The sequence below is a fragment of the Chiloscyllium plagiosum genome, unplaced genomic scaffold (genome assembly GCF_037043375.1).
Source record: "Chiloscyllium plagiosum isolate Xiang-an unplaced genomic scaffold, Cpla_swu_hap1 HiC_scaffold_10, whole genome shotgun sequence".
NCBI classification, from domain to species: domain Eukaryota; kingdom Metazoa; phylum Chordata; class Chondrichthyes; order Orectolobiformes; family Hemiscylliidae; genus Chiloscyllium; species Chiloscyllium plagiosum.
In genome coordinates, this window is record NW_028270148.1 from 72,203,080 (window position 1) to 72,347,258 (window position 144,179).

Below are 144,179 nucleotides of genomic sequence, written 5' to 3' on the forward strand. Positions count from 1 at the left end.
CCCCATAACTACCTCAACTGCTTTTTATGGTTGTGAGTTTCATAATCTAATTACTCTCTGAAATTTCAGTAACTATATTACATTTATGGCCCCAAGAATTTGTTTTTTTCTTCCTTCCCATAAGTGGAAACAATTGCCATACATCTACCTATCAAATACTTCGAAATTCTTAAAGAATTCCATCAGGTCCCATTCTTTTAGAAAAAAGAGCCCCAACCTGTTCAATCTTTCCTGACAGGTATAACCTTGCAATCTAGTAACGTATTGGTAAACCTTTTTATGCTTTTGCCGGTACTTTTTCTGTGCTTTCCAGAATACTGCCTGATAACAACTTTAAGTGGACATGGTTTTTAACTCTTTGCATACTACAGTGGGTAAACCATCTCAGCATACGTGGATCTGGTCGCTAACATTTCTGTCCTCCGAGACAACTATAGACTGTCGCTGGAAAAGATAACGAAGGAAACCAACACAAATATTCTCTCTTCTCTTAATATAGAGCTAGTTTGACTGCTGTCAGGTCCGGATACAGGAACTATAAGAATTTCTTCAGAAAAACCAACACAAGAAATATGCCATGTGTGAGGTATCAATAAAATCATGATTCTTCTTAAGAAAGCACTCCTCCCTCACCAGCTGTGGATAAGATGGGCTTAGCTGCAATCGTTTTCTGGCATAATCCAATTGTATCCCAGAACAACACACTGCAATTTTTCCTACCTACAGACTCTAGAACTTGTCAGTCACACAGTAAATAGTTCCAGCTTGTCTGAAAGTCTTTTGAGTGGCCAATTGAAATAGTTTATGGGCAAATGAAAAGCTGTCACGGAAATAGCAGAATGTTTGAGACTGATGTGAATTGAGCTGTGGCCAATATGAATTAGTTCTATTCCATTTTAGTCAGATAGCCGTCAATTTGAATAATGTGCAATGGGTAAGAATTGAAAGAGACATCTGCATCATCAAACCTATTGCATTATCTGTATTGTGAAACTAGTTTCCTTGGTAACAGGCTTGAGAAAGTGTTTAACAAATTATTTTCAAACACATATAAATATTTGGTTGATCCAGTAGTAAATAAGATTAGGCAGCTCATTACCTCTTGAGAGATCTTACTTTCTAACGCTTCTTGATGATATGTTTTAAGCTTTGAAGTAAATGAGTAGAAAACAGTGTTCAACATAGTTGAATTAACAAACAAATATAATTTGACAGGCAGATATAGATGACTTTCAACTTGTAAAGGAAATGAGAAGAAGTGGAGTGGTGAATATCAAAGTTTAACGAGGAAGAGGTTAGAAGTTAGTTTCACAACCCTTTATTGTGTTCCCATCGAGGGCAGAGATGACTGTGCATGGGTTACAGATTCACTTATTGTTTCTTTAATAGTTTAAAATGTTGATGTGGTAGCTTCCACTAACTATTCCATTAGCTTGAAAATAATGTATTCTGACTTTACCATTCATAAATGAGTTACCGAAGATTGAGCTAATTAAGAAGACAGGTCAAACAAGATACACAAAATCCTAGGGAGTGGGACTCACTGAGAAGGGTATTCAAATTATGGTAAGTAGCAAAGGAGGGGAGAAATGATACCAAAAGTTAATCGAAGCACAGGATGTTTAGATAAGGCCAGCTGATGAGCACTATGTGGTAATTGGTTTGTATAATAACTGCCTTATGTATGAATGTTGGAGACAATAGAAAGAATTCACTGTATCATCAGAAGCATCTAAATTAATGTGGCCTCAAATTTTACAGGGTTAAAAATCACACAACACCAGGTTATAGTGCAACAGGTTTATTTGGAAGCACTAGCTTTCAGACTGCTGCTCCTTCATCACGTAGCTGTGGAGCAGGACTAAAAGACACAGAATTTATAGCAAAAGAGGTCATGCAACTGAAATTATAAATTGAACAAACCTAGAATGTTGTTAAGTCTTTCATCTTTTAGAATGAGTTGCAGATTTTAGTTCATTAGTATGTAAATCCTAGTCACATTCTTGAGGTTTTATTAAAAAAAAGTTGACATCTCAGCTCAGACAATGCATTAAAGGTGTGAGGTTAGAGTCTGTCTGTATCTCAACCTTGAGTCAGACTGGTTCTATTTCCAAAGTGGAATTTACAAAATATCACATGGATTGAGTGCCTGCATTGACTGCATTGAACAAAATAGTTTGTATCTGCAAATACAATTCTGCAAATACAAATTCACCCCATAGGCTTATATGTGTGCACACATGCATTAGAGAGAGAGTGTGTGTGTATGTGATGTGTGCATGTGACTGTGAGTGCACGCGAGAAAGTGTGTGTTTGCATGTGTGCAAGCTTGGTAAAGTGTTGATTGAGTGTGATGGGATATAAGAGAATGTATGCATGGGTGTAAGAGGTGTGTGTGTGTGTGTATGTGTGTGTGTGTGTTTGTGTATGTGTGTCTGTGTGTGTGTGTGTGTGTGTGTGTGTGTGTTTGTACTCATTATTTGGAGACAAACCCCACAAAGGCAGCAGCAGCAGTCTAATTGTTGGTGTACAGTCCGGCTGCCCCAGAGAGGGGGCAGGGCTGGACAGGGGGGATGGGGGTAAGCGCACGGGGTTGGACGAGGTTGGGGGGGCAGTGTTGGATGAGGACAGGGGTGTGGGATGGTGTTGAACAGGGACAGGGGCGGTTTTGGACGGGGGCGGGGGGGTGGTGTTGGATGGGGCAAGGGCGGTGCGGTGTTGGATGGGGTTGGGCGGGTGGTTTTGGATGGGGACAGGGGTGTGGGGTGGTGTTGAACAGGGGCAGGGGTGGTTTTAGACGGGGCGGGGCAGCGATGTTGGATGGGGCAGGGGCAGGGCGGTGTTGGATGGGGTTGGGGCAGGGCGGTGTTGGATGGGGTTGGGGCGGGCGGGGGTTGGTGTTGGACGGGGACAGAGGTGTGGGGTGGTGTTGAACGGGGCAGGGGATGATATTGGACGGGGCGGGGACGCAGTGTTGAACAGGGGTAAGGGGCAGTGTTGGCAGCAGGTGGCGGGGCAGGGCGATATTGGGCAGAGGCGGGGGGGTGGGGTGGTGTTGGGTGGGGGCTGGGTGGTGTTAGGCGGGGTGGGGGGTGGGGCAGTGTTGGGCGGGGGCAGGGAGGCGGGGCGGTGTTGGGCGGGGTGGGGGCGCGGTTTTGGGTGGTGCAGGGTGGGGGGCAGTGTTGGGCGGGGGTGGGGGCACAGTGTTGGATGGAGCGGGGGCGGGGCGGTGTTGGGCGGGGGTGGTTGGCGGGGCGGTGTTGGATGGGGAGGGGGCGGGGAGTGATGTTGGATGGGGTTGGGGGGCTGGGCAGTGTTGGGCAGGTGCAGGGGGCGTAGTTGGATGGGGCTGGGGGCGGGGTAGTGTTGGGTGGGGGCAGGGGGCGGGGTAGTGTTGGGCGGGGGTGGGGGAGCAGTGTTCGATGGGGCAGGGGCGGGGTGGTGCTGAGCGGGGGCGGGGAGCAGTGTTGGATGGGGCGGGGCGGTGAAGCAATGTTGGTTGGGGGCGGGGGAGCGGGAAAGTGTTGGGCAGGGGCAGGGGACGGGGTAGTGTAGGGCGGGGGCAGGGGAGCAGTGTTGGTTGGGGCGGGGACGAGGTAGTGTTGGGCGGGAGCGGGGGAGCAGTGTTGGTTGGGGCGGGGGGCAGGGTAGTGTTGGGCAGGGGCAGGGAATGGGGTAGTGTTGGGCCGGGGCAGGGGAGCAGTGTTGGATGGGGCGGGTGCGGAGTAGTGTTGGGCGGGGGAGTGGTGTTGGATGGGGGTGGGGTAGTGTTGGGCGGGAGCAGGGGCGGTGTTGGATGGGGTGAGGGGTGGGGTAGTGTTGGACAGGAGCGGGGGCGGTGTTGGATGGGAGTAGGAGTGGGGGCAGGGTGGTGTTGGGCAGGAGCAGAGGGCGGTGTTGGATGGGAGCGGGGGCGGGGTAATGTTGGACAGGAGCGGGGGTGGTGTTGGATGGGGGCTAGGGCAGGGTAATGTTGGGCAGGAGCAGGGGGCGGTGTTGGATGGGGTGGCGGGCAGGGTGGGGCAGGGTGGTGTTGGACGGGGCGGGGGCAGAGGCGCGGTGTTGGACGGGTGGGGCAGTGTTGGATGGGGTGGGGGGCAGTGCGGAGTTGCGCAGGGGCGGGGGGTAGGGCAGTGTTGGGCAGGGGCGGGGGCGGGGCAGTGTTGGGCAGGGACGGGGCGGTGTTGCGCAGGGGCAGGGGCGGTGTTGGACAGGGTGGGGGCTGGGCGGTGTTGCGCAGGGGCGGGGGGTGGTGTTGGGCAGGGGCAGGTGGTGGTGTTGGATGTGGTGGGGGATGGGGCGGTGTTGGGCAGGGGCAGGGGGTGGTATTGGACGGGGTGGGGTGGTGTTGGGCAGAGGCAGGGGGTGGGATTGGACTGGGGCAAGGGTGGTGTTGGACAGGGGCGGGGATGGGGTGGGGTTGGGCAGGGGCAGGGGATGGTGTTGGATTGTGTGGGGGGGTGGGCAGTGTTGGGCAGGGGCAGGGGGCTGTGTTGGACGGGGGCGGGGACGTGGTGTTGGAAACGGGGTCTCACATGCGCTGTGCTGCTGTAGTCTCCTGAATGGGGAGCAGGTTTAAAAAACTCCGAGCAGCCCCAGAGGAAAGACATTTAATCGATTAACCAAATAGTCAATTGTCCGAACGAAATAGTGCCCGCCCATCTCATTCGGATAATCGAGGTTCCCCTGTATATATCATTTCAATTGCATGACACTATAATCTTTTGTTATAAATTCTGTGTCTTATGGTCCTCCTCCACATCCACCTGATGAAGGAGCTGTGCCCTGAAAGCTAATGCTTTCAAATAAACCTGTTGGACTATAATCAGGTGTTGTGGGATTTTTAAATCTGTCCACCCCAGCCCAACACTGGCTCCTCCACATCATATTTTACAGGCAAATGGGAAATTAATTAACTGAAGTTAGAAATTTCCTGCAGATAGTCAAATCCACTCATGGTGTTTTGCAGCTAACAATTGAGGACATTATTTTTCATTCTTGTAGAATTTCACCTAATGTAGTGCTTCCACTACAGACTAATGCACATCAACAAAAGTGATGGCATTACAGTAATGAGAGTCAGCTGGCACACTGTCTGACACACTTCCTCCTAAATGCAATTTTACATCAGGGCTTCATCTGCATTTAAAATATTCCAGTTGCCTATATAGTCGTAAACAAATTTCAAAAGGAACAACATAGCTGTAGAGCATTTTGGTATACTTAAAAACATGAATTTTCATTTATACAGTTACTTTCGTTATTTTAAGAGAAGCTTAGGAAAGTGTCAAGAGACAAATAATTGAGATAAATGATGATTTGTTCTGGGATGAAGCCAATTTTTCCCTTACTGATATTAGTATGAAAATATATTCATAAATTATCTTCACAATACCTTACTGGTAAAACATTAATAGCTTAATTAGCCATTAAACTCAGTCAATATTTTTATGTTGTCTGGATCCATTAACCAGAGACATGTAGTTTCCAGATGATGCTCCAGAGCAGACTTTGAGGAAATTAAATACCCTTATATCCAATATAGTTGCTATGGCATTTCTGTGGTATGGTGGCTCAATGGTTAGCACTGCTAGCTCACAGCAGCAGGGACCCAGGTTCAATTCCAGGCTTGGTTGACTGTCTGTGTGGAGATTGCACATTCTCCCTCTGGCTGCGTGGCTTTGCTCCACTTTCCTCCCACAGTCCAAAGATGTGCAGGTCAGGTGAATTGGCCATTCTAAATTGCCCATAGTGTTAGGTGCTTTAGTCAGAAGGGATATGGGTCTGGGTGGGTTTCTCTTCAGAAGGTTGGTGTGGACTTATTGGGCTGAAGAGCCTGTTTCCACACTGTAGGGAATCTAATCTAACATAAAAATATATGAAATAAGAGCAGGCCAATTTATGCCCATGCTTTTCATTCAATAAGATTATGACTAATCTTCAACTTTAACGCTATTTTCCTGCTGTCCCTTAATGTTTTTAATGTATAAAAATCTATCAATTGCAATCTTGAGAGGAAAGCAGAGTAGAAAATAAATTAAAACTGCAGCATAAATGTGAAATATAATAAACTGTTTAGATAAGATCATCGAATGGATATTGCCATGGCAAAAATATTGTGTAGGCGACCCTAAAAGCTTTGCATTGTACAACAATAAAAAATAAGGCTTTTTTTTTCTTTAAACTTTTTTTTGTTTTTTTTTTGTTTTTTCCTTTTTTTTGTTGTATTAACCCCCACACTACCACCTAAGTGCAGTAGTGCTTATTTTTTCCCCAGCACCCATGGTGTGTGTGTGCAGGTGTGAGACACAGTGAAAGTCACAAAGTGCACGAATCTTTATTCAATTTCCACCACCAGGAAGACAGGAAAACACCCGGGTGGTCAGTGACAAACACTGCCCTTCACATCAAAGGACAGTGCTGTGTGATCAAAACAGTGAGGGGGAGGGTAGGGACTAAATCAAAATAGAGTTGGAGGGAGAAATGATGCACTCCACTCCCTGCGGCGCCCACCTCTCCCTGAACAACTCCAGGGTGTTGTTCGACACCGCGTGCTCCTTCTCCAAGGACACCCGGGCTCTAAAATAAGGCTTTATACCATCCACTGTATCTAAAAGTTGTGATTGGTAAAACATCTGGCTGCCTATTTCTGGAGGTTACCTCAATACAACCAGGCTTGGGCATTGAGTGTTTTATTTTATTCGTTCATGTGTTCTGTGTTTATTAATTAATATTTCTGGCTAGGCAGGCATTTATTGCACATTCCTAATTGCCTAGAGAGCAGTACAAGGTCACGTAGACCAGATCTGGTAAGGAGGACACGTTACTTCATTAAAAGATATTAGTGACTCAGACACTAAAATTGACACTGGTCACATGAATGCTATTAGTCCAGATTTTATTGAAGTTAAACATCACCATCTGCCATGGAATTGAGACCACAACATGGAATGTTTTTGAGAAGGAGTTAGATATAGTTCTTAGGGTGAAAGTGATCAAAGGGTATGGGGAGAAAGCAGGAACAGGTACTGAGTTGGATGATCAGCCATGATCATATTGAACAGCAGACCAGGTTCAAAAGGCCAATTATCCTTCTTCTGCTCCTATTTTCAATGTTTCTATTCCTGCACAAAACACAAAACTTTGGATGGATTACCATTCTTCATTTCCAGTACAACACAAATCCACAGTTTGTTTCTCCTTTAAAAATTGTTGATGTTTGTGGCTGAGACAACAACAGTGACAGCAACCATTCATCAGACAATGGACAGAAAAATGTAACAATTGTCTTTGATAATAGTATTTGTGAAAGAGACGAGCAGTTCCAAATCTGGAATGACCAAATGAATAACACACAAGCATTTATCAAACCTGCTTAATCAAGCACAAATTGGATCATGATGTGATATTTGTGCCCTGATATTTATCACTGCTGTTTGTCCCACTAATTTAAAGATATTTCTGTTTTGCTCAAACCTTTACATCACCAAAATTCCCAAAACTAATTCACAGTTTTTTTAAATGATACACAGGTAGAGATCAGCTCATCTTTAGCTTTATTATTGTGATATTGGATATAGGCTGAGCTGAAAGGTTCATTTCCAAATGTTTTGTTACCTTACTAGGTAACATCTCCAGTGGTGAAAATGTGTTGCTGGAAAAGCGCAGCAGGTCAGGCAGCATCCAAGGAGCAGGAGAATCGACGTTTCGGGCATGAGCCCTTCTTCTGGAAACAAGGGAGGAAGAGAGCTTCTTCAAGGAAGGCATCCTTGCAAGAGGATTCGCAGTAGGTTAAAATCTTTGAGGAGAAAGTGAGGACACCAGTTGAAGTGGTGTCCTCAAAAAGACATGACCCTCTCTCACTAGTATCCTCACATAAGGATGAGGAAGGACATCACTTCGACAGGGACAATACATCCACCCTAGGACAAGTCAAACAAAGACATGCACGAGAATTCCTAGAAGCATGGTATTCCAACCGGAACTCTACCAACAAACACATCCAGTCAGACCCCATCTACCACCCCCTGAAAAAAGGAACAGGAAGTGATTTCACCACAGGAAATAACATCACCACCAGAAATGATATCACCAAACCAAAGAATCTCAAACATATAAATAGAAAGCAGGAATTTTCAGCATTGCTTCGCAAGAGGTCCACTGAAGATGTTACCTAGTAAGGTAACGAAACGGCTGGAAATGAACCTTTCAGCTCAGCGAGCAAACCTATATCCAAAACCTCAACCTGAGCTACAAATCTTCTCAAAACTCACTATTATTGTGATATGTTCTCAGTTTGTGGAAGCAATTGCAAAAGGAAATGGATAGGGTACTTTTTGATATTGGGATGTCATCTAAAGCAGCTCGAGTAGAGAGCTGTGAAACATTGACATTTAAAGCTATTTACATATGTAGAAAGTAAACTCTCTGAATTGAATGTTTGAACAGATTACACCCAGATCTTGTTGAGAAATTTGTATGTAAATTTGAAGAATTTGTTTCCTTGATTTTCTGCACAGTCACTCCTTGTCCACTTCCTGCCATCTGCTTTATGCACTGATGATAGACAAGCATTTGTCATTCATCTGTTTAAGTGCTTTTTCTCCTGAGTTACTTGCAGCAGTGTCCAGGAAATTAATCGAATTCCTGGAAACCATAAACAATAAATGCAAGCATTTCATTCATCCATGAGAGATGGCTGGTATCAGTCTTGTGTAAGAGGTAAAATAACTTGTTCAACTTGCCCTCTTTATTCAACCATTGGAAAGTAAGTAGGTAGTGTGCCAGGTGATAGGTGGTTGAGGAAATAGGGTGGCAAAGCGGGTATGGGATAGGATGGCAAGTGCATGAGTGGGTGAGGTGCCAGGAATGTGAGTGTGAAAGGGAAGGGATGCCAGATAGGTGAGGCAGTTGGGTGGCAAGTAAGTAAGCGAGTGCTTATTGTAGTCAGGTTGGGTTGGGACCAGTTTGGTTCGAGTGGGTAGGGGTTTTGCAAGAAGCATCCCTATTTCCCAATTCCTCTGTCCCTGTTGCATTTGCTCAGATGAAGAGACATTCCATTCCCAAGCATCCCAGATGGCCACCTATTTTGAACAAGGTGCCTTTCCCCCCTCTGTCATCCAGACAGACCTCCACTGCACTCCTCCATTCCCTGCCCAAACGCAATAAAGACAGGGTCCCCCTTGACCTCAACTTCCAGCCCATCTGTCTCTGCATCCAATATATCATCCTTAAACACTTCCACCAACTCCAACAAGACCCCAACACCAAGAACATCTCCCCCTCCCCACCCCTCTCTGCCTTCCGCAGGACTGTTCCCTTTGCCAATCCTTGGTTTGCACCATCCTCCCCACCAACCCCCTGAACCTCCCGGTAACTTCCGTGCACCATAAAAGATGCAAAACCTGCCGGCATACCACCCCTCTCACCTCCATTCAGGGCTGAAAACAGTCCTTCCAGGTGAGATAGAGGCTCACCTGCCTCTCCTCCAACCTAGTTTACTCTATCCGACGCTCCTGATGTGATCTTCTCTACATCGGTGAAACAAAACATAAACTAAGGGCACACTTCAACAAGCATCTCAGCCAAGCTCACAAGAACTGACTTGACCTCCCAGTCACACCCATTTCAATTCTCCTTCCCACTGCCTCTCAGACACGTCCATCCTCAGCTCTTCTATTGCCACATTGAACCAGACCACAAATTGAAAGAACAACACCTTATCTTCCGCCTGGGCAGCCTACAGCCTGGAGGACTCAACATTGAGTTCTCCAATTTCTAATAGCCTCCCTTCCCACCCTGATTCCCTTTCCAGCCCCACCTCCTCCCTTCCACTCCTCTGACTGACCTTTCCTTTCAGTTTCCATCCCTGTCATCAACCAACCAGGCCATATCCTCTACCTATGTTCACCTATCCCCACTTCACCACTCCTCCCCTCCCCACCAAAAACCCTCTCCCAACCACCCCCCTTTATCTGCAGTGCCACTTAGCCCCATCCCCAGTCCTGAAGAAGGGTTACAACCGAACATTGACTTCTCCACCTCCTGATACTGCCTGGCTTGCTATGTTCTTCCAGCTTGCGAAGATCAGACTGAGAGCTGACTTTATTCACTATGTTAAAAATCACACAACTCCAGGTTATAGTCCAACAGGTTTATTCGGAAGCACTAGCTTTCGTAGCGTTGCTCCTTCATCAGGTAGTTGTGGAGTATAACATCGTAAGACACAGAATTTAAAGCCGTTGCTATAAATTTTGTGCCTTACAATCTTTTACTCCACAACCACCTGATGAAGAAGCAACGCTCCGAAAGCTAGTGCTTCCAATTAAATGTGTTGGACTATAACCTGGTGTGTGATTTTTAACTTTGTACACCCCAGTCCAACATCAGCATCTCCAAATCTTAGTTCACTATGGTGGGCTATTGTCCAATGGGTTTATTTGAAAGCATAAGCTTTTGGAGCCCTCACTGTTTCCTCAGGCAGCTAGTGAGAGAAAATACATCGGACACAGAATTTATAAGTAAAAGATCAAAGGGTCAAACAATTTATGCGAATATATTGATAAAAACCCTAGATAGCTATTAAGTCTGATCAGTAAGACTGGAGGTGCAGGTTTCGAGTGATTAATATGTAAATCCCAGAATTTATTTCAAGTTATTGCCTTAAGCTAATTTCAGGCTTTTCAGTATAAAGATGACACCTCAGGTCAAAGAATGCATTTTAGGTGTGAGGCCTTGTTTCAAATCTGTTTTTATCTCATCCTGGAGTCAGATTGGTTTTATTTCCAAAGTAGGAATTTATAAAATACCACATTGACTGACTGTCTACAGATCGTATGCTTTTTGAACAAAATAGAATGTATGAGGGTGGGAGGGAGAGAGTGAGAGAGAGAGAGAGAAAGAGAGAGTGAGCGTGTGTGTGAGAGAGAGAGAGAGAGAGAGAGGGAGAGAGTGTGGGTGTGTACGCACTCTTGAGAGAGAGTGTGCATGTGTGCTTGAGAGAGAGTGTGTCAGCATGACGGAGTATATCTGTGTGAGAACGTGCATGTGAGTGTGTGCGAACGTATGTGTGCTTGAGAGAGAGGGTACACAAGTGTGAGGGAATTTTTGCCTGTGAGAGAAATGAGTGTGAGTGTGTGTGAGTGTTTGTGTGAGAGTGTGTGCGTATGTGTCCGTGTGTTTGAGTGCGTGTGTGAGAATGTATAGTGTGGTGGGGTTACCTGTAGTGTGACATAAACCCAATTCCCGGTTGAGGCCGTCCTCATGCGTACCGAACCTATCGGCATTGTTGCATGTCCCAAATTTCACCTTGGAGGACATTTACCCGAAGATGCGAGGCTGAATGTCCTTGACCACTGAAGTGACTGACTGTAGACAGTCAATCAATGTGACATTTTGTTAATTCCTACTTTGGAAATAAAACCAATCTGACTCCAAGCTGAAAGAAATTCTGGGATTTACATATCAATCAATCCAAACCTACACCTCAATTCCAATTGATTAAAGACTTAACAGCTGTCTAGGTTTGTTCACTACATTTACATAAGTCGCATAGACCCTTTGATCTTTTATTTATAAATTCTGAGCATGATGTATTCTCTCACACTAGTTGCCTGAGGAAGGAGCAGGTCTCTGAAAGCTTGTGCTTTCAAATAAACCTTTTGGACTATAATCCAGTGTCGTCCACCCCAGTCCAAAACTGGCACCGCCACATCTTGATTCACTATGTCAGGGATCTGCAACCTGTCCCTCTGAAGCTGCATATGACTCACATTAGTGACTTATGTAACCACTGACCTTGATCAATCAATGCCATTTTGATAAGTCAATAACTTGTTTGAAATGTTTTAAAGTTTTATTAACATCATACTAGTGAGATAGTATTGGTCAAACAACAAAACTGTTAAAATATTGTCAAAATGTGTTAGTCCTTTTCTTATTACTATTAGTGTTTAAGTAACAGCATTGAGTTTTGAAGATATAGTATTTTTGCCATGTGGCTACTCTTGTTATTGAGGTTGCCAAACTCTGCAACATGTGGCTGTCAAACTCCGGTTTAGTTCACACCAGACCTGAACGCCACACTGATGTGAACTAGGTGGTTGTTAGAATTTCCTTCTGTGCTTAATCACACTTACTCAGTTTAAGTTAAAGATATGATTCGTTACCTGAACAACTTTGCAACATCTGTAGGTTGTAAGAGGACTGCATAAACATGCACATCTTCCACACTTAAACTATTCATCTGAAATGACACCATTGCAGATCAGATTGTTCTGGGTGATTTAAAGGGTATACGGTAGAGAATATGAGCAGCAGCTTTTGAAAAGTCTTTCAGCCACAGTCTGTGAGGTGATGATATTGTATGCTCTCTTCCGCTTGAGTTATTTGTAGCACTGACCAGTTTGAGTCAAACTTCCTGTGTTTTCTGACATGCTGCCATTAACCAATGCAGTACAGAGAGTGCCAGTAGCTTGGGTGCCTTGGTATGTAATTTCTATTCTTACCTTCCATGCTTTTTAAAAAATTTTCATGTGTTTGTTGCACTTAATTACAAATATTTGAGAAGACTGTTTTGTGTCAATACATTTCGTTGCTCCTCGGTATAAAAGAGAATTGTCTAATAAAGGCTGTTTTCTCAGAAACTTCAAAGAAATTATTTTTGTACAGATCTCTAAGCAATGGATCATAATGTTTTGCACTAAAGGAAAGTTAAATTTACATCTGGGTGAATTGACAGTTAATGACTGTGTTTAGAAACTGTTAGAAAAATGTAAATACTTTAATTCATGACTTTATGTAAAATAAATTCTCTTTTCAATTGTTTAATATTATGCCCTACCAAGTTAAAAATCACTTGGTAGTCCAGATTATAGTCCAACAGCACTGCTCCTTCATCAGGTGGATTGTGGAGTATAAGATCGTAAGACACAGAATTTATAGCAAAAGTTTACAGTGTGATGTAACTGAAATTATATATTGAAAAAGACCGGGATTGTTTGTTAAGTCTCTTGTCTTTTAGAATGAACATGTTGGTTTCGGTTCTTTCATATTTAAATCGCGGAATATTTAAAAATTACATTCTCAAGTGAACTTTAACAACTGGTGTCATGTCAGCCCAGAAAATGCATTGAAGGTGTGAGCTGCCCTGTGTAAGACTGTCTGTGCCACAATGGTCAGACTGATTTGAATCTAAAAAACAGATTTACAGAATCTCACATGGATTCATGCAGTTTTTGAGAAAAGTAAAATGTAATTCTGCGAGTACAAATTCACCCCACAAACCTATATGTGTATGTGCGCTTGTGGGTGTGTTTGTATGGTTGGAGGGGAGGCAGGGGTTATGAGTGTCTGTGAGAGAGTGTGTGTATGTTTATGAATGTGAGTGTAAAGGGTATAAATCTGTGAGATGGTGCATGCACAATTTTGTAAATCCGTTTTTTAGATTAGAATCAGTCTGACCATTGTGGCACAGACAGCCTCACACAGGGCAGCTCAATCTTCAATGCATTCTCTGGGCTGACATGACACCAATTGTTAAAGTTCACTTGAGAATGTAACTTTTAAATGTTCTGCAATTTAAATATGAAAGAACTGAAACCGACATCTTCATTCTAAAAGATGAGACTTAACAAACAATCCAGGTCTTTTTCAATATATAATTTCAGTTACATCACACTGTAAACTTTTGCTATAAATTCTGTGTCTTACAATGTTAAAAATCACACAACACCAAGTTATAGTCCAACAGGTTGAATTGAAAACACACTAGCATTATCACCTGATGAAGGAGCGTCGCTCCGAAAGTTAGTGCGCTTCCAATTAAACCTGTTGGACTATAACCTGGTGTCGTGTGATTTTTAACTTTGTACACCCCAGTCCAACACCGGCATCTCTAAATCCTCAGGCAGTGCATTCCAATTTCTAATCATCCTCTGCATAAAAAAAAGGTTTTGTGATTTACACATGAAAGAAGTGAAACTAACAGATGAAAGGCTTAACAGGCAATCAATTTTTCAGTGTATAATTTCAGTTACATCCACTGTAAATTTTTGCTATAAATTCTGTGTTAGGATTGAACCCTCCATTATCACCTGATGAAGGAGCGTTGCTCTGAAAGCTAGTGTGCTTCCAATTAAACCTGTTGGACTATACGTGTGATTTTTAACTTTGTACACCCCAGTCCAACACCAGCATCTCCAAATCGTGTCTTACAATCTTATACTTCACAACCACCTGATGAAGGAGCAGCAATCTGAAAGCTAGTGCTTCCAAATAAACCTGTTGTACTATAACCTGTTGTGTGATTTTTAACTTTGTATATCCCAGTCCAACACCGGCATCTCCAAATCATGCCCTATAAATATCTATTTCATTTCTCTTTTAACTGTCGATGATTTTGTGATGGTTATATTGGAATTGAGTGGTATTGTGATGTGGCTGGACTCCATGTGTTGAGTCAAAACCGACTCTATCGGGGGCTTCACATCCATGATTCTTTGTGCCAGTACTTGCTAACCTCACCAAAGCAGGGAGCTTAACCAGTTATTACTAAGAAGTCATAAACATAGTGACACATGCGAGGAAGGTTACAGCAGAGGTTCTTTGAGGATATCTAGAAAGGGGCCATGCAGCACATTCTGGATTCTGTCAATCAACAGAGCTCGTTTCTCAATCTTTCACTTTTTATTTGCCACTCAATTATTTCTGTTGCCTTATAACAAAAAAAACAAGTTTTCTTCTATGACAGCCTCATTTTCCTTTGGATGTTTAGTAATTTTCAGAAGTTGGTTTGAACATTTTGCTGTTTTCAAAAGGTCTTCCACAGATAAGGGTTTGAATAAATTGTGCTTTGATTTCTGTAGAGACAAGTTTTAAAAAGAAATAACAGCTTCCAGTTAATAGCTGAAAGAACAACAGGCCAAGATGTCATATTTTAAGAGTTGCTTCATCAAGTGACTAAAAAACATTATTAACTAAACACTATCTTTGTTGGCAACTTATACTTCAACCCTCAGAACAGAAAGCCAACTTTCTCATTCTTAGTCCCGGTGAAAAAACACCTTTATAGACTTATAGAGTCATAAAGAAGTACAGCACGGAAACAGATCCTTCGGTCTGACCCATCCATGCCGACCAGATATCCCAACCGAATTTAGTCCCACCTGCCAGCACCCAGCCCATATCCCTCCAAACCTTTCCTATTCATATACCCATCCAGATGCCTTTTAAATGTTGCAGTAGTACTAGCCTCTACCACTTCCTCAGGCAGCTCATTCCATAACGTACCACCCCCTGCATGAAAGTGTTGCCCGTACGGTCTCTTTTATATCTTTCCCCTCTCACCCTAAACCTATGCGCTTTAGTTCTGGACTCTCTGACCCCAGGGAAAAGACTTAGTCTATTTATCCTATCCATGCTCCTTATGATTTTGTAAACCACTATAAGGTCACCCCTCAGCCTCTGACGTTCCAGGGAAAACAGCTCCAGCCTGTCTCGCCTCTCCCTATAGCTCAAATCCTCTAACCCTGCAACATCCTTGTAAATCTTTTCTGAACCCTTTCAAGTTTCACAACATCTTTCCGACTTAATACAGTCCTTTAAATAGGCAATTTTGTTTTTACCAAAGTGATTCTTAGCTCTCAAGGATTTATTCCTGTTATTTTCTCAGCTTAGTAACTTGCAATCTTAGAACAGTTTTTCACAGTAAAGTTTTAATTTCCCAAACATTCTCTCTCGAGCTGAAGAAAGATAACACTTCTTAGGACTTCCTTCCTAGCTGCATTATGGATCTGCCTACCCACGTGGATTACAGCAGTTCAAGAAGACAACTCACCACCATCTTCTTAACAGCAACTAAGGATAGATAATAAATGTTGGCCTAACCAATGATGTCCACATCCCATGAGTAAATAAAGAGTCCAAGTCTTTCTGCGTTTCTGTGTGCAAACAATAGAAACTTTCTTAGCCTCTAACTTCTCCTTCTCTTCCGGACACAAACAATCACTGTCTGCAATATTCAGTGATATTTTAGGAAATCTGCAATCCAATTTAGAACATAGAACATAGAACAATACAGCAGAACAGGCCCTTCGGCCCTCAATGTTGTGTGGACCTGTGAACTATTCTCAGTTCATCCCCCTACACTATCCCATCATCATCTATGTGCTATCCAAGGATTGTTTAAATCTCCCTAATGTGGCTGAGTTAACTACGTTGGCAGGTAGGGCATTCCACGCCCTTACCATTCTCTGAGTAAAGAACCTGCCTCTGACATCTGTCTTAAACCTATCACTCCTCAATTTGTAGTTATGCCCCCTCGTACAAGCTGACGTCATCATCCTCGGAAAAAGAGTTTCACTGTCGACCCTATGTAATCATCTGATCATCTTGTATGTCTCTATCAAATCCCCTCTTAGCCTTCTTCTTTCCAATGAGAACAGACCCAAGTCTCTTAGCCTTTCCTCGTAAGAGCTTCCCTCTAGACCAAGCAACTCCTGGTAAATCTCCTCTGCACCTTTTCCAATGCTTCGACATCCTTCCCGAAATATGGCGACCAGAACTGTACACAATATTCCAACTGCGACCGCACTAGTGTTTTGTATAGTTGCAGAATGATATTGCAGCTCCAGAACTCAATCCCTCTACCAATGAAACCTAACACACCGTATGCCTTCTTAACAGCACTATCCACCTGGATGGCAACTTTCGGGGATCTATGTACATGGACTCCAAGATCCCTCTGCACATCCACACTCCTAAGAATCTTTCCATTGACCCAGTAGTCTGCCTTCCCGTTATTGTTCCCAAAGTGAATTACCTCATATTTAGCTGAATTGAACTCCATTTGCCACTCCTCAGCCCAATTCTGCAGTTTATCCAAGTCCGCCTACAACCTGTAACATTCTTCCAAATTGTCCACTACTCCACCGACTTCAGTGTCATCCAAACTGTCCACTACTCCACCGACTACAGTATCATCCAAACTGACACTCCATTGACTTTAGTGTCATTTTTACAATGACTGCCTCTGCACCCTTCCCTACCACAATGTTAATCACATGAGCCATTTATCTAGATAGGAACACTCACTAGGTATCTTTGAGAGTCCAATTTTCTTTGATCATGAAAATAAATGGACAATTAAAAGCAGAATTATTTACAGCCTGACATTGTCACTACTTTTCTAAGGTTTTGGAAATTTACATTCTACAATGTTAACACACAGTCTGCTGCCATTCTTTTTATATCCAGAAAAACCCTTACACACAACTTAATGTTTTTTCCCCATTGTCAAATCATCCTTTTTTTTAATCAATTAACCACAATCGGGAAATCACCCGTTTTTTCCCAACTGAATAATTTATATACAAAACCTGTTAAAATCAATGTAGATAACCAAAGGTGAGAGAGAAGGGGTGGCGGCTAATTTAAAATGGAATTGGATGGGCAGAAAGAGCAGTCTGCCTACTGTGGTGTCCAGCTCTCTCTACAGGCATCAAAAGCATTGGTGAACACTAAGTGCTCCCTCTCCAAGGATACCCAGGCATGAATATCCCCACAGAGAAAGAGAGGCTGTTATGATTGCCTCCAAGTTTAAATTCCCTGTACCTTTTTTCCATAAAACAAACTGAACCCGTCTTTGATCTAACAATCTAACCACCCACACTTACTAATAGACAGATAGCAGAACTGGTCACATGACTGCCTTCATTATACCTTAAATTGAAAGACGTGGTCCCAAACCTTAACAAACATCTAAACCTAGTAATTGAGACTGTTGTTTTTCACTAAGGAGTTAATGATGAAATTAATTTGCATTGTCATGAATATGGGGAAGTGGAAAATAAATATCGAAATAAAATGTTGTTGAAGCAAGTATTACATTGCTTCAACATTACATTAGTTGAGTTAGTTGCTATTATATTTTTTTAAGGAGAATTGCAAACTCTAATTAGAGAAATTCCCAGCAATTTGACCAAGTGACATCTACAAAGGTTGTTGCATTTGTATTGGAAAGATGGGATACATTGAATGTTCATGTTAGTAGCCATTATATGAGTGTTTCTCCAAACCAAGGAGTCAGCTGTGAGCAAGACATCTGGGTGAGCAGAGAACAGGGAGAAATTCACAAAGGACAACAAACATGGCAGGTATTCATTTCGCCAGTAACTAATAAAACTAATAATACTATCGCTAATTGTATGACTGTCAGCTTAGAAATGACATGAATGAAATCACTCTAACAATGTTGGTTCTGAACCAACATGTGTCATGACTTAAGTGCACAACACCAGGGTATAGTCCAACAGGTTTATTTGGAAGCACTAGCTTTCGGAGCACTGCTCTTTCATCCGGTAGCTGTGGAGCAGTACATAAGACACAGAATTTATAGCAAAAGATTACAGTGCCACACAACTGAAATGATATATTGCATGACACTGTAATCTTTTGCTATAAATTCTGTGTCTTATCATCCTGCTTCACAGCTACCGGATGAAGGAGCAACGCTGTACTAAAATGTACAAAATCCCAATTAGATCATGAAAATAAACAATTTCCTTATCAGCCTGACATTCAGAAGAAAAGAAATCTACACTGAGTTTTGTCATGAGCAGAAAATAACTTCATTGTAATCACATTTAGCTTACAAAAGTCAGAGAAAAGAAAGCATTTCTCATCCACTGCTAGGCATTTTAAGCTATACTCCTTTTAAAAATATTCATTATTAATTAAGACATATAAAAGACACATTGCTTGCCCAAAACTAGGAAAATATTGACAGGAAAAACAAAGTTTGAAAGATTAAATGTCCAGTGCACAAGGTAGAAAATTATTCTCACAGTCAATTTATACTTGGGACACACATGTTAAAATTTATCAGCACAAGATGTCTGGAACCAAATCAAGTGACTGCACAAAGGTCAGTAAGGTCCTTCTTTATGGCACAACTCACAGGCAATTGTCCCAAACTCAGCTCAGCAATAATAATTCTAAGCCATTCCCTGGATGCTGGACAACAGAGGAGCATTTTTTATCGAGTGGTACAAACTTCTGTGCAAGAAGGGCTATTATCCTCTCCCCAACTTCAACCCTACTGATGACTGTACCTGTATTGACTCTAACCTGAACCTACATTCTCCTGGACTCTTTAAATATTTAAGTCAATCCTGTTTTGATGGTCTTTTCTGCAACTAATTAGCCACTTCTGGTGAAGCATCCCGTGAATTAACAGTGGTCAATGCAAAAATCATTCTTTTTCTTTCCATAAGAATATGTAACAAAGAACCGCGGATGCTGGGTAGCAAAAACAAAACAGAAATTGTTGCAGAAACTCAGCAGGCCTGGCATTATCTGTGAAGAAAAAGTGTAGTGAATGTTTCAGGTCCAATGACCCTCCTTCAGTAGCTAGTTCTTTCTTCTGTCTTGGTTATCCAATGAAAGTCCACATTCTATGTTTTCTTGTTCCCCATCTGCTATAAATTGGGAGTAACTTTCACCAATTGCAAAGTAAGTTGTCAATTTATCCATTTACTGGGTGCACCTCACTGTGTCAAATCCATTTAAGACTTCTTTGAGGAGGTGACCAAGCATGTGGATGAGGGTAGAGCAGTGGATGTGGTATACATGGATTTTAGTAAGGCATTTGATAAGGTTCCCCATGGTAGGCTTATGCGGAAAGTCAGGAGGCATGGGATAGAGGAAAATTTGGCCAATTGGATAGAAAACTGGCTAACCGGTCGAAGTCAGAGAGTGGTGGTAGATGGTAAATATTCAGCCTGGAGCCCAGTTACAAGTGGAGTTCCACAGGGATCAGTTCTGGGTCCTCTGCTGTTTGTAATTTTTATTAATGACTTGGATGAGGGAGTCGAAGGGTGGGTCAGTAAATTTGCAGATGATACGAAGATTGGTGGAGTTGTGGATAGTGAGGAGGGCTGTTGTTGGCTGCAAAGGGACTTAGACATGATGCAGAGCTGGGCTGAGGAGTGGCAGATGGAGTTCAACCCTGCCAAGTGTGAGGTTGTCCATTTTGGAAAGACAAATAAGAATACGGAATACAGGGTTAACGGTAGGGTTCTTAGTGAGGTGGAGGAACAGAGGGATCTTGGGGTCTATGTTCATAGATCTTTGAAAGTTGCCACTCAGGTGGATAGAGCTTGTAAGAAGGCCTATGGTGTATTAGCATTCATTAGCAGAGGGATTGAATTCAAGAGTCGTGAAGTGATGTTACAGCTGTACAGGACTTTGGTTAGGCCACATTTGGAGTACTGTGTGCAGTTCTGGTTGCCTCACTTTAGGAAAGATGTGGAAGCTTTGGAGAGGGTGCAGAGAAGATTTACCAGAATGTTGCCTGGAATGGAGAATAGGTCGTACAAGGATAGGTTGGGAGTGCTAGGCCTTTTCTCGTTGGAACGGCGAAGGATGAGGGGTGACTTGATAGAGGTTTATAAGATGATCAGAGGAATAGATAGAGTAGACAGTCAGAAACTTTTTCCCCGGGTACAACAGAGTGTTACAAGGGGACATAAATTTAAGGTGAAGGGTGGAAGGTATAGGGGAGATGTCAGGGGTGGGTTCTTTACCCAGAGAGTGGTGGGGGCATGTAATGCGCTACCTGTGGGAGTGGTAGAGTCAGAATCTTTCGTGACCTTTAAGCGGCAATTGGATAGGTACATGGATGGGTGCTTAAGCTAGGACAAATGTTCGGCACAACATCGTGGGCCGAAGGGCCTGTTCTGTGCTGTATTGTTCTATGTTCTATGTTCTCTGTTGAACCAAGCTCTGTGGGAAATTCTGGTCTCTATGTCTTTCTTATTTCTAAGTCTGTATATATGCACTAAGGTTTGACTCTCAAGACCTCTTCCCCACCTATCCAAGAACTAATCCCTCAAGCCTCTCATCCCTTTCTACACATGAAAGAACACTCTCCTGCTCTCCGTCAACTCTGGGCAGCTGCAGATCATTACTTCTGTTCTGACCTTCTCAGTTTCTGGTAACTCATTCCTTCCCACACTCTGAAAGACCCAGTTCACCATTCTCCAGTTACTGTTCACTGCTCTCCAACCTGTTATTTGATGTTGATTCTGTCCTGTCAAATATTCCACATACCCTCAGACTTCTCACTTTTGTCTGTGAGTCAGTCCCACTTCCAACAGTCCTTAATCAAGGAGATTAATTTTAGAAACTGTAACAAAGAGCTAGTACAAGCAGAATAGCAGGATGGCCTCTTGGAGTTACATTTCTGTCACTCTCTATAGCTCATGGAAATCAAGAAGTGGTTTTGGCAGGGCTCAGCAATAATCTCATTTTATTTTGGTGATATTTAAACCTTTGTTTCGATTGGGACTGTGTAGGTAATTTCTCATATCAGTTGTGGTTAAATATTTGTCTGAAGGAATTTGGCTTTTTTTTTTCTTTGCAGGCACATAAGCTTCAAGTCACAAAAAGAACCAATAGCTGTTACTCAGCCTTGGTCTATACCTATCTGTGAAGCTACTGCATGATATATTACTGTGTTGTTGAAACCAAATTTAAATGAACTGAAAAACAATTACTCGTGGTTGGCATATTCCATTTTTAGATATTGTATGCATCCAATTTTAGAATAATTGTAACCAAATGGATGTTTGTGTTTGGTTAGATTTTTTTCAAATGATGTGCAAAAGGAGTTTTTATGGGCCACAATACATGAATCACTTGTTGCTTTTATCGTTGAATTTGATTCTGGGAGCCTGATGTCTGGGAGTCAGCTCACTGTCTGTGCTGTTGGGTCAGTCTTCCGTCTCCTGGTGACAGATTCACACTGCCCAATCGTCTGCTGCTTGGGGAAACCAGATTTAACCACTTAGATGCTGGCAGCCAATTTATAACCGTTAAGCTCAAGAATCTGAAGTGAAAACCAGCATAAACATAATTATAAACTAACCAAAATCACACAACTACACATTCGAAGAGGGTTGCTGTTCCAGCAGTTTAACTGCATGATTTCCCAGCCTCAACAACCCTGAACAGTGAAACAACATTTATCCTTTGCCAGTACTTTTACAGTTATTGAAGGGAGAGGGCTAAATGGAAGTGGAAAGTAAACTTCAATTTTCCCCTTGTCTTGTGACGTTCCTCCTGGATTTCTTACTTTATTGAGTAAGTTAATTGATAATTCTTCAAAACTCTAAATCTTGGAAAGTTGACAACTCCATATTCAGGAGAGATGCTAAAGTGCCTGTTTTGAAAAGGTTCACTGGCTCAGTTTAGTCATTATGGAAGGAAGGTTTGATGGAGGCTCAGTTCCAGTATAGAATTTTATGAAAGTTAATGAAATAACTCCACAGAAGGCAGTGGAGGGTCTTTGACACTGATCCAGCTCCCTCAGAGCCAGCTCTTAGAATGAACACAGATGTCTGACACTACTTTTAAAATTTTATTTATTAACCAGTACAAATTACAAACAGTTAACGATGAACAGCAGTTTACAAGAAACAGCAATTTGCAGGGGAGAGGGGCAGCAAAGCCAGACCCCTAAACCCCACTGTTCAACTAGGGGAAAAGAGGATGAACCTCAAATCCCGCATTATCATATCTAAAAGGAAATAGTAGACGCAATTATATACAAACAGTCCGATAAACCAAACAATAAACAGTACATACATCATAGACACCCCTGGAAACCCAGCAAACCACCTGTCCCTCCCACCTTTTGGCCACTTAAAGACAGCACGCCCCTATACCCCTTCCGGCCTTCGGTCTGCCCTGACACACCTTCAGGCCACCTCTCAGCCCGTCCTGCTCCCCACCCCTCACCGGGACCTCAGGGTGACAGCTTTCAGGACGACGTATTAACCTCCTCGCTCACAGTGTGGCCTGTCCGATGCAGGGAAACACAAGACAGTGCAGTTGATAGACCCAACAAACAACAAGGCAGAGTCAATTACCAACAAAGAGTCCCTTCTGGTACACAGAGTCCACTATAATAAACAGTTCTCTTCAAAATGTAGAGTCCATTCTCAGGAACAAGACCACTCCAGTATGCAGAATGCATTGTCAGAGATAGACTCCACAACCAAAGGCAGAGTCCACTCCGAGATGCAGAGTCCACTCTTGAAGGCAGCAAATGTACACGACACAGTGCACACACAGATGATCAGTCTCCATAGAGGCCTGATCTGTCCACAGAGAACCAGGCCCATTCATAGGAATACAATTCATTGTAAAAAGTGCAGTTAACTCACAGGAGATGGTCCACTCCAACAGGCAGCAAATGCTCACCTCCCAGCACAGACAGGTGTTAGGTCTCCATAGAGTCCTGGTCAAGCCACAAAGAACCAGGCCTACCCACAGGAATACAATTCATTGCAAAAGGTGCAGTTAACTCACAGGAGATGGTCCACTCCAACAGGCAGGGTCCACTCCAGGATACAGCAAATGCTCACCTGCCAGCACACACACAGATGTTCAGTTTTTACAGATGCCTGGCCTACCCACGGAGGAACCGTTCAGCTGGAAAGGTGCATTATTTCACAGAGGCTCAGTCTAAACACTAAAAGTAAAGCGAAAACACATGCAAAAAAGAAAGAAACCAAAGTGCAAGAGCTAAGCCCTGTTACAAAATCCACATAGTCCTCTTCTCAAAGTAAAAGAGAAAATAGTAATACACAGGCCGTAACCAGCCAGTGAAACAACAGTTCCCTAATGAGAACTGAAGTATACCTGAAACACATTGACTGCGTAGATCAGGCATTTTAGAAATCAGTACTCAATAAAAAAGGAATATCAGTTAACTCACTGGCTGTGCAGATCAGCCAGTTCAGGAATCAGGCTCCCCCCCCCCAAAAAAGAAACCAACAGCAGCAGTACATACTGGCTGTGTGGTCAGTCATCTCAGACTCAGTGCCCTAACACAAATGGAGAGTCTTTGACACCGATCCAGCTCCCCAGAGCCAGCTCTCAGAATGAACAGGGATGTCTGACACTACTATGCCTATCTGTTAGCCAAGGCTCCCTGATTGGACCAGATTAACAGCCACTATCAGGGAACTCAAGTTCTAAGAGGTCTACCTGGCTGACCTCGTGTCAATCACTGCACTTGATCTGGTGGAATTCAAGTGATTAGCATCCTTTCATTTAAAAAAACACATTTTCCATGCATTCTGTCATTTTAATGTCCTTTTATTTTTCACCATCATGACTTCTGTATGTTTTCGGGTCATTAGTAATAGGAGTGTTGTCCTGAAGAGCGTAGTCCTCAGGAAGCTGAACTGGAGGAAGCCATTGAATCAGTAACAGTCTAGGTTAAGGTCTTTCTTCTCTACTGATCTTTAAGCCTTGCACTGGTCATAAAGCTGTACAGCATGGAAACAGACCCTTCGGTCCAACTCATCCCTGCTGACCACATATCATAAAAATAATCTAGTCCCATTTGCCAACATTTGGCCCACATATCTCCAAACCTTTCCTATTCATATACCCATCCTGATGTATTTTAAATGTTGTAATTGTACCAGCCTCCACTACTTCCTCTGACAGCTCATTCCATAACTCACCACCCTCTGCACGAAAATATCACCCCTTAGGTCCCTTTTAAACCTTTCCTCTCTCACCTTCAGCCTATACCCTTTAGTTTTGGACTCCCCAACCCAGAGAAAGGACCTATCCGTGCCCCTCAGGATTTTATAATCCTCTATAAGGTCACCTCTCAGCCTCTGATGATCCACAGAAAATAGCTCCAGCCTATTCAGCCTCTCCCTAAAGTTTGAATTCTTGTAAATCTTTTCTGAACTCTTTCATGTTTCACAACATCTTTCCATAGCAGGGAGCTGCAGAACTGCACTCAGTATTCCAAAAGTAACCTAACCAATGTCCTGTACAGCCGCAATATGGTCTCCCAACTCCTGTACTTAATGAGCTGACCAATGAAGTCAAGCATACCAAATGCTTTCTTCACTATCCTGTCTTCTTGGGACTCAAATTTCAAGATGGGGTCATTGCCTCTGAATGAGTGCCCTCTGCAATACCAGGACTAAGTTTCCTATGGTTTGCTTCCCGGAAAAAAGTCATTCCTGATTGAAAAATACAGGGAATTTGGGTAGAGATCTTTTGCATATTCTATTGCCTTAGGCCTGTACCATAGAGGCAAACTCAATCTTGCAGCTATTTTTAATGGTAGGGGTTGACAAAGTTGGGTGCTGTGCATGAATCACTTGCAATCAGCAAATGTCATAGGAATGAGATTTTGAGTTTGGAGATTTCTGAACGTGGTCAGAAGATCCAAGGTATGCATCCAGTTCTGTAGCTCTTGCTATGTTTCCAACCCATCATTAAACTTGCAATGGGAGTGTGAAGCTGTTGTTTCCAATAATGAGATTGCAGTGTAATATCTAATATCTGAACCTGTTGGCTCTTGCTGTCTAAATGTTTCAACAAGTTCACCGATATCAAGATCAGTCGGAGTCCACTGAATAATCTGTAGGAATCCAGGATAAATCCATGTTAAATGCAATATTCAACATCATTTTTTCCTTTGATCATAGGATAAGGATATCACAGATATAACCAACATTTTGTTCCCCACCCCGAATTGCCCTTGAGAAAGTAGATGTGAACTATCATAAATTACTGGAATCCATCTGGTGCAAGCATGCTAAAATGCTTTTCGGAAGGGAGTTCCAGGTTTTGACACAGCAACAGAGAAAGAGGAACAAGTAAATTTGAAGTCAGAATGGTTAGTGACATGGGAAGGAAATTATATGTGGTTATGAAGACTTTGCAAATAGTAGATCTTGATTTTCAGTGCACTACCCCAGTGAGGCAGAACAGTGTATACTTCCATGTTGTTCCACATCGTAAGGCTGCTTCCAATGCACCTCACAACTTCAATATCCGTGCAAACCTGGAGAATGTAATGAGCCTTCACTGTATCCTCACAATTCCTACCCACCCTTACTGATGACACAACTAGCACTATGGGTTGCGATGTACAGATCTATTCCCTCCACTTGGCTCCACACATATGGTAAATTGACCTGATTTGACTATTAATTGTGTTGAAACAGTTTGAGAATCCCAGACAGGGGACAGATCTTTCCCGTCTGCTGTCTAAAATGTATAACAGATTTCTCCCATAAGGTGTGTGCATGGTGCCAACCAATTGGACATTCAAGGCCCAGGTTCTTCCTTTACACTTGACCATTATCCCCAAAAACATAACAAAACACCTTGAGTTCAATCCTGAACTTATAGGTGTGTTTTTAGATATCTAAAAGGTAAATAGAGGCAAGAGTGGAAATTGGACTGCAGGAAAATGAGGCTGGAGAAATAGTAATGAGGAACAAAGAACAGGCAGAGGAACTGAATAGGTACTTTACATCAGTTTTCACAGTGGAAGACACTAGCAGCATTCCAGAACTTCAAACAATTCAGGTGCAGAGGCGAGTATAGTGGCTAACACTAAGGAGAAGGTCCTGGGACAGCTGAAAGGTCTGAAGGTGAATAAATTATGCAGACCAAATGGATAACACCCCAGAATTCTGAATGAGATTGCTGAGGAAATTGTGGGGGTGTTGATGGTGATCTTTCAGGAATCACTGGAATCAGGGAGGCTGATGTAACACTAATGTTTAAGAAGGGAGGAAGGCAGAAGACAGGAAACTATAGGCTGGTTAGTCTGACTTTAGTTATTGGTAGGATTTTCAAGTCCATTTTTAAGGATGAGATGGAGGAGTACTTGGAAGTGCTTGGTGAAATAGGGTTGAATCAGCATGTCTTTATCAAGAGGAGGATATGCTTAACAAAACTGTTAGAATTCTTTGGGAGGCAATGAGCAAGTTAGACAAAGGAGAGCCAGTGGATATGAGCTATTCAGATATCCAGTAGGCCTTTGACAAGATACTGCCCAGGAGGTAAGAAATAAGATAAGAGCTGTTCATGGCAAGGTACTGACATGATAGAGAATTGGCCAACTGGCAGAGTGAGGATAAAGGGATTTTTTTCAAGAATGGCAGCTGGTAACTAGTAGAGGTCCGCAGGGGATAGTGTTGGGACTACAATAATTCGCACTTTATGTTAATGATCCGGATGAAGGAACTGAGGGCATTATTGCTAGGTTTGCAGATGACACATAGGGGCAGGTAGTGTTGAGAAAGCAGGAAGGTTCCAGAAGGACTTTGACAGCCTAGGAGTGAGCAAAGAAATGGCAAATGAAAAACAATATGGGAAAGTGTAAGATTATGCACTTCAGCAGGAAGAATAGAGGCAAAGATTATTTTCTAAAATAGGGAGAAATTTTGGAAATCTGAAGCACCAAGGGACTTAAGGATCCTTGTTTGGAATTCTCTTAAGTTTAATGTGTAGGTCCAGTTGGCAGTTAGAAAGGCAAATACAATGTTAAAATTCATTTCAAGAGCACTACAATACAAGAGAGGGGATATACTGCTGAGGCTGTTTAAGGCTTTGGTCTGACTACATTTGGAATATTGTGAGCAGCTTTTGGGCCCCATGTCTAAGGAAGAATGTGCTGCCATTGGAGGGAGTCCAAAGGAATTGCATAAGAATGATCCCAGGAATGAAGGGCTTGTCATTTAAGGAGCTGTTGAGAAGTTTGGGTCCGTACTTGATGGAGTTTAAAAAGATGAGGGGGATCTCTTTGTAATTTATAAAATACTGAGAGGCCTGAGAGATGGTAGAATGTTGTGGAGGTAAAGTCATTCAGTGTCTGATAAAGATAGATGGATTCTTGATTAGTAAGGGAATCAAAGGTTATGGGGAGAAGGCAGAAGAATAGGGTTAAAAAACATATCAGACATGATCTAATGGTGCAGAGTATTCGATGGGTCGAATGGCCTAATTCTGCTCCAGTATTTTATAGTCTTATGGTTTTAGTGGTTGCCGTGGTGCTCTTTGAAAATGTCATTGCAATCAGATATGATGGACATGGTTTAGTGAATGGGAAATCATGCTTGATTAGCTTATTAGAGCTCTTTGAAAAAGTAACAAGCAACATAGATAAAGGGGAAGTTGTGCATGTGATGTTCTTAGATTTGCAAAGGCATTTGATAACGTGCCACATCAAAAGTTGCTAAAATACGAGGTCATGATGTAGTGCGTAACATTTTGTGCTTGGGTAAACAATTGGTTAGCCAACAGGAAACCAATAGAATAAATTACACATTTTCAGGTCGACCAGGTGGAATGTGCAGCTTAGAATTTATATAAATGACCTAGGTGGAGTGGCTGAGTGTAGGGTTGCTAAGTTTTCTGAAGTCACAGAGATAGGTACAAAAGTGAGATGGATAGAAAAAGTTTGCAAAATAATATAAATAGTTAAGTGAGAGGACAAAAATTTGGCAGATGAAATTTAATGTGGGAAAATGTGAATGTGTCACTTTGGCAGGAAGAATAGAAATGCAGCATGTTGTAGAACTGCAGAGAGATTACAAAACTCTGAGGTATAATGGAATCTGAGTATCCTGGTATCTGAAAAGGTATAACATACGGGTACAACACATAATTAGGAAGGGAAATAGGATGTTGTCTATTGTAAGGGGAGTAGAACTTAATTAATGGGATCAAAAACTGAAAAAGCTCTCGATGCTGTGAATCAGAAACAAAAACAAAAATCTGAAGAAGGGTCTCTTGACCTGAAACGTTAACTCTGATTTATCTCCTTAATTAATGGATGTTTTGCTAAGTTCTGCTGGACATTGATATGACCACATTGAGAGTTTTGGTGTATTAATTTCACAAAGGACACAACTGCATTAGAGGCAGTCCAGAGATAGTTTATTCAACTAAGAGGGGAATATTGTATGAGGAAAGTTTGGACATGGTTAGGTTTTATCTTTTCAAGGTTAGCAGAATTAGAAGCGATCTTAGTAAAACATATAAGATTCTGAGGAGGCTTAATAGAACAAACACTGAAAGAATGTTTCTCCCCATAGGAGAGACTAGGGTTAAGGGATGTAGATGTCTCCCATTTAAGACAGAGATAAGGAAAAATGTTTTGTCTCAGAGCGTAAGTCTGCAGAATTCTCATCCCCAAAGAGTGATAGAAGCATGGTCATTGAATATTTTAAGGTGGCAATAAATGGATTTCTAACTAACAAAGGGACCAAAAGTTATAAGGTTAGCTAGGAATATCTTTTTTTATTAATTTAAGGGATTTGAGCATTGCTGATTAGGCCAGTAGTTATTGCTCAACCCTAATTGCTTTGAGAAGGTGATGGTGAGCCATTTTCTTGAATCACTGTAGCCTATGTGGTGTCAGTACAACCAGGGTCCTGAGTCCTGTATGGAAGGGTGGTCCAGCATTCTGATCTATCCACAACAAAGGAATATTAGTTTAATTGCACGTCAGAATAATATGTAACTCGAAGGGAAATTTCAATGATTGTGGTCCCTTTTATCAGCTCCCCTTGCCCGAGGTGGTAGAGATCACTGGTTCAGAAAGTTCTGTGAATGGAACCTTGTTGAGTTGCTGTAATGTATTTCCAGATTGCATAAATGTGGGAGGAGTGAAAGTTAAAACTGTTCATTGGAATGTCAGTCAAGTGGACTGCTTTGTCTTGCATGGTGTTGAGTTATTTGACTGTTGTTAGAGTTGCATCAGACCAGGTAAGTGGCAAGTGTTCCATCACAGTCCTGACTTATAGATGGTGGACAGGTTTCAAGAGTCTGGAGGTGAATTACATGTCAGAGAATTCCCAGTCCAACTGACTTTTGTATCCAAGGTTATTAAATCTGAATGGTCTGGTACAGTTTCTGATCAGTAGTAACCTCCAGGATATTGATGATGGAGGATTCAATGATGGCAATGCTGTTGAAGGTCAAGTGCGATGTCTAGACCTTCTCTTGTTGGAAATGGTTATTTTCTTGCAATTGTGTGTCATGACTGTTACTTGCCACTTATCAGCCCTAGCCTGAATATTTCCAGGTCTTGCTACATTTGTACATGCACTGCTTAAGTATGTAGGGAAATGATACTCAACATTGTGTAAAGGACACTACCCTAGGGAATCCCTGTAGAGATGCCCTGGGACTGAGATAATTGACCTGCAATTGTGGACTCTTAATTCTGGACGACACAAATTTCAGTTTAAAGAGAAACAAACCTTCATTTCTGGATAGCCGGCAAGAGATTCTGAGTGACACCAAAGGAGTCTCATAGCCATCTTGTAGTGGCACCCTTGATGAATCTCTGAGCATTACATACAAGCAGTACACTTTATATTTCACTTGGGTGTGACAGATATAAATTTCTTAGTATCACATGGTTAATTGCTATTACATTATTAAAACAGAAATTTCTCAACTTTACAATGACTAGAGATTGCTATCTTTTTGTTACAAATACTGAATTGTTCACATGAGCCAGTTATTGTATTATTCACATAATCTTGTGTTAATAGGTAAGGAAGTAACTAATAGGATTCTGAATTGTTATCATTGTTGGTATTCACATATTCTTTTTTGACAGGTAAGGAAGCATGTTGATAGGAAAGGAGGCAGTCAATAAGGTCTATAGTTATAGAGTCATAGAGTCATAGAGATGTACAGCATGGAAACAGACCCTTTGATCCAACCCGTCCATGCCGACCAAATATCCCACCCAATCTAGTCCCACCTGCCAGCACCCGGCCCTCCAAACGCTTCCTATTCATATACCCATCCAAATGCCTCTTAAATGTTGCAATTGTACCAGCCTCCACCACTGGCAGCTCATTCCATACACGTACCACCCTCTGCATGAAAAGGTTGCCCCTCTAACCCTAAACCTATGCCCTCTGGTTCTGGACTCCCTGACCCCAGGGAAAAGACTTTGCCTACTTACCCTATCCAGGCCCCTCATAATTTTGTAAACCTCTATAAGGTCACTCAGCCTCCAACACTCCAGGGAAAACATCCCCAGCCTGTTCAGCCTCTCCCTATACCTCAAATCCTCCAACCCTGGCAACATCCTTGTAGATCTTTTCTGAACCGTTTCAAGTTTCTCAATATCTTTCCGATAGGAAGGAGACCAGAATTGCATGCAATATTCCAACAGTGGCCTAACCAATGTCCTGTACAGCCACAACATGACCTCCCAATTCCTGTACTCACTACTCTGACCAATAAAGGGAATCGTACCAAATGCCTTCTTCACTATCCTATCTACCTGTGACTCCACTTTCAAGGAGCTATGAATCTGCACTCCAAAGTCTCTTTGTTCAGACAGTCTTATCCAAGGAAACAATTAGCTTTGCCTGAGGGCTGGGAGTAAAACACATGTATGGCTCCAGACAAATCCTACAATTCTGAGATGCGAGAACACCAACTGTGATTTCCAGTCTCAGCCTACTAAAGGACAGGTAAACAGTCAACCATCATAGTAAGCCACTATAATAGGGAGTTTTAACTGCTGAATTCCCAATCCAGAGGAACCTTGATTATCCTAACGAGATGGGTGGGCACTATTTCGTTTGGATAATTTATTATTTGGTGAATTGATTCACCGAATTTCCTCTGGGGTTTGGAGTTTTCTGTTACGTCTGCTCCCTGTCCAAGAGACTAGGCTGCAGCATATCGTGCGCAAGCCCCTGCCCAGAGGTTTAACAGTTCAGAGCAGAAATCTTAAAACCTAATGGGCAATGTGAAAAATAATTTTCAAGGTTATTATCTTAAGAATATCTTAAGGTGGCTGGAAGGCAAAGGAATTAAAATTATGGTTGTAGTAAGACACTGGTTAAATCTCACTGGAGCATTGCATGTGGTTCTGGGCAATGATACTCAAGATATCAGCCTTGGAGAGAGTGTAACACATATTCATTTGAATGATACCTGGGCTTAAAGGGTTTACTTATGACCACAGATTATTTAGACTAGCCCTACATTCCATTTAGTATAGAAAATGAAGAGGCGTTGCAGTCTGAAGCTAAATGGCCTTAATGGAACCCAAACTGAGAATTGTTATCACGATGTGGAGGTGCCAATGTTGGACAGTGGTGAACAAAGTCAGAAGTCACATGACAGCAGGTTATAGGCCAACAGGTTTATTTGAAATCACAAGCTTTTGGAGTACTGCTCCTTTGTCACGTGAAGGAGCAGCACTTGGAAAGCTTGTGATTTCAAATAAAACTGTTTGACTATAACCTGGTGTTGTGTGACTTCTGAGAATTGTTGAACAGCTACTAAATGAGTGAATACCATTTGGTAGTACTGTCCATGGCACCTTGTTGATGATTGGACTGATGTGGCTCTAAATTGGATTTGATTTATCATGCTTTTTGTGCAGTGGGCAAAGCTGGGAAAATGTCCCCTTTTTTAGGTAGAACCCAAAGTTGTGCTATATTGGAACAGTCAAGCTATAGGCATGGCTAGTTCTGGAGGTCATGTTTGCTACACTGTAGCTGGAATGTTTACAATGCCTAAAGGCTTTCGTGTGCCCTTTTTATATCAGAAAGCTGTGAGGGATTAGCAACTTAGCAACAATACTTGAAAAATATTGCTTCAGCTTTGGTTTTGCACTACCATAATATCCTCTGCCGCCAATGAAGAAGTGGTTGGTTATGCACACTCCTCATCTTGATACTGATATAATATTGATGTAGATGGTTTTGCTAGCACTGTTGAATGAACTTTAAACTAGTTTGACAGGGGGATGAGAATGTAAGGGGAGGCTCTGAGCTGGGGAGAGTGGGTGAAGGCTTAAGGAAAAAGAGAATCAAGATAGTAAATGAAAAGTAAGAAGCAGCTGAGCAGTGCAGCACTAAGGTGAGTGGAAACCAGATAGAGACAGAAAAAGAGAAAGTACTTAAAAACAAAGGTTATTTTGGAAGATTCTAAAAGAAGGTACAAAAATTAGCATTCGGGCCACTTTACCTGAATGCCCGTAGCATTTGAAACAAGCTAATTGAGTTGACAGCACAAATCATCACAAATGGTTATGATTTAGTGGCCATTACAGAGACAAGGTTGCAAGGTGGTCATGTTTGGGAGTTAAATATCCCAGGGTTATGAGACTGTTTGGAAGGACAGACAAGAAGGAAAGGGATGTGGTGTAGCTCCCATATTTAAGGATGATATCAGGATGGTAGCGAGAGATGATATAGATTTCATGAAGAAAAAGATTGAATCAATGTAGTTGGAAATTAGAAATAGGAAGGATAAAAAGAAATCGCTGACAGATGTGGTCTATAGGCCAAGCAATAATAACATAACAGTGGGGCAGGCAATAAACAAAGAAATAACTGATGTATGTAAAAATGGTATAGCAATTGTCAAAGGGGATTTTAACATAACTATTGATTGATCAAACCAAGTTGGTCAAAGCAGCCTTGAGGAGCAGTTCATAAAATGTATCCACAATAGTTCCTCAAACAGTATATAATGAAACCCATGAGGGTGCAAGCTATTCTAGATCTAGTCTTGTGTAGTGAGACAAGAATAATTGATGACCTCATAGTTAGGGATCTTCTCAGAATAAGCGATCCGTATGGTTGAATTTAAAATATAAATGCAGTGTGAGAAGATAAAATCCAATACCAGTGTCTTGTGCTTAAATAAAGGAGACTACAATGGGATGAGGGGGGAGTTGGCTAAGGTAGACTGGGAACAAATACAATATGGTGGGACAATTGAGGAACAGTGCAGGACTTTCAAAGTGAGTTCTCACAGTACTCACCAACGAAAAGGAAGAACTGAAGTAAAAGGGATACTCAGCCATCGATAACTAAGGGAATAAAGGAGGAAATCAAATTGAAAACTAATGCATACAAAGTGGCAAAGATTAGTGGGAAACTAGAGGACTTGGAAAATCTTTAAAGGCAAACAGAAAGCCACAAAAAAGGTATAAAGAAAGGTAAGTAAGATTATGAGAATAAACTGGCTCAGAATATAAAAATAGATACGAAAAGTGCAGCAGGTCAGGCAGCATCCAGGGAACAGGAGAATCGACGTTTTGGGCATTAGCCCTTCTTCCTGAAGAAGGGCTTATGCCCGAAACGTCGATTCTCCTGTTCCCTGGATGCTGCCTGACCTGCTGCGCTTTTCCAGCAACACATTTTCAGCTCTGATCTCCAGCATCTGCAGACGTCACTTTCTCCTATAAAAATAGATAGCAAACTGTTCACAGATACAAAATGAAAAAGAGTGGCTAATGTAAACATTGGTCCTTTAGAGAATGAGAAGGGGGATTTAATAATAGGAAATGGCCGAGGCGTTGAATAAGTTTTTTGTATCAGTCTTTTTGTGGAAGACAAAAATAACATGCCAATAACTGATGACAAGGAAGCTATGGCAGATGAGGACCTAGAAACAATCATTATCACTGAAGAGGTAGTGTTGGGTAAGCTAATGGGGCTAATATTAGACAAACCTTGTGGCCCTGATGGAATGCATTGCAGTGAACTAAAAGCAAAAAGTGGGAGAAATAGCCAATATGCTCGTGGTAATTTGTCAAAATTGGCTGGATTCTGGTCCGGTTCCAGCAAATTGGAAAACAGCAAATGTGCCACCAAAGTTTTAAAAAGGGGAGAGCCATAAGGTGGTAATTATAGGTCACTTAGCTTAATTTCTGTAGTGGAGAAATGCTTGAATCTATCATTAAGGAAGAAATGGCAAGATATTTGCATAGAAATTGTCCAATTGGGCAGATGCAACATGGGTTCATAAAAGACAGGTCATGTTTAACTAACTTACTGGAATTATTTGAGGACATTAAAAGTGGAGTGGGCAACAGAGAACTGGTGGTTGTGGCAAATTTGGATTTACAAAAGGCATTGAACAAGATGCCGCACAAAAGGCTGCTGCATAAAGTAAAAGTACACAGCATTATGGGTAATGTATTAGCATAGATTGGTTATGAGTTATCAGAAAGCAAAGAATAGGGATAAATGGGTGTTTTTCTGGTTGGTTAACAGTGACTAGTGGTGTGTGTCAGGGAACAGAGTTGGGACTGCAATTGTTTACAATCTACATAGATGATTTGGAGGTGGGGACCAAGTGTAAAGCAAAGTGTGCAGAGGAATGTACAGGGCAACCTCAATTATCCGAATGACACAGGATTTGTTTGGATAATCAAATGTTTGGATAATCAGTTTACCACAGCATCGGGACCTTGAGATCTTGTTAGGATAATCTGAAATTTAGATATTCATGTTCAGATAACCAAGGTTGTACTGTAGTTCGATTAAGTGGGTGAGCAAGAGTGTGGCAGATGGAATACAATGTTGATAAAAGTGAAGTCATCCATTTTGGAAGGAATAACAGCAAAATGCACTATTACTAAAATGGTGAAAAATTGCAGTGTGCTGCTGTGCAGAGGGACCTGTGCATGAATCACAAAAAGTGGGTTTGCAACTGCAACAGGTAATTAAGAAGGCAAATGGAATAGTGTTTTTCATTGCTAGAGGCATGGAGTTTAAAAACAGGGAGGTTGTGCTACAGCTGTGTAGAGATCTGCTGAGGCCACATCTGGAATGCTGTGTGCAGTTTTTGTCTCCTTACTTGAGAAAGGATGTACTGGCATTGGAGGTGGTGCAGAGGAGGTTCACTAGATTGAGCTGTAGTGAAGAGGATTGGCTTCCAGGAAGAGAATGAGTATACTGGGACTATAGTCATTGGAATTTAGAAGAATGTGGGGTGATCTTATACAAACATACAAAATTATGAAGGGAATACATGAGATAGAAGCAGGAAGGGTGATTTCCACTGGTGGAAACTAGAACTAGGGGGTATGGTCTCAAAATAAGGGGAAGCAAATTCAGAACTGAGTTGAGGAGGAGCTTTTTCTCCCAAAGGGTTGTAAATCTGTCAAATTTCCTGCCCAGTGTAGCAATTGAGGTTTCCTCATTGACCATTTGTATGGCAAAGATAAATATATTTTGAACAGTAAAGGAATTATCAGTTATGGTAAGCGGGTGGCTAAGTGGAGGTGAGTCCATGAAAGATCATCTTATTGAATGGTGGAGCAGGCTTGAAGGGCCAGATGGCCTACTCTTGCTCTTATTTCTTATGTTCTTATTATTCACTGCAATTCACAACTGGATATGACAAAATTTCAGAGATACGGTCTGATCCATTATTATCATGGAATAACTTAGCTCTGTTTGTGGGAATGCTGCTTTCATTGTGTAAGATGTATTTACCTTCACGGGGTGGGGGGGAGGGGGGGGGGGTGGTGTGGAGGAGGAGGAGGAGGGACATCTTCAGTTTTGACTATTGCTAATCCTGCTATGCTTTCCTATATTCCTCACTGAACCAGCATCAGTCCTCTGGTTTAATGCCAACTTATAGTGGAGTTTACTGGGTTGCTGGGCCATCAAGTTACAAATTGTGGTGAAATGTCAGTTTCTGGAACAAAGAATACAAGACAAGGCTAGAATATTTAATGAATACAGTAGTTTAGAATCTATTAAAAAAGTGAAAAATATTAGACAAAGCAGTGGTGGTGGAGGAAACAGGTGATATATAAATTGTTAGGTAGGATTTACGAGAAAGATGGCTCTTCCTGGAGATGATTAGTTGCCTACTGTGAATGGCTTGAAATCCAGGTTGCTAAGGGTAGTAGGGCTGAAAATTGTAGGAATATCATTAGAACATTCTAAGAGCTTAAGACATATGAAGACTGAACATAACTAGGGGTGGCACAGTGGCTCAGTGGTTAGCACTGCTGGCTCACAGCAGCAGGGTCCCAGGTTCAATTCCAGCCTTGGATGACTGTCTGTGTGGAGATTGCACATCCTCCCTGTGTCTGTGTGGATTTCCACCAGGTGCTCCAGTTTCCTCTCACAGTTCAAAGATGTGCAGGCCAGGTGAATTGGCCATGCTAAATTGCCCAATGTTAGGTGCATTACTCAGAGGGAAATGGGTCTGGGTGGGTTGCTCTTCGGAGGGTCGGTGTGGACTTGTTGGGCCGAAGGGAATCTAACCTAATAACATTAGTGCAAACTATTAATGTTTCTTAACTGTAAGCATTTGTTGGTGGAGCAGTGTAGGGCGGCACGGTGGCACAGTGGTTAGCACTGCTGCCTCACAGCGCCTGTAGACCCGGGTTCAATTCCCGCCTCAGGCGACTGACTGTGTGGAGTTTGCACGTTCTCCCCGTGTCTGCGTGGGTTTCCTCCGGGTGCTCCGGTTTCCTCCCACAGTCCAAAAGATGTGCAGGGTCAGGTGAATTGGCCATGCTAAATTGCCCGTAGTGTTAGGTAAGGGGTAAATGTAGGGGTATGGGTGGGTTTCGCTTCGGCGGGTCGGTGTGGACTTGTTGGGCCGAAGGGCCTGTTTCTACACTGTAATGTAATCTGTAATCAAAGTCTTCTTCCATTATGTTTCAGTGCCTGATCTGATGTCATGATCCCATACTCTTTGTGCCCCCAAATCTTTATCCCCATTGTTACTTATACATCTTCCTATGCCTCTCCTCAAAATATATTTATTTAAGGAGTAATATTTGAAATGGTTTGACCAATCTCCCTGAATGCATATGCAGATTTATTTTGAGGTTGCAGAATTCCTGTACATTGCATAATTGTTCACTAAGGGTCCTCATCCCTTGTCTCAATCATTAATGGTCATGAAGTTATTGTTTCATCCTAAAGATCAGGTTATGTAATGTATCTGACTAATAGCTTCTTTTTTTAGTGAAGTCAAGGAACTCTCTTCTCTTCAGATGATCCTATCTCCTGATTGAATTAATATATGATCTTGATGATTGCAGCTTCACATGCACGACTCCTCGCATTGTCAGTCCCTGAGTCAGAACCTCTCTCCCCCTTCCAATGTGGGAAGATCATGAACTCTGTTGAAGGTGTAGGCTTTGCCTACTTGATTGAATTCTTCTTTCTGTTGTGCTTATTTGTGGTCATAGACCATGATGTTTGGTGCTAGTTTTTAGAAAAGTTGAGTACATAGCCTGCATCCCATCAGGTAAAGCCATTCTATGATTGTACAATGCGGGATTTGAGTAGGGCTAATCAAAAGTTTTTATTCTTTCTCAAGGTGTTGTGAATGCTACTTGCTCAGCTAGACCATTTCTTGAGGGTACCTGGGTAAATGTGCAACATGGACAAATCTATACTAGATTGCAAAGGATTGAAAACACTCAACAAGTTGTGACCCATTGTCAGTGATGACAATATCACAGATTCCTTGTGTAGTTCACTAATGTCCTTTTGGGAAGGAAATCCTTACCTGGTCTGGCCTGACCTATGACTCCAGACCCACAGCAATATGGTTTACTCTCAATTGCCCTCAGAAGGTCTAGCATGCCATTCAGTTGTACCAATTGCTGTAAAGTCTCAAAAAAATGAAACCAAATGGATCACCTGGCATCGAACTAGACACCAGAAAGGACAATGGCAAAAACAGAGCTGCTGACTCTGCAAAGTCCTCCTTACTAACATCAGGGGCTAGTGCCAAAATTGGGAGAGCTGTCTCACAACATAGTCATGTACACAGTGTCATACTTTATAGACAATGTCCCAGACACCACCATCGCCATGGCTGGATATTCCCTGTCCCACTGACAGGTAAGATCCTGCAGAGGTGGCGCCATAGTGGTATACAGTGGGAAGGAACTTGCCCTGGGAGTCCTCGTCATTGACTTCAGATTGCATGAAGTCTCATGGCTTCAAGTTAAACATAGGCAAGGAAACATCCTGCTGAATGCCACACCATCCTCCCTTGGCTGATGAATTGGGACTTCTCTGTGTCGAACAACACTTAAAGGAAGCAGTGAGGATGGCAAGAGCACAAAATGTACTCTGAGTAGGGGAATTCAATGACCACCACTAAGAGTGGCTCAGCAGCAGTACTACTGATTGAGCTGATTGGGTCCTAAAGGACATAGCTGCTAAACTGGATCTGTGGCAGGTGGCAAGGGAACCAGCAAGAGAGAAAAATGTACAACCTCATCTTTACTAATTTGCCAGTTGCAGAAGCATCTGTCTGTGATAGTATCAGCAAGAGTGACCACCGGACAGTCCTTGTGGAGATAAAGTCCCACCTTCACAATGATAATAACCTCCATCATGTTGTGTGGCACTGTTACCATGCTAAATGGGACAGACAGATCTAGCAACCCAACAGTGGACATCCATAAGGTGCCGTGGGCCGTCAACAGCAGCAGAATTGTACTCCAGAACAATCTGTAACCTCATGGCTTGGCATATCATCCACACAACCATTATCATCAAGCCAGGGGATCAATCCTGGTTCAATGGAGAGTGCAGGAGAGCATGCCAGGAGCAGCACCATGTAAACCTGAAAATGAGGTCTCAATCTGAAGAAGCCACCAAGCCTACGTGCCAAACAGCATAAGCAGCAAATGATTGACAGAGCTAAGCGATGTCACAACTAACAGATCAAATCTAAGCTCTGCAGTCCTGCCACAAGTAAACAACTCACTGATGGAGGAAGCTCCACAAATACCTCCATCTTCGATGATGCGGCCCAAGATGTTGCAAATGCTTCTTCCTCTGTTCAGTTGTTTCATTGTTCAGTTTTAATGAGAGCCCTTGAAATGTTCCAGACAGGTCTTCTCATCCCATCAGTCTGAATCTAAATTAAGGGTCCCCCTGTAGATGCTGTCTCTGCTACTGTAATAGAAGTTCAGGATAATTATGAGATAGGGCCTCCAACAATGTAAATGTCGTTGATTTGGTGAGATGATTGTTGTTGAGGCTCAATCTAATTCGTCGTCTGATCTTGTTTCAATGGTTCGGTTCAAGTTCCATTTGCATAGTCTAAGGTAGGTAAGGATTTTGGGTTCACTTTACCCACAAACCACTGGAATATTGAAATATTCGTGATTGGTGGAAATTCCACTATGGTGATCACTGCTACCAATACTGTTATGGTTAATAATATCTGTGATAGATAGATTGCTGAGGATGAGACCATGTAGGTATCCATTTCTTCCTGCAAGCCTAGACTGGTGGACATGTCCTTTAGGTTTCAGCCAGCTCACTCATTAATGAGGATATGAAACCACTCTTGATAAAGGACATTGACTTCACCAACCATGGAGCATTTTGTTCTTTTTATACCCTCAGCGTTTCTGCTAAATGGCATTCAAAGTGAAGGCATACTGCTAATGGAAAGTTGTAAGTAATAATCTGCAGGGTATTTCCGTGAACATTTTTTGACCTGATCTCTTCAGACATTTTGGGTCTGGATGCAAAGCTCTGTAACATTCTCCCATCCTACATAGCACTGATGTGTCAACTTGACTAATGCAAGCATTAAGACCATTTGCTGATAGGTATTAGTTGGAGAGTATGATTATATTAGGCTGTTACTTGTGTTGTCTATGAGACAATTCTTTCAATTCTGGTACTCGTTCCCAAATGGTAATAATGGAGGTGTTTGCAACCGGAGCAACTTGTCATGTCTGGTGCTTTGGTTAATGGCAGATAACCAAAGCACCAGTTGAGTGTTATTCTTGGAATGTTTGTTTGAAGTTTAATAGTTCTCATGTTAAGCCATTGCAGAAGATAATTAAAAGTCAACCATATTATGAGAGTCTGGAGTCATGAGTAGAAAACCCAGTAGGGACAAAATTAAGCCGAATGATGTCCTTCTGTTCATATGTTCCTAAATAAATGGTGAATGTTGGTATGCTTTATAATTGTTGAAGTCATTACAACTGACCTGATGCTTACATCTACACTGTCGACATGGATGCCTTGAACAGGCAATGGTCCATAGCAGTCAGGAGTAGAAACACTGGGCTGTTCATTTCTCTAAACAAAAGAAAAACTGAAGAACTGCAGATGTTGGAAATCAGAAAAAAAAAATAGAAATTGCTGGAAAACCTCAGCAGGTCTGGAAGCATCTATGGAGAGAAAGCAGAGTTAAAGCTTTGGGTGCAGTGTTCCTTCTTCAGTGTTAATAGTAGCTAGGAAAAATTCAAAATATAGGACGGGGGGACTCCAAATGTTCATATTTTCCCCAGCTGAAGATTCACAACAATCATGGCTGACAGGTCCCTCAGACATGTTTGAACCATCTCCCACATTTCAGTCCTTACTCCCTCTGTTCCCTCCCACAACAGTGATAGGGTCCCCTTCGTCCTCAACTACCATCCCACCAGCGTCGACTTCCAAAAAACTATTAGCTACCATTTTTTGTTCCCTGATGGTAGGATGCCACCTTCAGACACATTCACCTCCTCTCCTGTTAGCCTTCTGCAGGGACTGCTCCCTCCAGAGCAACTTGGTCCTCTTCTTGTCCACTCCTAACAACCCCCAATAGCCCCATGACACCTTCCCATGAAGTCACAGAAAATGTAATACCTGCCCATTTATTTCCTCCCTTCTCACTATCCAAGGCCTCAGGCACACCTTCCAAGTGAAGCAGCGCTTTACCTGCACTTCATTCGATCTACTGCATTTACTGCTCACAGTGTGGTCTCCTGTACACTAGGGAGACAAAGTGCAGACTGGGTGATCACTTTGCAGAACAACTATATTCTATCCGCAAAAATGACCTTGAGCTTCTGATTGCCAACATCTGTCTCTCAGGCTTGCTGCATGTTCCAGCGAAACTAAGCACTGTAGGATTGTAATGAGGTCAACCAGGTGGGTCTCATAGGTTAACAGTCCCAATCAGGGAGTCCTGGCTAACAAATATAAACAAGAATGTCAGAGATTCTGGTCACTGAGAGCTGGCTCTGAGGATTCTAGACCAGTGTCAAGGATTATGCACATGTAAATAAAGGGCCACTTGGTGATGGGATACCAGCCTCTGTGTTATTTCAAGTACAAACTGGAAAAGCATCATCTCATTTTCCACTTGTGGTTTCTGCAGCCCTCTGGACTCACTATCAAGCTCAACAATTTTCAGGCTTGAGCACCTTCTCCCATGGCTTTACCCCAATCCTAACACACTAGGCCTTGCCATCATTCCTGATGAAGGGCTTTTGCCCAAACCATCGATTCTCCTGCTTCTCAAATGCTGTGCTTTTCCAGCACCACACTCTCGACACTTGCCATCGCACAGCTGCTACAACAAGCAAACCATTGCTAGCCACTAATGGTCCCCATTAACTGCTATTCATTCTCTCAGGCTAACCTTTACCCATTTCTTTGTCTGTCCAATTGTTTTTCCCTTTCTCAGCTCCACCTCCACTTCCACCTGTCAATTACTCCTCCACGCTCATCCAGCATATCTTTAACATATATACCCGAACATTTTCCTAGCTACAAGCAATTCTGAAGAGGAGTTACTGGACCCAAAATATTAACTCTGCTTTCCCTCCATAGATGCTGCCAGACCTGTTGAGTTTATTTTACAACAATTTCTGTTTTTGTTCATTTCTCTAATTTGGAGACGTTATGTCTTGCACTGTTCCAGCTGTGCTAAGTGAATTTGACAAGGACAAACTATTGAAGTTGGGTCCATTTTTTATAGAACTCAGCTTAACTAGATGAAACATTGGGAGAAACTACTTGTCTAGATGCAAGTTTATATTTTACATACTGAAAGATCTAAGTTAGTCACTTTAATAGAGGTTATTTTTTAGCTGAAACTTTGTTTTGCTTATAACTAAATCCTATTTGAATAGACTTACAAAGGCACATCACTGACTGGAAATTGTTACCAGCTGATGGTGTGAATGGATCCTCAAAATTATATTAATTCCATGGGTAAATAATCAAAATTCCTTCAAAAGACTAGAACTTTTAATTCTTTGAAGGGAGTGGGGAGGATTACTAAACAGTACGATAAAGTGAATCCATAAGAAAATTCTTATGTAACTTAGACCATGCACATAATGGTAAGGTCCTAGTGAGTGTTGCTGAACAAAGAGACCTTGGAGTGCAGGTTCATAGCTCCTTGAAAGGGGAGCCGCAGGTAGATAGGATAGTGAAGGCGGCATTTGGTATGCTTTCCTTTATTGGTCAGAGTATTGAGTACAGGAGTTGGGAGGTCATGTTGCAGCTGTACAGGACATTGGTTAGGCCACTGTTGGAATATTGCGTGCAATTCTGGTCTCCTTCCTATCGGAAAGATGTTGCGAAACTTGAAAGGGTTCAGAAAAGATTTACAAGGATGTTGGCTGGGGCTGTTTTCCCTGGAGCGTCGGAGGCTGAAGGGTCACCTTATAGAGGTTTACAAAATTATGAGGGGCATGGATAGGGTAAATAGACAAAGTCTTTTCCCTGGGGTCAGGGAGTCCAGAACTAGAGGGCATAGGTTTAGGGTCAGAGGGGAAAGATATAAAAGAGACCAAAGGGGCAACTTTTTCACACAGAGGGTGGTTCATGTATGGAATGAGCTGCCAGAGGATGTGGTGGAGGCTGGTACAATTACATTTAAGAGGCATTTGGATGGGTATATGAATAGGAAGGATTTGGAAGGATATGGGCCAGGCTCTGGCAGGTGGGACTAGATTGGGTTGGGATATCTGGTCAGCATGGACGGGTTGGACCGAAGGATCTGTTTCCATGCTGTACATCTCTATGACTCTATCTATGACTCTAAATGAAACTTTCACAGAACCATCGAAACAAGATTAGACAAGGTATTGGATTGAGCATCAACAAAAATCATCTTGTCAAATCAACAACATTTATATGTTGAAGGCCCTAACACATAATGATCTGGAACTTCTATTATAGCAGCAGATTGTTAAAAGAAATTTGATGGCATATAAGAAAATGTAAATTTTAAAGTGTAACAACCACACAAAACCCACAGATTCACACTTCACTTGTGTCACTTCCTGTTTGCAAGTCTTGACTTAGTTCAAATAGCAATTTTTGATTGAATGTATGGGTTTCTAAATTGTTTTAAAACTTGTTTTTCTTTTTCATTCCAGCCCACCCAGTCTTCAGTCTCAGCCACTGGAGCAGCAAATGGAAACACAACTGTAAGTCACCAGTTACAATTTGGAATATGTTTTAACAACTGCAACCTACTCAGGTTGGTGTATTTTAGTTGTTTGTAACATGGTAACAGTGTGAAGACCCGGTTACAAGCAACAGGATGTTCACTGAAATCCTGGTAATTGATTTGTTTTATGCTGTGCGTCAGTCGCAGTCAGATATTAGTGAAAGATTTGAGCTGACTGCATGCATATCAAATGCTCTCAACATCTGTGATCTATGAAGCCAAATGCTGCAGCCTATTTTTCTTATCTTCATAGGTTGCTTTGCGTCCAACGAGAAAGAAGATTCGAGGTAATTTATTTTCATTGTTCTCTCAGCATAATTTGTGAGATCATAGGAAGGATCAGTGGGTTGTTGAATAGAGCTGTCTTGCTGCTGTTGAAATGATACTGGTTTAGAGATCTAAATGATTTATTTATTTTGTATTTAAAAGTAACATGTCAATACATTGTGTGCTGAATTAAAATATGAAACTGGTTTGAAAGTCCAAGCAGACGGAGGTTAGAGTACTCAATTGAACTTGTTGTTCGTAGGAAACTCAACAATGAGCAGACGAAGGATTTCCTGCAAGGACCTCGGCCAGGCAGACTTCCAGGGATGGCTGTATAAGAGAACCAGCAAGGGATTAATTAGCAGCAAATGGAAAAAGTATTGGTTTGTCCTGAAAGGGACCTGCCTTTATTGGTATACAAATCAATTAGTGAGTATATCTAATTCAATTTGACCTAATATTTCTGTGACTGGAGTTAAGTTTGACATGGAGAATTGTAGTCTAATATTTTAATAATATGAGAATAGTCTATCATTTTCATTTCATTTTAAGGAGTAAATCGATCATATTTTTGGAGGGCACTTACTAAAATATGGAGAAGTCTGATGCAGATGCATTAAACAGAAATACATAACTTTCATGATGGGAGAAAGGAAAGTTCTTGGGACCATTTTGCAAAATTCTGGTGACCAGCTTTGGTTGAGGGGCCTGGGAATGGATTAGCTGATCAACATCTCAGCTTTAGCCAGATAGTTTGGGGCATTACAGAGTAGGGCCTCTGTAGGTATGCAGGGACCAAATAGGGTTGTGCACATTTCTCAAATGTGTGAGCACAGAGAAGTATTCATGAAGTACTTTCACATTAGCTGAGTAAATATGGTATATGATGTAATCATAAAATCATGGTGATGTGACCTAATATTGAGCTGACAAACATTCACCAACTGTTACATTATTAAACTTAACATGCAGAAAATGACCAGCAGGCCCAGGATTTCTTATACAGAAAACCCACAGCTACTTCCACACCACTGGGCTAGAACTAGGCTCCTGTTTAAAGATATTTGCAAGCAGCACATTGATACCAAAGCTGGAAAGAGCTGACAAACAATAAAGTTCACTGTCAGTGCACTACCTCAAGGAGCCAAAGAGGCTGAGGAGAGGTCATTGTGAGAGACAAACATGAAAAGGGCTTTTGGCTGTAAGAAATAAAATGGTGCGGGCTTTTGTTAATTTAAAAGGATGTTTTGCAACTCACTGTAAATGATAAGGACTGTTGCTCAAGAACAGGAATCTGTTGCATCATGGAAAAGTAAAGAAAGTTGCTTTGAATGCTTGCACCCTTGTCCTTCATGTTGGATAGTTGCCATATACTTGTGCGATAAATAAACAATAAAATATATTGCTGGAACCTTAGTTTGTCATGACTGCACAACTAAAACAATATCCAGTAGTCAGCATTTATCCTTCCCTAATTTCCAAAGATAAAGCAATTTGCTTGCAGCTAGCCAATTCTCCCTGATGGGGAGAGAAATATTAGCATACTTAACATATTAATAAGACCTGTTACTGGGCTGTGCTGTTCTTTGTTCCAACAATTGATAATTAACAGAAAATCATCATTATTATCATAAACAAATAAAATCTGACACAACATGTTGAATCTAGAATTTGGTGAAAACTAAATAATGGAATGTAATTTCTTAAGATATATTGATATTCTGCAACTGCATGATTGGTTCAAATTTGTCTGTTAAACTTGCAGAATACATTTTACACCACTTATAAATCTAAAGTTCAAATTGACTGGAAAAGATCAGTCTAGCATCAAAGTTTTAGATTAGATTAGATTACTTACAGTGTGGAAACAGACCCTTCGGCCCAACAAGTCCACACCGACACACCGAAGCATAACCCACCCAGACCCATTCCCCTACATTTACCCCTTCACCTAACACTACCGGCAATTTAGCATGGCCAATTCACCTCACCTCTAAATGAGATTTCCTTCACTAGAAAATGCTTTGACAATGTGTTCATGCTGCATTTAGGTGCAGCATTGACAAGAACAAAAATTACTTGCCAGAATCATTACATTTGCAATGTGAATATTTCCTTTGCAATGTGTCAGCAGAGACAACATTAAAATAATTGTCCCCAATTTAGGGCAGTGTGGCTAAATTTGTAATTGTCAAGTTCTGAAATAGGCTGTTCTGAAAATTAGCAGGAATTACTAGATTCATAAATTGATGTTGCCCTTGCCAAAAGTTCAATTTATGCATTAGGCACAGTGAGCATTTAGAATTCACTGTGTTTTGAAACAATACTTAAATATTAGTTGCAACTTTATATCATTGTTATGATTCCAACTGTCCCCAATTTAACAAGTCAAATGCCAGACTAAAATCAGGCTTGATAGATCATATCTTCTTACTTATCAAAGTGTTTTTTTTAATTGAAACACACAGGTAATGTTGCAGATTTGATTTTAACAATAAAACAGAAGTTAATTACACTAAAGTAAGGAAGCTAAAATAGAAGAAACAAACCATTTAAATATAAATTGATTCTGTGACTAAGGTTTAGAATCTAAAGAACAGAAATTATGATGATAGGAGGCAAGAGCTGGCCTTGATAAATTGTGAAACATTAGTTAAAAGGATGACAGGGGTAGACAATGTCAAACATTTAAAGAGCACAATTACAGGACTGCAATAGTCATTCAATCCTATCAAATAAAATGAGAAAGGTGGCCTGAGCCTAGCTAACAAGGAAACTATGGATGGTGTTAGATACAAGGAAGAGAATTAGAAATTGGCCAAAAGAAGCAGTAGACTTAGAATTGGAAGTAGTTTAGATTTTAGCAAAGGCAGATAATGGATTGGTTAAGAAGGAGAAAGTACAGTATAAGACTAAGCTTGCCGGAAACAACATGCAAACTGATTATAAAAGCTTCTATGGGTATGTGAAGAGAAAACATTTAGTGAAGTAAACTTAAGTCCCATACAGTCAGAAACAGGGAAAGTTACAATGGGGTCAAGGAGATAGCAGACCAATTAAAAACATATTTTGGGGTTCTGTCTTCACAAAGGATGACACAAATAATGCCCTAAAGTATGTCAGAGAACATAGAGTCGAGTGAAAGAGAGGAACTGAAGAAAATCAGTATTAGTAGGAAATGGTATTGGGGAAATTGATGGAATTAAAAGCTGATAAATCCCCAGGGCTCAAGTATCTGCATCCCAGACCACCTAAGGAAGTTGCCTTAGAAATAACAGAGGCATTGGTGGTCATCTATCAAGATTCTTTAGACTTTAGAACAGTTCCTATGAATTGGAGGGTAGCCAAAGTAACCCCTCTATTTAAAAAGGAGGTAGAGAGAAAAGAGGGAAATTATAGGCCGGTTAGCCTGACATTGACAATAGGGAAAATACTAGAATCAATTATAAAAGATTTAATTGCAGAGCACTTTGAAAACAGTGACAGGATTGAGCAGAGTTAGCATGGATTTATGAAAGGGAAATCATGCTTGACAAATGTACCAGAATGTTTTTTGAGCATGTTGTTTACTTGGACCTTCAGGAGGTTGTCGACAAAGTACCACATAATAGATTAAAGTGGATGGGCTTGAGATTCATGTATTGACGTAGATAATCGCGAGACAGGAAACAAAGAATGTGTCTTTTTCTGCGAGCAGGCAGTGACTAATGGGGTACTGCAGGATTCAGTTGTTGGACTACAGCTATTCACAATAAATATTAATGATTTAGATGAGGGAATTAAATGTAATATCTCCAAATTTGCAGACAGCTCAAAGTTGGGAAAGCTAAAAGGGGACATGAAAGATACTGCAGGTAAAATAAAGGAAAAGCTCATTTGTTTTACGGGTCATATTGTGGCCACACATTTATATTTAAATGGTTTACAGTACTGAAATATCAGAATGGGTCCCCTTGTCTATCACACCAATAGGTCATAGAATGAGAGTCAAAGAGATCTACAACACAGAAGAATAGTCTCTTTGGTTCATTGCATCTGTGTCAGTTAAAAATACCAACCTAACTACCCTATTGCTATTTTCCAAATCTTGGAATTTAGTCTTGTATACCTTGGCATCACAAATGTATATCTGAATGCTACTTCAATGTTATGAGGGCTGCTACCTCTATCATTCTTATAGAAAGTGATTTCTAGATTCTCACCACCTTTTGGGTCAAAACATTTTTCCACACATCTCCTCTAAACCTCCTGCCCTTACCTGAAATATATGCCTCCTAGTCATTGATCCCTCCATCAAGGAGAACTGTTTCTTCCTGTCCACCCTATCCATGCCCCTCAATTTTATACATCTCAAACATGATCTCCTCAGTCTCCTCTGCTTGAAGGAAAACAACCCCAGTTTGTCCATTCTCACTGTATAACTGAAACTTTCTAGCCCTGGAAATATCCTGGAGAATTTCCACTTCACCCTCTTTAGTGTTATCACAAGTCTCTTATAATCTGGATTCCAGAACTGTAGACAATACTCATGCTAATGGTCTAACTAATGTTTTATATAGTTCCCACATAACCTCCCTGCTCTTAAACTCTCTGCCTCAGCTAATAAAGGCAAGTATATTATAAGACTTCTTAACCACTTTATCCATCTGTCCTGATACTTTAAGAGACTGTTGGACATGCACACAAAGCTCCCTCTGATCCTCGGTGCTTCCCAGGCTTCTACCATTCATCATGTATTGCCTTGCCTTATTTGTCTGACTCAAGTGCACCACCTCACATCTATCCATTTGCCACTGTTCAACCCAACTGATTAGCTCACTTATATCCTCCTGAAATCTAAGGCTATCCTCCACATTATGTACCTCTCCACCAATTCTTGTATTGTCTGTGAACTTACTGAACAACCCTCTTACTTACAAATCTAACTCATTTATATAAATCATGAACAACAACAGCCTCAATGCTGACCCCTGAGCGACCCCATTGGACACAGGCTTCCATCTGGAAAAACATATTTCAACAATCACCCTCCACTTCCTGTCATCCAGCCAATTGTGGGTCTAATTTGCCAAATTTCCTTGGAGCCCATGGATTGTTATCTTTGCTATCAGTCTTCCAAGTGGCACCTTATCAAAAGCCATGCTGCAGTTCAAGTAAACCACATCAAAAACATTGTCCTCATCTATATATCTGGTCACTTCTTCAAAAAAATTCAATCAAATTGGGCAGACATGATCTCCCTTTAACAAAACCATGTTGACTATTCTTGATTAATCCCCGCCCCCCCAAATGCAGATTCATTCTGTCTCTCAGAATTATTTCAAATAATTCACCACCACTGAGGATAGACTGACAGGCCTCTAGTTTCCTAATTTATCCCTTGCTGTCTTCTTGAATAACAGTACCATTTTGCTGTCCTCCAGTCATCTGCCATGTCTCTGTGGCCAGAGAGGAATTGAACATTTTTGCAAGTATTTCTGTTGTTTCGTCCCCTGCTTCACTCAACAATCTGAGATACATTTCATCTGGTCCTGGAGATTTATCGACTTTTAAGTCTACCAGACCACTCAGAATTTCCTCTCTGTCTATGCTAATGTCTTTAATTATATCACAGACATTCCCCCTGATTTTTGTATCCATATCGTCCTTCTCACTAGTGAACACTGACATACCTACATTCTCTGGCTCCATATACAAATTATTGCTGTGGTCCTCAATAGACACTGTTCCCCTCATTATACCTTTAGCGTTAATGGACCCATAAAACAATTGAGCTTTTCCTTTATTTTACCTGCAGTATCTTTTCATGTCCCCTTTTAGCTTTCCCAACTTGTTTTTTAAGTTCCCCCTTGCACATTTTATATTCTAAGGCTTCTGTTGTTTTGAATCCTCATTATCTGCCATAAGCCTCTCTTTCTAAATCCAATGCTGTATTGCTCCCAACATTCAGGGCTCACAGGATTTGATAGTCCCACCATTTTCTTTTTTGGATGATGTTGACCCTGTACTCTCCATATTTCCTTCTTGAATGCATCCTACTGTTCTGAGACAGATTTACCTGAAAGCATCTGTTCCCAGTCCACTCTGCCCAAATCGTATCTTATTTTTTTAAAAAGTCAGCCTTCCAACCAGTTTAGAACTTTGATATTAGGACCATCTTTGTCCATTTCCATAATAATCTTGAATCTAATGGAGTTACAATTATTGTTTACAAAATGCTCCCCCACTGATACTTTAACCGCTTGCCCAGCTTTGTTACTTAAAATTCAGTTCAGGACCATCCCCTCTCTTTCCACATACTGATCTATTCAGGATGCAGTTTAAGAATTCTGCTCCTTCTATACCTTTCACACTACAACTATCCCAGTTAATGCTGGTTAAGTCAAAATTCCCCACTATCGCTACCCTATTACCTTCAGATCTGAATTAACTGTTTCTTTCCAGTCTTGTCAGTTTAATTTCTCACAACCAAGCTTAAATACTTTTAGCTTCAAATAACCCTGCCAAAGATCTAACCAAACAATTCTGGTCTGGACTTTGTAAACTAAAACTTTACACAGAATTAACCTATTTCCTAACTGTTCAGAATTAACTCTCTTCTACAGGAGAAACTGTCCCTACATGTAATCGTACCGAGCTCTTTTGTTTTCTTTGATTCATTTATGGAATGGTTGGGGGTTGGGGTCCATCTGGCTCAGCAGCATTTATTGCCCATCCCTAATTGCCCAGAAGGCAGTTAAGAGTCAACCAAATTGCTGTGGATCTGGAGTCACATGTAAGCCAGAACAAGTAAGGACAGCAGTTTCCTTCTCAAAAGGGTATTAGTGAACCAGATGAGTTTTTCTAACAATCAACAATGGATTCATGGTCATCATCAGATGATTAATTCCATGTTTTATTTTATTGAATTCAAATTCCACTTTCTGCCATGTTGGGATTCAAACTTGGGGCTCCAGAAAATTATCTGGGTCTCTGGATTAACAGTTCAGTGATACTATCATTAGGCCATCACCTCCCTTCGCCCTAGGAACTACAACCAAAAGCTTTCCAATCTATGGATTTGCCCGAAGCAAATCAAAAAGAAAACCAATTCCTGATTCTTCTCACTGGAGGCAAACTAATGCTTCCCATTGATTGAAGAGAATAAACAAAAAACTCTCACTGTAAACAAACTCCAATTATCGATCCAGGAATAGCCCTCTCAAAAATATTAATTTGAAAACATAGTTCTGGAAAGATTGACAAGTTAATGATTAAACATCTTCAATACACATATACCAAAACACACATGCCATAGTTCAAAATCCAAACTCTAAAATAAGTGATGTTAATTCATGTAAATCACATACTTTACATTGTCAAAGTCACAAAACACCAGGTTTATAATTCAACAGGTTTATTTAAAATCACAAACTTTCAGAACACTGCTCCTTCATTTAGTGGAGTGGAGGGAATTGCACGGGCACAGAATATATAGGTGGAGGGATTGTGGCAAGATAATTCGAGGTAATTAAGAGTGTCAAGAGATAAGTACAAATAGTGTGAGTAGAGTGTTGACAGGCTGAATAACAAGTGAAGGGATGACCTATGAACTGATTAGTTAAGGTGGAGAGATAATTAAATGTAATCAAAACTAAGAAGGTTCTAGAGACAAACCAACTGGCTGGAATAAGATGAGTAGGTATCAGAGTCACATGATGAGTTCTAACCAAAGGAACATGTAATCAAAAACTGTACAAACTAGTTGTGATTATTTCACTATCCTAATTTTAAAAAGAATACTGTAAATTAACATATAGTCTTTGTTAAGTATTTTGGAAAGGCAAAGCAGGGCAGGACTTCTACACTTAATGGTAAGGTCCTGGGGAGTGTTGTTGAACAAAGAGACCTTGAAGTGCAGGTTCATAGTTCCTTGAAAGTGGAGTCACAGGTAGATAGGATAGTGGTCAGAGCATTGAATACAGGAGTTGGGAGGTCATGTTGTGGCTGTACAGGACATTGGTTAGGCCACTTTTGGAATATTGTATGCAATTCTGGTTTTCCTGCTATAGGAAGGATAGAACATAGAACATAGAAGAATACAGCGCAGTCCAGGCCCTCGATGTTGCGCCGATCCAAGCCCACCTAACCTACATTAGCCCACTATCCTCCATATGCCTATCCAATGCCCGCTTAAATGCCCATAAGGAGGGAGAGTCCACCACTGCTACTGGCAGGGCATTCCATGAACTCACGACTCGCTGAGTAAAGAACCTACCCCTAACATCTGTCCTATACCTACCCCCCCTTAGTTTAAAACTATGCCCCCTTGTAATAGCTGACTCCATACGTGGAAAAAGATTCTCACTGTCGACCCTATCTAAACCTCGAATCATCTTGTACACCTCTATCAAGTCACCCCTAAACCTTCTTTTCTCCAATGAAAACAACCCCAAGTGCCTCAGCCTTTCCTCATACGATCTTTCTACCATACCAGGCAACATCCTGGTAAACCTCCTCTGCACCCGTTCCAGTGCCTCCACATCCTTCCTATAGTATGGCGACCAAAACTGCACACAATACTCCAGATGCGGCCGCACCAGAGTCTTATACAACTGCAACATGACCTCAGTACTCCGGAACTCAATTTCTCTACCAATAAAAGCCAGTACGCCATATGCCTTCTTCACCGCACTATTTACCTGGGTGGCAACTTTCAAAGATCTGTGTACATGGACACCAAGATCCCTCTGCTCATCCACACTACCAAGTATCCGTCCATTAGGCCAGTGCCCCATCTTTTTATTACTCTTACCAAAGTGAATCACCTCACACTTAGCTACATTGAACTCCATTTGCCACCTTTCTGCCCAGTTCTGCAGCTTATCTATATCCCGCTGTAACCTGCCACATCCTTCCTCACTGTCTACAACTCCTCCGACTTTCGTATCATCCGCAAACTTGCTCACCCAACCTTCTAACCCCTCCTCCAGGTCATTTATAAAAATGACAAACAGCAATGGTCCCAAAACAGATCCTTGCGGAACACCGCTAGTGACGGCACTCCAAGATGAACCTTTGCCATCAACTACTACCCTCTGTCTTCTTCCAGCCAGCCAACTCCTAATCCAAACCTCCAACTCACCCTCAATGCCATACCTCCGTATTTTTTGCAGTAGTCTACCATGGGGAACCTTATCAAACGCCTTACTAAAATCCATATATACCACATCTACTGCTTTCCCCTCGTCCATCTCCTTAGTCACCTTCTCAAAGAATTCAATAAGGTTTGTGAGGCACGACCTGCTCTTCACAAAACCATGCTGACTATCCTTGATCACATTATTCCTATCCAGATGTTCATAAATCCTATCCCCTACAATTCTCTCTAAGACTTTGCCCACAACAGAAGTGAGACTCACCGGCCTATAGTTACTAGGGTTATCCCTACTCCCCTTCTTGAACAAGGGAACCACATTTGCTAGCCTCCAATCTTCTGGCACTACTCCTGTAGACAACGAGGACATAAAAATCAAGGCCAATGGCTCTGCAATCTCCTCCCTTGCTTCCCAGAGAATCCTAGGATAAATGCCATCAGGCCCAGGGGACTTATCTATTTTCACCCTTTCCAGAATTTCCAACACCTCTTCTCTACATACCTCAAAGCCATCCATTCTACTTAATTGTGACTCAGTACTCACATTGACAACAATGTCCTGTTCCTGATTGAATACTGATGAAAAGTATTCATTCAGTGTTTCCCCAATCTCTTCAGCCTCCACACGCAACTTCCCACTACTATCCTTGACTGGACCTATTCCTACCCTAGTCATTCTTTTATTCCTGACATACCTATAGAAAGCCTTAGGGTTTTCCCTAATCCTACCAACTAAGGACCTTTCATGTCCCCTCCTTGCTGCTCTTAGCTCTCTCTTCAGGTCCTTCCTGGCTACCTTATAACTCTCAATCGCCCCAATTGAACCTTCACGCCTCATCTTTACATAGGCCGCCCTCTTCCATTTAACAAGGGATTCCAATTCCTTATTAAACCACGGCTCCCTCACACGACCCTTTCCTCCCTGCCTGATGGGGACATACTTATCAAGGACACTCAATAGTTGCTCCTTGAACAAGCTCCACATATCAATTATGCCCTTGCCTTGAAGCTTACTTTTCCAAGCCACACATCCTAAGTCATGCCTCACTACATCATAATTTCCCTGCCCCCAGCTATAACTCTTGCCCTGTAGTGCACACTTATCCCTCTCCATCACTAAAGTAAAAGTCACCGAATTGTGGTCACTGTCCCCAAAGTGCTCACCTACCTCTAATTCTAACACCTGGCCTGGTTCATTACCCAGAACCAAATCCAGTATGGCCTCACCTCTTGTTGGCCTATCTACATATTGTGTCAGGAAACCCTCCTGCACACATTGGACAAACACTGACCCATCTAACGAACTTGAGCTATAGCTTTCCCAATCAATATCAGGAAAGTTAAAGTCCCCCATAACAACCACCCTATTACTTTCACTCTTCTCTTGAATCATCCTCGCAATCCTTTTTCTACGTTTCTAGGACTATTAGGAGGCCTGTAAAAAACTCCTAACAGGGTGAGCTCACCTTTCCTATTCCTAACCTCAACCCAAACTACCTCAGATGGCGAGTCTTCATCCATCGTCCTTTCCACAGCTGTAATACTATCTTTGACAAGCAATGCCACACCTCCCCCTCTTTTACCCCCACCTCTGACCCTACTAAAACATTTAAACCGTGGAACCTGCAACAGCCAATCCTGTCCCTGTTCTACCCATGTCTCTGTAATAGCCACAACATCGAAGTCCCAGGTACCAACCCACGCTGCAAGTTCACCTACCTTATTTCGTATACTTCTTGCATTGAAGTATACACACTTCAAGCCACTTTCCTGTTTACAGGCACCCTCCTTTGAAATTGATGCCATGTTCCTAACCTCCCTACACTCCAGGTCCTGCACCCTAAAGCTACAGTCTGGGTTCCCATGCCCCTGCAGAGTTAGTTTAAACCCCCCCCAAGAGCACTAGCAAACCTCCCACCAAGGATACTGGTGCCCCTCAGGTTCAGGTGCAGACCATCCTGTTTATAGAGGTCCCACCTTCCCCAGAAAGAACCCCAGTTATCCAAATACCGGAATCCCTCCCTCCTGCACCATCCCTGTAGCCACGCATTTAACTGTTCTCTCTCCCTATTCCTCGACTCTCTATCACGTGGCACGGGTAACAAACCAGAGACAACAACTCTGTTCGTTCTAACTTTGAGCTTCCAACCTAGCTCCCTGAAAGCCTGCCTAACATCCTCAGCGCTCCTCCTACCTATGTCATTGGTGCCAATGTGGACCACGACTTCGGGCTGCTCCCCCTCCCCCTTAAGGACCCGGAAAACACGATCAGAGACCTCACGTACCCTTGCACCTGGGAGGCAACATACCAAACGTGAGTCTCTCTCGTTCCCACAAAACCGCCTATCTGTGCCCCGAACTAGCGAGTCCCCAATTACTATTGCTCTGCTCTTCTCCACCCTTCCCTTCTGAGTAACGGGGACAGGCTCCATGCCAGAGGCCTGAGCCCTGTTACTTACCCCTGGTAAGTCGTCCCCCCCACAAGTATCCAAAACGGTATACTTGTTCTTGAGGGGAACGGCCGCAGGGGGTCCCTGCACTGGCTGCTTCCTCCCAGTCCCCCCTCACTGTCACCCATCTGTCTGCCATCTTTGGATGTTGTGAAACTTGCAAGGGTTCAGAAAAGATTTACAAGGATGTTGGCAGGCTTGGAGGATTTGAGCTATCGGGAGAGGCTGACTAGGTTGGGGCTATTTTCCCTGGAGCTTCGGAGGCTGAGGGTGACTTATAGGTGTTTATAAAATCATGAGGGACATGGATAGGGTGAATAGGCAAGGTTTTTTCCCTGGGTTGTGGGAGTGCAGAACTAGAAGTGGCACAGTAGCTCAGTGGTTAGCACTGCTACCTCAAAGCACGAGAGACCTGACTTCAATTCCCGCCTCAGGCCACTGTCTGTGTGGAGTTTGCACATTCTTCCTGTGTCTGCATGTGTTTTCTCTGGGTACTCTGTTTCCTCCCAAAGTCCAAAGATGTGCAGATCAGGTGAATTAGTCATGCTAAATTGCCCATAGTGCTATGTGCATTAGTCAGGGGTAAATGTAGGGGAATGGGTCTGGGTGAGTTACTCTCTGGAGGTGTGGACTTGTTGGGCTAAATGGCCTGTTTCCACACTGTAGGGAATCTAATAAAGGGGATAGGTTTCGGGTGAGAGGGGAAAGATTTCAAAGGGGCCGAAGGGACAACTTTTTCATGCAGAAGGTGGTGCGAATATGGAATGAGCTGTCAGAGGAAGTGGTGAATGCTGGTACAATTGCAACATTTAAAGGGCATCTGAATGAGTATATGAATAGCAACGGTTTAGAGAGATATAGGCCAAGTGATGGCAAATGGAACTAGATTTATTTAGGATATCTAGGAGACATGGATGTGTTGGACTAAAGGGTCTGCTTCTCTGCTGCACATCTCTATGACTCTGTCACTCTATGTTGTTTGTTAAATTTGAATTAAAGAACATTTTGAATATAGAAAATAAAACACCAGTAGGTAGTCAAGAAAAAGATTAATTTCCCATTAGTTCACGGAAGGAATAAGTCTTCAGGTGAAGAGCGAACTATGAGAAATGAAAGAGGCTACTTTGGATAACCCCTGAACATGGGATTCTTAACGTAATAAGCCTACGCATGTACAGTGTAGTGTAGTTTTTCACTCATATTGCAGTTGTGGCTACTGCGTTTGGTAGATTTCAGACAAGATATTCTTAATGAAGTGCAGACTTCTCATGGCTTCTAGCTGGTACATTTGTCCCTTGAAGATTAGGGGTCGATATGCCCCTTGTGACGTGAATTCTTATACCCATCTTCCTCTTTCTCTTCCACTCTCTATTTGTCCTTTTCTGTGTGACCTCTATTTACTCCCCTGCCATGCTGTATTTGAAGCGAAATGCCTATTAATACACTCATTACTGTTAGCAACTGGTTTGTGCATTTGCCTTGAAATCAGAAAAATTATCAGCAATTTGAAAGAACTAAGAGAAGTAACAAAGTCTTGTAGAAATATGGCAACAACTAAAATAAATCATTCAGAAAGTAACCTGTAAGAAATTGATGATCCCATCAAATAATGCATCCTGCTGCAGAATAGGTATGTAGCTGAGCAAGACTCAGAGAAACGGGTTAACTGGAAAGTTGAGCACCAAAATGGCATGACTCATGTCATGTCAGATCTGTTTTCTCTCCATATTTCCAGCAGATGTAAGATCTTTATTAATTCCTACTTTAAACTTTTACACCAAAATGGACCAAACAAGATCAAACATTCTTGTACAAATAATTGGGAGTATTTGAAAACAAATTATACTAAATTTTTATAATCATTATAATCTTTGCTGATCAAAGTGCAGCAATTTTGTTTCCAGCCTTTAAATTACCTGATATTGCCCCATTGACACCATTTTCAAGCAGTATGAGCATACAGTGCAATTCTAATTCCTCACACAAATATTTTCTTGGCTATCAAAATATATAAAATGAATGAAAAGATATTCTGTAAATTGTTCACTTCATAAGTAACTGATTGCAAATTTAGAATTAAACAGACCTAAGTGTTATGGATTTGGTTCCAAATCAGAGGGTGGTGTTGGGTTTACATTGCTCACAGGAACAATGTAACGGGGGGGGGGGGCTACTGTGCCAGGAGGTATGGTGAAAGGATATCATCTGTTGCATTGCTCCCCTATATTTATAATGAGAATTGGTCAATCATGTAATAAATACATAATCTCTAACATTCTACTGTCCAGACTACATTTTATAATTTAAAGGGTGGAAACAAAATTGCTGCACTTTGATCAGCAGAAATTATAATGATTATAAAAGTTTAGTATAATTTGTTTTCAAATACTCCCAATTATTTGTACAAGAATGTTTGATCTTGTTTGGTCCATTTTGGAGTAAAGGTTTAAAGTAGGAATTAAAAAAGAGATGACAATAAACTTGATAATTGATCAGAACTTGAACCAATTCTGCTTCTTCCATAGGCAGAGAAAGCTGAAGGTTTCCTTAGTTTACCAAAGTTCAAGATTGATCAAGGAACAGAGTGCAAAAAGAAACAGTAAGTAATGTAGTAATTAAATGAACAATCAATAATCACATCAAAACTTTACTATCTGTTCAACACATTCTTGCACATTTATAATGCTTTTCATATGATGAAGCATTCCATAGAAGAAATTAGGGAACAGGGAAAGAGGTGAGGGAAGATAACAGGAGACATTTCAAAATTGAAGTTTTTGAGAAAATCTTTGATTAAGAAAGAGATGATAACATAGCCAGGTTCTGAATGAAAAGATCAATCTCTGAAGGTTTCTGGTCTATTAAGGATCTCCCACCAATGAAAAGGAGATTTTGATGACTGTTGGAACAACAGAAACAGTCTTAAGGTTGAAGAAGATTACAAATGTTATCAAATGCAATGAAGGGATATATTTCAAATTTGTAGTGCTCAAAGCATTGCATGATCACAGTTTGGTGAGAGCAGAAATCCAATTTTGAAGCAGAGTTTAGGGAATTTCTTAAATTGAGGTTTATCAAAGGTAGCATTTGACAGAGGGATTAGTCTTTTGAATAAATTAAGTCTAGACAAGATGAAGATATAAATTCAAGTTTTGGATCTGTTGATGGTTTGAAAGATAAAAGGAAGATGCAGCACGAATTAATGACACAGGCTTATAATAGAATGAGTGAGAAAGATCATCAGCCAGGGACATTTTTTCAGAAGTAAGATGCTTTGGTGATGGAACTGATGTGAGCATTTGGAAGTATCTTCAAGAGCAAACAGGAAGTTGAGATTGAGCATGAGTCAATCAAGGTGAAAAACATTGTACGAACGTAAGGAGAATGTTCTGGCTAATCCACAAGATGCTAATGGGCAGCAGTAGCCCTGGGATCCAGAATGATGGTTGTGGGGAGGTTAACATGACCTGACTCAATATTTACAGTTTGCCACTAAGGGCCATGTAAACAGTCCAGGAAGGTAATGCGGATGAATGATTGAACATGCTAGAAGTTCATATGAATGAGAATAAAAGACTCAGAGAAAATATACTGAGTGCAATGAACCCGCTGAAAATAGTTAACTGCTGATCAAGACAGAAGGAAGAACTTGTGTTTTATATAGCTGCCCATCAGATTCTCAAAGAACTTGTACTATTTTTAAGGAATTTTTGAAGGGCAATCACTGTTATTACGTTAGTAAATATTGTAGCCAATTTGCCCAAATCAAGGTTCTGAAAACAACAAAGGGAATGGATGACCAGTTGTTTTTGGTGGTATGATTTGAAATAGAAGTGTTGGCCAGAGCACCTTTCAATAGAGCTACATGTGGTATTTTCTGAGATGACCACTCCTGGTACTTTGTGGGATTTTCCACCTCAGCCAATATTTGGTACTGGGTTAGGATTTTTTTTAATTAGTTTGCTGCCACCAATATTCCTTTGTCTTTGCTTTGTCTTGGGCCTATCTAATAGTTAGTAGCAGGGGTAGACTACCATAGAGTATCTAAAGAGGGGACACTGTTTTTAGAAAGCAAGAAGATTTATGATGTGAAAAATATAAGCACAACTATATTTGATCAGGCATAATTACAAAGACTTTATGGAGCAAATCCAGATACATCTGTTCTATTTGAAAGCTAGAGTTAAGTCCTAATCTCCACCCACAGAATGTGTGTGACATCAGTAGAGTGGGTGGAGCCAAACTAAGTGGATCATTAACCCATTTAGAGCTATTACCTTTTACAACACAATGGATCTTATCAAATCACTTGAAAGTGCACTCTTGGATTTAATATTTCACCCAAAGGAATGTGTGGTATATCCTATGTAAATCAATGAATTTCTGTAAAGGAAATTGAACTCAAAATGATTCCAAATTCTAAAAATATCATTCTTGTAACTAAAACATAAATTAAGTGTAAATTTCAGTAATCATTCAAAAGGCAGTGAATTAATATTTCTGCTCAATCATTTACACCAGCAACTGTTCCCATTGTGTTGCAATCCTTCTGCTTACGTTGTTCATGTTTAATTACTCTAATGAGATTTTTCTTAAGTTCAATGTCTTTTAATGAAACTAACAGTCACCTTTTTAGGTTGAAGTTATATCGTTACATTTTCTTGCCCAGTAATTACGTTGCCTTAGCTACATGAAGAAAGATAAATCTCAAAGTGAAACAAAGTATCATGTTACTTTGTAATCATATTCATTCAATTCAACAGCCTGTTGTGTTACATTTGGTAAATGTGAAATGCAGCCAAATTTATTTTGAATAATGAAGATAATTTTTTTCTCACATTTGCTGTTGATGTGTGAAAATTCACAGATTTAGAGCAAGCACTTAGAAGATTCTAGGAGGTTAACAAAGATTGCAGGCATTGATTTGATCTCTGTAGGAAACTTTTGGCCCTTCATCAGCAAGTGCATACTCACATTACGGGATTAGTAATTAATCATGTTCAGAGACCGAAGGCAATATGTTCGTCATTATTCATCAAGCTGATTCCTTCAACAGGACCTATTGAAACAATCGTTTTGTAAACTCTATCCATTTAAATATGTTGAGGAAATAATGTTATAAGAAAAGATGGCTAATGGAATGTTAGCTCTTATTTCAAGGGGGTTAGAGTATAAGAGTAATGAGTTACTGCAACTGCATAAATGATTTGGATGTGAGCATAAGAGGTACAGTTAGTAAGTTTGCAGATGACACCAAAATTGGAGGTGTAGTGGACAGCGAAGAGGGTTATCTCGAATTACAATAGGATCTTGATCAGATGGGCCAATGGGCTGAAAAGTGATAGATGGAGTTTAATTCAGATAAATGCGAGGTGCTGCATTTTGGGAAAGCAAATCTTAGCAGGTACACTTCATGGTAAGGTCCTAGGCAGTGTTGCTGAACAAAGAGACCTTGGAGTGCAGGTTCATAGCTCCTTGAAAGTGGAATCGCAGGTAGATAGGATAGTGAAGAAGGCGTTTGGTATGCTTTCTTTTATTAGTCAGAATATTGAGTACAAGAATTGGGAGGTCATGTTGTGGCTGTACAGGACATTGGTTAGGCCACTGTTGGAATATTGCAGGCAATTCTGGTCTCCTTCCTATCTGAAAGATGTTGTGAAAGTTGAAAGGGTTCAGAAAAGATTTACAAGGATGTTGCTAGTGTCGGGAATTTGAGCCATAGGGAGAGGCTGAACAGGCTGGGGTTGTTTTCCCTGGAGCGCGGAGGCTGAAGGGTGACCTTATAGAGATTTACAAAATTATGAGCGGCATGGATAGGATAAACAGACAAAGTCTTTTCCCTAGGGTCAGGGAGTCCAGAACTAGAGGGCATAGGTTTAGGGTGAGAGGGGAAAGATATAAAAGAGACATAAGGGGCAACGTTTTCATGCAGAGGGTGGTACGTGTATGGAATGAGCTGCCAGAGGAGGTGGTGGAGGCTGGTACAATTGCAACATTTAAAAGGCATTTGGATGGGTATATGAATAGGAAGGGTTTGGAGGGATATGGGCCGGGTGCTGGCAAGTGGGACTCGATTAGTTTGGGATATCTGGTCAGCATCAACTGGTTGGATGGGAGGGTCTGTTTCCATGCTGTATGACTCTATGACTCTATGACACTATCGAATAGCAATGCTCAGGCTGCATTTCAATAAGCTTCCCAGCTCTTGATCTCAATTAGGCATCAGGGCAGATGTTGTACAGTGGCAAGTGGCTCCTCTGTGAGAAACCAGATGTGGTATACCTAGGCAAATCCAACAGGTTGGTTTAGACTGATCTAGATCTGGACTGCAAACGAAATGGAGAGAAAAATTAAATAGCAAGTCACCTAAAGCCAAGAATATATTATTTTTGTAAAATTCATCATAACATTTAAATACAATGAGTACAATCTGCCACTTCTGGGAAGCTAAGTGTTTCCAGGATTGTACATTCCAAGAATGACATCTTGTAGATAGTAAGAGTTGAGGAAGGTTAGAATGAGGCAGGAAACACAAGATTCTTCAGGCAGGTTTCATGGTGCTGTCAAAATGTACTTGGAATTGGAGACTGTTGGGAGTGAAGACTCTTTGAATGAATATAGTCTCGACCATGACACCAATGGAAAGGGGCTGCACTAGCGATAACAGCAAAGGTAGAAATGCTGCCATAGAGTCACAGAGTCATACAGCACAGAAACAGACCCTTTGGTCTAACTTGTCCATACCAACTAGGTTTCCTAAACTGAACTAGTTCCATTTGCCCAAGTCCGTCTAAACCTTTCCTATATACATACATATCCAAATGTCTTTTAAATGTTGTAATTGTATCCACCTCCACCACTTCCTCTGGCAGCTCGTTCCATGTTACCCCACATGTTCCTTTTAAATCTTTCCCTTCTCACCTTAAACCTATGCCCTCTAGTTTTTGATTCACCTACCCTGAGGAAAGAATATTGACTATTCACCTTATTTATGCCTGTTATGATTTTATCAATCTCCATAAGCTCACCCTTCAGCCTCCTATGCTCTAGGGAAAGAAATTCCATCCTATCCAGCCTCTCCTTATAACTCAACCCATCCAGTCTCAGTAACATTGTTGTAAAACTTTCCTGTATCCTTTCCAGTTTAATATCATTATAGGAAATTCCAGAATCAGGATAGGCATGGACAGACATGCATTTTGATATCCGTCATCATGGATCCAATATGATATGTTACCTCCCTGGTGCCAGTGTAAAAGAATGTAAACAATTCTGCAGGGAGAAGGGACTGCATCATAAGTTGTAGTACAAAAGGGAATGCCCTCCCAGGACACTCCTGAGATGCCTTGGAACACCACCTCCATTTTCCAGGGACCCAAACACAGATGGAGAAGGGTGCACATACAACCTTGGACCCTCAGTAAGCCAGATACATCTAGGCCTCAGACAATGCGAGGATGCCTATCAAGGTTAGCTGGTCCACAAAGCAGCAGCATCTTTCAGCTAAGTCAACTACAGTTCCCCAAGGTGGCATCAAGACACAAGCTCCCCATGAGCATCATGTGGAGTGGTGCAGAGAACACTGAGGGTGTTGATCTTTGCTGCCATTTGAGGAACAAACATCTGAAAAGCCAGAACTTAAACAAGATGTTTGACATTTGGAATCAATTAGAATTATTTTTCTCCTCTACTCTCTGGAAAAGGTGAACACCCCTTGCAAAGTGAGGGTTCATTCATATAATCCTAAAAATAACTCCATATTGATGATCTGGCCAGGAAATGGAGCAGGAAGCTATTGGTACAAGTGGAATGAATTAACTTACAATTTATGCTAAACAATGTAGTTTACTTCTTGAAACTTATAAACCAAGTATTCCCTTGAGCGTAAGAATGTCTCAACACCTTCATAAACTTGTAGCTCTGATTGTTCACTTGACCATATGCAGTCATTTGTCTTCAAATCTAGCTGCTACCTGTTTCTGTCATTTGCCTCACTTCAATAGCACCCTGGCTTCCTCAGCATCCTCATCACCAGTGTTGCCTTCCATGACACCTATTTTTGAGCTAGGTTATGCAGGGTGCAACAAACAATCACTATTGTAGAGACTCTGTCCAGTACTGGAGTGCTCCTGCTCAGCAGTCCAGGAGTGGAAGCACATCTTCAAAACTCCAATCATCTATTCAATGATCGTCCTAGTGGATGCATGGGCTGTACTGCCCAGAATTGATCTGAGGGGTTCAAACTGGGCTCATTGGCCATGCATTCTGGAGTTTCTCCCTCGAAAACATGACAACCTTCAAGACTCAACATCAAGTTCACCCCGATGAAGAGTCATTCCTGATGATGGGCTTTTGCCCGAAATGTCGATTCTCCTGCTCCTCGGATGCTGCCTGACCTGTTGTGCTTTTCCTGCACCACAGTCTCGACTCTAATCTCCAGCATCTGCAGTCCTCACTTTCATCAAGTTCAATAATTTAAGAGCATGAACACCTTCTTCCTTGTTTATTATCTACCCACAGACCACAGGTCTTATCATGAAATAGGCTGCATTCAGCACAGCCAACACATTTTCAATTAATTTTGTGACCCACGTTATCACTTATCTACTATCAACAATCCCTTTATTTGCCGATCCCTTTTCTCTCCCATCTCTGTGGGCTTTGTCTCCTCCTATTTGCTCACTTCCTCCTCATCAGAGTTTCTTCCCCTCATTTCCCAGAATCCTTCCTGTGAGAAACAAAAGCTCACTCACTTTAATAATTTCAGTCCGAGACCAAAAATCTGAATCCGAGTCGTTTATTTGTACACTTGCAAGTGGGTGCCTTGTCTAATTGCCAGGTACGGCAATTACAAATGCACAGTAAACCCCAACAAACTCTTGCAATTTATACAGTTTTTTTCCCATATGTTTTCCTTATTCCATTGTTTGTTCCCTGCTCCGCTTACGTCACTCATTTCCTTAAGACTTATCCCACAACTGTTTATCCTGTCTTGTCCATGACAAACTCTTATCTCTGACTCCCATAAGGGTGTTCAACGTCAGTCTACTGTAGGTCATTGATTAGGCATATCTTTTCTTCTATCAGCATCTATTTCTATCCAGAGGCCACTTTGACCTCTTTAATTAGGGTTTGTTCCTGTGTCTCGGTGCAAGTGGGGAAAACAGATGTTTTTCCTGTTTGCCCATACATCCACCATTGTTCTGTAATCACGTCTCATGCTAACATATCCTTTCTTTTTGCTGAATATATATTTTCTCATTCCTGTTCTGTATCAGAATTTATAGTTGCAGAAATAACATTAATTCATTCCATTGTCCTGAACAGACACACCATTTAAATTCCTTTCTTTTCAGTCTCACCCACCTTTATCTGAACCTTTTGAGTTGAGCTGTGGTCAGTGCAACCTGTGTGGCTGTCACACTTGGGCAGACTTGTTGACCCAGTCAAGATAGTGTTGTGGGGGGTGTAAGGGTTAAGGGTTACAAGCAAGATCACATCTGACTGAGCCTTCTTATGAGCTGGTTGACCCAATCAGGCTTCAGCCTTTACTCTGCAAAGTGTTTGCGCAAAAGAAGCATCTTAATTGTGAAGCAGCTGAGTTACTCAAGACATTTGTACTCATCAGAGCTTGGATCAAGCAGTCTGCCCCATCAGGTACACTCGAAGTATGGTTGTGTTTATGAATTTATGTGTTTTCTGTTTTATTGCACGAGTGAGCATAATTCCAGTGAGATGTTAATAACATGCTGATGAATGTAAAACAGTTTGCTGACCATGATGGTCAGGAACGCCTACCCACCTGAAGAGTTTTGCGAACTTAATACCAAAGCTTTGACCAGTTGTCAGGTAACTGATTTTTTTTGTCTTCTGCCCACTTATGTTCCCCCTGCCTGCTCTTCTAAAAGCTAAGAGCGAAAGATTCCATTCAATTGCAAAGTTTTAAATTGTGTGCAAGGACAGACATGCATTCGGGATTCATGTACATAGACCTTTGAAGGTGGCAAGACATATTGAGAGAGGAATTAGCAAAGTGTAAGGAATCTTGAGATTCATAAATAGAGGCATTAAGTACTAACACAACATTTTAAGATGAATAAAGCTCTGGTTAGGCCACAACTAGAATATTCTGTCCAGTTTTGTTCACTGCAGTTTAGGAAAGATGTGGGGTTCCTTGAAATGGTGCAGGGGAGCTTTACCAGAATGGCAGCAGGCATGAAGGACTTTAGCTACACAGTTGTTTTCCTTTAAACAAGGAAATTGAAGGAGTTATAGTTAAAGTATAGGATCACAGCAGGTTTGGATAAGCCAGATAAGGAAAAGCTTCCCATTGGTGCAAGCACTGGAGGGCAGATAATTGATGTTTTGAGCAAGAGATGTAGGGGAGAATACAAAATAGAACTTCATTATATCCTGAATAGTGATGAACTAGAATGTACTGCCCCCGAGGTTGATGAAAGCAGAGATAACAAATGATTTCAAAAGAAAATTGAATGAGCATCTGAAAGAACTAACTTGATGATGACAGGGATAGACTAAGGGAATGGAACTGATTGGATTGCTGAATGGAACACTAACCATTGATTCAATTCATTAAACAGCTGGTTCTGGTACTGTGAATGACTAGGAAGAATGAAATAAATAACATGCACATTGCCAATACAATTACATGATTAAGCTAATAACATACAGGCAAAGTCAAAGTCTCACTTTAGATCAGCTTTTTGGACAAATAATTTAATAACATAAGGAGCTGTTAAAAAATTGTCAATACTCATGCAGTTATTTGAACTACAATGATCAGAAGTTATCAAAATCTCTATTCCAATTGAATCACTGACATTTTACACTACTGTTTTCACTACTCTTTAAAATAAATGCAAGCATTTCTGAATCCAATGGTAACTGGGAGCAAAACGTCCAGAAAAATCAGCAGTTTGACCTTTACAATGGAAATTTGTATTTATTATTTGTTTTCTATTCCCTTAATCAAGTGCAATAAAGGCAAGCCATCCACAATCCAAGAAGTTCTATTTTGCTGCGGAGAATGCTGTTGAAATGAACAAGTAAGTACTTGGTGGTGGGGCTGTTTTGTGTTTCCATTGCAGTGATGTTGATGTATTTTCCAGTTTCAATGTTGTTTATAATCAAGAGAGCAAACTGAAGGACCAAGACCCATATTTTAGGGCATCAACAAACCTGACATAACAGGGGAAAAAGGAAGAAGTAATTCTGTAATTCTAACTTGAGTGTTTGAAAACTAGGAGAGTGAAGTAGGAAATATAAAGCAGATTGGCAAGGAGGTACTAGGAAAGAATGAGTTTGAGTAGGGAAGAGAAGTGAAACTTGATTTCAACATGAGTGAAAATGTATTGGTCATATTATTAGTTACATCCTTTTCTCTATTGTCATTATTACGTTTCTTTTATTTCCCACATTTGTTATACCTGGCAATCCTGTATCCTGTGTTGCCATGTTTCAATGATTTGAAAATGAAATCTGAATTAAACGACCAACGAATAAATACTTCAGTACACTTCAGAGTGCCAGATTTTAAAGAGACCTAAATAGGATAATGAACTTTTGTTCTTCATCACCGAAAGTTGATACCTCATCTTCATGAAATATAGCTAACAGTCTTCTGTAACTCACATTAAAAAGTTATTGGCCCAAATATTATGATCAGATTTAAAAAAACACTTTTAGAGACTTCTGTGTTGGAGATTCCTGGACAGGGTCCTCCTGTTATAAATTTGTCCAGGAATCCCAAGTGTAGCATGTCATCACAGAATCTATGTCCCCTTTGAGAACCACCGGACAGTATTTGTACAGTTTCAATGTCTTCTAAAACTTTAAAATCTACTGTGAAGGGTTACGTATATAAGGTAAACATGAGTATAGCATGCAAGTAGATGAGGGTGGTAAAGATGCTATGTGGGTAAGGTGAATTAGGTGCCAGGTTTACAAGGCGTGTAGAGTACTGAATGGGTGAAAGGCCAGGGATATGAGTAGAATACCAGGTATGTGAGGGCAAAAAAAATGCCAGGTGAACAAGGGGTGTAAGGTGCCACATAGATAAGGCTTTAGGGTGTCAGGTAAGGTGAGGGAGTAGAGTAAGGTGGGTAAGATTTCAGGGAAGTGAATGAGTGCTCAGGCTAAGTCAGGGCATCAGTTAGTGGTTGGGGTTCAGCTCAGAAGGGCATTGTGTCAGTTCAAAGGGTGTATCAAGCCGATGGGGTGGAGGCAGGGGGGCAATTGGTGGATAGGTTCTAGTCATTTGAGGTTGAGTCAGAGGTGTTGGGCCCAGTGGGGTCAGGTCAGAGATGTGGTATTGGATGTTTAGGAAGTGAGGATTATTTTGTGGCAATTGAGTTGGGTCAGAGGGTGGTAGGTGACATGTCTCGAGGGTTCTCAGAGGTTGGGGGGGAAGAGTGTAGCTGGGTGCAGGATCAGTAGTGAATTTGGGTTCAATTGAATAGTCAGCCAGCAGTTAGAGAATATTTTAATCTCTCGAAGTTTTCCTCAGTAATTTTTAAGCTTAAATGAGTCTGAAGTTTCTGACATTAAGAGGTTTTTCATGAGGGTTCAAGATGCAGGGAAATTGCCTACCATAATTTTCAATTTTTCAAGCAATTTCTTCAGAGTCAATTTTGTCAGGGATTTGCTGTGATTCCAACATGTAATTCCTGTCCACACTGCTGGAATGCCATCAGAATAACTGATCCATTGTTTTTATTCCAGCCTTGTTAGCAAGTGATTGCCAGCACTGGGAACATAACTGCTGTTGATAATGAAAATGCTAGAGGACAGACAGTATCTATGTAGAAAGAAAGTGTTAATAGTTTAAGTCATCCCCTTTCATGAGAACACCAATCTTACCTTTACCCAATGGCTGCATGAATTCATTTTCTGGCAGGGATCACAGACCAATGTCCAGAAATTAAGACTTCAAGCTAAATTGCTTCCATTCCTGAAAAGAAGCAAGGATCTTTTTGTGTCAAATAGACTGGAAAGCTTTATTCACACCAGAATGAAGGTGCTACCTCCCTTGTGCAGATGGGTTATACTGACACTGTGACCTAGTGAAGCAACTCCAAATACATTACCCGACCATATATAGATAAGGATACTTGTGTAGCTGGAATCTGAAAACAGTATTGCCTACACATTCTAAAAGAATTGTTAAAGACTGGATAGGGAGAGTGATACTTGCATTTAATAATGAATAACTTTGGAAGATAAATTGGTAGTTTCATTGTCATTAGCAAAAAATGTACAGAGTTCAAGATGCATTACAGCAAACTATAACCATCATTAATCTTTTAGGTGGATCAATAAAATGGGTTTAGCTGCTATTGAATATGTTCTTCCAGCTTCGGATCCAAAAAATGGAGGTATGTGCATTTGTTGACATGAGTTGAGAACATTCTCTGAAATGTTCAGCTTGTCAGTCAAAGATTTTCAACAAACCACATCTTCTGGTGAATTCCTTCTCCCTGCAGAATGTTGGAGTGAGAGTGAACAAGAAGATGTGGACATTCCACCAGAGGACTCATCGTTATCAAATACATCCCAACTAGAAGAAAAGCAGGTAAATGTGTAGTACAACATAAACATGTGAAGAATCAGTGTACAGATTTTGTGGATAATTTAAATACTAAGATATAGAATCATAGAGATGGTAAGCACGAAAACAGACCCTTCAGTCCAACCCGTCCATGCTGACTAGATATCCCAACCCAATCTAGTTCCACCTGCCAACACCTGGCCCTTATCCCTCCAACCCCTTCCTAATCACATACCCACCCAGATGCCTTTTAAATGTTGTAATTGTACCAGCCTCCACCTAATTCCTCTGGCAGTCCATTCCACACGTACCACCCTCTGCATGAAAATGTTGTCCCTTAGGTCTCTTTTATATCTTTCCTCTCTCACCCTAAACCTATGCCCTCTAGTTCTGGACTCCCCAACCCCAGGGAAAAGACCTTGTCTATTTACCCCATCCATGCTCCTCATGATATTATAAACCTCTATAAGGTCACCCCTCAGCCTCCAATGCTCCAGGGAAAACAACCTTAGCTTATTTACCCTATCCCTGTAACTCAAATCCTCCAACCCTGGCAACAGCCTTGTAACTCTTTTCTGAACCCTTTCAAGTTTCACAATATCCTTCCAATAGGAAGGAGACCAGAATTGCATGCAATATTCCAACAGTAGCCTAACCAATGTCCTGTACTGCCACAACATGACCTCCCAACTCCTATACTCAATACTCTGATCAATAAAGGAAAGCATACCAAACATCTTCTTCACTATCCTATCTACCTGTGACTCCACTTTCAAGGAACTATGAACCTGCACTCCAAGGTCTTCCCTAGGACCTTACCATGAAGTGTATAAGTCCTGCTAAGACTTGCTTTCCCAAAATGCAGCACCTCGCATTTATCTAAATTAAACTCCATCCTCCGCTCCTCAGCCCATTGGTTCATCTGGTCAAGATCCCGTTGTAATCTGAGGTAACCTTCTTCGCTGTCCACCACACCTCCAATTTTAGTGTCATTTGTAAATTTACTAACAATATCTCTTAAGGTCACACCCAAATCATTTATATAAATGACAAAAAGTAGTGGACCCAGCACCGAACATTCTGGCACTTCACTGGTCACAGGCCTCCAGTCTGACAAATAACCCTCCACTACCACCCTCTTGTCTTCTACCTCTAAGCCAGTTCTGTATCCAAATGGCTAGTCTCCCTGTATTCCATGAGATCTAACCTTGCTCACCAGTCTCCCATGAGGAACCTTGTCGAACACCTTACGGAAGTCCATATAGATCATGGTTACAGCTCTGTCCTCATCAATCCTCTTTGTTACTACTTCAAAATCTCAATCAAGTTTGTGAGACATGATTTCCCACACATAAAGCCACGTTGACTATCCCTGATCAGTCCTTGCCTTTCCAAATACATGCACATTCTTCCCTCAGGATTCCCTCCAACAACTTGCACACCACGGACATCAATCTCACTGGTCTATAGTTCCCTGGCTTGTCCTTACCATCTTTCTTAGAGAGTGACACCATGTTAGCCAACCTCCAGTCTTCTGGCACCTTACCTGTGACTATCGATGATATAAATATCTCAGCAAGAGGCCCAGCAATCACTTCCCTAGCTTCCCACACAGTTCGAGGGTACACCTAATCAGGTCCTGGGGATTTATCCACTTTTATATGTTTCAAGACATCCAACACTTCCTCCTCTGTAATCTGGACATTTTTCAAGGTGTCACCATCTATTTCCCTACATTCTATATCTTCCATATCCTTTTCCACAGTAAACACTGATGCACAATACTCATTTAGTATTTCCCCCATTTCATGTGGGTCCACACAAAGCCTGCCTTGTTGACCTTTGAGGGGCCCTATTCTCTCCTTAATTATCATTTTGTCCTTAATGTATTTATAAAAACCTTTTGGATTCTCCTTAACTCTATTTGCCAAAGCTATCTCATGTTCCCTTTTTGCCCTCCTGATTTCCCTCATAAATATACTCCTCCTGCCTTTATACTCTTCTATGGATTCATTTGATCTATCCTGTCTACACCTGACATATGCTTCCTTCTTTTTCTTAACTGAGGCTTTAACTAAAGCCTCAGTTTTTTTAGTCACCCAGCATTCCCTATACCTACCAGCCTTCCCTTTCACCCTAACAGGAATATACTGTCTCTGGACTCTCGTTATCTCATTTCTGAAGGCTTCCCATTTTCCAACCATCCCTTTACCTGCAAACATCTGCCCCCAATCAGCCTTTGGAAGTTTTTGCCTAATACCGACAAAATTGGCCTTTCTCCAATTTAAAATTTCAACTTTTAGATCTGGTCTATCTTTTTCCATCACTATTTTAAAACTAATAGAATTATGGTCGCTGGCCCCAAAGCGCTCCCCCATTGACCCACCTCAGTCAGGTAACAACAATGACTGCAGATGCTGGAAACCAGATTTTGGATTAGTGGTGCTGGAAGAGCACAGCAGTTCAGGCAGCATCCAAGGAGCAGCAAAATCGACGTTTCGGGCAAAAGCCCTTCATCAGGAATAAAGGCAGAGAGCCTGAAGTGTGGAGAGATAAGCTAGAGGAGGGTGGGGGTGGGGAGAAAGTAGCATGGAGTACAATAGATGAGTGGGGGAGGGGATGAAGGTGATAGGTCAGGGAGGAGGGCAGAGTGGATAGATGGAAAAGAAGATAGGCAGGTAGGACAAGTCATGGGGACAGTGCTGAGCTGGAAGTTTGGAACTAGGGTGAGGTGGGGGAAGGGGAAATGAGGAAACTTTGAAGTCCACATTGATGCCTTGGGGTTGAAGTGTTCCGAGGCGGAAGATGAGGTGTTCTTCTTCCAGGCGTCTGGTGGTGAGGGAGCGGCGGTGACGCCCCTGGTGCTCACCTTCCACCCTACCAACCTTCGCATAAACCAAATCATCCAACGACATTTCCGCCACCTCCAAAAAGACCCCACCACCAGGGATATATTTCCCTCCCCACCCCTTTCCGCCTTCCGCAAAGACCATTCCCTCCGTGACTACCTGGTCAGGTTCACACCCCCTACAACCCACCCTCCCATCCTGGCACCTTCCCCTGCCACCGCAGGAACTGCAAAACCTGCACCCACACCTCCTCCCTCACCTCCATCCAAGGCCCTAAAGGAGCCTTCCACATCCATCAAAGTTTTACCTGCACATCCACTAATATCATTTATTGCATCCGTTCCTTCCGATGCGGTCTCCTCTACATTGGGGAGGCTGGACGCCTCCTAGCAGAGTGCTTTAGGGAACATCTCTGGGACATCCGCACCAATCAACCACACCGCCCTGTGGCCCAACATTTCAATTCCCCCTCCCACTCTTCCGAGGACATGGAGGTCCTGGGCCTCCTTCACCACCGCACCCTCACCACCAGACGCCTGGAAGAAGAACGCCTCATCTTCCGCCTCAGAACACTTCAACCCCAGGGCATCAATGTGGACTTCAACAGTTTCCTCATTTCCCTTCCCCATGACTTGTCCTACCTTCCTATCTTCTTTTCCACCTATCCACTCCGCCCTCCTCCCTGACCTATCACCTTCATCACCTCGCCCACTCACCTATTGTACTCCATGCTACTTTCTCCCCATCCCCACCCTCCTCTAGCTTATCTCTCCACGCTTCAGGCTCTCTGCCTTTATTCCTGATGAAGGGCTTTTTGCCCGAAACGTCGATTTTGCTGCTCCTCGGATGCTGCCTGAATTGCTGTGCTCTTCCAGCACCACTAATCCAAAATCCACCTCAGTCACCTGCCCTGTCTTATTTCCCAAGGGTGGGTCAGGGTTTGCACCTTCTCTAGTCGGTACATCCACATACTGAATCAGAAAATTTTCTTGTATATGCTTAACAAATTCCTCTCCATCTAAACCCTTAACACTACGGCAGTCCCAGCCTATGTTTGGAAAGTTAAAATCCCCTACCATCTATTATTTTTACAAATAATTGAGATCTCCTTACAAATTTGTTTCTCAATTTCCCTCTGACTATTAGGGGGTCTGTAATACAATTCCAATAAAGTGATCATCCCTTTCTTATTTCTCAGTTCCACCCAAATAACTTCCCTGGATGTATTTCTGAGAATATCCTCCCTCAGTACAGCTGTAATGCTATCCCTTATCAAAAGCCTGACTTCCCCTACTCTCTTGCCTCCCTTTCTGTCCTTCCTGTAGCATTTGTATCCTGGAACATTAAGCTGCCAGTCGTGTCCATCCCTGAGCCATGTTTCTGTAATTGCTATAATATCCCAGTCCCATGTTCCTAGCCATGCCCTGAGTTCATCTGCCTTCCCTGTTAGGCCCCTTGCATTGAAATAACTACAGTTTAATTGATCAGTCCTACCTTGTTCTCTGCGTTGTCCCTCCCTGCCCTGACTGTTCCCTGACTGTTTGGCTTGCTTCTTTTCTCAACTTTTAGATTAGATTTTTTTTTAGATTACATTACATTGTGGAAACAGGCCCTTCGGCCCAACAAGTCCACACCGACCAGCCGAAGCGCAACCCACCCATACCCCTACATTTACCCCTTACCTAACACTATTTAGCATGGCCAATTCACCTAACCTGCACATTTTTGGACTGTGGGAGGAAACCGGAGCACCCGGAGGAAACCCACGCAGACACGGGGAGAACGTGCAAACCCCACACAGTCAGTTGACTGAGGCGGGAATTGAACCCGGGTCTCTGGCACTGTGAGGCAGCAGTGCTAACCACTGTGCCACCATGCCGCCCACAAACTGTACCAGCCTCAGACTGATCTCTTTCCTCATTAACTTCCTGGGTCCCACTCCCCATCCCCCACCTTACTAGTTTAAATCCTCCCGAGCAGCTCTAGCAAATCTCCCTTCCAGTATATTAGTCCCCTTCCAATTTGGTGCAATCCGTCCTTCTTGTACATGTCATTTCTATTGCAGAAGAGATTCCATTGATCCAAAAATGTGAATCCTTCTCCTATACACCAGCTCCTTAAGCCATGCATTCATCTGCTCTATGCTCCTATTCCTATCCTCACTAGCATGTAGCACCAGGAGTAATCTAGATATTATTACTCTCGAGGACCTCCGTTTTAAATTCCTGCCTAACTCTTTCTGTCTTCTCCCTTCAGAATCTCAACCTTTTTTCTTCCTATGTCATTGGTTCCAATGCTTACAATAACCTCCTGCTGGTCCCTCGCCCCCTTGAGAATTCTGCAACCTCTCCGAGACATCCTTGATCCTGGCACCAGGGAAGCAACCCACCATTCTGATTTTTCGCTGCTGCCTACAGAAATGTCTGTCTGTGCCTCGGACTAGAGAGCCCCCCTAACACAATCAATCTCTTGGAACCCGATATACCCCTCATTACATTAGAGCCAGTCTCAATACAAGAAACATGGCTATTCATGCTGAGACTGAATCCCCTGAGAATCCATCACTCCCTACATTTTCCAAAACAATGAACTTGTTTGAAATGAGGATAGCCACAGAAGACTCCTGCACTATCTGCCAATCTCTCTTTCTTGGAGTTAACCCATCCATGCGACTGTATCAACAACTTTTCTCCCTTCCTAAGACTGCCAGCTATCACACCCCATTGCTCTTGTAAATTCCTCATTTCCTCTGACTGTCGGTCCAACAATTCCGTTCAATCTGATAGGATTCGCAACCAATGGCATGTATTGCAGATATAATCCTCAGTAACATATAAACTCTCCCTAAACTCCCACATCTGACAAGATTATATCACTCAACCAAGGGACATTTTTGCTTCTTCCAATCTGCAGATCCAGAAAATAGCCCCATCTTATTCCTCTACAAAATACTGCTCCAGGCTAACTTAATAGCTATGGCTTATATTTTAGGTTTAATCAAAAGACATCTCTCAATAAAACATATTATCAAGAAAGAACCCACTCTATTCATTTCTGCAGATTTCCCAAGGCCACACTTCAAACTATTCACTTATCTGTGTCTGTGCTGTGACCGCTCCCAAACAGGTTCCTCCAAGATCAGTAGCGAATTTCACTGTTTGATAATTTTGCCAGATGCGCTCCGATATCCAGCGATATATTAATTCAACAGCAAAGGCAGTAACTGCGCAGGTTCACTGCTCTGTCAGTTAGCAGTGTGGGTTTCTTTCTTTCTTTCTCTCGCTCTCTCTCTCTCTCCCCTGCACTGACCTCTCCATGTGCTGCTTTAGTTTGTTCCTCTCCCATTTAAAAGTGCTGTTGGTTTGACTCTTTTTTTTCTCCAAAGTTCCAAAACAATGCAACAGCATATAAAACAGTAATGCTGCTCCTAGAATTCAAGGAAATCACCTTCAACACCTAAAATATCTCAAATAAGAAGCAGCCTGTTACAGCCAGAAATCTTTCCGGCAATCAGTTGGATTTTCATTTTGTGGAAGTTGTAGAAGCCTTACTGCTATAATTGCTTTAAAGCTTTGCCATTGTCTTTTTTTAAGTTATATTTCTCGGCATTTGTCCAATTTTTGGTAAGACACTATCAATTTGCCTGAAAACAAATGTTAATTACTTCTATTGTCTTTTTGTATTTGAGATTAATGCATGCTATTTGCCCTATCCATGCCTCTCATGATTTATAAACCTGTATAAAGTCACCCCTCAGCCTCCAAAGCTCCACGAAAATAGCCCCAACTTGTTGAACCTCTTCCTATAAGTCAAACTCTCCAACCCTGGTAACATCTGTGTAAGTCTTCTTTGAACCCTTTCAAGCCTTACACCAGAATTGAATGCAGTATTCCAAAAGCAGAATTAATGTCTTGTACAGTTGCAACATGACTTCCCAACTCCTATACTCAATGTACTGATCAATAAAGGCAACATACCAAATGACTTTGTCACTATCCTGTCTAACTGGGACTCCACAGCCAAGGAACTATGTCAGCTACAAATTTAGTAAAGCAAATCCATTAGTGCCTTGTCATAATATCTTCCAAGCTCATTGAGTTTATCTGGAATCTTTTAATGCTCATCTGCTGGAAAAGAGCATGTGAATTATCCTGTAATATTGATCTGTGGTTGTGATGGTTTAAGTGCTATGCTACCAAAAACAATACAGCATGATGGTCATAAAGTTTTTGAGTCATCGAGTCCTACAGCATGGAGACAGGCCCTTTGGCCTGTCTATCCACCCTGAAGCCATTTCCCTGCACTTGGTCATATCATTCTAAACCTTTCCTGTCCATGTATTTGTCCAAATGGTTTTTAAATGTTGTTAATGTACCCGCCTCAAACACTTCCGCTGGCAGCTCATTCCATATGTATACCACTCTCTGTGTAAAAAGGTTGCTGCTCAGGTTCCCTTTTATTCTTTCCCCTCTAACCTTAAACTGATGCCCTCTCGTCCTTGATTTCCCAACCCTAAGTAAAATACTGAGTGCATTTACCCTATCCATGCTTCTCTTGATCATATTCTCTTCAATAATATCCCCGTTGATCTCCCACGCACTAAAGAAAAATGTCCTAGCTTGTCCAATTTCTTCCTACAACTCAGACCCTTGAGTCCTGGCAACATCCTTATAAGACCATAAGACATAGGAGTGGAAGTAAGGCCATTCGGCCCATCGAGTCCACTCCGCCATTCAATCATGGCTGATGCGCATTTCAGCTCCACTTACCAGCGTTCTCCCCGTAGCCCTTAATTCCTCTAGGCAACAAGAATCTATCAATCTCGGCCTTGAAGACATTTAGCGTCCCGGCTTCCACTGCACTCCGTGGCAATGAATTCCACAGGCCCACCACTCTCTGGCTGAAGAAATGTCTCCGCATTTCTGTTCTGAAATGACCCCCTCTAATTCTAAGGCTGTGTCCACGGGTCCTAGTCTCCTCGTTTAACTGAAACAATTTCCTAGCATCCACCTTTTCCAAGCCATGTATTATTTTGTACGTCTCTATTAAGTCTCCCCTTAATCTTCTAAACTCCAACGAATACAATCCCAGTATCCTCAGCCGTTCCTCATATGTTAGACCTGTCATTCCAGGGATCATCCGTGTGAATCTCCGCTGGACACGTTCCAGTGCCAGTATGTCCTTCCTGAGGTGTGGGGACCAAAACTGGACACAGTACTCCAAATGGGGCCTAACCAGAGCTTTATAAAGTCTTAGTAGTACATCTCTGCTTTTATATTCCAACCCTCTTGAGATAAGAGACAACATTGCATTCGCTTTCTTAATCACGGACTCAACCTGCATCCTTGTAAATGTTTTCTGCACTCTTTCCAATTTAATAACATCCTTCCTATAGCAAGGTGACGAAAACTGAACACAATACTCCAAGTGCAGCCTCAACAACTCCAACATACTTCCCAACCTCTAGACTCAATGCCCTGACTGATGAAGGCCAGTGTACCAAAAGCCTTCTTCACTGCCCTGTCTATCTGTGGCTCCACTTTCAGAGAACTGTGCACCTGAATTCCACATTCCCTCTGTTCCGCTACACTCGTAAGGCCCTACCATTCACCATAAAACCCCCACCTTGATTCAACTTTCCAAAATGCACAGCCTCTCACATATCTATATTAAACTCCATTTGTCATTTTTCTGCCCACTTCCCCAGCTGATCAAGGACCTGCTGCAATTTCTGATAACTTTCCTTACTATCCACAATACCTTCTATTTTAGTGTCATCTGCAGACTTACTAACCATGCCTTGCACATTCTCATCCAAATCATTGATATAGAATACAAACAACAATAGGCCCAGCACCGACCCCTGAGGCACTCCACTTGTCATAGGCCTCCAGTCCAACAACATAGTTCCACTATTACTCTCTGCTTCCTATCCAGGCAATTGTGTATCCAATTTGTCCGTTCCCCGGGATTCCATGCAATATAACCTACCATGTGGAACCTTATCAAAGGCCTTACTAAAATTCTTATAGACATCTACCACCCTGCCTTCTCTGGTCACTTTATCAGAGAATTCGAACAAATTTGTGAGGCATGATCTCCCATGCACAAAGCTATGCTGACTATTCTTAATCAAACCCTGTCTTTCCAAATGCATGTATAACTTATCTCTCAGAATCTTCTCAACTAACTTACCTACCACAGATGTTAGGCTTACTGTTCTATAGTTGCCAGGTTTTTTTTGTACCCTTGCTTAAATAAGGGTACAACATTCGCTAGCCTCCAGTCTTCCAGACCTCACCATGTCTAATGATGATGCAAAAATATCAGCCAGGGCCCCCACAATTTCTTCTCTAACTTTCTTGGATAAATCTGGTCAGGACCAGGAGATTTATCCACCTTCACAAGCTGTAATACATCCAACACCTTCTCGACTGTGATATGGGCAGTCTATAGTAATTCATGAACTCTCAGAGAGTCAAGCACAGGCAGAGGTTATTTTACCAAGATCTTGTGATATTGCTAGTTCTACATGTATGAAAAGTATTAGTTGTGTTTTCCCACCAGAGGTGTATTAATTCAGTATTTATGTTGACATTTCCAAACACCTAAAAGGAGGTGCACTCCATACTTTGACACTGTTAGTGTTAGACTGGATAGTATTGTGATTTAGGTATCATCACTCTGCTAATAAATTTATTCTTGTGTGTGATCAAAGACATTCAATCTGTGTGAGGTAGCATTGGGATTGTTATTTGCATTGGACAGAGGTGAGGCAGACAACACTGGATGTTCCTATTCCCCAGGAGCATGAGACACACCATGTAGCCAACATGTGCACAGAGTAACAGTTTTAAGTATTACACCTTCTGTTCCAACTGATCTGAACAAGTTAGAAATCTACATGACATAAATTACTGCAAACTTTATTGAACTTTCACTGTTCTATTCTAGCATTTGGTATTCATTGCACTAAATATGATGAGAAATGTTGAAGGTGCTGAGTCAAAACGCGAGGCACTAGAAAAGCACAGCAGGACAGGCAGCATCTGAGAAGCTGGAGATAATCCCTTCATCAGCTTATGCCCGAAATGTCGACTTTCCTGCTCCTCAGATGCTACCTGACTTGCTGTGCTTTTCCAGTGGCACACTTTTTGACCCTGATCTCCAGCATCTGCAGTCCTTGCTTTCTCCTATGTTGGAGGTGCTGTCTTTCAGAAGGGACATTATTTCTGTAGTTGAGATGGATGTGAAAGATACCACTGCACGATTTAAAAAAGAGAAGGAATTTATTTCTCTTGATCAATGTTCCTCCTTCAGCCAGATTAATTAGTCATTCATCAAACAACCTTTTGTTAGGTGCTACATTTCGTTTAATAATGTTCGTGTGTGTGAAAACTTAGAGATATCTTTGAAAAATATGCAGTTAACTATGGTAGTTATTCATATATGGTAGTTTTCATATATTTCATACATGGAAACTGGCATATATTCTCAAAATCTTACATTGAATGTGATAGAGAATAAATAAAACTTATGCTTTTCTAATCCTGCAGGCACCCTCTATTCCATCACTAACTGTGTCTGGTGAAACATCAAGTGCTTACTCTTCACCAGAAAGCTCCAGGAGATCAATTGCATCTGAAGCTTCATCATCACAATATTCTGATCAGGGGCTTGCCTCTATTAATTCCTTCAGTTCTGATTTTGGGGTTCAGTACTTTACATCTGCTTTGCAGCCCTGTGTGGGATCTTCACAGCAAGAAATATGTGAACCTGCACAATCTGACCAAAAAAGGATTACCACTGGATCACATGAGAACTTGACTGCAGAAACCCCACAGTTCACTCCTACTGGAGAAAATACCAGGACAGCAGAACACTTGACAGCTCTAACCACATCTGTGAGAGGTAAGCATGTGCATTTAAAACAACATATTTTCAAAAGACGTTTCTTCCTTTTTGTAGAGACTAAGAATCTCTTGGCATCCAATGCACCAAGATAGCCTGACTGAGTGAATCTAGAATATGAGTGTTGAAAGGGTGACAATGATTGAGCAATCACTGCTTCCATCGATAATCATGATTTGGAGATTCTGGTGTTGGACTGGGGTGTACAAAGTTAAAAATCACACAACACCAGGTTATAGTCCAACAGGTTTAATTGGAAGCACACTAACTTTCAAAGTGACGCTCCTTCATCAGGTGGTAGTCCCTGATGAAGGAGCGTCGCCCCGAAAGCTAGTGTGCTTCCAATTAATCCATTGATAGATTTTTAATTCATCAGCCTTTCAAGCTGTCTGGGAAGGGTGATTGTAACACTTCTATGACTAAGATCAGTTAAACAAACAAAGAGATAGAATTGTCTTGAAACTTTCCGGTTTCCTTGGTGTATATCATTTAAGTCCACTTTAGACACTTATCCATCTATCAATGATGTGCTCAATTCATATCACCAACATCATTTCAAATGATAGCAGCACAACTGCAATTGGGAGCACAGCATGTGGGAGTTACAATAAAGCTGAAAGTGCTGGAGAAACACAGTAGGGTTTCTGGCAGCATCTGTGGAGAAAGGAACAAAGTAATGCTTTGAATTTGTTATGACTGTTCCTCAGAATTTCCAGAAAAAAGCAACAGGCTCCACAAGCTCCTTGGTACTTGAAAAATGGTACAAGGTTTGAACACAATACTTTGTGTACAGAAAATGGGTCTTTGCATATAAACTTATGTCACTTTGTGCAAGCATAAATGAGCAATAAGCATACTGAAAATTGTTCAGTTGGGGTTCCAAATTATAGAATCACATCTTAGAGTGGAGGTTTTGATCAATTTTGCAAGTGTGGGGTGGTTGGGAACAATCTGCATTCTTCTTTTGTGAACAACTGAAAAAGCGTATTGTTTAATTTGGTCAACAAATCACTGGAATATACAGCATACATAGGACATAGAGGCATTCAGGATGGAAACAGACCGTTCAGTCCAACTCATCCATGCCAACCAGATATACTAAATTAATCTAGTCCCATTTGCCAGCAATTGGCCCATATCCCTCGAGACTGTTCCTATTCATATACCTATCCAGATGCCTTTTAAATGTTGTCAATTGCTCCAGCCTCCACCACTATCTCTGCCAACTCATCCCATACACACACCACCCTCTGCATAAAAAAGTTCCCCATTAGATCCCTTTTAAATATTTCCCCTCTCACTTTAAACATATCCCCTCTAGTTGTGGTCTCCCCACCCTGGGGAAGAGACCTTGTCTATTTACCCTATCCATGTTCCTCATGATTTTATAAACCTCTATAAGGTCACCCCTCAGCCTCTGATGGTCCAGGAAAGAAAGCCCAGACTATTCAGCCTCTCACTATAGCTCAAACCCTTCAACCCTGGCAACATCCTTGTAAATCTTTTCTGAACCCATTCAAGTTTCACAATATCCTTCCCATAGCAGGGATATGGCAGAACTGAATGCAGTATTCCAAAAGTAGCCGAACCAATGTCCTGTACAGTCGCAACATGATCTCCCAACTCCTACACTTAATGTACTGACAATAAAGACAAGCATACTAAATGTTTTCTTTACTATCCGATTTACCTGCAATTCTACTTTCAAGGATCTATGAACCTGTCCAAGGTCTGTTTGTTCAGCAACAGTCCCCATGACCTTGCCATTCAGCGTATAAGTCCTGCCCTGATTTGCCTTTCCAAAATGCAGCACCTCACATTTATCTAAATTAACCTCCTTCTGCCACTCCTCAGCCCATTGATCCATTTGATCAAAATGCCATTGTACTCTGAGTTAACCTTCTTTGCTGTCCACTACGCCTCCCTTTGGTGTCATCCGCAAACTTACTAACTGTACCTTCCATGTTCACATCCAAATCATTTACGTAAATGATGAAAAGCTGTGGACTCAGCTCCAATCCCCCTGTGGCACATCACTGGTCACAGACCTCCAATCTGAAAAGCAAAGCTCCACCACTACCCTCTCTTCTATGGCTAGTTGTCCCTGTATTCTGTGTGATTGAACCTTTATAACCAGTCTACCATGAGGAACCTTGTCGAACGTCTTACTAAAGTCTGTATAGATCACGTCCACTGCTCTGCCCTCATCAATCTTCTTCGTTACTTCTTCAAAAACTCAATTAAGTTAGTGAGACATGATTTCCCACATACAATGCCATGTTGACTATCCCTAATCAGTCCTTGCCTTTCCAAACACATGTAAATCCTGTCCCTCAGGAATCTCTCCCCCAAAATTTGCCCATCAGTGATGTCAAGCTCCCTCGTCTATAGTTTCCTGGCTTTTTCTTACCACCTTCCTTAAATAGTGGCACCACGTTAGCCAACCTCCAGTGTTTCGGCACCTCACCTGTGACTATCGATGATCCTAATATCTGAACAAGGGGCCCAGCAATCACTTCCTTAGGCTCCCACAAAGTTCTAGGGTACACCTGATCAGATCCTGGGGGATTAATCCACTTTTATGCATTTTAAAACATACAGCACATCCTCCTTCATAATATGGATATTTTCCAAGATGTTGCTATTTATTTCCCCACATTCTGTATCTGCCATATCCTTCTCCACGGTAAACACTGATGCAAAATACTCATTTAGTATCTCCCCCATCTGCTGCAGTTCCACACATAGGCTACCTTGCTGATCCTTAAGGGCCCTATTCTCTCCCTAGTTACTCTATTGTCCTTAATGTATTTGTTGAATCCATTTGGGTTCTCTTTAATCCTATTTGCTAAAGCTATCTCATGTCCCCTTTTTGCTGTCCTGATTTCCCTCTTTAGTGTACTGTTACTGCCTTTATACTCCTTGGGATTCACTCAATTCCTGCTGTCTATATCTGACATATGCTTCCTTCTTTTTCTTGACCAAAACCTCAATTTCTCTAATCATCCAGCATTCCTTACACATATCAGCCTTGCCTTTTACCTTAACAGGAACATACTGTCTCTGGACTCTTGTTATCTCATTTTTGAAGGCTTTCCATTTTCCACTCGTCCTCTGCCTCCAATCAACTTTTGAAATTTTTTTTGCCGAATACCATCAAAATTGGCATTCCTCCAATTTAGAACTTTAACTTTTAGATCTGGTCTATCCATTTCCATCACTATTTTAAAAGTAATAGAATTGTGGTCACTGGCCCCAAAGTACTCCCCCACTGACACCTCAGTTACCTGCCCTGCCTTATTTCCCAGGAGTAAGTCAAGTTTTGCACTTTCTCTAGTAGATATACAGAGGAACCTCGATTATCCAGTATCCAATTAACTGAATATTGGACTATCTGGCAAGACCGCAAGGTCCTGATGCTTGACTTAACTATGTTATCCAGCATTCGATTATCCGGAATGCGATTAACCGAATGAAATACTCCCCTCCCATGTTCTTCGGAAAATCAAGATTCCTCTGTATCTACATACTAATCAGAAAATGTTCTTGTACACACTTAACAAATTCATCTCCAAACAAGCCCTTAAAAATATGGCAGTCACAGTCTATGTTTGGAAAGTTAAAATCCCCCAGCATAGCCACCCTATTATTCTTACAGAAAACTGAGATTTCCTTACAAATTTGTTTCTCAATTTCCTGCTGACTATTGGGGGGAGTGGGGGGGGGGGGTCTATAGTCAATAAGGCAATTATCTCTTTCTTATTCCTCAGTTTCATCCAAGTAACCTCCCTTGACATAGGGAGGATATTCCTGGGACTAAGTCCAGCCGTGATGTTATATCTAATCAAAAATGCCATTCCTCCTACTCTCTTACCCCCTACCCCCGTACTTCCTGTAGTACTCCCAGAATATTAAGCTGCCAGTCCTGTCCATCCCTGAGCCATGTTTCTGTATTTGCTGTGCTATCCCAGTCTCATGTTCCTAACCAAGCCCTGAGTTCATCTGCCTTCCCTGTTAGGCCTCGTGTATTGAAATAAATGCAGTTTAATTTATCAGTCCTACCTCATTCTCTGCTTTGCTCCTGCCTGCCCTGACTGTTTAACATGCTCCTTTTCCCACCTGTAGTAGTCTCGGTCTGATCTCTTTCCTCACTAACTCCCTGGGACTCACCCATCCCCCTAACCTTGCTAGTTTAAATCCTCCAAAGCAGCTCCAGCAAATCTCCCTGCCAGTGTATTAGTCCCCTTCCAATTCAGGTGCAATCTGTCCTTCTTATACAAGTCATTCTACCACTGAAGAGATTCCAATGATCCAAAAGTGTGAACCTTTTCCCCTGCACCAGCTCCCCAGCCACACATTCATCTGCACAATCCTCCTATTCCTACCTTCACTAGCTCATAGCACTGGGAGTAATCCAGATACTACTATCCTCAAGGACCTCCTTTTTAAATTCCTGCCTAACTTCCTATATTCTCCCTTCAGAATCTCATCCTTTTTCCTTCCTATGTCATTAGTTCCAATAAATCCAATGATCTCCTGCTGGTCCTACTCCCCTTTGAAAATATTCTGCACTCTCTCTGAGATATCCTTTAACCTGGCACCAGGGAGGCAACACATCATTCTGATTTCTTGCTGTCTGTCTGTCTGTGCCCCTGACTAGAGAGTCCCCATCACAATCGATTGCTTGGAACTAGAAATACCCCTCATTACATTAGAGACAGTCTCGATACCAGAAACCTGGTTGTTTGTGTTTGTGACTCGAGAATCCCCTATAACAGTCAATCACTTGGAACGAGACAAACCGCTCATTACATTAAAGCCAGCCTTGATACCAGAAACCTGGCTGTTTGTGTTTGTGACAAGAGAGTCTGTTATCACAATCAAACGCTTGGAACTTGTCATACCCCTCATTACATTAGAGCCAGTCTCGGTACCAGAATCCTGGCTGTTTGTGCTACATTCCCCTGAGAGGCCATCATCTCCTATATTTTCCAAAACAGCATTCTTGTTTGAGATGGAGATAGCTACAGGAGACATCTGTATGACCTGCCTCCCTCTTCTACCTTTCCTGATGGTAACCCATTTACCTGACTGTATCTTCGGTTTATGTCCCTTCCTATAACTGCCACCCATCACACCCACTAGCTCCTGTAAATTCCTCATTGCCTCTAACTGCCATTCCAACCTATCAATATGATCCAATAGGATTTGCAACCAAACACACTTACTGCAGACATAATCATCATTAACATGGAAACTCTCCCTACTCTCCCACATCTGACAGGGAGAGCACAACACTCTACTAAAGGCTATCTTTGCACCTTAACAGTCTATAGACCCAGCCTTACTGCTCTATGAAACACTGCTCAAGACTAACTTAGTACCTATGTTTTATGTTTTTAAAACTCAATAAAGAGACAGATTTAAACAAAACATATAATCAAAAAGGAACCCATTCAATTCAATATTGTAGATTTACAAAATAAATAGTATTACACTTTAAAAAGCCACTTATCTGCTCCCTGCTGCGAGCTCTCCCACACAGGTTTCTCTAGGGTCAGCTGTGAATTTTGTTAATTTTTCTTAGATGGCTCCAATGTCCAGAGATACTTGAAATCAAATAGCAGAACAATCAGCTGTGTAGATTCACTGCTGAGTTAGGTAACTGTGCAGGTTTATTTGTCTGATTGATTTATTTCCCAAGTAGTCACTGCCTTTGTCTTACTTCTTCCTTTTCAAAGTACCATTGTTTTGATCTGTTTTTTTTCCCAAAGTTCCAAAACAATGTAACAGATTATAAAACAGTATTGACCACTCCTAGAATTCGAGGAAATCAGCTCCAGTACTGATAATATCTCAGAAAAGGAGCAGCTCTTCCAGCCACAACTTTTTTCCCATCCTCCATCTTGGATTACCCAGCATCCTTTTGTGACAATAAAATTCATGCAGAATGTTCCTTGATCATGTGATAGATAGAAAGTTTTCTTGGACTGACAGTAGCTTCCTGTTAGTGGAAAATACCATATACTTAGTCACTGCATAGTCACAGCTAATAGCTACATGATCAACTGATTTAAGGTAACTAATCATGCTTCTCACATATCTCATTTAGTTTGAGTCTCCAATAACTGTAACCATCTTCCTTTGCTCTAGGTATTATTCCTAGGAGAGTAGTCCCTCATCCCCATTGATTTCAATTTTTTGAGGACTCTTTGATACCAAACATGATCAAGAGTCACTGGACTCAAAATTTTAACATTTTTTTTTCCATAGATGCAGCTGCATCCCCTGATTTTCTCCAGAAATTTATGTTTTTGATCAAATACTGCCTCATGTCAAGGGTAGTTGCTCTTATCTCACTCCTTGAGTTTTGTTCTTTTGTCCATGTTTGAACCCAAGGCCATTACGAAGTCTGGTGTCAAATGGACCTGATGAAACTCAAACTGAGCATTCATGAGTAGGTTATTGCGTAGGTGTCAATTGATAGCATTGTAGATGGTCCCTTCCTTTGCTTTGAGTAGAGTAACGGAGCAGTAATTCAATGGTATGGATTATTCCATCTTTCTAAGTGAACAAAACATTAGAAATTTTCTACATTTTCATTGTAAATATACCGAAGCGTCTTGGCAGTAGACCTGTAGCATAAATCTTTATTACTAACAGGACATTGTCAGTGCCCAGATCCATTGCTGCATACAATGCCTTCCACCATTTCTTGAAATCATGTAAAATGAACTAAATTAGCAAAAAACTGTATTGCTGGGTATTTAAGGATGGACTGGGATGGATCATCGATTAGATTCTTCTGACTGAAAATGTTTGCAAATGCTTCATCCTTGTCTTTTGCACTAACAAGCTGGGTTCTGTCATTATTGAGGATTGGGAAATTTGTGAATTCTCCTCCTCCAATGTTTTAAAGAACAGCACTTCAACGCAACACACTTCCAAATCCATTCCATGAAGGAAATCCATATTGCCAAATGTCAAAAGTTGTAAATCAAGAAGAAAAAGAATGTAGAATTAACATGGTTCGGCAGAAAGTTGGGAAAAGTAGAAATGGATTGGTGACATCATATTAAGATACATTTATCATTTTAGACAATGAAAAGTTAAGCATTGAGGGAGACATTAGCTGATTCAGAATAAGCAAAGGAAAACAGAAGGCTGAGGAGAATGTCGGATGAACTTTTGTTAACTATTCACATGCAATGACAAGTAAGAGCTCCGCTCTTCTTCTGAATACCAATGTAGGAAGGAATTCATTGGGATTTATGGAAAACAATCAACAGAGTTCTTTAAGTGAAGAAGAGTAGAGCTTCCCTGTGTTTAGAGTTTAGCAAAATAGTTAGTGTATTTTGATTAGAATTAGATTCATTATGTTACAAATAAAGAGACGTATGGAACCAGAACTTCTGATTGTCCCTAAATCAGAGCAGATAAATTTGTTGGATATTTGAGATTGAACTTGCTGTTAAGTCCCAGTCAGTCAGGGATGTTGGGACTTGCATATGTTTCAATTCTGAATCTCCAGTCTGTGCTGCCTGCAAAGACAATATTCCTATCAGATAATCTACACCTGGTTTTGTTGTATTTTGAGCTTAGAAAATATTGTTATCATGATTAAGAAATTTGAGTAATTTTTCAAAGTGATTGACTCTAATAAACAAATTGAAAGCATGTTGTTCTTAAGAATTCAAAAGAGATTTTAAAGACATTTGTAATATGTGTCTTCTGCTAATCTTTGTAAGTTTGAATAACTGTTGAGCCTACTTTTATGATTGTTCCAGGCATAGTTGTTACACCAATGTGGGAATTACCATAAACGTTTCCATTGAAGTTAGCCGTTGAAGCCGTGAACTATCCCCTAAAAAGAATTTAGTATTGAGAATAAAAATGAATCCCACATGTGGATGTAGATAGTTGCCATCTTTATCCTTCAGCATTTGGGGTCTACTCCGTGTGAGTGTGTCTAAAACTGTTGCACATCTCTGCAACTTTTTCTATATTGCCTGCTAAATCTCATGAATCTTTTATGCAGGCATTGCTCTTAAGGCTGATATTTACTGCCAATCTCTAACTGACCTTAAGAGATGGTGTTAAGCTATTCCTTTGAATCACTATTGCCATTTGGTGAAGGTATTCCAACAGCATTGCAATGTATGAAGTATCAGAATTTTTATCCAGTGACAATAAAACAAAAAGAAAGACTTCCTTTGATATAATGCTTTCCATGATTATAAGATCATAAAAAAAATTGAAGTAGACCATTTAGCCCATCAAGCTTGCTCTACTCTTCAATAGCATTATGGCTGATCTGATTGTGACCATGTCTTGACTTTCCCACCAGTCTTCTCAAAGCACTTTGAAACCAATGAAATACTTTTGAAGTGAGATTGTTGTAATGCACAAATGGTGATAAATTCCAAGTCCAGACGATTGATGACTTTGAACTGAATTTGCATTTGGTGGTTGTCGCAGGTTTGAGATGTACTATCAACATTGTCTTAGCGAGTTGGTTTATATACTTGAAACCCAAGTCTATTTGGACATCCACTGTTTCTAGCAAGTAGCCTGTTCGACCTACATTGAAGCCTCCTGGAAGTCCTTATTACTATATCCTTAATATTCCCCTGTTCACTATTTTAATTACTTTTTCAAAGACATAACCAGTTTTGTCAAGCATGATTAAGTTTTTACAAATCCATGCAGGCTTTCCCTGATCAACTGAAAATTTTTATGTCATTCCAATCTTAATTATAGATTCTACGAAATCCCTCATGACAGATGTTAGCCAAACTGGTCTATAACTCTCAGCTTGTTAGGGAGGAAATTATGGGCCCCCTAGTGAAATATTTGTATCATCTATAACCATGGGTGAGGAGTCAGAGAACTGGAGGATGGCATTATTTAACAAAGGTTGCAAGGAGAAACCTGGGAACTATAGACCTGCGAGTCTAACATTGGTGGTGGGTAAGTTGTTGGGAATGATTCTAAAAAACAGGATTTTCATGCTTTTGGAGAGGCAAGGAATGATTAGGGATAGTCAAAATGGTTTTGTGTGAGGGAAATTGTGTCTCACAAACTTGATTGAGATTTTTGAGGAAGTAACCAGAAATATTGATGAGGGCAGAGCAACAGACAATGTTAACTGGGACTTTAGTAAACCCTTTGATAAGGTTTCACATGGTAGACTAATTAGTAAAGTTGGATTATTTGGGATTCAGGGAGAGCTTGCCAATTAGATACAAAATTGGCTTTACTGTAGGAGACAAAGGGTAATAGTGGAGGGTTGTTTTTCAGACTGGAGGCCTGTGACCAGTGGTGTTCCATCAGCATTAGTACTGGGTCCACTTCTGTTCGTCACTGATAAAGTGATTTGGATGACAATATAGGAGGCATGGTTAGTAAATTTGCAGGTAATACCATGACTTAGATGAAAATGTAGATGGGTGGGTTAGTCAGTTTGCAGACTATACAAACTTTGGTGGGGCTGTGGATAGTGTAGAAGATTGTCAAAGGATACAGCCGGCTATAGATCAGTTGCAGATATGGGCAGAGAAATGGCAGATGGAGTTTAATCCAGGTAAGTGTGAGGTGCAGCACTTTGGGAGGTCAAGTGTTAAGAAAAAGTATACATTTAATGGTAGGACCCTGAACAGCGTTGATATACAGAAGGATCTTGCAGTTCAAGTCCAGAGCTCCCTGAAAGTGGCAATGCAAGTAGACAGGGTGGTAAAGATGGAGTGTTGAAACTTTATTGCTGGAACAGCACAGCAGGTCAGGCAGCATCCAGGGAACAGGAGATTCGACGTTTCGGGCACAGGCCCTTCTTCAGGAATGAGCAGAGAGTGTTCAGCAGGAGAAGATAAAAGGTAGGGAGGAGGGACTTGGAGGAGGGGAGTTGGAAATGTGATAGGTGGAAAGAGGTCAAGGTGAGGGTGATAGGTCGGAGTAGGATGGAGGCGGAGAGGTCAAGAAGAAGACTGCAGGTCAGGAAGGCGGTGCCGGGCTGGAGGGATCCGGCTGAGACAAGGTGGGGGGAGGGGGGATGAAGAAACTGGTGAAGTCCAAGTTCATCCCCTGCGGTTGGAGGGTTCCCAGTCGGAAGATAAGACGCTCCTCCTCCGACCGTCGGGTTGTTGTGGTTTGGCGGTGGATGAGTCCAATGACCTGCATATCCTCGGTGGAGTGGGAGGGGGAGTTGAAATGCTGTGCCACAGGTTGGTTGGGTTGGTTCGTCTGGGTGGCCCAGAGGTGCTCTCTGAATCGCTCCGCAAGTAGGCGGCCTGTCTCCCCAATATAGAGGAGGCCACACCGGCTGCAGCGGATGCAGTAGATGATGTGGGTGGAGGTGCAGGTGAATCTGTGGCAGATATGGAAGTTTCCCTTGGGGCCTTGGAGAGAAGTGAGGGGGGAGGTGTGGGCGCAAGTGTTGCACCTCCTGCGGTTGCAAGGGAAGGTGCCGGGAGTGGAGGTTGGGTCGGTGGGGGGTGTGGATCTGACAAGGGAGTCGCGGAGGGAGTGGTCTCTACGGAAAGCTGATAGGGGTGGGGAGGGAAATATATCCTTGGTGCTGGGGTCTGTTTGGAGGTGGCGGAAGTGACGGCGGATGATGCGCTGTACATGGAGATTGGTGGGGTGGTAGGTGAGGACCAGTGGGGTTCTGTCCTGGTGGCGGTTGGAGGGGCGGGGCTCAAGGGCGGAGGAGCGGGAAGTGGAGGAGATGCGGTGGAGGGCACCGTCGACCACGTCGGGGGGGAAATTGCGGTCCTTGAAGAAGGAGGCCATCTGTGTTGTACGTATTTTGAACTGGTCCTCCTGGGAGCAGATGCGGCGGAGACGAAGGAATTGGGAGAATGGGATGGCGTTTTTACAGGGGGCAGGATGGGAGGAGGTGTAGTCCAGGTAGCTGTGGGAGTCGGTTGGTTTGTAGTAGAAGTGGAGTAAAGATGGAGTGTGGCATGTTTGTCTTTATTATTCGGAGAATTGAGTACAAGGGTCAGGATGTCATTTTGCAGCTTTATAAGACTTTGGTTAGGCCACACTTAGAGTATTGTGTTCAATTCTGGTCAGCACATTACAGGAAGGTTTTGGAGGCTTTAGAGATGATGCAGAAGAGGTTTTCCAGGGTGCTCCCTGAATTCGAGGGCATGAGCTATAAGGAGGGGCTAAAAAAACTTGGGTTGTTTTCTCTGGAATGGCAGAGGCTAAAGGGAGACTTGATAAAGAAGTCTATAGAATTATGAGATAGGGTTGACGGTCACAATCTTTTTCACAGAGTTGAAATGTCTAAAACTAAGGGGCATGCATTTAAAGTGAGAAGGAGAAAGTTCAAAAGAGATGAGGGGCAAGGTTTTTACACAGACAGTGATAAGAGTCTGGAAGATGCTGTCCAAAGTGATGGTGGAGGCAGATATGATAGGGGCATTTAAGGGACTTTTAGATAAGAATATGCAAGGAATGGAGGGATATGGACCAATGGCAGGCAGAAGGAATTAGTTTAATTTGGCATCCTGTTCATCACAACATCATGGGCGGAAGGGCCCATTCATGTGCTGTACAGTTCTATGTTCTATGATGGTATGGTGGACAGTGAAGGTTATAGCATTTTGGTAAAACAAACAAGGGCAGGACTTACACAATTAATGGTAGGGCCTTGGGTAGTGTTGTAGAACAGATACCCCTAAGGTTTCAGGTACATAATTCTTTGAAATTTGCAACCCCAGTAGACAGTGTAGTTAAGAAGGCAATTAGCAAGCTTGCCTTCATTGCTCAGATCTTTGACTAAAGGAGTTGGGACATCGTGTTGATATTGTACAGGATGTTGGTGAAACCTTTTCTGGAGTACTGTGTGCAGTTCAGGTCACCTTGCCTCAGGAAGAATATTATTAAACTGGAGAGGATTTAGAAAAGATTTACCAGAATGTTGCTAGGAATGGAGGGTTTGACTTATAGGCTGGGACTTTTTTCAGTGGAACTTGGTAGGTTGAGGGGTGACCCGATAGAGGTTTATAAAATCATGAGTGGCATAGATAAGGTGAATAGCAAAAGTGTTTTTCCTTAGGTTGGGGAGTTCAAAACTAGAGGCATTTTTTTTTAAGGTGAGACGAGAGAGATGTAAATGGACATGAGGGTAAAACTATTTTTACACAGAGAGTGGCTAGTGTGTGGAATGAATTGCCAGATGAAGTGGTGAATGCAGGTACAGTTACAACATTTAAAAGGCATTTGGATAAGTTTATTAATAGGAAAGGTTTGGAGGGATATTTGGGCAAACACAGGTAAGTGGGATTGGCTTAGTTTGGGAACATGGTCAGCATGGACTAGTTGAACCAAAGGGTTTGTTGCAATAGAAATCTATGTGTACAACTGCCATACACAATTTCCCAATCTAATGTGATAGCCTCAGACTGAGAGAACTTTGAAGTATTATAAATATGGTACCTGAAATGATCTCATTTAATTTCTTTAAAACCATGGGGCAGGAGTAATATAGGCTTGATGATCTGTCATTCTTCATTGCCAATATTATCTTAATTACTGTTTTTTTGCTTATGTGAACTATGGCGAGTGTCTGTCCCTGACTCAATATCAATGTTTTTCGAATGTCTGGCATGCTGACCTTTTCATCTACTGTAAAGAATAATGCAAAGTAATGATTTAACATATTGACCATTTAGTTGTGGCTTTTTTTCTGCAATGGATGTCTATTGCCTCCGGGGCATATAAAATGGTTACATGTCCATTAAACATCTTTGATATTTTTACATATGAACAGCTATGTTCAGTATACAGTGGCCAGTCTCTGACTCAGTGCTCAGAAATTAGTCTTACCCAAATCTAAACTCTTAGATGCATTCCATTTTGTGTTTCATCTTTGTTCCCTTCAAAAATTATACTGATCCATTCATATTATGATCACTATGAGATAAATGGTCATGTTGTTAACCAATCAGGAACATTACTCATGAATAAATCTAATATTGTTTGCTCACTTGTTTGACCTAGGTCATATTGTTTCAAATAAATATCCTCAGCACATTCAACAAAAAATATTTGTTAATCTGCTTATTTCAATCCTTCTGTAGTTGAACTTGTGCCATTAAACTTCTTCTGCCTTTGCCTACATACTTTTCTTATTAGCTCACAGCGACTACCAGAGCTCCAACACACAACTCCGGTTTCATTTCTTACCCCTCCACATGGGGCTGTTTTTTTTTTTCACAGAGTTGAAAAGACTCCACAAATCTTTAAAAATAGTGGCTGTGTTCCAAGTACAACGTCCTGTCCCCTTCCTGATAAATCCAATTTTTTGTCAACATAGGAAGGAGATCAGGGTGTGATTCACTTAAGTGGGAAACCTGAACTCAGCATCTGCAATCAAACCAGTTTTGACTGTTACAAGAGTCTTAGCACATTGTGTGGGATCATAAATTGATGGAGTTGAGAGTATAGTGCTGGAAAAGCACCGCAGGTCAAGCAGCATCCGAGGAGCAGGAGAATTGACGTTTTGGGCATAAGCCCTTCATCAGGAATCCTACTGAATACAGTACCCAGGATAAATGTTTGTGGTTGTTGGTAACCAATCATTTTTGCTTCAGGATATCATTACATGTGTTCCTCAGAGCACCGTCCTAGAGCCATACATCTTTTTTTTACTTCATGAAGAAACGTCTTTACATCATAAGGTGAGAAATGCAGATGCATTCTGAAAATTTCAGAGTGTTGAGTACTTTTCCTGATTCCTCAGATCTAAGCACACATTCAACAAAACCTGGACACAGCATTTAATAAGTGATATACATGTCCTATAAATGTCAGTCAACGGCTCTCGTGGCCCAGTACATGCTTAACTTCAAACAAATTTTTATGTTTTAACAAAACCATAAAGGCTGGAAAAATATAGCTGTACAAGGATCACAGGAATTTCTTTGTAGATTAAAATACTCGCCTGTCTCCAGACAGAACAAAAGGAACTGTCCAGATTGACGTCAACGCGATTGGTGGAGTTTTGTTTTTTTTGGGTGAAATTTGGAGAGAGGAAGGAGGTTCAGGTTGAGTTTTCTTGTGCTATTTCATTCTCCTAAGCCCATTGCTGGAGCATGCAAGAGTAAAATGCTAAACATCAATATCAGGCAGGCAGGCAAGAAGTTCCGCCCACCATCAAGACCTTCTGGTATTCAACCTCGAGATGCCATGTTTAAAATGTATTTTATAGTGCTTCACTCTCTGCAATCCAGGAACATCAGTCAACTTCTGATCATTACCCTCAGCTATCCATGGTGACATCAAAAGACAGACAAAAGTGCAGCTCTATACTTTAGTGATGCCTTCCCTCAGGCTTTCCCAAAAGCTTTCCAGGAAAAAAAGGGATCGTTTTCCCTGTGAATGCCAACACAAGTCATCCTGACTAGCATAAGCATTCTAGACAAAGTGACTACAGAGGTGCTTATGGGTAGCTCAAATGAAGCAAAAAGATGAATGATTTGCTGCACTCTACCAGGCTATATATCATTTTCTACTCAATACGTCATGCTCCAATATGTGTGAGTTAACATCATAACATTGTTACTACAGAGTCTGGCACTTAGAAGACTGAGTGCCAGACATCTCCATCAGATGCCACACCTGCAATCAATGTCAGTCACTTTATTGCAGCTACCAATGTTTCACTACTTAGCACCTGCCTCTTAAACATCTACCAGGGTTCACACTTCAAAAATAAAAAGTAGCTACAACACTCATACTCATGCACCATCAACTTACTGACCTTTTATTACAACCAGTAGAACATACATATCTCATAGCTTTTTATCAAAGGCTTGTATGGGACAAGGACACAATCACAGAAGATGGCTTTGTAGTAACTTCCTCACAGATATCTTGTCAACAATAATGTAAAATCCCATGTTGTTATTAATCAACTACAGCTCTTTGATAATAGTGAATCATCTTTCATTCAAAATCCTTTAACACCTAGCTTCTCCAATACCACAATCTTATTACTAACAAAGCACACAAACAATCACAGTTTTGGGGATTGACTTTTCTACTGATCAATGCTTAAAAATGTTTCTTAATGCTTGATCCTTCTGCAAGAGAAAATATTCACAATCCTCTAAGAATCAAACATTCTCCCCTTCTTAGTCCTAAAAGGGCAATCCTTAATTTTAAAGCAGCATACCCTGATTATAGACTGACCCACAAGAAGAAACATCCTTTCCATGTTCACCCTTTCAAGACCATTCAGCCTCTTAAATAATGCAGTCCCCTCACTCTTCCAAACTCCAGTGGATACTCCTGGCTCATCCAATTTATCCTCAAAAGATAACAAGCTTATTCAGTGTATTGATCTTGTAAACTTCCTCTAGACTACTTTTAAAGCATTTACATTCTTTCCTATATAACAAGGCCAAAACTGTACACAGTATTCAACACATGGTTTTACCAATGCCCTATATAATTGAAGCATAACGTCATTACTTTTATGTCCACTTCCACTCATAATAAGAGCTCTTAACCCATGAGCCTGCTTGAATGGACAATTGAAAGGCTGACTGGACAGTATTAAGAGAGTCAACACTGAGCAGTCCAACTCCAAGGCAGAAGTGATTTATTCACATGCATACAAAAAGTAACATTTAAAAACTTTCCATCAAGCCTCAAACAGTCATGATGTTTATACACAAAATATAGTAACACGCCCCATCCGAGCAATCAACCAATTACTAACCATGGTACATGTCAAATGTTTTAACTGTAAACTAAATGTTTAAATCTAGTTTTCAGAGGCCCAAAATGTTTTAGAAGTACAATCCTTCTACAGTTAAGTGGGATATACTTATTCGAAGTGAAATGTATGCTCCCTGAAAACAAAGTTAACATATTATCCTCATAGTATTACACTGTAGCTTAAATGCTTCACTTTCTAATTAAATACCACTAAATAGCATGTAACATTCTGATTAGTCAGAAATTGTATGCCTGACCGTTGACTTCAGGGGTTTGACTTAAGAGTTACCCTTGCTAGTGTCCTGGTCTTCCAGAAAAGGTTTATTAGCTAGTACCAATAGGGATGTTATAAATTGCAAATGTCTGCAGACTCATGTTGTCTTTGGGAGTCCTATGTGTTTAATTGCACCTTCTCAAAACAAACTACGGGACCCAAGGTCTAATTTTTCTTCATTACTGGTTCATCCCCTGAATGTGGACAGACCTCTGTGGTTTGTCAAATATGATAAGTTTATTCTTTATGTATTCCATCTCCTGCACGTGGACATCTGTCCTTATGTAGTGTGCCTCACTGTGGGCTATTTTACTTTTAACTCTTTACATCCCTGTTATGTCTTATCATGATGACCTGTTCTTGTCTTTTATTTTACATTATTTTATTTCATCCTTCAATGATCTGTCGAGAGTAGGCTCAGAATCACATTATGGTGAGCACAGACCTGATGTTGACCCTGAATGACAAGAAAAAAAGCCAAGGACTCTGACACTCAGAGCACTACTGGAGAACAGGCTACTGCTGAGTCCAGTGCAGACGATGAGCCTCTGGATTCAGCCATTAGTGAGCTGACGGTGACACATAGGCAAGCAGTTGAACAACTGGCAGAAGTGACAGAGATCCTGTATGGATGGAGGAAAGACCAGAACAGTCTGCCCAAGTTCTGAAGGTTGTGGAAGGAGAATATAGTTTACCATGCAAATACTTACCTACTAACTCTAATATTTTACCTTAATATGAACCTGCTAATTTGTTCTGACATAGATACCTGTAAAAGGTAACGATCACCATGCTTCATGCTAGGAGTGCGGTTGAGAAGGTGAGATCTTCATGGGAACCTCAGCTGGTATGAGAATTGGACTTGCCCTGTTGGCATTGCCAACAGTAGTCCAGCCAACTGTTCTAACCAACCACCCTGCCATACCCCTGTGAAACACTACTAAAGATGGATTTGAAAATTAAGTTTAACAGGACTCCGAAACACTCTTAAGGGCCAGTATGTTTCTCCAGTATATTGCTGAGCCAAGCAGGTTTCTGATTCAATCCACAGGCTTGTGTTGATGAGCTGATCTTAGCCAGAATGCCAGCAATAGCATTACAATGTACCTGGAAGTGCATTTGCGGATAGTGCTAGAGACAGGATTGTGGTGAATCCACTGTAATTTATTACCCCTGTTTAAGAACCATTTTGCACAATAACAGTCAAGTTTAAAACAAGCATTTGGTGAGTCTGTGATGAGGTACTGTAGAATTGTTTCCTCTGCAAGAGTTAACATTTAGTGTAATCAGAAAACACCATGCCATGACATTCTAATGATTATCCTAATCAACATTGAGAAGAGATATTGATTTCATTTATTTGATTTAATAGCCAAGTAAATGTCATCCAACTGATGGAGCAAAAAAATGATGCTGTTTCATTAGAAAATTGGAGATATTTGGAGATGGATAATTTTAAATAGCCACTTGCCTCATTATAATTCAGTTTGATTTAATAAAATAGCATAGAAATGCATTGCAAAACAAATTTGCCAGGAAGCTATCTTCCAGGAGAGGATATTTTGCTATTATTTAGGTTATAATGTGCTTTCACATATGATGAGTAATGAATGTTGCTTCTATATTGATTTAACCATTTAAATTCTTATTCGAATGCCATTTCCCATTAAAGTATATTGATTGCATTAAAGGACATTTTTGTCTCTTTGGGGAACCGTTTGTAGCAGCATGTAAAGCTGCAACCATGTCTCACTAATGTGGCTGCAGGAGAGTGTTCACAGTGCAGAAAACACCAGACTAGATTTCAAAATATTGACCTACCAGCATTCCTTATGAATTTTTGTTCCCCCAGTGATCCATTGGCATGCATCATTCATGGATTATTGTATTCTGTTCTACTCACTAACTTCATAAATCATTGGGCAAGATGTTTTATAGTACATAGGATAAATGGCACAGAAAGAAGCCACTTGGCCCAATCAGATTATGCTCCTGTTTATGCTCAACTTGAACCTATCATTTCTCAAAAGTCTCCTATTGTAGCCACCGTTTCATTTCTCTGACTATTCATTTTCCTGTAAATGCATTTACGCTCTTTTCTTCAACTACTCCTTTTGTAAATAAGTTCCATGTTTTAAGACCATAAAATGTAAGAGCAGGATTAAGTCATTCACCTCAGTGAGTCTACTCCATCATTCAATCATGCTTTTCATGATACATTTTTCAACCCCATTTCCCTGCCTTCTTCCCTGTAACCCTTGATCCCCTACCAACCCTTATCTATCCATGTCTTAAATACACTCAATGATTGGCCTCCACAGCCTTCTGAGGCAATGGGTTTTACAGATTAACCACCCTCTGGCTGAAGCAATTCCTCCTCATCTTAGTTCTAAAGGTGATCCCTTCACCCTGACATTGTACCCTCAGATCCTTGTGTCTCCTACTCATGGAAATAGCTTCTCTACATCCACTCTACTGAGGTCTATCAGTATTCTATAAGTTTCAATGTGATCCCTCCTCATTCTTCTAAACTCCATTGAGTACAGACCCAGAGTTCTCTCAGCTTCACATATGACAAGCCCTTCATACCTGGGATCATTCTTGTCAACCTCCTCAGGACCCCTCCAAGGCCATCATATCCTTATATAGATATGGGATCCAGAACTGCTCACAATATTCCAAACGTAGTCCGACAATAGCCTTATGCAAAAAAAAACAGAAGTGTGGGTGCTGGAAATCAGAAACACAAACAGAAATTGCTGGAAAAATTCAGCAGGTCTGCCAGCATCTGTGGAGAGAAAGCAGAGTTAACGTTTTGGGTCCAGTGACTTTTCTTCAGAACTAATTTTATCAAGAAAAACGTCAATACATATGCTGAAGATGGGGTGAGCGGAGGTGAGAGGAGTAATCGCTAGATTACTGGTGCCCAGAGAGAGACAACAACTTCAGCCTGGGAAAATTAATAGCCGCTAATGGGGACCTTTACTGACAATGGGTTGTTTGTGGTGGCAGCTCATATGTATGGGGGTTAGGGTAAGGACCTGGGAGAATGTATTCAAGTCTTAATTTATTGAATCCTGAAGGCTGCAAGTTCCTTAAGTGGAAAATGAGATGCTGTTCTTCCAGTTTGCATCGAGCTTTGCTGGAGCACTATAGCAAGCCCAAGTCAGAGGTGTTGGGCAGGGAACAGTGGTGTGTTGAAGTGGCAGGCAACAGGAAGCTCACGGTCACTTTTGTGGGCAGAAGGTAGGTGTTCTGCAAAGCAGGTTGTCTATTCTGCATGTTGTCTCCCTAGTATGGAGCAGACCACATCGTGAGCAATGAATACAGTACATTAGATCGAGTAAAGTGCAGGTAAACTGCTGCTGGGAGCTAGGATAGTGAGGAGGAGGAAGTAAATGGGCAGGTGTTACACCTTCTGGTGAATGGGAAAGTGCATTGGGGGTGTGGGGAAGTGTTGGAAGTGGAGGAGGAGAAGACCTGGGGGGAATGGTCCTTGTGGAAGGCTGACAAGGGAGGGTGGGCGAATATGCATCTGGTGGTGGATTTCTGTTGGAGATGGTGAAAATGGTAGCTAACGATCTGTTGGATGTGGACACAGTTACGGTAGTAAGTGAGGAACAGGGGGATCCCTATTGCTGTTGTGGGAAGGGAAAAAGAGGATGATGGCCAAAGTGCTGGAGATGAGTCAGATACAACTGAGACCCCTGTCAACTGCAATGGTGGTGAATCCTTGATTAAGAAAGAAGGTGGACATTTTGGAGACCACCTTAAAGAAGTTGACATCATTGGAACATATGTGACAGAGACAGAGAAACAAGAAGAATGGAACAGAGTCTTTATAGGAAACAGGGTGTGAAGATGTATAGTTGAGGTAACTGTGGGAGTCTTGATGAAGCATTGCTGACTCAGCCCCATTTCACTAGGCACTTCCAAGTACTCCTCAATCTCCTCCTTAATAATGAACTCTAAAATCGTACCAACGACCAAAGTCAGGCTAACTGGCCTATAGTTTCTTGTTGAGAATGTGGTGCTGGAAAAGCACAGCAGGTCAGGTAGCATTCAAGGAGCAGGAGAATCGACGTTTCGGACAAAAGCCCTTCATAAACCATTTGTTTATGTGGCGAGTCCAGTTGAATTTCTGGTCAATGGTAACCTTCAGAATGTTGACATTGGGGAATTCAGTGATGGCAACACCACTGAATGTTAAGGAGCATTGATAGATTGTCTCTTGGTAGCATTTGTGTGACGTGATTGTTACTTGCCACTTGTAAGTCCAAGCCTTGATATTGTCCAGATCTTGTTGCATTTGAAAATGGACTACTTCAGTAACTGAGGAGTTGTGAATGGTGTTGAGCATTTGTACAATCATTGGCAAACACCCCCATTTCTGACCTTAAAATGGAGGGAAGGTCAATGATGAAGTGGCTGAAGATGATTTCAGCTGACAATATTACCCTGAAGAACTCCTGGACTATGATGATTGACCTTCAACATCCACAAACATCTTCTGATGTGTCAGTTATAGAACATAGAACAATATTTTGCCAAGTATTTATCTTAATCTTAATCTAAGACACCCCTCAATTTACTGCCGTCCATGTGTTTGTCCAGCAGTTGCTTAAATGTCCCTATTGTCTCTGACTCTACTACCACCACTGGCAGTGCATTCCACGCACCAACCACTGGTATGAGACCAACCGAGATTTTACTCCTTATTCCTAATGATAACACTTTTGCTAGGACTCCTTAATGCCACTGTCATTTGAATGCAACCTTGATGTCAAGGGCTGTCACATTCACCTCACCTCTGGAATTCAGCAGTTTGCTCATTTTTGAACCAATGCTATTAAAAGGTCAGGAGTTGAATGGCCCTGGCAGATCCCAAACTATCAATTGAGGAAGTGAGCTATTAGAGAGTGAATAAAAATGGATATTGATGAATAATTATCAAATGCTTGATAACACTGTCGATGATACATTCCATCACTTTACTGGTGATCAAGAGTATACTGATGGAGCAGTAATTGGCCGGGTTGGATTTGTCTAGATTTTCACATACAGGACACACCTGGGCAATGTTGGATAGATGCCAGTGTTGTAGCTGTACTGAAACAGGTCAGCTAGGGGAGTGGCAAGTTCTGGAAAACAGGTCTTCAGCACTAGTGCCAGAACACTGCCAGGGTTATTAGCCTTTGCATGATCCAGTGGCTGTATCTGTTTCTTGATAGCATGTGGAATAAACTGAATTGGCTAAAGATTGACACGTGTGGTGCTAGGAAACGCTGGAAGAGGAGAGATGGTCATCCACTCGGTACTTCTGGCTGAAGATTGTTGCAAATACTTCAGCCTTATCTTTTGCACTGACATCCTGGACTCTTCCTTCATTGAGGATGGGGGTATTTCTAAAGCCTCCTTGTCCAGTGTTTCTAATCGGCTGCATTGGTAATTACTGGTGGTGGTTAATAAGTTAAAAACACAAAAAAAGCTATAGTAGTTTGGTGATGGGAAAGTCATTTGGTTGTGTGTTCTGGATAAATTAGTCATTCTGGATAAATTAAATAAAAACATATAGCTAGCACTGAGGTGGTGTTCCTATTTCTGAGTTTCTTGTGGTACGGTAATAGTGTCCCTTGGGTTCAAGTCTCCCATGTTATAGAGGTGTGTAATAACATCCCTGAGAAAGTTAATTAGGAAAGTATCTTTAAAACAAACCCACATGGTATTGTGGTGCAGAGGTAGTCTTCTGTCAAGAGATCTGGGTTAAAGTTCTGTGTGATAGCACTTCCGGATTTGAATAAAATAAAGTAAACCTAGGATTGGGTGTGCAAAACCTTCCGTCCTGGGCTGGGACTAGCCTATATATGTCACAAGTATTGGCTCTATTTTGATAAATGATATTCCTTTCCAGTCGGGCTCCCCAAGTTATTATATTTATTATGCAAAAGAAGATAAAATGGAACAAACAAAGCCACTTACATATAATATAGTTTGAAAGATTTTGAAATCTTTTACATATTAAAAATGCAATCTCATCAATACCAGCAACAACAGGCTACATTATACAAACATTATAGAGAGTTTGCTTCTTTATACACCTTTAGTTTAACTTAACTGTTTATTTTCATTTCTGGTCTTGAGAGTTGGTATCCTCTTCCTCAATTAGTCACACAACTAAGGCTAGACTTTCTTAGCTTTGCATAACTACTTCAGGGTTCTAACTAAACACTTCTCATTTGAAACTTCTGAACAAAAATCCTTACACTGAGGATATCTATTACCTAACAATTCTAAATTAACTCCTTTTCTCAAGGAGAAACTGATTGATATATTTATCTTCAAGCAGGATTTCTGCAACCTGAACAGCAAAAACTTTCCAAGCAATTGATTTTTTCCTGAGCAAAAACAGCATTTGTGATTCTTCTATTACCTGCAGACTCTCTCTCTAATGCAGGTTTTAAAATAAAGATGGCTCTATAAATACTGACAAGTTAATCATTAAAGACCAAAATCAACATGTGATTTGTTCAAATTTCAAACTTAAAGATAAATGATATTAATAAATCTCATACCTCACAATGCTGATTGATCATATACATCACATGAAAATACAATCATTTAGAAAAAGGCTCTGCCGTTTGAATTGTATAGCAGTAAGAGTTCCTTAGTCCCAGTTTGCTGTCTTATACTGCCCTCTACTGAGACCTTCTTCCCACATTCTAGAGTCACTTGTTTCCTTGTTTCATGTGTTACTGCTGTGGATGGATGAAGATGCAGACTGATCATGAAAGTTCCTCCTTTCAGATCAAAAAATAAGAATATTAAATTTGGACCAGGAAGAAACGATATGTAGAACAATTCATCAAAGCACTATAAGCAGCCTGAAATTCTCCACGTGGCACACATTAGTGACATTAGATTTAAAAGGGAATGAGGGATATGTTCAATACATGATTACAGATCACAAGGAAACAGCACTTAAATGGAAACCCAACTCCTTCAAGTCTGTGCTTTAGGTACATAAAAATATGTAGAAGTTACAACACAGAAAGCTGCCATTTGGCCCAACCAGTCAATTTTGGTGTATTTTGTTGTCATGCCCCTTCATTTTTGTTTATTCACTGATCTAATTGAATCTTGACAGTTTACTCAGGTGCTCATTCTTACATGGAAGTATAAAGGGTCAAAAAATCAGTAAGGTCTGGGAAGTGGTCAGATGGAAGCCAGTCTAGCAGCCAGGAGGAAGAACCCAGGAGGTCACAGTGCAGGATCTTTGAAGATGGTCTCAACAATTGGAAGGGTCAAGGTAGATTAATGGAGTCCTGGGATGGAGAGGACGATAGAACATCAGAAATGCAACATGGCGAGAAGGAAAAGAGAAGGGCTGCAATCCACCCATGGGAGACCGAAGCATTCTTCAAGGGGTCTGAATGAAAGTGATCCTGCATATCCAGGCTAATAAGCAGTGCTGAAAATGGTACATATTTATGGAGACCAAAGCTCCCATCTTTTCTTTGCTGCTGGTTTTCTGCTTCCAAGAAATCCATACTATAAAATTTCATTTTAAATCAAGCTCAAAGTTGCACTGTGGAAGTCTGATTTAAGTATAGTAATAATGTTTCCCACCAGGTTAGGGTTTGGGACAGACTTTGAGTATTTGATGGCTTATCCCTGCCCCGACCCACATTCCCTCTCCTGCGTGTCAACAGAGGTAATGTATATTTCAGCCATAGCTTCTGTCTCAACCACTAGCACTTGAAGTAAATTCCACAGCCCCTCAATTCTCTAGGTCTAAATATTTGCCAGACTAGAGAACCTCTCCATCATGGCAAAGGTTGTCAGAAGTGGTTTGAAATTGCATCCCACCCTAAGAGTGGCACCTATCATTTTGCAGGGACAGGAATGGAATTAGCTCAGGATTCGTTCAATTGCAGTTTATGGATATAGGTGGTTATTTAAGTCATAGTTGCTTCAGATCCTAGGTGATTTTGGTAAAGTAACTGCCTGAAATCTGAGGTAGAAATTGCAGGAGTGGTGAGTTAATTTTTGGATCTGATCCCAGGATATCTTTGGGGCTGGTAATGTGCTGGTTAGTGGCTTTAAAGTTCTCTTTGCATTGTAAGAATTAGATATGTTTGTGTGTAAACACTCTATAAGCTGTGATGTTTGTTTTTTTATTTCATGTTTTCTGACCTATGGTTATACTATGTATAACTGTAATGTAACCCTTTTGTTTCTTCATTTTTCTATTCTGTAACTAAGGATTGTATCTAGGTACTCTGTACCAAAGGTGGCACTGCGTGTTGTTGACATTGTTACATTGTAACTAATCTTGTATCTGAAGCAGCTGTACCTAGGTACCTTTGTACCTAAGATGCAGCTGTAAATGGTGACTTATCAACTTTTCACTGTACTCATTTGAATACATGTGACGATAAAGCTAATTCAATTCAAATCAATTCAGTTCAATTCAATAAACTTATTGGAACTAGCCAACCTGTCAAATAACTATGCAAGCTAGACTGTTAAATAAACCTGTCTAACCTGTCAAAAGGCCCTTTCAAGGCATTTAGAATTCCAAATCCATCAATCTTTATCAAAGGTCCAGAGAGTTTACAAAATATACATTTCCATTTCACTCTATTAACATACTCCTGAGAATTTCTATTCTTTAATTAGTGTTGTTTGATTAATTTCATGAGGATCCATGATCTTAGCTGGGTGTCTTTCATTTCACCATCTGATTCATCGGAACATATGATTTTGAACTCTTTGATGTGGAACTATGAATACCAATGTTTGTTGCACTTGAATTAAGTAATTGTATTTATAAGATATGAAGAAATTTGAATGCATTAAATAGATGTTTAATATTGCATGTTTTACACAATGTAGTGATGCTTGCAAAACTTATTTAAGAGAACTTCTTTCCATCTATATGTGAGCTGAGGTCTGTCCATTCTACATATTCGGTGGGTTAGTATAGTAAGTCCAATGGAAAAGGTTGTTTAGTGGCATTGTTTAGCATGAGTTGACACTAGGTTGGTACAGAGGCACAAATAGGAATGGAGATAAGAGAGCAGTAAAGTTTGTAAGAAGTATTTTATGGATTTATCTTTATTTTTCAATTTTGAATACACTGCCACTATTAAGTGAACTGTTTTACAGCTCCAGCTGATTGTAGAATAGAAATGTTTGTTTTCACAAATGATTAATTATTTAAGTGTAATGTGCATACTCATAACACAAGTCATTAATTAATTAAATGAAATGCATTTTTAATAAGTGATTTGTTGGAAGATAATGTGTTGACTTTTTCATCAATAAGTCTTTCTTTTAAATAGTAAAGACAAATAGACACAACTTTATTTTATGTCAACACTGTTCTGCCCACTATGGGTACTAAGTCAGTTGGCATTAAAGGGTAAGGGCACAGGATGTTGGATGGGGACATGGATTGGCAATATGTTGGCATGGGGACTATTAAGAACCTTGGGTTGATAGATGGCCATAGTTGGTGAAGGGATATAAGGGATTAAAGGTGATGGATAGAGAGCCTAGAGTGACATTTGGAGTATGAGGTGCCATGGAGTTGGGTAGCCTTCTGTACAGCCCAACTCTGCACTGGCAGCCTCTGCACACATTCCAGAGGAAAGAATTCCACCCCAGCTGGCCTCCCAGGGAACCCCACCTCCCCAGTGGAAATATCTGACCTTCCTGGACACTTTTCCCAGTTCAGGTTTGTGGAGCCGAGAAATGTCCCGATTAATTAGAGAAAATCCAGGCCATTATTTGCATTTCCTCATATCCCAGAGAACCTGCTTTATACCGTCCCTAATTCCTCTGTCTTTTCCAAGATGGCAGTGGCCTAGGACACTTCAGCTGGAGCTCATCCGCTCCATTTGTTCTTTTTTTCTTTTTTTTCTCTTTTGTGTTTTTTTCTCTTTCTTCTTTCTTGGTGATATTCTGAACTCCTGGCCTCAGTGCCGACTCAGTGTGGTGGCTTCCTCGCCTAGCTTGGCGGTCTCTTGGCCTGTGTGGCTGTCTTGTCCTGGCGTGGTGACCCAGTGTGGCGATATCTCAGTGGTTCAGCCTGATGGTCTATGAGCAGTGTATGGCAATCTTTCAGGCCTTGGCGTGGACCTCCAGCCTTGAGGTGATTCCAGAATGGTCTCCCAGCCTCGACAGCCTTGAGGTGAAGCCTGGAGTCAAAGCTTGGTGTGAAATGGAGGCTATGTACCAGAGTGCACTGGGTTGAAAGGATTGATGTTCTGACTGTTTTATTTCTCTGGTTTCTAATTTATCCCAATGATCTATATGTCTGACTTTTATTTCTATTTCTTTTCCTAAGTACTTGTACTGAATAATCTGTATCTAGGTACTTTGTACCTAAGATGGCGCCAAAGGTGTTGACCTGTAAGCTTTTCACTAGACTTATTTGAGTACATGTAACAATAAAGCTAATTCAATTCATCCCAGCAGGGTCATTTTTTAAATTGATGTCTTATAACTGATGTTATACGGGCCCATCATTTACATACAGTATTGCCTCCTGACACTTCAACTTGAAGCTTTATGATTATTGCACTTAACAGTTTTAAACAAGAAAAATATAAATGTTATGAATCCTGAATCTTGGTAAGGATGCACTTTCAACACTGCTGATAAACCACAGTCCTTTATTTCTGGAGATAGTTTCAACATATTCCATTTAGTGTGTTTAGTATTTTTCATGCACATATATTACTGGCTAGATATGTTTCAGAACCACTTTTACATTGCTCCAACTGTGTCCATTAATTGTAAACTTTAGGAAAAATATCCACTTGTCCCAGCATAATTCCATTTCATGTATAATATAGTCAATTGTTTTTTGAAGGAAAATCAGTGGAATGTTTTTAAGGTGAACTCACATTCATTGTAAGTATAGGTGGGAATGCAGTCATGATATGGAATGATTTGGAAATGCTGGTGTTGGACTGGGGTGTACAAAGTTAAAAATCACACAACACCAGGTTATAGTCCAACAGGTTTAATTGGAAGCACACTAGCTTTCGGAGCGACGTTGAAGGAGCATTGCTCCGAAAGCTAGTGTGCTTCCAATTAAACCTGTTGGACTATAACCTGGTGTTGTGCGATTTTTAACATGATATGGAATGTACTGTCGAGAAGAATGGTGGATAAGGTTCAATCAGAAGTTTCAAAAGAAAACTGGATAAACAGTTGAAATTAAATATTTGAAGGTTTATTGGAAAAATAGTTAGCAAGTAGGTTGAATTGAATAGATCTTGCAAAGAGCTGGTACAAGCATAATAGTTTAAATGGCCACCTTGTAAGTCTCTGATTTCACACAAGAACTTTAACAGCCTTCTGAGATAAAAGAGACACCATTCACTCCTATTATTGGACAGACTGCAAAGCAAGGATGCAGAACATCAGTAAACATTCTTCCTAGTATATCGTAGCATCCAGTACAACATTCAAGAGTATGCAATTAATTTGCTTTATCACAGTGATCAGTAATGTAATTCAGGAACTATTTTAATGAACATTCTGTTTATTTAAATGTGCTTTAATGCAAAAGTTCACGAAGATGAGAATGCCATTTAACAGTTTCTTCGCCTGTCTTTCAGAACAACCACAAAATTCTGATGAAATGGAACAGTTATACAAATCCTTAGAGCAAGCCAGTCTTTCACCTATTGGAAAACGTCGGCTTTCATCAAGAAAGGACTACAGGAAATCCTTTATAAAACGTAGCAATAATCCTATTGTCAATGAAAGATTGCACAAATTCAGAACTTTGAACAGTACTTTGAAGGTATAAGTATATCAGTTTCTGTTTGTATCTTTTGAGAAAACATAATTGCTTATGGGGTATGTGTTGGTGTAGTGTTAACATGACATAAGCCCAGGCTAACTTTTGAGGGTCAAAGCCAAACATAGTACTGTGGAAATTAAAATTCATTTAATCCTATCATTATTTATGAATTAATATAAATTGGTCTCAGTGATAGTGACCATCATTGGTCTGGCCTGCCTAGTCTCGACACCCATAGCAGTGTGGTTGAACTTAATTGTCTTCTGAACTCAGTTCGAGGACAATTAAGGATGGTTAACAATTGCTGTCTTGCCCATAATACCCACATCCCATAAAAGAATAATGATGAAAAAACAGCCACTACATAATTAGGTAATCATGGAATTTCAAAAAATGGAACATCCAGGCATAATCATAAAATGTAAATAAAAGTTTCATAACCAAATGATGATCCATCATGCAGAATTCAAAATTTCAATGAAGTGTAGTAGATTTTTGCATTTTAACAGACCATGACCAACATAATAGGAAAGGAATCAAGCAACATCAATTAATATGAAATCTGAAATGAATTTATTTGTTGAATTCATCAAACTATGCTTTGTATCTGTATAGTTTGATTGTTGTTAAGGTCGAGCTCCAGATATGCTGGCTCTCTATTGAAGAATTTCATCATGAACTCTATTGTGGGTATATATTGAATCTTTATGACATGCTTTGGTTACAAACAGTAAATTACTAGTGAGCCCCTCTCAAACCAAGCATGAGGTCAACTCTAAGCTTATTTTTAACAGGACATCATATTCAATTTGTACATACTAAAATAAATGCCTGACATTCAAAAATAGGAAATCATAAGAAGGAGCAATTTTTCATTTAGTGTTAGATGATGTCTATTAAGTTTATTCAACTGGTCAATATTGTTTCCTACCAACAGCAGGGAGAGACTGACCTGCTAATTTTAGACTATCCTTGCCCTCATTAAAAAATGCCCAAGCATGGACATCCTCAGAATAACTTTGAACAATGTTTCCAAGTTTATTGTCTGTTGCTGAGTTCTTATCTCAATATTTTGTTTTCCTTATAGCATATGCAATTAAATAGAAAGTAGGTTGGTCTTACTTTTTGCTAACAGATTTGTCACTTCTATCATCATGTATTAACAAGCTTATACTTGCTGGTTTTCCATTGCAGCACAAAGCAGGTATCATCCAGTTGTTTTTAAAGTGAACCTGGAAACCAGTAACAACATCTCCCCTCTGAATGATTCCTCCCCATCTGGCTACATCTTCCAGCATTTGCCTTGTCAAGATAATTACAGTATTGGGTTAGGTGCTTAGTTCTTTAGCACTTCCTCCTCCTTGAAGCATAACAACATACAACATAGGAGCAGGAGTAAACCACTCAGACTTTTGAGCCCAATGCACCATTCAATGAGATTAGATTCCCTACAGTGTGGAATCAGGCCCTTCGGCCCAACTAGTCTACACCAACCCTCTGAAGAGTAACCCACCCAGACCCATTCCCCCTAACTAATGCACCTAACTCTATGGGCAATTTAGCATGACCAGTTCACCTAACCTGCACATCTTTGGACTGGGTGAAAACCGGAGCACCCGGAGCAAATCCACACAGACACATCCTCCTGCATCTACCCTGTAATTCCTTGTAAAAAAAAATGTGTTTGAATGAAATCTCCTCTCATTCTTCTAAATCCCAGAGAATATAGGTCCAGTTTATTTAACCTTTGCTCATAATACAATCTGTCCATCCCAGGGATTAGTTTAGTGAACCTTCCTTGTATTTCAAGTACATCACTCCTTGGATGAGGAGATACAATGCTCCAAGTGTGGTCTCACCAAAGCTTTATACAATTGCTCCTATACTCAAATCCTACACTAATGAACATCAACATGCTATTTGCCTTCATAATTGCTTGCTGTACCTGCAAGTTCACTTTCAGTGGCTCATGAACAAGGAAATACTTTGAAGTTGAACACTTCCCCAGCTGTCACCATTTTAGAAATACTCTGTATTTTTGTTTTCCTACCAATGTGGATAATCTCACATTTCTTCCTATTGCAATCTATGTGATAAATGTTTGCCCACTCACTTATCCTCTCCAAATCCCCTTGAAGCATGTTTGTATTCTCACCACTCACCCACCTAGTTTTGTGCCACTTGAAAATTTGAAACAGTTACATTTAATTCTACATTTAAATCATTGATATAGATTGTAAATAGCCAGGGCCCACCTGGCACACCACTAGTCACAGCCTGCCAACTTGATTTATTCCTCCTCAACATTTTATGTACTTTGACCAATTTTCAATCCATGCCATTGTATTCTACCTAACCTCATAGAACATAGAACAATACAGCACAGAACAGGCCCTTCGGCCCACGATGTTGTGCCGAACATTTGTCCTAGCTTAAGCACCCATCCATGTACCTATCCAATTGCCGCTTAAAGGTCACCAAAGATTCTGACTCTGCCACTCCCACAGGCAGCGCATTCCATGCCCCCACCACTCTCTGGGTAAAGAACCTACCCCTGACATCTCCTCTGTACCTTCCATCCTTCACCTTAAATTTATGTCCCCTTGTAACACTCTGTTGTACCCGGGGAAAAAGTTTCTGATTGTCTACTCTATCTATTCCCCGATCATCTTATACACCTCTATCAAGTCACCCCTCATCCTTCTCCGTTCCAATGAGAAAAGGCCTAGCACGCTCAACCTATCCTTGTACGACCTATTCTCCATTCCAGGCAAAATCCTGGTAAATCTTCTCTGCACCCTCTCCAAAGCTTCCACATCTTTCCTAAAGTGAGGCGACCAGAACTGCACACAGTACTCCAAATGTGGCCTAACCAAGATCCTGTACAGCTGTAACATCACTTCACGACTCTTGAATTCAATCCCTCTGCTAATGAACGCTAATACACCATAGGCCTTCTTACAAGCTCTATCCACCTGAGTGGCAACTTTCAAAGATCTATGAACATAGACCCCAAGATCCCTCTGCTCCTCCACCTTACTAAGAACCCTACCGTTAACCCTGTATTCCGCATTCTTATTTGTCCTTCCAAAATGGACAACCTCACACTTGGCAGGGTTGAACTCCATCTGCCACTCCTCAGCCCAGCTCTGCATCATATCTAAGTCCCTTTGCAGCCGACAACAGTCCTCCTCACTATGCACAACTCCACCAATCTTCATATCATCTGCAAATTTACTGACCCACCCTTCGACTCCCTCTTCCAAGTCATGTGCTCTAATTTTATTTACTAACCTCTTGTGTGGGACTTTATAAAAAGCCTTTTGAAAATCTAAGTATATAACTTCTACTGGTTACACTGTCTACTCTGCTGGGCCTTTCTCAGTATTTACTTCAGTGTCTGAGGAATTGTGAACAGTGTTGAAGTGTTTGTAAGTATCAACAAAGACTACCTGAAGAAGTTCTGTAGTGACGTCCTAGGATTGGATGATTATTCTTCAACCACCACAACCATTTTCCATAAATATGATTCCAACCAGTGGAGTGTTTTTCCCTGTTTCCCATTGCCTTTGATTTTGCTTGGGATCCTTAATGCCAATATTGATCAAATGCTGCCTTAATTTCCAGGAAGTCACCTCACCATTTGAGTTCAGCTTTTTTGATATGTTTTAATCAAAGCTGTAATGAGATCAAGAGCTGAATATCCCTGGTGGTCCCTAAATGGAGCATCAGTGAGCAGGTGATTGTTGACAAGTGTCACTTCATAGCACTGTCAACAACCCCTTCCATCTCTATGATGATGACTGAGAGGAGAACAATGGAGCTGTAATTGGTCTAGTTGGATTTGTGCTGCTTTTTATGGACAGAAAATGCCTAGACAATTTTCAATATTGCTAAGTAAATGCCAATATTATAGCTGTACTGGAATAACCAGATGAGAGGCATGGTGAATTTTGGGGTGCAAGTGTTCAACACTAGCAGTTGGGAAGATCAACCACTGCTTGTCTGAACTCCTCCCCATTGCGAAATGAGCACTGCTTATCCAACATCCCAATTCTGCAGAAGCACAAATTCCGACCAATTAAATATTGAGAAGTTATTGTTTTCAGTTGACAACCCAAACTCCATTCCCTAGCTACTGGATCCATTGTTTCCCAAACAACAAGCTGAGATTTAGCCAGTCTGTTCACTACCTTGAATCAGGGATGAGCTTCTGACCATATTTTCATGCTATCATTAAGACTACATGGTTACACCTCCTTAACACTGCCTGACTTTATCTCTGTCACTACTCTTTGATAGCTGCACACAGAGGGAGCCAAACATTAGAGATATTGATTGAACATGGACAAAGATGTCATCATGATCTAATGCCATGTGTTTGCATTGTGCCTCCTACTTCCAGATGGTGCAGTCAACTATCAGCAGAGACTTTCATCCATGCAGCCGCAACTGTGGCCATGAGGTGGTACTGGATGTAATGATCTGTTTAGTGCTTATACAAAGAGACTAACAACCACTTGAAATTAACATCAGGAATATTTATAAAGAAACAGAGTGACAAACTAGCCTTTTTCACCTGTGCCATTAAAGTGTCCTCAATAGGTTTTCTTCTTCCTCTCCATCCAACTCCCTGATTCCACAGCTCAAGTGAAGATAGCCTGTTCTCTTGTGGCGCCTTTTGACCCTGATAAGTTTGATGGGGTGACCCTGAAGACATTTCTGCATACCCACTGCAACAGTCCCAGTCTTCTTCTGTGAGGGCCAGGATTCTTTCCTCGTAGAGGATGAAGACAGAGATTTTGAGCATTCCTCCACCTATATGGACTCTCTCTGCCGTTATGGTCTGTCTTCTCCTGCAATGAGAACAATGGGGCCAATTAGTGAGATGACAATGAGTGGCAAAGCTGTTAATGCTGGTGCATATGGGGGAAAGATAGTAAGATGCACCTAAAGTCTGAGGTAGCACAATGGGTCTATAGGGTCAGTGGCATGAGGTTTGTGGGGAAGGAAGTGCAGGAAAATGAGGTGGAGTGAGGGACCATGTGCATGTAATAACACTGCAGAGCATAAGCCTTGGTGGAAGATGGGTGCAGTAACCAAGATAGATTGAGTGTGAGACAGCAGACACAAGAGTGGAGCAGAGAAGGTCATTGACTTTCTTTCTGCATTGTTGGCCATTCCTCCACACCCTATAAATGGGACTCTCACCTGAGTGGCAACCTCAGTAGAGGTTGGCGGGGTTTGGTGGTGCAGACTCCTCTGTCGGCCATCCAGGAAAAATACTCCTCTGTACCACCCTCCAGGTCACTGTTGGAGAATCATGGTGCTATCTTCCCCTTCACCAATATTTTTAGATTCTGTCAACGAGCATTGCAGCTCTGGAATGTCAAGGCTCAACCAGGTATACAATGGGCTTTTAAACGTGCTGTGGGTATAAGGAATGCTGGTGTTTTGATCCAGTATCAACTGATGACATGAGATACATCATAGGAGCTGGTAGGTAATTCATGAGAAGAGTTTGATAAGTTAAGGAGAGAAATTTCATCCGGCTTCACAGCAAAAACTCTTCCAGAAATCTCAATAGTACTCTGATCTCGCCAAAAGAAGAGGAAGACTTAGCACGTGATGTCAATTGTCTTCATAGAAACACAAAATCAGAAAGGAAGGAACCCCAGAGGAGACCAATCAACCCCTCAAGCTTGCTCATGACTAATCATGGAGTCCAATAACCTAATTTTACCCTTTCTCTATGTCCCTTAATTCTTCAGCCACAAAAGCTATTTTAACCTCCTCCTTGAAAACACAATGTTTTGCCCTCAACCACTTACTGTGAATTCCACAAGCTGATCACTCTCCAAATGAAGAAATTTCTCATCTCAATCCTAAAAGATTTACCCCTTGTCATTAAACTGTGCACACAGCCACCCACCCCCACCCCGGTTCTGGACTCCCACACCATTGGGAACATCTTTCCTGTACCTAAGCTGACTAGACCTATTAGAAGTTTATAGGTTTCGATGAGATCCACTTTATTTTTCTAAACTCCAGTGAATACAATCCTGACCAATTCAATCTCTCCTCATGCATCAGTCCTGTCATTCCAGAAATAATTTGGTAAACCTTTGCTGCACCCCTCTATAGCAAGAACAGATAAGGAGACCAAACAACACACAGTATTTTTTCAGGTGTGGTCTCACAAATGTCCTATATAGTTGCAGCAAGATCTCCTTGATCCTGTGCTCAAATCCTCATGCAGTGAAGGCCAACATGCCTTCAATATTGCCTGCTGCATCTGTGCACATACTTTCAGCATCTAGTGCATGAGGCCACCCCAGTCTTGTTAACTATTCCTCTTTCCCAATTTACAGCCATTCAAATGATAATCTGCCTGCCTAAGTTTGTGGAAAACCTAATTTATACTGCATCTCCCACGCATTTTCACATTCACTGAACCTGTCCAAATCACATTGCAATATCTTGGCATCCTCCTCACAGCTCACCCTTCCACAAAGCTTTATGTTATCTGTAAATGTTGAGATATTACATTTAGTTCCTTCATCTAAATTATTCACATATATCAGGAGGAGCTGGGATCTACCCAATAATGCTACCACTGTTTTCCAAGAGTTCTGCTATAAAATCCTTGATGACAGATTCTAGTATCTTCTACTACTCACGGGTCTATAAATCTCTGTTTTCTCTCCAACTGCCTTTCCAAATTTTTAAATGAACTACCCTCCAATTTGCAGGAAATGATCTAGAGTCTAAAGAATCTTTGAAGATGGACATCAACGCATCCATTATTTCTAGGGCCACTTACTCAAGTACTCTGTAGATTATCAGGTCCTGTAGATTGTCAGCCTTCAATCTCATCAATTTCTCCAACACCTTTTTTTCTACTTTTTTGATATTAAACTCCATAATATGTGCTGATCTAGTAGATGGGTTTTCTAAACAAATTGTCCATTTGCAAAGGGAGGTTTTGTACATAAGATGTACCTTTCTACTGCTACTAACCCATAAGCAAGGACTGGCATCCTTCCAAACTGAATTCTTTTATGGATCTAATGAGAACTTCGATAGCCAGGTAAAATCTGAGGTGTATTCAGCAGGTTTACCCTTGCACTCTTATTGGACAAAAGTGAGGACTGCAGATGCTGGAAACCAGAGTTTAGATTAGAGTGGTGCTGGAAAAGCACAGCAGGTCAGGCAGCATCCGAGGAGCAGGAAAATCGACATTTCAGGCAAAAGCCCTTCATCAGGAATGGAGCTCTTTTATTACTTAGCAAACTGTTTTGAAGGGACAGCCCTGCCCTCTTTGGGAATTAAATTTTATTCAAATGTAAGAAAATCCATGTGTCAAATATGCTTGCCTTAAAGAGAAATGCACTTACAGGATCTGGTATAATAGTATAAATTATTTTTACAGTGGCTAAACATGGTTGTCTGGATCATGGTAGTTATGGTTGATTTTTCTTTCTTTCCTCTGCATTAACTAGGCCAAAGAAGCAGACTTGGCAGTCATAAACCAACTCTTGGAAAGTTCGCACTTAACCTCAGAGAACTTCAGACAGTGGAAGGAAGATTACTCGTTGTTGATGCAGGATATCTGTAAAACATAGCAAGCCAAAACCTATCCTGATAATAAAAATATTGCTTTGGAGGATCAGCCAACATCCTATGTAAAAACAGACATTTAAGAGTTGAGAATGACTTCATCAAAATATGGTACTTAATTGCCTTAGTCAAGCTTTACAGCTTCATGAAGCACTAAGAGGCATTGGACTTCCAATCTGCTGATACTTCGAGCACAATGAAGGCCATCAAAAGATTAATAGTAACTGGTGTGTTTAGAAATAGACATGTAAAGTCCTTTTTGTCTACAGTAAAGGACTTACAAATGATTATTTAACTTATGCACTATTGCACTGATAGTTGTGAGTTACTGTTTTATTTGGAAGTATAAAAGATTCACAGGTGTGTGGTTGAGGACATTCTCCAGGTGAAAATACAATTGTGCATTCACATATTCTATTTTTGTGAGATTTTATTTATTCTGCATTCAGTGTTGGGCTTCAAATGGTCACAGCTATTGAAACTCATTTTCACACAGCATAATATTTGATATGTGTGAAATTTCATTGAAGGAAATGTGAAAATATTGATAATTTCTCAACTATAGACCAATTCGTGCATTTAATTCATTAGTTCCTGATGAAAGCAAACTTTGTAATTTGTACAGATGTGAACAAAGCTTACATTTACATTATATTTTAATTGTACTAATCAAAGCTGTGTCATAAAACAGAATAAACTGTGAAAATGTTTTTTTTTTGGCTAGTTTCCATGTTCTGTATGTTCTATCTCCATACAAACCAACATAAGGCTGTGTGTACTCATCCCCTTCCCCAGTAGACATAGACTCATTGACTGTGTGTATTCAGAACCCTTTCCCAACAGGTATAGATCGTGCTAAGCTGTGTGCACTGTGCAATTATGCTGTGATAAAAATGATGAGAATATATTTGCCTGTGACTTTCATCTGGTTAACTCAATAGTAGGAATCTCTTTAGTTGGCTAATTATGTACAATATGAATTCCACCCACACCAGACCACCCCCTTCCATTTTGAACCACTGTGCATTCAGAGAAGCTGCAAATGCAAAGAAAATTCTAAAAATGGTGTGTGTTACATTTCAGGCCCTCTTGTCTACCTTCTATCTCCCCCGTCACCCACACATATCTCCACCGCCATGACTCACACACTCCTCCCATCCACCCTCATCACTCTTGAGCCACCCAACATAACCATTCCTACCCCCTTGGTTACCTTTGAACCTTCCTGTTACCCTGGAACTGTAAACAATAACTGCCACAAGCCATCTCTCCCCTACATTCCTACATTTCTGATTGTTCCAATATGGAGTTCAACCTGGATAAATATGAAGTGGTTCATTTTGGAAGGTCAAATTTGAATGCTAAATACAGGACTAAAGACAGGATTCTTGGCAGTGTGGAGGAACAGTGGGATCTTGGGGTCAATGTACATAGATCCCTAAAGTTGCCACCCAAGTTGATAGGGTTGTTAAGAACGCATATGGTGTTTGGCTTTCATAAATGGTAGGATTGAGTTTAATAGCCACGAGGTTTTGCTGTAGCTCTATAAAGCCCTGGTTAGACCATACTTGGAATATTGTATCCTGTTCTGGTCAAATGAGGATGCTTTTGAGAGGGTGCAGAGGAGATTTACCAGGATGGTAGATCCTGGATTGGAGGGCATGCCTTATGAAGAGAGGTTGAGTGAGCTACGGCTTTTCACACTGGAGAGAAGAAGGAAGAGAGGTGACTTGATAGAGGTTTACAAGGCAATGAGAGGCATAGGTAGAGTAGATAGCCAGACTATTCCCCAGGGCAGAAATGGCTATCAAGCGAGTCATAATTTTAAGGTGATTGGAGGAAGGTATAGGGGAGATATTAGAGGTAGGTTCTTTATGCACGGTGGCTCAGTGGTTAGCACTGCTGCCTCACAGCGGCAGGGACCTGTGTTCAATTCCAGCCTCGGGCGACTGTCTGTATGGAGTTTGCGCATTCTCCCCATGTCTGCATGGGTTTCCTCTGGGTGCTCCGGTTTCCTCCCACAAGTCCAATATGTGCAGGTTAGGTGAATCGGCCATGCTAAATTGCCCGTAGAATTAGATGCATCAGTCAGGGGGAATGGGTCTGGGTGAGTTACTCTTCGGAGGGTCGGTGTGGACTAGTTGGGCCGAAGGGCCTGTTTCCACATTGTAGGGAATCTAATCTAATCTAATCTAAGCAACTGCTGAACAAGCACATGATGGCAGTAAACGGAGGGATGTGTAGGTTAGGTTGATCTTAGACTAAGACAAATGCTTGGCATAATATTGTGGGCCAAAGTGTCTTTACTGTGATGTACTGTTCTATGTTCTTTGTATCAACTTTAAGCCTGTAAATCATACAGTTATAGACATAGATGTATAGAGTACACAAAAATATCCTTCAGCCCGTCAAGTCTGCACCAATCAAAAACAAGAACCTAACTATCCTAATTCCATTTTCCAGCACTCAGCCCACAGCCTTGCATGCCTTGGCATCACAAGTTACATAACAGGTTAAAAGTCACACGACACCAAATTATAGTCCAATAGGTTTATTTGGAATCACAAGCATTTGGAGCACTGCTGCTTTGTCAGGTGAAATTCACCTGAGGAAGGAGCAGCACTCCGAAAGCTTGTGATTTCAAATAAACCTGTTGGACTATAATCGGGTGTCATGTGACTTCAGATCTTGTCCACCCCAGTCCAACAGTAGCACGTCCACATCATGCCTTACAGGCAGTTGTAGACATCAGTTGAACTTATTATGAATTTTAAATAAATATTTTACAAATTGGAAAAATGTTTCATGAGCATGGAAACATTCTGAATCATTGTTCACCCTCTCCATACAATCATTAAATCCCTACAGTGTGGAAGCAGGTCATTTGGCCCACTGACTCTACACCAACCCTAACCCAAACCCCCTACCATGTCCCAAAATCTTGCATTTCCCATGGCTAATCCACCTAACCTACACATCCTTGGACACTATGGGCAATTGAGCATGATCAAACCACCTAACCTGCACATCTTTGGACTGTGGGAGGAAACCCATACAGACATGAGGAGAATGTGCAAACTCCAAACAGACAGTCGCCCGGTGAAGGAATCAAACCCGGGTCACTGAGGCTGTGAGGCAGCAGTGCTAACCATTGAGCAACTACACTGCCCAACAAGTCTTTTAGTTTGGAGGTCTGGTAAAGAATTCCAAATTGCATGCAAACAATATAAATTAACTACTAAAATATTTTGTGCTCTGAGCATCATATTATGATTAGTCATTATGGCACAAACTATTCATTCAACCCATTAAAACTCTCAGAACAATCCAATACAATTGATTTCCACGCTCTAATCCCACAGACCAACATATTTATTTCCCTCAGGTACCCATTCAATTTCCTTTTGAAATCAGTGATCCATTTTTGCCATTCTCGTAAACAGAGTTCTAAGTCAATATCATTAAAAAATTTCTCCTTCTTACATCACTTTCCCAAAACCTTAAATCTGTGTCCCCTAGTTATTTTACAATCAACTAATGAGAACAATTATTTTCTGCCTCACCTATCCTTGACATAACCTTTTATGTTTCTATCAAATGCCTAATTCAACTTCCTTTGCACCAATGAAAAAAACTTTCAACTTCCCCAACCTGACATGTATCTGAAATTCCTCATCTATGGAACCATTCTGCTATATCTCCCCTCTATGCTAAAAGCATCTTTAAGCCCATTGTCCAAGTCACTTCTTTTGCTCACTTCCTTGACCATCCATGAGACCTTCCAATACCTGACTGTGACCTTGAGTCTGCCCTTTACCACCCATTCCATTCCACCTCCAATAATGACTCTTCCCTCCACCTTCATACCATCATACCCAAGGACCCCACCATTGACAGAACAAATCCTGCTCTTTAGAATGATTCCCTTCTGCAATCACTGCTCAAAATGGCCCAAGAGCAGGACCACCTCTTCTTCTTCCTTCACATGCTGTGACATGATCTGCTTCCCTCCCTTCCTGTATCCCTCTGTCAGCCATGTCTCATTTCTGATGGTTGCTGTAGTCTGATCTCAATCACCTCCTCCAGTCATTGAACAACATTTCCCATGGAGGAATGAACAGCAGCCGATGAGTGGCAGATGGAGCTTAATTCAGATAAATGTGAGGTGCTACATTTTGGAAAGGAAAATCAGGGCAGGACTTAGACACATAATGGTAAGGTCCTGGGGAGTGTTGCTGAACAAAGACACCTTGGAGTGCAGGTTCATAGCTCCTTGAAAGTGGAGTATCAAGTAGATTGGATAGTGAAGAAGCTGTTTGGTACGCTTTCTTTTATTGGTCAGAGCACTGAGTATAGGAATGTTATGCCTGTACAGGACATTGTTTAGACCACTTTTGGAATATTATGTGCTATTCTAGTCTCCCTCCTATAGGAAAGATGTTGTGAAACTTGAAAGGGTTCAGAAAAGCTTTATAAGGATGTTGCCAGGGTTGGAGGATTTGAGCTACAGGGAGAGGCTGACTAGGTTGGGGCTATTTTCCCTGGAGCATTGGAGGCTGAGGGTGACTTATAGGGGTTTATAAATTCATGAGGGACATGGATAGGGTGGATAGGCAAGGTATTTTTTCCCTGGCTTGTGGGAGTGGCACTCTAGTTGGGAGATCATGTTGTGGCTGTACAGGACATTGGTTAGGACACTTTAGGAATATTGCATGCAATTCTGGTCTCCTTCCTATCGGAAAGATGTTGTGAAACCTGAAAGGGTTCAGAAAAGATCTACAAGGATGTTGCCAGGGTTGGAGGATTTGAGCTATAGGGAGAGGCTGAACAGGCTGGGGCTGTTTTCCCTGGAGCATTGGAGAGGTGACCTTACAGACGTTAATAAAATCACGGGGGGATAGATAGGGTAAATAGGCAAGGTCTTTTTTTCCTGTGGTGAGGGAGGTTTAGGATGAAAGGGGAAAGACTTAAAAGGGACCTAAGGGGCAACCTTTTCATGCAGAGGGTAGTGCATATATGGAATGAGCTGCCAGAGGAAGTGTTGGAGGCTGGTACAATTACAACATTTAAAAGGTATTTGGATGAGTTTATGAATATGAAGAGTTTAGAGGGACATAGGCCAAGTGCTGGCAAATGGGACTAGATTAACTTAGGATATCTAGTCAGCATGGACGAGTTGAACCAAAGGATCTGTTTCTGTGCTATACATCTCTATGACTCTAACTTTACCACTTTGCCTACTGCATACACTGCGGCACGATGGCAGTGGTTAGCACTGCTGCCTCACAGCACCAGAGACCCGGGTTCAATTCCCGCCTCAGGCGACTGACTGTGTGGAGTTTGCACGTTCTCCCCGTGTCTGCGTGGGTTTCCTCCAGGTGCTCCGGTTTCCTCCCACAGTCCAAGGATGTGCAGGTAAGGTGAATTGGCCATGCTAAATTGCCCGTAGTGTTAGGTAAGGAGTAAATGTAGGGGTATGAGTGGGTTGCGCTTCGGCGGGTCGGTGTGGACTTGTTGGGCTGAAGGGCCTGTTTCGACACTGTAATGTAATCTAATCTAATTTTATGCAGTTGTGAATCTGATGTCAGGAAGGCATTGCAGTTGAACATAGAAATATACACGGGAACCATCCATTTGGAGTTATGTATGATAGTGAGTAATTTTGAGTGCATTTTCACCCTGGTGTATGGTTAGGTGAAGCACTTTCTAGCTTAGGTTTTGCATGTGAGTCAGAGTGAGTGTTAAATGATGAATTATATGTGACTATTAGGCAGAGGGCCTTGCCTCTGCTGAGTCCTTTCTGGGTCAAAAGTTCTGGTGTTGTACTTAAAGGCTGGCAAGGCCTCAATCAACACAAGCCAGGAGCATCTCTGGAGTCTATGGCTGTCACTACCACCAACACTCCTCCCCTCCACCTCTGTAGACACTTTGAAAGGACCTAGCCCCAGTGGGGGAGGAGGATGAATGATCTCCTGCATTCCACAATGATAAGTTCTCACTGCAAACTCACACTGATGGACCTGCCAACCACAGAATCACATGCGTGATGTGCATGCAAAGGGCCTACACACACTTTTATTAGCCAATGTTCAAACACTTCCCTGGTACTACACTCCCTACTCACCTACTGGACAAAATTTACCATTTAATGGCTATAACAATCCCATCAAGTATTCATGCACACAATTCTACTGTAGGAGGTCAGTGGAACTACTCACAGGCAGTGTATAGTTGGTGTACCGTGCTGCCACCAATCTCCATTTAGAATTGGATCTAAGGGCCTGTTCAGATAACAGTGGTAGAGGATGAAACCACTTAGTCTTAGCAAGAAAAGGCAGATGTCTTAATAACATTATGTAGCATATTTCATGACAGCAATAAGTGCAAGTTACATGGCTTTGTTAGGCTTAAGTATATAGAAGTGACATGTCTAACTCCATTAGAATCTAGTGCTGAGCTCCTCATTCTCCACTCAGGTCAATGAAATATCAGATTTGGTGGAACATAAATCGATCTTCAATATTAACCATTTCAGAACCATTACTATACACATCATTCATCACACTCAAACCTAATCACTCTCTCATTGCAAAATAAGCTCTCCCACAGAAAGAAGATGCAAAACAGCCAGACATATCCTTGTAGCTCAGTCCCAGGAAGTGACAGTTGTGAGATTTTCATTTGTCTCTCTGACTCCTCAGACAATAGGTCTGTTGTCATGGCAACTAGTGTGGGCCCTTCTGGGCCACCTCAGGATCCTCACCTTTAGCTCCTTTCTCCACAGAGGAGGCTTCCATCTCATCCTATCCCAGAACATGCCCCTTTTTGTCAAGTTAGGCTATGGAGAGTGTACCAGATCATTATGATATGGGACAGTCTGTCTCGGGTGAACTGTATTGCACTGCCTGACTGGTTTGGAGCTATGATCTTCACCTTCAGAGGCCCTATGGTCTATTCTACAATGGACTTTGTAGAGGAATGCTGTGCAGATTTGTACCTCTCCTCAGCGTCAGTCTGTGGATTTCTGACCATTGTCGTGAGTCAGAATCTGACAGAATAGACCTTGTCACTGAACAACCATCCCAGGAGAGCTAATAAATGCAGGTCGAGAGTGTGGTGCTTGAAAAGCTGCCGGTCAGGCAGCATCTGAGGAGCAAGGCAAAAGCCCTGCATCAGGAATGAGGCTGAGAGTCAAGGAGTGGAGAGATGAATGTGGGGGGGGAGTTGCTGAGCGTGCAATAGGTGGATGGAGGTGCGGGTAATGGTGTTAGGTCGGTGGAGCGGATAGGTGGGAAGGAAGATGGACAGGAAGGATGGATCATGAGGACGGTGCTGAGCTGGAAGGCTGGAACTGGGCTAAGGTGGGGGGGAGGGAAATGAGGAAACTGGTGAAATCCACATTGATGCAGTGGGGTTAGAGGGTTCCGAGGCAGAAGATGAGACATTCTTTGTCAAGGCGTCAGGTGGTTATGGAGTGGCAATGGAGGAGACCAGGACCTGCGTGTCCTTGGCAGAGTGGGAGGGGGAGTTGAAGCATCCAGCCACGGGGCAGTGGGGTTGGTTGGTGAGGGTGACCTGGAAATGTTCTCTGAAGTGCTCCTGTCTCCCCAATGTAGAGGACACTGCATTGAGAGCAACAGATACAGTAAATGACATGTGTGGAAGTGCAAGTTGGTGGAGTGGAAGGTGAGGACTGGGGGATGGGGGGGGGGGGCAGGCTTCTGTCCTTGTGTTTGGAAGGGTGAGGTTCAAGGGAGGAGGTGTGGAAAGTGGATGAGATGCGCTGGAGGACATCAACAACCATGTGGGAGGGGAAATTGCGGTCTTTAAAGAAGGCCATCTGGTGTGTTCTGTGGTGTAACTGGTCCGCCTGGGAGTAGATGCGGTGGAGGCGAAGGAGTTTGGAATAAGTGATAGCATTTTTACAAGAGGCAGGGTGGGAGGAGGTGTAGCTCAGGCAGCTGGTGGGGGGGGGGGGGGGGGGGGGGTCAATGGATTTGTAAATGTCCATGTTGAGTAGGTCACCGTTGATGGAGATGGAGAGATCCACCAGGGACAACAAATCCCTATACACCTCCATCCACCATGACAAGGGCTTCCAAGCCTTCCATTTCTTCCTCTCTGGATGTCCCACCAGTACTCTTCCACTAACACTCTCATTCATTTAGATAAATTGGTCCTCACCCTCAACAATTTCTCCTTTGAATCCTCCCATTTCCTCCAGGCGAAAGGGCATTGGCACCCGCATGGGGCCCAGCTATGCTCGTCTCTTTGTCAGTTATGTGGAACAGTCCATCTTCCGCAGTTACACCAGCACCATTCCCCACCTTTTCCTTTGCTACATTGCACCACCTTGTGCTCCCTTGTTGTGGTTGAACAGTTCATCAACTTCAACAACACATTCCACCCTGACCTTAAATTCACCTGGACCATCTCCGACACTTCCCTCCCCTTCCTGGACCTCTCCATCTCCATCAATGGTGACAACTGTCATCTTCTACAAACCCATCAACCCCCACAGCTATCTGGATTATACCTCCTCCCACCCTGCCTCCTGTAAAAATGATATCTCTTATTCCCAATTTCTCCGCCTCCACTGCATCTGCTCTCAGGAGGACCAGTTCCACCACAGAACACACCAGATGGCCTCCTTCTTTAAAGGCTGCAATTTCCCCTCCCTCTTGGTTGATGATGCCTCCAGCGCATCTCATCCACTTCCCGCACCAACTCCCTTGAATCCTACCCCTCCAAACACAACAAAGACAGAACCTCCCTAGTCCTCACCTTCCACCCCACCAACCTCCGTATACATCGCATCATCCTCCGCCATTTCCGCCACCAAACGGACCCCACCACCAGAGTTACATTTCCCTCCCCACCTCTATCTGCTTTCTGTAAAAACCATTCCCTCTGCGTTTCTCCCCATCAGGTCCACGCCCCTGAACAACCCATCCTCCCCTCCCGGGACCTTCCCCTGTCACCATAGGAATTGCAAACCTGCACCCTCACTTCCCCCCTCACCTCCATCCAAGGCCCAAAGGAGCCTTCCATATCCATCAGAGTTTCACCTGCACTTCCACACATTATTTACTGTATTCGATGCAGTCTCCTCTACATTGGGGAGACCGGGTGCCTACTCGCAGAGCACTGCAGAGAATACCTCGGGGACACCCGCACCAACCAACCCCACTGCCCTATGGCCAAACACTTCAACTTCCCCTCCCACTCCACCAAGCACATTCAGGTCCTGGGCCACCTCCATCGCCACTCCGTAGCCACTCGATGCCTCGAGGAAGAACGCCTCATCTTCCACCTTGGGACCCTCCAACCCACAGCATCAATGTGGATTTCACCAGCTTCCTCATTTCCCCTTCCCCACCTTACCCCAGTTCCAACCTTCCAATTCAGCACCACCCTGATGACATGTCCTACCTGCCCGTCTTCGTTTCCACCTATCCGCTCCACCATCCTCCCTGACCTATCACCACTACCCGCACCTCCATCTACCTATCGCACTTTCAGCTACTTTCCCCCCAATCCCACCCACCCCCCTCCCATTTATCTCACCATTCTCTTGGCTCACAGCCTCATTCCTAATAAAGGGCTTTTGCCCGAAAAGTCTCTTGCTCCTCAGATGCTGCCTGATCTGCTGTGCTTTTCCAGCAACACACTCTCAACTCTAATCCCCAGCATCTACAGTCCTCGCTTTCACCTAATAAGTGCAGGTGTTGAGTGCTCCAAAATGTAGACTTTGTGACATGTACAAAGCTGCATTATCTGCTGGAATGGGCACAGAAGATCAGCATATGCATATAGCAGAAGCCTTTCCAGTTCCTACTTCCTGTTGGAGAACCGCATTATTATCAGGTCTCTGTGGGTACAATCAAGCACAATTTGCCCCTGTACAAATGCTGCATTGGTAGCAAGGACACCTGTCCAGGCTACACAACTCCCAGTACTCAATGCAACATGGATAAATGGGTGAGCTCTACCAAAGAGAGATCACTTACCTGCCACATACATTAATGAGTAGATGCTGGTGAGATTCCACAGGAGTCCCTAGTAGCTTCCTGAAATGAACCATTAGTATAGGAATAAAGGCCATGGCCAGCTTGAAAGCATCCAAGATTCAATCGCTCCTAGTATGTGAATATGTGGGCATTCATCTAGCAGTTGACAGATGTGCATGACCACTTCCCAGAAAATCCTGAGACTCAAGGCATTCCTGATGAAGAGTCTATGCTCAAAATGTCAACTCTCCTGCTCCTCAGATGCTGCCTGACTGGCTATGCGTTTCCAGCACCACACTTTTTGACTCTGATCTCCAGCATCTGTAGTCCTCTCTCTCTCCTAGTTGAGACTCAAGACCACCTGGAATCTTGTCACCAAATTGACTGGATCCCAGAACTCAAACTGATTGGAACTCAGTCCTGACTTGATTCCAAATCCCTAGACTAACTGGAGCCCAGCCTCTAGTTCAACTGAACTGCAGTCTCCAAACTGACCGCAGCACACTGACTACTGGACTTACAGAAGCACCCTGGACTTATGGGATACAATAACTCCACCCCCAAATAAATTGACTACAGCACACACTTGCCTGTTATCCTTCTTTGTCTTCACTTCATTCGTGGTTCCATGCAGCTCACGCACAGACACTCCCTATTTACCACATGTGGTTTCATGCTCTTCATGTCCACTGTATTTGGGAAGGTGACAATGTGAGTGACTGTGAGTATTATTATGACACAGAGGTGAACCTTTTCTGATAATTAAACCAAAAAGTAGCTAATTCACCCTTCAATTTCATCATCGTCTTCTTGTAGCAGTACAGCTCCAATTCCTATATCGCTGAAAATCACACTATACTAGGTAATAGTCCAACAGGTTTATTTGGAAGTACTAGCTTTCGGAGCACTGCTTCTTCATCAGGTAGCTGATGAAGGAACAGTGCTCCAAAACCTAGTGCTTCCAAATAAATCTGTTGGACTATTACCTGATGTTGTGTGATTTTTAACTATCTCAACCCGAGTGCAACACCGGCATCGCTACATCCTATACCGCTAGCATCGATTGCAACTTTGAAAGGTTTCAAAAATATTGGTGTAACTAAAACTGGTACTGTGGTTAATATGGCTTTTAAATTCTCAAATGCCTCCTCACATTGTTCTGTCCACCAAGATTTTGTGATCTTCTTTAATCAATCCATTAGTGGTACCAAAACGTTGCTGAAATTTAGAACAAACATCCAGTAGAATCCGTTTAATCCCAAAGATTGATGCACCTCTTTCTTTGAGGATGGTCATGGAAATTCCTCGATGGCCTTTGTCTTCACATTCCTTGGAGTCAAACTTACATGTCCGATGTTATGTCTCAAGAACTTCATGAATTCTACTTTCTTTAAGTTTATTAAGCTTCTCGTAATCATTCAATGAGCTCTGCCAACTGTACCATGTGATCTTTCTATAACTCGCTAAGGATCACTGCATCATCTAGATAAACTGCACAACTTGTTAATCCAGCCATAACTCTGTTCATGAGACTTTGGAATGTGGCTGGTGGGTTCTTCATTCTATAGGGCATCGCTTTGAATTGATATAGGCATTTGGGATTACAAACACAGAAACTTCTTTTGCTTTCTCTGATAGATACCTGCCAGTAACCACGCAGTAAATCTAACTTCGTGGTGTAAGTGGCTTGACAAACTTTCTCCATACAGTCCTCCAATCTTGGTATTGGATGGGAATTTGATTCTGTTACAGCATTGACCTTCCAATAGTCTATACAGGTTTGGGAACCAGCACAATCGGTGAACTCCACTCACTCTGACTTGGTTCAATATCTTCATTGAGTATCACATTCATTCTTTCTGGACCTGTATGACTGAGAGGATTAAGTTACTAGGGGTATTGTTTTATTGGAACAGCATTTCCTACTTCCACCTCATGCACAATAGTATTAGTCCTCCCCATCTTATTCCTGCATAGGTCCTCATAGACCTGTAACAGACTTTTCAACTCAGTTCTTTGCTCCTGAGACAGACAGCTCACTAACCTATCCCACTCCTCAAGGACTTCCTCATTATTTAACGTATTTTGAGGCACATCAAAATTCACATCATCTGGATTTGATTCCTCACTCTACAGGGCAGTAACTGACACCTGTTTCTCCAGTTCCCTGCCTATTATAGTAAAGTTTAAAATAATCCACATGACATTGATACAGTTTTTTAACCAGACAGTTTACCTGACTCAACTTTTTCTCTCTTTGATAGGGGCCACTAAACCTGGCTTTGAAGGGATCTCCTACTACTGGTAACAATACTAATATGTCATCTCCACAGGAAAACAGTCAAATTTTAGAGTTTTATCTAACATCTGCTTCATACTATGCTGTGCTCTCTCCAGGCACTGTTTAGCTAACTCACCTGCAAGATTTAAGTTTTCCTTCACCTCAGATACATAATCCAAGTGTTAGATCTCCAACTTTGGTCCTATCAATTTTTCTTTAATTAATTTCAAATGCCTTTTTCTTCATGTCCAAATATTAACTCAAAGGGACTAAACTGAGTAGATTCATGTGGGGTATTTCTGATGGCAAACAATATGAATGGGATACCTTTATCCCAATCATTCAGATAATCCTGACACTACACTTTTAACATGGTCTTCAGGGTCTGATGCCACCTTTCAAAGGCTCCCTGGGATTCAAGATGATACTCACTTGATTTAAAGTGCTGTTATGGCTAAACTATTCATGACTTCCTTAAACAGCTTCGCAGTAAAATTAGACCCTTGAATCTCTCTGGGTAGCCCATATCAGGTAAAGAAAGCTACTAACTCCTCCACCACTGCTTTTGCCTTAATACTCAGTAATCTGGTAGACACATCCATTATGGTTAGTAGATATTGGTTCTCACTTTTAGTTTTAGGGGAAGGGGACCTACACAATCAATCACAACTCATGTGAAAGGTCCTTTAAATGCAGGAATTGGCAATGAAGGTGTTGTTTTTATTACTGCCTGTGGCTTACCTACCATTTGGCATGTATAACATGTATGGCAAAATTTAACCACATTCTTGTGTGGTCTAGGCTAATAGAAGTGCTTTTGTACCTTAGCCTGAGTATTCCTCACACCTAGACGACCTCCAACTGGTAATCCATATGCTACCTGTAATACTTCCTGTCTGTATGCCACCGGCAACACAATCTGGTGCACTTCCGTCCATTTCTCCACTGCACTAACCTGCTGTGGTCTCCATTTTCATCTTTGGATTCGATTTTTAAGATAATTAACCCTCAGGAATCCATTCTGATTCCTTTTCTGAGAATGCATCAATAAATATATCTTTTATTGTCTCATCTTGCTGTTATAAGTCCATTAGCCTTTCAGGACTAAACACTGACCCTCTGACCCTCAGGTTTTTCCTGCACCATTACATCAAACAGGATATCCACTAACTGAACCTCAACTTCTTCATCTTTCTCTTTAGATTTTCCCTTATTGGGGTGACTTATGACAGTGGGAACTTGTTACAACAGAGTCTGGAAAACTTCCAGGGTATTTGTCTTTTAACTCCTCGGTTCCCTGGTTCTCCTTTGGCTTCTCCACCACAAGGGGCGTCACTCCCACTTTGGATCCTGCCAGATTGTTCCCAAGAACAAACTGTATTCCTGGAACTGGTACCCTATCAATCACTCTCACTGTTACTTTCCCAGTCTTGATTTGGCTCTCTAACCTGATCGTACACAGGGAAACACTAAATTTCTGCCCATTTATTCCACAAATTACCACTCTCTCGGGTAATATGTCAGAGAATGCAAATACATTCATCTCTTACTATTAGAGACTAATTAGATCCTGTATTTCTCAAAATTGTAACTCCTTGCCCTTCTCCCCTGTTCTTCCAGAGTAAACTTTGCCGACAGAAGTGAAGTCTTTATACAGATCAGATATTAACTCAATACTCAGCCCCTGCCTAGGCTGTGCAATCTCCTGCAGCTCCTTGACTTTTCTTGGGGTTTCCTTTACTATTTCTACTAATACCACTGGCTTAGCCTCTTCATCATTTCCCACAGTGCTTTTCTTCAATGACCAGCACTGTGACTTAGTATGTCCCACCTTACCACAGCAGAAATACTTGAGGCCTTTCACTCGTCTTCACTTCTTGGGCCTCATCTATCACTTATGGTAAACTATTCCTAGTGTGATCTACTGTTTGTTTTGTAGTGAAGGTTCTCCCCTTCTCCCAACTTTTATCCCTCACAGGATGAAATTCCTGTCGGAAGCTAAATATCAACTTATGCACCAATATATATTCATCCACCATCACTGCCACGCTTGTAAATTTTTGAACTTTCTATTCATCCACATGAATTCGTACCATTTCTGGAAGTGAGTTTTTAAACTCCTCCAGCAGAATAATCTCTCTTAAAGCTTCATATGTCATATCAAAATTACTAAGTCTAATTCATTCGAATTAAACATAAGTCTGACCTAGTCCTTTCTTTATGTTTCTGAACCGCTGTCTATATGCTTCTGGTACCAATTTATAGGCACTCAAAATAGCCTGTTTGATATCTGCATAATCTCTGGACCCCTCATCTGATAACTCTGCAAATACCTCACTAGTCTTGCCTACCAGCTTAGTCTGAACTAGCATTACCCACAAGTTCTCTGGCCACTCCATCTGCCTAGCTAATATTTCATGTGAAATAAAGAAGGTTTCGACATCTTTCTCATCAAATGACAATGTTTTAACATACTTGCATACATCACTACATTCTCCCTACATCTCCATCCTGTTAACTTGACTTTCCTGACTAATTCGCAACATCTGAAGTTCAATTTCTCTCTCCCTTTCTCTTTCCTCTCTCTCTTAGTTCAACTAAAAACCTTCTCTCTCTTTCTCTTTCCTCTCTCTTTCTTTTTCCCCTCATATGGCTCTTCTTTCCTTTTTAACTCCATTTGCCTCAATTGCAATTTAAATTTTTCTAACCCAACTGCACTTGTCTGTTTCTCTGGTACACCTAAGTGCTTGATCAACTCCATTACATTTTCAGCTTTCCTCTGTCCCTGGTTAAACCCGATTATAACCTATTTGCTAATTCTAAAAGTATATCCTTCCTCTGTCTTCCTCAACTTTCTTGGCAAATTTGGGAAGCATCTTCAAAGCCCAGAACCTCTTTAGCAATCTTAAGAGCCATTTCCCTCACTTTTAATTTAACCAACTACAAGTAACCAAAATTAAACACATTTTCTCACCTCAGCTTTATTTAAAGATCTAGGACATTAATCGCCAAGTGTTTAAATCTGCTGGGATCTTTCATACCCAAAATCAGTTCGAATCTGTCCAAATCTCAGACTGGATTTGTCTAAACCTGTCCAAATCTATCCAAATCTCAGACCCGAGACCTCAAAACCTGGGGTCAAAGGCAAACCTTTTCTGTTAATTAAACCAAACACCCAGAAAAGCTTGCCTAACCTTGTAATCTGTTAAAATGTGAGTGACAGAGAACTCCTAAATTCCACTATTTAAAGAAAACAACATCAATTTTTTTTTTTACTCTAAAAGTGAACATTAAACACAAAAAACTATTCACAAATCTAAGCCCCCCTTCCCCTTAGCTGCTAACTCTCTGACTCCAAATCTTTAACAATATGCTATTCCAATAAGATACTTATTAAAATTATATTAGCTTAATTTCAAAATCACAGAAGTCTTTGACTTCTGTGCTGTCTTCCACTTTCCTGCTGCTGATCTCCTTCTTCCTTTTTACTGCAAGTATGTATCATATGAAAAGATACCTTTGTTAGAGATTGTTTTCTAATTTCTTTGAGACTAAGATGTTAGATGGTCAATTAGTTCTCCAGTAGTTTCTCTCTCCATGGCAGTTGCTCTCTGACCAATTTTTAAAATGTCCACATTCTTATACCCCAACATTGAATCAATGAGATGATCCAATGTTAGGAAAACAAATCAATTCAAACTCAATTGGGTTTTGGTATCCAGGGGCATAATTCAAACCGATTGGTTAAGTGTGAATTGCTGTCAAAAAAGCAACCAAAACTCAAGGTATCCATTTCACAACCAAATGTTACATATATTCAATTTTATGGTATGCTCTGGAACTGTCATCTGGTCAGATACACTGGTGCTTATAATCTCTCAGCATTCTCTCTTAAAAAATATAGTTGTACCTTCAACTTAATAACAGTATCATTTAAAGCCATATTGCTTTAAACCAAAGCAGCAAATACTTAGGACATCAAGACCATGAGATGTAGGAGCAACACGAGAGCATTCAGCCCATCATGTCTGTTCCATCATTCAATGAGATCATGACTGATCTGGTAATCTTCAATTCAATTTTTCTGCCCTTGCCCCAATGTCCCTGATTCACTTATTGATTAAAAATCTGGCAATCTCAGTCTTGAATATACTTAATAGCCCAACCTCAATACCCTCCTACAGTGATGAATTCCACAGATTCTCTATACTCTTAGAGGAGAAATTCCTCCTAATCTCTGTCTTAAGTGCATTTATTCTGGTGCTAGACTCTCCCACTGGGAAAACAAACTTTCTGCATCTACCCTGTCATGTTGCTTATGAATCTTGCATGCTTCAATAAGGTTACCTCACATTCTTTAAAATTCCAATCATTATGCAGCATATGGAATCCAAACCTGTTCACAGTTGTCCAGCTATGGTCTGACTAGCGTCTTGTGTACTTCTAGCCTATTTTTATACTCCATTTCCTCCAAAAGGCCAACATTTCTTTTGCCTTCCCCTATTAACCACTGATCTTGGATGTTAGCTTTTTGCGATTCATGGGCAAGGACTCCAAAATCCCTCTATTCTGTAGCTTTCTGCAGTATTTCTCTATTTAAATAAGATTCAGCTCCTCTATTCTACCTGCCAAATTACACATTTCGCACTTCATATTCCATCTGGTAAGTTTTTGCCAACTCCGTTAGCCTGTCTATATCCCTCTACGGACACTTTTGTTTTGTTAACCCCACCACTTGCCTTCGCTCCTATTGTCATGTTATTTACAAACTTATCTACAATAGATTCATTTACCTCATCCAAGTCATTAACGTATATTGTAAATAATTGTGGCCCCATACTGATCACTGTGACACTTCACTAGTTGTAGGTGCCAGAATGAAAATAAATTCCTTATCTCAATTCTCTGTCATCTACTAGTTAGGCCAGCCTCTAGCCATGATAATAGACTAGAATAGAATAGCCTTAATTGTCATGTGCACTTGAATGAGTGCAGTGAAAAGTTTATAATGTCACCTCTTGGTGCCATCTTAGCTACAGGGTACCTAGGTACAAGTACTTTAAGTGTTGTCACAGAATTGAAATAATAACAAAATAGATTTGCATGGGAAAACAGAGTTTAAAAGTCCAGAATGAGCATAAAAAGTGCTTATAAAATTCTCGAGTTATTGGTCTTGTAACCTTTTCACAACACGAGTCCGTGCCCACTGGGCTTCAGAACATGAGGCCATGCTGTGTCCAAGTGCTGGCCTCTATCTAGCACTCACTCTGCTGCTGCTCCACAATCTGGCCACGACTCACTCTGCTCTCGCTCCAGTCTCTGGCCATGACTCGCTCTGCTCCCCCCTCCGGGACTCGGTCCGTGAGCTCTGATCCCCCCCGGGTTCTGAACTTGTCTCCCTTTGTCTTGCCTCCATTCTCCAGATAGTGTTGGGTAGTTTAGAAAGTTGGGGGCAGGGGAAGAAAAAACTGCTGCAAAGAGGGAAAAATGGAAAGAAAAAGAAAAAGGTACTGATGAAGAGAGGAGCTCTGACTAGAGTGTCTTACTCTGTCGCCATCTTAGAGTCTTAGAGACGTACAGCACAAAAACAAACGCTTCGATCCAACTTGTCCATGCTGACCACATATTGTAAATTAATCTAGTCCTGTTTCCCAGCACTTGGCCCATATGCCTCTAAACCCTTCCTATTCATCCAGATGCCTTTCAAATATGATAATTATACCAGCCTCCACAACTTCCTCTAGCACCTTATTCCGTACACGCATTATCCTCTGCATGAAAAAGTTGCCCTTGTGGTGGAGAAGCCAAAGGAAAAACAGGGAACTGAGGAGTTAAAAGACAAATACCCTGGAATTTTTCAAGACTCTGTAATAACAAGATCCCACTGTCATAAGCCACAGCAAGAAGGAAAAACTAAAGAGAAAGATGAAGGAATTGAGGTTCAGTTAGCGGACACCTTGTTTGACGTAATGTACAGGAAAAACCTGAACAGGCAGAAGTGTTTAGTCTTGAAAACTAATGAGCATGCAAAAGATAGAAGAGACAATAAAAGTTATATGTGTTGCTGAGTATTCAGAAAAGGAGGCAGAGAATATTCCTGAAGGTTATTACCTCAAAAATAGAATCCTAAGATGAAAATGCAGATGACAGCAGGTTAGTGCAGAGGACAAATGGGCAGAAGTGCGCAGATTGTGTTGCCGGCAGCATACAGACAGGAAGTTTTACGAGTAGCACATGAACTACCTGTAGGAGGTCACCTACGTGTACAGGAGACTCAGGCGAAGGTACAAAAGCATTTCTAATGACCTGGAATGCACAAGAATGTGGTCAACTTTTGCCGTACATGTTATACATGTCAAATGGTAGGTAAGCCACAGGCGGTAATAGAACCAGCATCTTTGTTGCCAATTGCCACGTTCGAAGAACCCTTTTACGCGTATTATGGGTTGATTGTGTAGGTCCCTTCCCGAGAACTGAAAGTGGGAACCAGTACTTGTTAACCATAATGGATGCGTCTACCAGATTTCTGGAGGCAATTCCATTATGGAGTATTAAGGCAAAAAGGATGGTAGAAGAGTTAGTAGCTTTCGTCACATGGTATAAGCTACCCAGAGAGATTCAGTCAGACCATGGGTCTAATTTTACTGCAACGCTGTTTAAGGAAGTCATGGATAGCTTAGGTATACAGCACCTTAAATCAAGTGTGCATCATCCTGAATGGAAAGGTGGCATCAGATCCTGAAGACCATGTTGAGAGTATATTGTCAGGATTACCCAAATGATTGGGATAAAGGTATCCCATTTGTATTGTTTGCCATTAGAGATGCCTCAAATGAATCATAGGGAATGCTGTTCTGATAAAACAACACCCCGACAAGCTTAATCCTTTCAAAGCCAGACAGGTTCAGAAGGAAGTGGAGGTGATGCTCAACAAAGATATAATTGAACCGAGTTACAGCGAATGGAGTTCACTGTTCGTGTTAGTTCCCACAGCTGATGGACTCAATGATTTTGTGTGGATTATCAAAAGGTCAATGCCATAACAAAACCGGACTCATACTGAGATTGGAGGACTGTATAGAGAAAGTTGGACAAATCACAATGTTTAACTTACTGCATGGTTATGGGCAGGTACCTTTATCGGAGAAAACAAAAGAAATTTCTGTGTTTGTAACCCCAAATGGGCTAAATCAATTCAAACTTTGGAATGAAGAACACACCCACCTCATTCCAAAGACTCATGAACAGAGTTGTGGCTGAGTTAGCAAACTATGCCATCTATTTGGATGATGTAGTGATCTTTAGTGACTCCTGGAAAGGTCACACAGTACAGTTAGCAGAGTTCTTTGAATGATTAAGAGAAGCAAAACTGGCAATAAATTTACAGAAAACAGAATTTGCGAAAGTAGAGGTGACATTCTTGCAACATGACATCATTCAAGGTTGACTCCAAGGAACGCAGAGATGAAGAATTTCCATGATCAACCTCGAATAAAGAGGTGCTTCAATTTTTGAGACAAAGCAGATTCTACTGGAAGTTTGTTCCAAACTTCAGCAGTCTAATGGCACCATTAACTTAGATTAATGTCCTATGTATGTAATGTTAATGTAGTTAAGAAATAGAAAAAAAAAGCCATCTTTTCATTATTTTGGTTTGGGGAGGTGTTGTGGAGTTGAAGGCATGTACTGTACCTTTGAGAAAGAGTGAAAGTTGAAAAGTTGGCAAGCCTGTCATGTGACTGACTGTAGGCACAGAGTGTGCTGGATAATTTGAAGATTTAACATTTGAGATGTAGCTCAGGTACTGAGTTGTTTACACAACAATTTGAATTCAACCACTCAGGTTAAAAATGCCCCAAGTTATTAATGCCCAATCGAATTTGAATTTTACTGTTTTGACAACATCAAACCAATGAGATGATCCAATGTTTTGGGGTATAAAAGCAGGCATTTTGGACAGTTAGCTGGAGAAAGAGCACCTTCTGCTATCAAACGGCTGCTATTTAAACACATTCTCTGTGAAAGGTACCTTTTTCATATGAAACATCTTTGCAGCAGAAGACCGAAGATAACCAAGGAAGATACAGAGGAGGATCGACACACTGGCTGGTTTTGAAAATTGATTTTCTGTAAATTTAATAGAGGCTTTATTGGATCAGTATATTGTTATAGAGTGGGAGATGGATACATTGTGAAGACAAAGTTGTTGTTTAATGTCCTCTTTTGGAGTTAAAGAATAAATTGTTAATTTTTTTCTTTAAATAGTGGAATTTAGGTAGTTCTCTGTCACTCATTCTTTAACAGATTATGAGGTGAGGTAAGGTTTTCTGTGTGTTTGGTTCAATGAGCAGAAGGGTTTCCCCGTGTTGTAACACCTATTAATTCCTCAAAATATTTATTTTGAGATGGAGGAAGAAATCCAATTTGCCAGGTACACATCTAACGTTTACTTTGGATTTCTGAAATGCTGAGCTTCTTTATCTGATTGAAGTTGATTTAGGAAAGCAAAGTTAATTCCAGTGAGTTGTGTTTAATGAGATTCTACTGCATGTACAAGCTTCTCAGCATCTGCTGTTAACCTCTTGCCACATAAATAAAATCTTCATTTCATCATGGAATTTTTAAAATCTATTATCTTAGATCTTAATCCTGCATTTACTGACCTTGAAGCTAATGAAAACAATTTTTACAAATTTACTTCATCAAAACCACTCACACTTTTGAATACTCCCATAATTACCGAGAAGATCTAAGCTTCTTCAGTCACTTTATGCAATGGCCTAATCATCTCACTCCTCATCTTTGGCACTTTTCTAGTTAATCTCCTCCATAACCCTTTAAAATTCATGTCATTTGTCCTAAATTTGATGCTAGTATTGGGGGACACAATAATCGAACTGAGGTCTAGACTATGTATTTATAGGGCAAGTTCCTATCTCTGTGGCCACCCTCTGAATGCAATGCATTGCTGCCTGGCCCATAGCTTTTAGTCAACTGACATCCAAGAGGGATTGAAAGAAGGAAGAGATATTGTGCTGAAGGATAGTTCCTGTTAACTGAGAAAGAGTGGGAATTGACAGCTTATGCTCAACTTCAGTGAAAATTATATATGAAGGATAGTTATGGGGAGAGTAATGGCCAAACTGGGAAGGTTAGGCCAGAGATCCTGAGACAGGAAGGTACTATTTGAATCTCAAGGATATTTGATTTAACACTGATGATGACTGATGACAAGTTGAAGACTCTGAGAATTTGGGGCAGGGAATTGGGCATTTAAACTCAGAGGGGGTGGGTGGAGGTAAGGCAAAGCTCCCTGCTAGGGGTTCATGGCTCATAGGAACCCTATCTGAGGGAAAGTCAAGGGTGATGGACTGAGACTCAAAGCTCATGGAGGGAAGTTCAATTGTGACTGGGAAACCTGCATAATCATGAATGTATTTCCAGGGCCGCTGCTCCAGTCTCTGTACACATGTCTGCATAATAAGAATTGCTATTCAAATTTCCTAACAATTCTCTTAAGTAGCATTTTATCAAATACCTCCATAAAGTTAATGTCCTCAATGTTCATAATCTCCTCCATTATCAATGGATGAAATGAATCATGTTTGTAGGTACAATTTGCCTGTAATCTGTTCATGCTGCTTCAAGGCAGGCATCCATGCAAGAGGATTCGTAGTAGGGTTAAAATCAACTAGGGTTAAAATCAACTAGGTAAAAACAATGACTGCAGATGCTGTCATTGATTTTAACCCTACTGCAAATCCTCTTGCAAGGATGCCTGCCTTGAAGAAGTTTTCCTCCTCTCTCTACAAGAATCTCAGGGAGTCCCTCTCCCACTGCAACTCCTCTGCCCTGAAGCTCTTCAACCATGTCCTGAAACAAACTCGCTACCACAGCCACATTTGCTTCCTCAGTGCCTGCCTCCGTAACCAACTCATCCCGCACGGACTCTGGACCACCTTTAAACCAGCAGAGTTTGGACCCGAACAGGACAAACAGTACAGACTATAGATTCAAAAACACTAGCAACGGTTCTCCTTCAAGATCCTCCGCTCCATGCTTGCAGCAATGCGCCGGCACCTAACCTCTCTACAGTCAGCCCTGCCTCAGCTGAGGGCCACACTCTCTCAGAATTGCAAAGGACCCACTCTATACTACATCCTCAGGAGAATTCATACTCTCAACAAACAGTATTCAACTCCATCTCAAACATCAAAAACTGTAAGTACAACAAACTTTTATCTACCCACCTCCATAACCAGCACTCCTCAAACATTCCAGAAGATTCCCCTGGCCTCTGGAACTGCTTGGACTCCATTAGCCGTGCAGCCACCACCCCCATGCTGATTGATGATGTCACTTCCGCCACCACCATGGCCACTCTCACAACCACTTCTACCCCTCACAATTCCTCATACATCACACGTGACATCACTTCCGCCCCTCACATCATCGCTGATGTCACACGCTCAGTGACTTCTGCCACCCCTACTGCCGTGTCTGCCACCACTTCCGCCCCCACCAACGCCACTCACCTGCATTCTGCTGACACGCCCCCCCCCCCACAGATCCCACTGTCACTATTCCCAGCCCCCAGAACCCTGAGGGGAGCACCACCCCTGCTCATGACTCCATCCCCATTCCTCCCACCATCACACCCGCTCCAGTTACTGGCTCTGCCCCCACTCCCAGCTGTACACCAACACCAGATCCCAGCTCCCAGCCCTGCCGAGTTTTCACCATCCCTCCAGACCTTCCCCTCACTGAGGACGAACGATCAGTCTTCAGCAAAGGACTCACCTTCATCCCCCTCCGTCCATGCATCAATGAATTTAATACATGCCATGACGTCGAACACTTCTTCTGCCGCCTCCGCCTCTGAGCTTACTTTCACAATCAGGACTCCCGCCCACCTTCCAAGGACCCCTTCGCCCACCTCCAACACACTGCATCCACCTGGACACCCCGCGCTGGCCTATTACCTGCCCTCGACCTCTTCATTTCCAACTGCCGCCGGGACATTAACTGCCTCAACCTGTCTACCCCCCTCCCCCACTCCAACCTCTCACCCTCACAACGCGCAGCCCTTCAATCCCTCTGCTCCAATCCTGACCTCACCATCAAGCCAGCATATAAAGGGGGTGCAGTGGTAGTCTGGTGCACTGACCTCTACACCGCTGAATCCAAACGCCAACTCGAGGACACCTCTTCCTACCGCCCCCTCGACCATGACCCCACCCCCCCCCATCACCAAACCATCATTTCCCAGACCATACAGAACCTCATCACCTCAGGAGATCTCCCACCCACAGCTTCCAACCTCATAGTCCGGGAACCCTGCACTGCCCGGTTCTACCTCCTTCCCAAGATCCACAAGCCTGACCACCCTGGCCGACCCATTGTCTCAGCATGCTCCTGCCCCACTGAACTCATCTCTACATACCTACCCTTAGTCCAGGAACTCCCCACATACGTTCGAGACACCACCCACGCCCTCCACCTCCTCCAAGATTTCCGTTTCTCCGGCCCCCAACATCTCGTCTTCACCATGGATATCCAATCCCTCTACATCTCCATCCGCCATGACCAGGGCCTCCAAGCCTTCTGTTTTTTCCTCTCCCCATGTCCCCAACAGTACTCTTCCTTAATCTGTTCATGCTGAGCGTCATTCAGTAATCTATGTTTTTCCAAGTGACAATTAATTTTATCCCAGATTATGGTTTCTAGCTTTCTTCACAAGGCAATACAGCCAATAGTGAATGAATTTAACCCTTGAACAGAGGTATAATGTACAAATAGCCGACCACCTTGCATAGTCAGTGAGGATTTAAAGATTGTAGGAAGAATCTCTGTTAGTTCCACCCACACTTAGCCCCAGCAACCTCAGTTACATGATAAGAAGCAAGATGGGGAGTGGGCAGTGCAGTTTAAACTGTGACACTGGAGTGTAATGGTTGTCTCTCACTTTCTCCCTCTCTGTTGGTGAGTCTGTGAAAGGCTTGGAGGAAGAAAAATCACAGTTAGATTAGATTTGACAGTATGGAAACAGGCCCTTTGGCACAACAAATCCACGCTGACCCTCCAAAGAATTACCCACCCAGACCTATTTCTCTACCCAATATTATTCCTGACTTGACAACTTAGCATGGCCAATTCAAATGACTTGCACATCTTTGGGGTGTGGGAGGAAACCCACGCAGACATCAGGACAATATGCAAACTCCACAGACAGTCACCCGAGGATGAAATCGAACTCGGGTCCCTGGTGTTGTGAGGCAGCAGAGCTAACCACTGAGCCACTGTGCCACCCCATGATGATTTCAGAGTAGGAGAAAGCTGCTCGACCAGGGTTGGTGGTGGGGTGTGGAGGTAATTCTATAGTAATCATTTAATCCAGATGAATGAATGAGAACAAACTAGTTTGATGCAATCTTTTTACCAACTAAAAGATGCACTGCAGAAATTCACCAATGCTCCTTAGACAGCACCTTTCAAACCCACAAACACTACCATCAAAAAGGACAGGGGTAGCAGATATATGGGAACATCATCACCTGCAAATTCCCCTCCAAGTCAGTCATCATCATGACCTGAAATATATCACCATTTCTTCACTGTTATTGGACAAAAATTGGGAAATTCCTTCCCTGAAAGCATTTTGGGTATTCCTACACCAAATGGTCTTCGGCAATTCAAGAAGGCAGCTTAAACCCACCTCCTCAAGAACAAAAAGAGATGGGCATTGAGCATTGATCCAGCCTGTGCCACTCACATTCCATGTGTGAATAGAGAAAAACTAAAATCTAATTTAGATTATTAAAGTTGTAAATTGTGTAATTTATCAAAGAATTATGATGAAGCTTTAAAAGGCACCGAAGGGGCAACTTTTTCACACAGAGGGTGATACATGTATTGAATGAGCTGCCAGAGGATGTGGTGGAGGCTAGTACAATTACAACATTTAGAGGCATAGAGTCATAGAGATGTATAGCATGGAAACAGCCACTTTGGTCCAACTCGTCCATATTGATCAGATAACCTAAATTAATCTAATCCAGCACTTGGCCCATATCCCTCTAAACCCTTCCTATTCATATACCCATTCAGATGCCTTTTAAATGTTTTAATTGTACCAGCCTTCAACACTTCCTCTGGCAGCTCATTGCTTTTCCTTATCACCTTTCTGAAACAGTGGTACCACGTCAGCAAATCTCCAGGCTCCCGGCACCTCACCTGTGACTAGCAATGATAAAAATATCTCAGCAAGGGGCCTAGCAATCACTTCCCTAGCTTCCCACAGAGTTTGAGGGTACACCTGATCAGGTCCTGGGGATTTAGCCACCTTTATGCATTTTAAGATATCCAGCACCTCATCCTCTGAAATGTGGACATTTTACAAGATGTCACCATCTATTTCCCCACATTCTCTATCTTCTGTGTCCTTCTGCACAGTAAATGCTGATGCAAAATACTCATTTATAATCTCCCCCATCTCCTGTGGTTCCACGCATAGGTTGCCTTGCTGATCTTTGAGGGGTCCTATTCTCTCTCTAGTTACCCTTTTGTCCTTAATGTATTTGTAATACATTAAGGATTTTCCTTAACCCAATTTGCCAAAGCTACCTCATGTACCCTTTTTTCCCTCTTGATACCCTTCTTAAGTATACTCCTACTGCCTTTATAATCTTCTAAGCATTCACTCAGTCTCTGCTGTCTAAACCTGACATATGCTCCCTTCTTTTTCTTGACCAAAACCTCAATTTCTCTAGTCATCTAGTGTTCCCTAAACCGTCAGCAATTCCTTTCACTCTAACAGGAATATGCTGTCTCCAGACACTCATTATCTCAGTTTTGAAGGCTTCCCATTTTCTAGCCTTTACCTGCGAGCACCTGACCCCAATCTACTTCTGAAAGTTCTTGCCTAAAGGTCTTGGCCTTTGTCCAACTTAGAACTTTAACTATTAGATCCTGTCTATCCTTTTCCATCAGCATTTTAAAACTAATGTATGGCTACTGGTCCCAAAGTGCTCCCCCACTGACACCTCAGTCACTTGCCCTGTCTTATTTCCCAAGAGTAGGTCAAGTTTTGCACCTTCTCGAGTAAGTATATCCACATACTGAATCAGAACATTTTCTTGTACGCACTTAACAAATTCCTCTCCATTTAAACCCTTAACACTATGGCAACGTTTGGAAAGTTAAAATCCCCGACCATAACCACCTTATTATTCTTCCAGGTAACTGAGATCTCCTCACAAATTTGTTTCTCAATTTCTCTCTGACTACTGTGAGATCTATAGTACAATTCCAATACGATGATCATCCCTTTCTTATTTCTCAGTTCAACCCAAATAACTTCTCTGAATGTAGTCCCAGGAAATCCTCCCTAAGTACAGCAATAATGCTAGTCCTTATCAAAATCACCTCTCCTCCTCCTCTCTTGCCCCCCCTTTCTCTTCTTCCTTTAGCATTGGTATTCTGGAACATTAAGCTGCCAGTTCTGTCCAACCTTGAGCCATGTCTCCATAAATGCTATGATATCCCAATCCCATGTTCCTAACCATGCCCTGAGTTCATCTGCCTTCCCTGTTAGGCCTCTTGCATTGAAATAAATGCAGTTTAATTTATCAGTTCTGTCTCGTTCTCTGCTTTGTTCCTGCTTGTCCTGACTGTTTGACTTGCGCATTTTCCCAACTACTGTATACCAGTGTCAGACTGATCTTATTTCTCACTATCCTGCTAGGTCCATCATCCCCTATGCTTTCCAAAACAGCATTTTTGTTTGCAATGGGGGTAGCTACAGGAGACTCCTGCACTACCTGCCTCCCTCTCCTACCTTTTCTGGAGTTAACCCATCTACCTGACTATATCTGCATTTTTTCTCCCTTCCTGTAACTGCCATTCATCACACACCATAGGTCCTGTAAATTCCTCATTGCCTCTAACTGCCACTCCAAGCGATCCATGCAACTGGATAGGATTCACAAACAAACACATTTGCTGCAGACATAATCACCAGTAACATGGAAACTTTCCATAATCACCCACATTCGACAGGAAGAGCACATCTGATGTATCTGATGTATTGTTGGTTGGAGGTCCTGACAGTGAAGATGTCTTGCTCGAACTTATGCTTGAAAATGTTGGTGTATTGGGGTGTAAACTTATGCTTGAAAATGTTGGCGTATTGGGGTGTAAACTTAGTCCCCATGGCTATTCTGTATATCTGGATAAAGAATTGGATTTTGAAGGTGAAGATGTTGTGGTCGAGGATGAAGCAGCTGAGTTGTTGGATGGCGTTGGGAATTGGCAGTTGTCTGTGTTGAGTACTGAGGCTGTTACAGCGAAGTCATCATCGTGGAAGATGCTGGTGTAGAGTGCCGAAATGTCCAATGTGACCATAAGACCATAAGACATAGGAGTGGAAGTAAGGCCATTCGGCCCATCGAGTTCACTCTGCCATTTAATCATGGCTGATGGGCATTTCAACTCCACTTACCCGCATTCTCCCCGTAGCCCTTAATTCCTTGTGACATCAAGAATTTATCAATCTCTGCCTTGAAGACATTTAGCGTCCCGGCCTCCACTGCACTCCGCGGCAATGAATTCCACAGGCCCACCACTCTCTGGCTGAAGAAATGTCTCCGCATTTATGTTCTGAATTGACCCCCTCTAATTCTAAGGCTGTGTCCACGGGTCCTGGTCTCCTTGCCTAACGGAAACAATTTCTTTGCGTCCACCCTTTCCAAGCCATGTATTATCTTGTAAGTTTCTATTAGATCTCCCCTTAACCTTCTAAACTCCAATGAGTACAATCCCAGGATCCTCAGCTGTTCCTCGTATGTTAGACCTATCATTCCAGGGATCATCCATGTGAATCTCTGCTGGACATGCTCCAGTGCCAATATGTTCCTCCTGAGGTGTGGGGCCCAAAACTGGACACAGTACTCCAAATGGGGCCTAACCAGAGCTTTATAAAGTCTCAGTAGCACATCACTGCTTTTATAGTCCAATCCTCTTGAGATAAATGACAACATTGCATTCGCTTTCTTAATCACGGATTCAACCTGCATGTTTACCTTTAGACAATCCTCGACTAGCGCTCCCAGATTCCTTTGTACTTTGGCTTTATGAATTTTCTCACCGTTTAGAAAGTAGTCCATGCTTGCATTCTTTTTTCCAAAGTGCAAGACCTCACATTTGCTCACATTGAACTTCATCAGCCATTTCCTGGACCACTCTCCCAAACTGTCTAGATCCTTCTGCAGCCTCCCCACCTCCTCAGTACTACCTGCCTGTCCACCTATCTTCGTATCATCGGCAAACTTCGCTAGAATGCCCCCAGTCCCTTCATCCAAATCATTAATATATAACGTGAATAGCTGCGGCCCCAACACTGAA

The 144,179-nt window shown here is 41.7% G+C and overlaps 1 protein-coding gene across 1 annotated transcript; it reads left to right on the forward strand.

The window, feature by feature from the left end:
• Nucleotides 1–12,450: 12,450 nt before the first annotated feature.
• ipcef1 (interaction protein for cytohesin exchange factors 1) lies at nt 12,451–116,197 on the forward strand. Its single transcript, XM_087991447.1, has 11 exons — nt 12,451–12,485; nt 43,787–43,837; nt 44,114–44,147; nt 44,390–44,556; nt 58,239–58,312; nt 66,708–66,779; nt 69,040–69,107; nt 69,216–69,304; nt 79,686–80,040; nt 107,680–107,867; nt 115,370–116,197. The coding sequence occupies exons 4-11, from the start codon at nt 44,401–44,403 to the stop codon at nt 115,490–115,492; spliced, it is 1,125 nt and encodes a 374-aa protein (XP_087847573.1). The 5' UTR covers nt 12,451–12,485; nt 43,787–43,837; nt 44,114–44,147; nt 44,390–44,400; the 3' UTR covers nt 115,493–116,197.
• The last annotated feature ends 27,982 nt before the right edge of the window (nt 116,198–144,179 follow it).

What these genes read in the sequence shown, in the direction of transcription:
- ipcef1 (XM_087991447.1), top strand. Translation starts at nt 44,401, where the DNA reads ATGAGCAGACGAAGGATTTCCTGCAAGGACCTCGGCCAGGCAGACTTC. An exon ending in AATGCTGTTGAAATGAACAA is followed by an intron (nt 66,780 to 69,039) that starts GTAAGTACTTGG and finishes TTAATCTTTTAG; the next exon opens with GTGGATCAATAAAATGGGTT. An exon ending in TTCGGATCCAAAAAATGGAG is followed by an intron (nt 69,108 to 69,215) that starts GTATGTGCATTT and finishes TTCTCCCTGCAG; the next exon opens with AATGTTGGAGTGAGAGTGAA.